Source organism: Pieris brassicae, chromosome 6 (assembly GCF_905147105.1).
Source record: "Pieris brassicae chromosome 6, ilPieBrab1.1, whole genome shotgun sequence".
Classification (NCBI taxonomy): Eukaryota; Metazoa; Arthropoda; class Insecta; order Lepidoptera; family Pieridae; genus Pieris; species Pieris brassicae.
In genome coordinates, this window is record NC_059670.1 from 11,319,372 (window position 1) to 11,463,550 (window position 144,179).

Below are 144,179 nucleotides of genomic sequence, written 5' to 3' on the forward strand. Positions count from 1 at the left end.
CATCTATGCCGCAGTTTTAGTCCACGTTTTACCTCAGTTCGCATTTCTTATAGTACAAAGGTCCAAATTGTTTGTCCTGAAACTATAAAGTATAAACTGTATGTAAAGCGTAACAGCGATTCCACACCTCATTGGGACTTGAACTGAAGAGGACTTTTCTTAATTCACGCGTACCAGTAATCTTTAGACAAGTAATAGCAATAAATTAATTTAAAAAAGATAAGTTAAACTACTGATATGATTTAGAACAAATTAGGCAATAAATAAAGAATTTAGCTTCTTCCTAAAACTTAGAGTTATAAACATATCATTTCGTGTAAATCGCGTTCTCACGTTCGCCTGGATTCTATGTATATTCAGTCTACCATTCGCAATTGCTACGGGTCGTTTATTTAATCATTTGGTATTCCTATAGCTTATAATATAGCCAAAGATGGAATACGTAATATTTACAAAAAGGTTCGAACATTTATAAAAGGGAAAATACAATTAAAAATATTATATTCATTTAACTACGTAAAACCTAATTTAAAAGTAAATAACTTGTGATGCGTGACGGTGTAAAAATTAGGGTATGTACGTGAAGAAGTGAAGTCTCACTATAAGAAAAATATGGGTACATGAACTAACTTGTTCAGATCTTCTTACGTCTCTCGAACTCATAATATTTAATGTTCCTGCCAGATCTCACAGAGAACCTTTAACCTTCCGACTCCCAGAATCAACATTAGATTCCGTGAGCCTCTTCACAGGATTTTCTACTTTGGATTCTGCTACTAATATTGACCTTTTTCGCACTCCTCTACAGCTTCATTTAAGAATAGGTTAAAACAACAATTAAAATCCTAAGCCTTGTATCTTGCTTCTTTATTATAGCTACTAGTATGTTTGTCGTTTTATTTTGTTATTTTTTTACTTTTATTGTATATAAATGTATCTGTTATGTTTCCTAATAAATACCTAAATGAAGGTAATTTGCGATACTCCTTTTATTCCTCTATATTCCTTATACTCATTTAAACCATATTCCGCCATACAAGTCAAGGCTTAATAATTGGTCGTTGTATGTACAAAATGCATGTATTTTATTAAAAGTTAGTGTTTATGTGAGGAACATGGAACAAAGATTACGAGTCTAATTGGCAGGAACAAGGAAGGACAACTTTTCTTTAAGATGATGTCATGTAGTAGCAAAAATAAATGTGCCTTTGACAGCCAACATACTCTTACGGCAGTATCTAGTGTACTGGAAAATACAACTGTAGGTACCTACAGTTAATAGATATGTGTAAATTATCAAAAATATATTTCTATGGGTACCTAATATCAAATTTATGGCCCTTATTCGACAAGAGTTGTATATCAATATTGAATGAATTAAGTAAATAATGGCGTGTACAATAAATTACCGCCTCCCGTGGCGCCGCCGCCCACGCACAGTCCCCTCTCGACATTTTACGGGATTCCGAGAATCAATATTACTAAGCGTAGGTAAAACGAGTTCAATTACGTAATTAACGAGCGATTTGAATACGTTATTGTTATACAGGAACTTATTTGTGTTAGGATTTTAACTTAAAACGTTTAAAAGCCGGTCAAAGGGTTTTATTTTTATAACTTCGAATGCTGGCATTAGACATTGTACTTACATTATTAAACATTTAAGTTATCAATAAGATCAGTTGTTTACTGTGACGAGCAAGAGACGACGGTTGGCGATTCATAGGCGTAAATAATGACATTATTATTAGGAAATAAGTATTAAAAATATCATAATTCGTATACACAAAATATCTTCAATTTAAATGCTGAATAGCAGCCCTATAAAACAAATCCATCCCTAGGTAATACAAGCAAACCAAAAATATACAACCATCCCCAACCATTATATTAAATGCTTACCAGTAAAATATAGCCAAAATCTAAGCATCACCAGTAATTTCCAGTATTAAATATATGGTACAGAAATATAAATAAATACATATTTTGTTAGTTAAATTTATTTTGTAATCCTGATAATCACGTTTCCCGCGCATAAAAACGTAAAAAAGGATACTACCAAACAACTGTCAAAAGATTAAAAACAGATAATAAAGTGAACATTGGACCACAGACAAAATATATCTCGGCAGCGGACAAATAAAGCATCCAGCCGACAACAGTGACATTGGCGCGACAGTTGATGACGCGAACGGAGATCTCCTCTTGTGATCTTGCGCCCTGGTACTTGTCACCAGATGAGATTAAGCATTTGTCACTCTGTTCCCCCACCAAATAAATAAAAGTTTTATTGTTAGTTATAAAGATGATAGATGTAGATTATGTATATTTTTCCCCCGTATCTGTCAGGTTTTGGTTGATTATTATATATATGTATATAATAATTGACAATTTAGTCTCCGTAACTTATGTTTCAAAAGTTACGTTGTAAGTTAAAAAAAGTAAGTACATAATTACAATATTAATTATTTTATTATTGACGTCTTCGTCAGAAGCAGAGATTTTATTAATATTTTTTTATTAATTTCAAATTATAAATTTAAATAAGTTATTAATATTTTATAAGTAATTATTTAGTGATTTCTTTATGCATATTTATTTATTATTATTTCTATAGACTTTCTTACCAGATAAATATTTAAAAATATTAAGATGATTTTACAAAAGCAAGCACGTGGCGAATATTTGAATTCAGTCTGCAAAGTTTGACTATTAAGTACAAGGTATTGTGAATTGTGTTCACAAGTTTTAAAATAAAATTTGTTTGTTTCATAGCATGTAGCTATGTAAGTGTCTGTCGTAAAAATCTTTTTCGCGCCAAATGCCAACTTGTTATAAAAATCTAATGCAAATGTGAAAAAGGTATTGGATTACAAAAATTTGAAGGCGATTTTTTTTCTTCAATTGTTTCTCGATCAACTCAACTAGGTATTAAAGACTGGCCTCAATTCCGTTTAATAACACCACTTAAATGATAATATCAACCTTCCTACGTCATAGAAATAAATCATCTTCAATTCTATACGTATTGAAAGACCTCAAACTGTGACCAGATGAAGTCTGTAATTGACGTCGGCAGCAGGGCCATTTAGTTTGCTCAAGTACTTCTGTAATATCAACACTATTTCCATTCAATAATCAGCTCTAACTACTTGGCTTACAACCTAAAACGGCAAATCGACGAAACTTGCGTCATTACGAGAAGGTAATTTGAAGCCGTATGGTAAGAGCGGACAACGTATGATTTATGTCACGTGTAGTTGTGTGGGTGTCACGTGACTGTGTGCGCTCAATAAAACAGCGCATGCGTCCTGGCGCCATCTGTTGAGAGCCACGTGGGAGCGGCGTTTCGACGCACGCGCGTAAACATCGATCTTACCTTGACGGCTTAATAAATTCATACACATGACCCTTTGTATTGATGATGATTCATAATTCATGAGATAGCGAATCGAAATTATATAGGTAATTATGAACTGACGTAATCGCCCCCTCCTATCTGTTCTCTCTGCGCCAAAACACGCCCTTATTGTGAATATTGAGGTGACGCTAACTATAAAATAAACTAGAGGTTTAAAAATTCTCGTATCTCGTATCTGTCCCTCTCTATTGCATTTGCCTCGATATATGTAGATGAAACTCAACTGAAGGATGCTTCGAACAGCTTCGAGCGTGGTCCGTAGTAAAACTACGCAGCTCTCAAACTCCCAGCCACTCTATGCCATAATGCGGATAGCACGATTAAAAAACTCGTACTAATAAGATTTATTAATATGCCGTCCTCAGTAGGTAGCTACTTATGATTGTTGAAGGATTCAGCCTTTTTCAGACATTCTTAATCTTTTATCATACATATCACAACTGTCTTTGGCAGAGGTGTCTCACTGCTTTAACCTAACATAGCATGCGGCTTATAAAACAAAGAGAATCAATAACAAGTTCAAGCGTTGAAATTACCTATGTGTGAGATTCAGACACAATTTAACCCGTAGCTTAGGTACTCTGACAAAACTCAATACATTTTTGACGTACGGACGATAGGCTTAGCGCCAAGTCTTGTTTCAGAATGTCACGTGACTGTAACTGTCTGTGCCGACTTGATAGAAATGGAGCGATTCTAAGCCAAGGAATTTCATAATAAGTATACAGATCCATAAATTATAGAAAATCGCTCTTAATAAATTACATCTCATTGTTTTTCCGGGAATCTGTTTTGATGTCCTGCGCGGATTCTGTACTTTCAATAGACAATACAATTCGGGATTTACGTTTATTCGCTTCATAAGTATCATCCTCAGCTATTCTATGGACATAGGCCTCCTCCATTCTTCTGCAACTCCACCGGCATTGCGCCTTTTATAGCCTGCATGCTTTGTGATGTCGGTGGGTGGGCAGGCGTTTTGTTTTGCCTCCGTTTAAGGAGACTTCGGCTGTATCGGGTCTTGTCCATGAGCGCTATATGGCCCCCATCTTAAAGTAACTATCGTAATAGTAATTAACTATCACGACACAGCATAATATATGTGATTTGTATACTCAATACATTTATTTGTATACTACCATGTTCATACTAAAATATTGTTACGTGTTCCTGTTGTGATTTTTTTAACACAATTTATTCAATGTGATTACAAATTATTTGGAGATAAAGGAGGACTTTTTTGCTAGTACCTAATTCTCGTTCACGTTAATGGGAAGTAAATGTTACTTTACAGATATATTTTTTTTTATTGGTAAATAAACAGCCACCACTCAAATAAATGTTTGTTTAAAATTATAATAATTATATTTAATTTGTTTCTCTTAGTAAAATCCTATTGATAATTGAAATCAAATCCAAAGAATGTACATCAAAACACCAAAAAACTAAACAATTTAAAGTAATATTTATAAAAGCTCGCAAAAACTTTCGTAGTGGCTTGAAGGGTTAGGGGTGGGGCCGGTGGGCGTGGTCTAACCTCTCGTTCCATACGCCAGCTTTGCACTTATGTTAGCCTGGTCCCGTGACGTCATTGACGCCTCTTTATAGGGAGGAAAAGTCTGGGCCGGTTCAGTTGCTGGCCTTTTAAAGGTGTTTTTAAAGCAATGCTTGATGAATGAGTTTAGTCGTGATTGATTGATGAGTTAAGCTTTTTGATTGATAGATGAGGTCTGGGTTGGAGATCAGTGTAAGTATTACATGTAATTTTTGTTTGTCCGATTATATTTTTACCGTTCCGTTAAAGACGTAAAACTATGAAACAAAGTTAAGCTGGCTAAAGCTACAATATTATAATTTTAAACCCCCTAAAAAAAAATTTTTTTAATGTTTCGAACCGAAAACGAATATTGTTTTAACTACCTCTAAATAGGTAGGTAGGTTAAAATTTTTTAATTATTTTGAATTTTAAAAACTTCTTTAGTTTTGCGCTATTTTAAATATTTTTGCGACTTCATTATCAAATTACAATATGGAATGGGCTAAATTAATCTTTACAATTAAAGAGAGTGAATCGATCAAAACGCCTTCTATCGCGATACGCAGATCAAAAGTACAAAATTATCCTCATAACCGATGAAAAAATGTCACGATTGAAGAACACTACAATAAGCAAAATGGTACGCTCACAGTTCTAAAACCCCTGCTCAACTGGTCGGAAAGGTACAACGTGGTCATCATCCTGCGTCAGTGATGGTTTCGTGGGGCGTGTCTTATCAATGAGTCAAACTACATTTTTGTGAAAAAGGAGTGAAAACTTCATCCAAAGTGTATCAGTCTTTGAACATGTGAAACCTCTCAGCAATATACTTTTTAAAAAATATACCCTGGACTTTCCAGCAGGATTCTACATCTGGTAAAAAGGCACGAACTACCCAAGCCTGGCTTGAATCCAACTTTATAAACCTGAAGACTGGCCGTCATCTAGGCCTGACCTCAAGCCTTCAATTTCAAAATATGGTCAGTGCATTTGTAATAAAACTTATAGCTGGACTAACATGAATAAAATTTCATATACCCTTAAACATAACAATGGAATATACAGTACTAACTCTTTTCTCTTTCTCTTTTATTGTTTCTTGGTAGGTAGGTATTAGATACATTCTTGTGGGTCCGAACATATATTTGTATAATTTGGATAAAGGGTTACCTATTTAATACAGTATTTATGGCCTAATCCAATACTGCCTAAAATATATTTAAGTATATAAACACTATATTCGATAATTAGCAATAGAAGCAACCGACTTTATAATAAAAATTATATTATTCTATTGTACAAGCTTTTGAGATGTGGTGTTACATGCGCATCAGCTGGATTCAGAGAGTAAGAATCGGAACGACACGAAACTTAATGCTAACTGCTTAAGACACGTTTTGCGTCATCGTCGACTTGTTGCGGCTTATAATGAGCTAAATTTAAGGCAAGATATGGGCTTAAAGACAACACTTTTTCAACGCATTGAAGCTATGTTTTATTATTAACTTATAATTATTTAAAACACCCCAATTTCAATAGAGAAGACCTAAAATTATCAAACACCTGGGATCTAATAGTATCCAAATGAAAACCCCAAGACAAACAATCCGCGAAAATAGAGGACACCGTGAGTCATTTCTGCAAAAACCGTCATCTTTTAGTCGATCTTTTAGACTAGCGCAAGATACCCGGCAATTCAAGTTGTTAACAGCAAGCCTTTAGCTTTAAAGTGACTAGATTTGACACAACAGGTCAAGATAAATACCTACAACTAATACCGCAAAGGAGGTGGTCAATTCTGGGTGTTTTCGATGTTATTTTAAATAATTTATTTGGTAAAGCAAGCATAGCAAGGACGCCGTAGACTGTAGATAACGCCCGAAGTTTCGTATAATCATATTGATGTCTTATATATATAGATAGGAACACGCAAATATTTCTGATTTTAATGATTTTCTTACAAAGATGCAAGCACATTCGATCAGTAAATCATTTTTCCCCATTCCCAAAATTATTTTATTTATATTTTTTAGACATTGATTAGTTTTAACAGTAGGTTACCATAATATATATCATAATCATAAATTATTAATCTATTATTTTGCTTGTAAACATAATAAGTACACGATCTATCGAATGAATTAAATACAAAAACCAAACATACCCATTAAAATAATATTAGCTTTTACAAAGCGTGTTCCTTTACACAAAACTTTTACCTGAGATGGGTGACGATACGGGTCGACGCACACTAACACAATACTGCATAAGTAACAATCGATATAACGCTAAATTATTGTCCCAACTGCTAAGTAGCGCCATCTGTTGGCGTATTTATTAACCTTACTTCCCACACTTTCAAGTTTTAAGATTAACGATTAGTTTTCTTTGATAATATATTAGTTTTTAATAATGTTATTGATTTTATTTGAAAAGGTTACGAAACATGATACCACGAACAAATAGTATACGTTTTATCAACGTGGAGCATTTTTCAATATGGATTTTAATAAATGTAATGTAGCTGAGACATTTTGAAATAAATATAAGCCCCAATAAATGCATAAAAACCAAGCTAATTTTACCATTGTATAGTCTAGATTTCTTATTAGTCATCTAACGGTAGATAATTTATTGCTAAAGAATTCAATTTTAAATACTAAAACGTCCAGCAACTGGGCAATTTGTAGGCGGCGAAGGGCTTTAGGGCGGGGCGGGGCGGAGCGCTCCCTTCACCCCGCCTTAAGGTGGAGTTATGCGTCTGCGCGTACCGACACTCCCTACGAGCTTTAAAGTTGTGCTTTTATATTGAATTATGCTTTTTAGTAGTATTATTGCGATCTAAATAAACAAAAAATCGCAGAATTGTCCCGCATACTTAAATCTAACTACTGCTTAGTATTCATGTCTTATTTTTTTAAATTAAAACATGACATTAGATACATGTTTTCAGTACATCATATATAAATACGTATATACATTTAAATAGAACACAAGAACAGGGTATTCCCTTTAATAGAGACTGTAAGAAGTTTTATTGGACACTTTATGCTTTTCCTTTTAGTAAAGGTTAAACTCAAATAACTTATTACTCATAAGTTAAGCTACACCGTATTAATATTAACCACATACATATAGAATTATTGCGGTAGATACACTTATGTGTGCTGACTGCTAGAAATGTGGCTTTCATAGGAAATCCCGGCGAGTATTCGAGGCTAGAATGTTTTATCTATATGGTTTATGTATGTCAATGTTGGGCAATGTAAATAGGGAGTTTGTACGCTATGTACCTACCTACTCTCTAACACTGCAATAACCTACAAATATTTATTTTCTTTTAAACTTACTTTTGACTTAAAACATTTAACAGGTTATAAGTTCAAAGTAAGTGTCCTTATAGTTTATTAGTAATTAGGTTTATGTGTAAGATCTGTTACGTAAGTTTTGTGTAAGAGGAGTGGAAGAGACAAAAAGTACCTACGAATTACTTTTTTTGTACGTAATCCCGCTATAACTCGATAGACTTGGACCGCGTTGTATGATTCTTGATATACCTTGAATCTAATTTAATGAAGTTATTTCGTTTAATTTTATAATGAAACAATTGAAAAAAGTGCAAAGATACGTAAAACTAATTATGGATTTGAGAAATCATTATAAATATTTCACTACAGAAATATAGCTTTAGAAATCTCCGCGTTGTAGAGGGGAATTACCCCGTTATATGGGTGACGAAATTCGCGCATTGTACCATGTTTTAGGGCGTTTACTATATTATTATGATATATTTATTTGTCAGACGATACAGTTAATTCATTAATAAAAACAGGTATCTTTTAGTTCAAATAATATCTTAGTAGCTACGTATTATAATTATTAGAAAAAAGCGCTTCCGCAACATTCGGGCGATGTCACAACTATACTAGAAATAGGGGCAGTCAAACATGTTGACTATGAATTACAAAATGTTTTTTAAAGCTACCCCGCACTACACGCTCCAGGGACGGCACCAGTTTCGCATTGTTTCGAAAAGGCAATCAACGCAAGTCTCCGCAAACATTCCCTATGCGCTGCACATGCAATTCAACCATTAGTACATAAAATGCGTTGTTATTGCTCCCGAACAGCTTAGCTTAGAACTAGCCCAGAGTGTTCTCTTTGAGATTCTCGTGTAGAAAGTAGAGTTAGACTCTGAATAAAGTATTTTTTACGACACGACAACAACGTGCAGACCTACGAGCCAGCTTATTTGTTCCTCTGTCTACATCGCCATTATCTTTAGCATGTGACCGCGGAATCTATACATAGTAATAATAAATAGAATAATAATAAATAATCTTTATTTCTTCTCTCACATATACATACAAGGTTATAATGATTAAACTAAGATGATAACATTTGGAAGTGTATGTGAGAGACTGGTCTCTGTAACTGGAGACCTGAGTGACAGATAGCCAGCCTCTCCACCTCCGGACCGGAACACGTACAATCAGGTCATTTTTATTGTCATAAGATACAATAGAAGAAAATAAGTAAGTGCTAAAAGAAAACATTACAAACGGAGTCGTAAAAATAACTTTGGTGTGTGTGTGTCTCTGCGTGTGTGTGACTGTAATAGTGACTTGACGTCTACTGTAGAACTGTATATGTACTGTAACTCACAGTTATTAATATTTTCATTGTCATTAATAGTGACGCTGGTACATTTATTTATTTATTTCGTATAGCTAATATAACACAAAAACAATTATAGTAAATAAATAGATTACAATGAATTAATATACAACAAGGTTTAATTTACAAAACATAGAAACCAAAAAATTAGAAAATAAAAGTCTTTTCTTCAACTACTTAATTCGGCTGTACACAACACACGATGGTGTGAAAGTGAGGGTGTGTATGCACTGTAACTAAATCTCTAATCCACGTTTTAAAGGCCGACTTTGTGCATATTTTACGGACTTTTTACTAATTGTTTCATTATGATTTAATGAAATTCACTAACAGTTCAGTTTGTTTACAATAACGTATAAAACAAAAGAAAGGTTTACTCCGGTCTTATAGAAGTATTTTGTAATAATTCCTCACATACATACATTTTTTTATACAGCGGTTCCTAGCACGATAGGCTTGGAGGTCGCGTTCCAAACCACTATAGTAGGTAGGTATATAGTACTTTTCAGTATGATAAGAATGGGTATTTTTATTTTGTCATATATTTCCGATCGGTCTTGAATTTTTCCGTTTATTCTAATGAAACTGATTGAAAGAATAAGTGTAAAAATCGTTTGAACTTCTTTAAACGCGAGTTTATTAAATAATATATATATGGCAACAGTCTAATATATCTTTTGTACATTTCTCTTTTCACTCCATGTTTCGTTTGATGTGTAGTAAATGTTTGACATGGGAGCACACTTTTCTGTCATTCTTATTGTGCCTTGATCTTCTCCTTTAGTAACCAGAAACGTTTCCAAACATTACTTATTATTTTGTCGACTTCTCTTAAATCAGATATTTATAAGAATAATTTTCCCTAACTATTAATTTCTCGGCATCTTCTTTTCCTCCTGATCATATATTTACGTGTATTTATTGCTTTGGTCTTATAGTGTAAGTAAGTACCTAACTTGGTTTGTAAATAACGGCCAGAAATAAAGGCTTTCTTGATTAATTGTAAACGTAAGAAGGTATTAATTTTTATATACTTTGTTCATAGTCAAATAGAAAGAGAATACTTTTATAAGCGTTGGACCGATTTCTATAATTTTTATTAATATACTGTAATTGGAATTGTATTGCAAGAATAATATTATTTTTGTAGATAAGTTTCATTCAATTAAATTGTTATAACTACCTGAATTAATAATAAATTAAAAAGAAAGATGACTTATACATTTATAAAGTTTAAAATAAAAAGTTATAGGTAGGTAGGTAACTCGAATTAATTTTATGTATTGAATTGAAACTTTCGAAATAAAACTGAAACGCATTCCCTCAAGAGATTATCATTAAATAAACATAAAAATATATTTAAAGAATATTTTTATTAAGTTTGTAAATGAAATAAGGCGGATTTAAATGCAAATGAGTTCGTGAAACTGTTGAGCTGCCGACAAAGCGGCGCCACGGCGCGCGGATGCCGGCGATTTAGGCCTAAACGTAGCGTGATTTGGTCATTGCCATTGGATTCTGATTTCCTAGTACTCTCGGACCAAATATTTTTTTTTGTTTAAACTTCACTATATTTTGTGTTATCTGTTTAGGTTATTCAACTAACTGATCGATAATTATTATTAATGACATTAACATCAATTAATAAATTACAAACTGTAAAAATAGTAACAACTATTTTTATTTATAAACACGACATTACCCAATTAATTCCTTAAACATTTTCAACTTATTTTATTTAAATAATGTTAACTTTAGTACTAATAATACAAAATTATGTCTAATAAAATTGGGGTAAAAATAAAATTATGTATTATAATGCAAAAGAAAAAAAGAAGTCATATAAAACGACCACCACCATTCGTCATTGTCCATTGAATAAAATTAACATACTATTCAATTCATTCATTCATTTACAAATTCAGAGCACTTTCCCGCAGGTCACGTATGAACTACACAATCCGCATCCGTTCCTTTCTGAATACACAATTGGTAGCTCTCTCTCTTTCTACCTGACATAATTTGTATTGCTGCCTTGTCGGCTACGCGCCGTTGCCGGACCGCGTGTCTTCACTCGTATCGGAATTATTTCGTTAGTATTTTATCGGACAGAAAAATTGTTTAGTCGCTGTTTATCACATTTTAGAATACAGTATTGCTTGGGATTAAGTCCGTTTCTTTTAATAAGCAAAGTCCTTGAATTCCTATTTTTTTGTTAAAACTATCTAACAAGAATAAAACGTGGTGGTCACATCTTTATCAGACAACACATTTCCGTTCAATTCTGTTTCAGAAATATTAGCCATTTCATCGGTGGTGACTTCGAAGCCTGTCTTTGCACCGATCGAATTTTAAAAGAGACCTTCACGACAACTTATCATTTACATATAGAATAAATGTTTATATGTTTGCCTTAACTATGACTCCTGTCTCAAAAAGGTATTACGGTAGTTTCGCACGGCTCGCAGCGGTTTTGACATACGAAGTTATATTAAGCGAAAGTTAGTATAACTGCAATATTTTCGTTATTTTCCTTGTCTACCTTTTTTAAGTCCTGGATGGAATCTATTATGTACTATCTATCGTACACTGGAAAACTTCATTCTATGAAATCTACACTTCGCAAAACGAGTTGTATTAAATGCGCTGCGCTGATTTTCTTTACCAAATCGTAAAAATAACGTTAGAAAGTGTTTACCTACATTTTAGCTGTAAAAGTTTTAAGTGCTATTATTATTGTATGTTGTACACTTGTAAACGTAAGTCAAATTTAAGAAACTGTCCGCTACATCTTTCAAGTATCAAATATTTCGTTTAAATAAAAAGCACTAATTTTGCGATATTAAATTTAAAACAGACTTCTTAGTAAAATTGCAAGAATCCGATATATGGACACGAACACGAACGAATTTTTTTTATTAAAAATTGATGTCTATATACTATATGGTAAACATAGCCTATATATGTACCCTCCAACTCTGACTTTCAATGCCTTTCCTTAAGATTCTTTAATACAGAAGGCTTGTCATCCATTCCAAAGTGAAGCATGGTGGAATATAAATCTATGGAGCTCGATGAATCGTGACCTGGAACCTGAAGACCGATGGCTTCAGTCTTGTTCACACTTGGAAAGAGTGAATGTCAGGTAAAATAAATGGACGGGTTCTCTATGAGTAATATTTCATTGATTATAATACCAAAGTGTTCTTTAAAGAATAATTAAAAATCATAATTTAACCTTTTACTTTGTAAATTTGGACAATATACATGACGATGATTTTGATATAACTACGTATAACTTTTCTAAAACTAAACGCACTACAACGTTTTAATGTCCATCATTTGTCAATTGATCACTTGTCAATCGAATAGGCAAGTGTCTCCTGTGCCGAGTTTTGTAGATTGGTGCACAGCCCGGGATCTAACCTACGACCTTAGAGATGAAAGCCGCTGAAGTCATTAGGCCAACACAATGTTAACGGGTCATGATTATTTACGTAATGTAGAAATAAGCGTGAAGAAAATTGTACGACAAATTGTCTTCTTGGCAAAAATTAATGTATATAAATTTTATAGAAATCTCGATGTTTTTGTTTAAAATTAATTATTATTAGTCCTACCCTCACTAATTTGCTATGACCGCCTCGTATAGAGAAGCGTTATCAGAAGCGCAGTAACCAACATTGAGACTGACGATAATGAAGGTAATTTGGTGGACGAGGAATGCAGCGCAAAGCAGCGCAGCAGTTGGAAATTTCAGGTATCGATCAGGTTTTATTAGTATCTAGCAGTTACTGATTCTTTCTATATATTAAACGATATTTTCTGTTATTTTTTTATATTAGCGAGCGAGCTTTAATTATTATTATTTTCATTATTTTATGTACCTGAATGTATTTGTAAAATACACAAAAAATTGACTATTTATATTAAACTGAAAGTTTTTGGAGTTTGACTTAATTTTTTTGACTCTTTAAAGCGCAAATTCAGCCTCACATGGAGTACTTTCTCATCTCTCGTCTCTGTGGGCTCCTTCCGCTTGACCGTATTTAACAAAGAGCAATTCGAATCGTCGATGAAAAATCTCTTACCGGGCGGCTGATACCTTGGCGTTGCGTAGAAACGTGGGGTCACTCTGCATCTTCTACTGCATTTACCATGGTGAATTTTATGAGGCGATATTCGGAATAATACCTGCAGCTAAGTTTAATCATCGGACGTTAAGGCAGAATACAAAATACCATCCGTATCACTGCGCACCACCACTTTGTGGAACCAGCTACCCACTGAAGTATTTCCGAACCAAACGTACTTGAATTCGTGTATGCGGTGATGTTAGTTATTTTTGACTATGTATTTGCATGTTGTTCCCACGAGAATGTAAGTATGTGCTCCTATTTCACCATGCCTCCTGCTGATGTAATGTGGAACATGGTGTTATGGTTACAGCATACAAAAAAAAACTTGGCGATTAAAAAGAGTGGCGGAGAGTATATTGCCAGTTCTTCTCTTCCGATCTACGCCCTTGATTTGAGAACTGGCAGTAAATCTAAAATTAGAAGCATTTAATGTATATTTCTGCTTTATTGACCTTCATAGGTGTACATTGTGTTACTTATATGAATAAATGATTTTTGACTTAGACTTAAATTTACTGCAGTACTCGATTAATGCACCTCGCTGGATAACATGATTTCGTACACTTTTCATCAATGCATCAATCAACATAATCGTAATTTACACCTTATCAGAATGACACAAGAGCTAGTTTTACCTGAATTCAATTTAGTTTTAGGATGTTTTATTGGTTTATCTTTTGGTTTATTTTTGGCTGCGGTAGGCGGTCGCTTGAGTCGGTATTTTTTTCTGGCGTTTTTTGTAACTTGAGGCAACGTTGGATTTAGACCGCGTTTCCTGCTATTGTGTCGAAATTTTCGATTAGTGCTTTTGTGTGTCTGTTTTTGATGCCAGGTGATAGGTTTTTGTGCGATCTTGGCTTTAATGTATTTTGATTCCCGGTAATTATTGTCTCAGAAGACAGAATGATGATCTCCTATTTAATAACAAAACCGAAATGTGCCCGCCCTACATTGACGTGGACTTGACAAATTGACTTCTATATTGTGTGTGCCCTGGTTAACACACATGACGACTGCGGTATGAATTGGTGGTTTTAGGTTCCCAGGCAGTAGATAAATTTTTAATATATACATATCCATTTACATAGAACAGTAAATATATATAAATAAAGATATAAAAAACATTTACAATAATTAAAATAATATTTATAAAATACAATTGATATTTTTTATATATTCTACAAACGACAGAAAATCTTAGTACTTATTAAATTGCAATAATATTTACTAATAAATTGTTAATCGGAATATCCAAGAACATTAATGTTAAATTAGAAGATACAGCTAACGCCATCTAGTACAACGCGAGTGAACTAATGTAATCTTCGGACGTCCTATCGAAGGGAACGTCGTGGTTGTGCGAGCGAGATGGAACATAAACAAATGCTTCCCATCGATTGCGGAGGTCAACTCGCGCATGTCAAGAGAAATTTCATTACTACGAGTTCTAGATTCGAGTGTTAATATATTTTGTAGTTCAATATATGGTTTAGTATATTTACTGTATTCCGTTAATAAATCTTGAGTATATTTGAATTGTTGTTGCTGTCGGAGACAACTTTGTAAAGAAAATTTAAAAGTTCGCGACAGTTTTTCTAGAATGTAGTAAATACTTTTAGATAAACTCAAAGTCAAAATAACTTTATTCATATAGGTAAACAAGTACACTTATGAACGTCAGAAAACAAGTTAAATTTATTGTAAATTTACATTTACTACCACTTCGCAAGGGCGTAGAGCTGGCAAGAAGAACTGGCGAGAAACTCCCCGCCACTCTTTTTGATCGCCAAGTTTTGAGTCATACAAATTGTTTGAACTGGAGCAAACCAATCCCAAGGATTAGGATCATTTAAGTAATCGTCAAATTTATAAAAACCTTTATTGATTACTTTAGTTTAACGAGGGTTTTTCATTTATTTAATGAATATAATTTCCATATGAGGAGTGGTTTATCTTCTAGAGCCTGGTTGGTCGTACACAAAATCGTTTATAAAAATATAAACACAATAGTCCAAGCTTTACACATAGGCACCCATGGGTGTACCATCGGCGACTTAGAAAAATTAGTATGTATGATGTCAGTCTTCGATCGGAGATCTCCAGCCGGTGCTACGTTCTTATACAGATTGCTAAATTATCAAATACATTACCATTGTCGTCCCAAAGTTAAAAATCAGCAGAATTTTCCAAATTCCGTCTCCTAAACCAAACCTTAAAATAGAGAGTTCAGGCACCTCTCTATCGAATTCTTCGCGATTACACCTGGAGCTGGACTTCTTAGTAGTGAGCTGATCAAATTTAAAGAAAGGTTGCTAGGTCCCTATATCAAACCTAATTCGCTATTTTTCTGGTAATTTCTAGTATTTTTTGGTAACTTTTACTTTTACAAAATTGTCATTTATTTTAGAAAACATGGCTCGTAACATACACTGTATATATAGGATTATGTATGATGTGGTGAACTTTAATAACTTTAATTTAAGTTAAGCATAAAAGTTTTAGACGTAATGGGACAGCATATCATATTTCCATTAAAACTCGATTGAATTAAAAGGTCGAAGGTTCGAGAATAATGTGAGATCACTGTCAGTAGTATCGCGGTTGTATCTGCGGCTCGCATCGATTTATCAGAATACAGCCGTACACGGTAAAACTCTTCAAAATATCTATCTTAGCAATTCATTACTTGAATTTTATAAAATCTCGACATTATTGTAATAAATATCAATTAACGGTTTGAATGTGGGTGTTAAATAAATATATCCATACATATTTTAATATATATTTACAGTTTACGTAAGTATACAAAATATTTTTTTTTAAATATAATTAGTCTTCGCACAAAGACACAATTGGAAATTACGATCTAACCTAACTTAAGACACATATAGACACACTGTTCTGGTGTACTATTTTTCACTTACCACTGTTTAGCCCTTAAGACTAACGCACTAACGCAAGACTATTCGACTGGTTTTGTCCTTTTAAATTTTCTCTCTAGGCCGGTCGTGTCAAGGAGTTGAAGAGCATCAACATTCACGTGTTGGTGGAGCCTTCGTTCGAGGCTACGGCAATCTTTTTGATTATTGTGATGACGTCCTCTAGTTAAGGTCGTCATCATGAATGAACCAGAAAGCATTCACATGCAATTGCATGAGCAATTTGTTTTGGAATCTTTGGAGTATTTAAATATAATTGAATAATTCTACGAAAGGATACAAAATTGGTAAAACTAAATTCTAAAATTACATTATTTTTTCTTTAAGATTAATAAAATATTTATTAATTTGTATCTATTTCATTGTACTAGAATTCTTCAATTGCGATCAGGCTATATTTACTAGGTAAATATCATTAAAAATATATTCGTCGTGTTTAAATCGCTAAATCAACAAGATAAGTAATATTATGTGAATTAAGTGTTAGCTCGATTCAACGATAACAAAATAGCATCAAAATATCTACCGATACATCTCCGAATACATTTTCCCACTGCTTCCTACAACACAACTACACACGAACCCATCAATGAAACACGTTTTACGATCACACACACTAGCACACCACGGAATTTTCAACCCTAATGTTGTCCTACATTCAGGACATAACCTCAAAAAATGATTCGATTCGCGAAGATCAGTTCTAGTGTTTCCGTCTTCTGTCACCAGAACATGTGAACCTGCCGCGTGTGACGTGTGTCTTCAGTTCAGCGTCAGTGACAGCCGGAATGCACGTCCGGTCCGTTTTCGGCAATTTATGATAGTGTCAACCAAATGAGTGTGAGTTATTAGATTTAACTGCTGGGCGATTGACACGCTGATCACCAGCGAAGTTGGATCAGATTAGGTATTGTACGAATTTCACTTTTCAAGGTTGTAATTCTCAATTTATGGCAGTCTTTGACCAGAGAATGTTTAATCGCATGACAGGATAGTGGGACGCTTATCAAAAGGTCACGGTGATAACAATTTATTCACGCTTCCGATAAGTCTTAATTTTTGATGGATTTTGACCTTGACAAGTCGTCTGCGTCACGTAGAAAATAGTATTATATTAATAGATACTGATATAATATTTACTTATTTACTTAGTAAGTATAGAGTAATTGATATAGAAAAAAGTTCTGAAGTCATAATATACTAATAATAAATAATAATTTAAAATAAAATAAATAAAGTTGCTCTAAACCACTTCAAATAATCAATTTTAAAGAAAGTATTGTTAAGTGCCTTTCTGATACCTAATCCGCTGTGTTTGTATTTATAATTTTTTGTAAGATTCATGTTTACCAAAATTGTCATATATTTTAGAAGATATAGCTTGTAACATACGATTATACTTTAGATATGGCATCATGTATGATGTGGTAAACTTAAATAAATAAATGACTATTTTTTGAAATAATGGACAAAAGTTGAATGCCAAACGTTCAGTAAATTAAAAATCAAATTATATATTGTCGTCCGTTTAAAAGTCGGCTTGTATGACAATGAATAAAGATGAAGGGAGAATCAATAGCATCTAAATAGGCTTAATTAAGTGCGTGGGAGGTGCAAGGATAAACACCACATGGCTACATTTTTGTTATCAGATTTCTTGCTTTATACCTTTATGGGGCTCTCCATATATCATTGTAATTGTTTTGAATAATTTAGTTTTATAAACGAAAATATTCACTTTAGTTATTCATTCTTAATTTTAGGAAACCATAAGTTAATTTATTTTTATAATACAAATACAATAAAAATTAAAAATACGTAAACAATATTCAGATTGTTAAAAGAACCTGTCAGTTGATTTGTTTTGTCAGTTTCTCGTTAGATGGCGCTTATAGCAATTTAAATGAATTTTACTATGAACTACATTTTTTTTAAACAATTAAAACTGGTATATTTTTAATCTACAGCTGATACACAAGTAAACATATAGTCTTACTTATAATATATTAAGAGTATAAAGAATTCTAATAACTTTAAAAATAAATTATCAATAACTGTTCGAAGTACATAATTTCAATTTAATAATTTTTGATGAGGGTGATCACAAATATTTTTTCTCGGCCGACCGTCACATTTATTAGTTGAGTCATTGTTGACGGGTTACGTTAGACACATTTTTATTTTGATATTTACTTTTTGTTAATTATAATTGATAATAGTTTCCACTATTTAGAAATTTATAGTGAGTGTTTAGTGCGTTTTTGAGAACTATTAGCATCAGTCTAACCTCTCTTTGTTCCCAAACTAATAGAATTTCTCCAAATCCTTACGGCTGATAATATTGTGTGCCTTTCTTCCTGGTAAGAAGATATTGTAACGAGGTATGTACTCAGGACTTATTATTCTAGTATAAGATTGTGTATCGACGGCCACCGAACCGTTCTTTGTGGTACAATAACTTTATCGTAAAATCGTTTTTAAATTAAATTGATCAAGTATAGATAAGATATAGATAGTAAAATTGGACACAAATAAAATGTTAATTTGTTTAAAATACTTAATATTTAAAAGAAAAATCTAAATTTTTACCGCTGTTAAATAAAGTCAAAGTCTTCCCTCTTGCTAAATTTTATTTCTTTTCGTTCCTTAAGGTAGGTGGATAATGTCTACACCTTCATAAATTGTCATAAATTGTATTGTAGTAAGCTAAAACCCGTAATTGACGAATTACGCAAATCATTCGTGTTCTTACGAGGCAAATGGAACTATTGTGAATATCTTGTCGCATACGGGTGGGGAATTCTTAGAAATATCAAGAGCTAATTGGGGCTGTCTATCCGCCTATTAAGAATAGCGTGCAAAATTAATGAGATACTGATTCCAAACTTTGATAAAAAAATTATACAATAGGGGGGCAAGCCTGAAGAACGCCCAAAAAAGGTAGTCATCGCAGCCCATAGCCCATTTTAGTGGGTGCGTTGCCGGCCTTTGAGGGTGGAGTACGTTCGAATTTTGAACAGTTGGAGGTCGTATCTCTCAGGGAAGACCCCCACCGAGAGTCGATTAAACAACTCGCTAGTTCGCAAAAGAAAGTCTTGTGAATCGGACTGTGGAAGTCTCATTTACTCAATTATCACATGTAGCAAATATTTTGATAAAGACTTTTCTATAAAGATTGAATTCGGATCAAAAACAAAACTAATTGCGGAGTTACCATAAGGTTGTCGCACTCCGCTGCTCCCCGTTAAAAGCCTTCGTATGGATTTTCGCAGAAGCCGGGATTTAATAACTTTAATATACCTAGCTAATATTCTCGATAAATCGACTTCAAAGGATACATCTCAAAGTGATACAAAGCTGAAAGCTTTTAATAAAGCAACAACCTACTTCTTGTACTCAAGCCTTCGATATTAAAATACAGCTACCTTCCGCGTTCTCGCGTGATTTTAGGCTGAAATTTACACTTTAATGAGACATTGCAAGAATTGACGCTCTCTCTCTTCTTCTTATAGTGCCATCTCCTTACGAATACTCGCGATTATCATCTCAAATTTAATTTTGGTTGCCGCGCTTCTGAACAATGACGTGCTTTGTACAAACCATTGACTAAGATTCATCTTCAACCAAGACGTGCGTCTGCGGCCAGGTCTCCTTCTACCTGCCACTTTGCCTAATTCGTAGGAGGATTATAAACCCTAAGTTTAATTAAAAACTATTATTACTATGTGGAACCAACTGCACACTGAAGTATTTCCGAACCAATTCGACTTAGGGTCCTTGAAGAAAAGAGCGTACCAATTGATAACCGGCGACGCAATCGCAAGCCGTCTGGCATTGAGAGTGTCCATGGGTACATCATCATCATCATACTTAACATCAGATGCCTGCTGCCGTTTGCCCCCTGTTTTATAAAACTAGGACTAAAAAAAACTACAAAACTTTATACGAAATAAAATTAAAGAACAAGTTATGTAACCCAACATTAGTTAAGTTACATATAGATGTACATTTTAGTTAAAATTAGAAACGTAAACAAATGCAAACAATCGTCGCATATTTGAAGCCAATTTGAACCCTATAGTTTTTACCACACATAAATTATATTTTAATATTCTCGTTAAGTCATATTCTAAGTCTCATTTAGATTTATGAACTCTTTGATAAGCCAAGTTTGTTTTTGTTAGTGTCGCAACCCCTCTACCCTTCAAGCCCTATCCCAGCACGAATTGCTGTGTCAGTGTCTCGGGGTAAACTGCAATGCGCAGTGGAGAGCTGGAGTACTGAGGCGCGCCGGCTCGTAATATCAATTAGTTACATAAAACATTAAATTAATGTAATTTTAACAATTTTTTTCTTGGATTACTTGGCTTGCGATAAAATATATCGTGTGAATTTCAAAATCATGTTCTATATATTTTCGTAATAAAATGAATTCAAAGGGTCAAAAATTGGCTATGTTTGGATTTTTTTTCTATCGAGGGAAGTTATTTAAATTGTGTATCGATATTTCAAAATGGAGACATAAACTACTCAAATCCATCATATATTTTTCCACTCGCCCTACTTCAAGAAACCATGACAAGAAATGGAAAGAAACAATGTACTTTTTTGGAGGTTGGTGACCGGATAGTTCCTTAATTTTGTGTTAGTTATGAGCTCATATTTTAAGCCCCTAAAGTCAGTTGTTATAGCTTCAAACAAAGAGTGTTTTGAATCTCTCCATACAAACAACCGCCACCGAACATAACTAACGTCAATAATTATTTGTATTGGGTACTCAGTGGCATTGCTTGTATAAAATGCGTCAAAGGAAATATTTGTAACCGGATGTATTTGCAGCCATTTTCAATTTACTCTTCAATCGACTCTGTCACGTAGGGTCGGTTTATATTTACATCATACCCCACTCGTGAGGGATGGCGTTATGAGGTAAGGTTTTAATTACATTTAGACATATGGGGTTAAATGTAGTTTCAAGATTGTATAATCACGTATGTAATTGATCCTGATTCAGATCTAGAAATAAACTGAATTTCGTATCAGAATTTTTGGACATAAAGGCGTGAACGTGACCATACTAAAAATGTATACCACCACCATGTACCACCATAACATTTTCTCGCAAATAAATTATTATTATAATATTTTATTGATGTTCCTTACAATTTGGACCATTTAACACAAATCCTATTCGGACGATGCATATTCGTGCTTCCGTTGAGTTCCAAAGTTTTATACACAAAACCTAATTGTTTATAACGATAGGTATTCATTATTCGTTAAGAGTACAGTTACATTATATACGTATATTTATAGTTTCCGCGGAAATAGATCTAAGCACCAAATGATGTAATGATGTGATTGGTGTTGGAACCAAATGATGTAAACATCATGATTTAACTTTAATTTTATTAATATGATGTTATCATCATTCATGTTCAGAAGCTTTAATACGAATGCTTTATTAGATTTGTCGATGTTGCTAGGTCTATAAATTAACGACTATTTTGATAGTCTATAGTAATAGTAATTTCTTTGTCATTATTATTAATGTCAGAGAAATGGCGATAGTGACAGCTGCCACTATCAGTGTGTTTTAATTACATTAAACTCAAATTAATTCAAAGCTGTTAATGTTGTGTTTATTTAATTTGTCAAAGTTGCTAGATAGAATAATTGTTATTACTGGAAACTTGATTACACAGTAGTTGTGGTTGTCAGTAGATTCAAAACGTTATTGATGGATTTACGAGACAACACAAGGGGTTTATTGAATTTGTTGTGCGCGCGATATTCATACCTATAATAACCAAATAAGACACGTTTTTCGAAAACAAACTCGTCACCAATATTGCAATTTGTCTCTGTATGGCATCCTTTGATCTCGGACTGGGTTTGATGAAGGCCTAAGCCCATTTATATAACTTGATTATAAAACCGTGTGCTCATAAAACGTATAGTGACAAATGATACATTATATAATTATAGATTATTATAAAATTATGTCAAGTATTTGAGATATGTTGAGGGAGGTGAGCAACGTACAACGGGGTTTCTTTGTACCTAATACGAGGGACTGAGAAGGCCAAGGTTGTTTGTGATACTAAGGGCCAGAACCAGTCTGTTGCACAGATCCTCGTTAACAAAGATGTTGCGCTTACTGAATGCTGTGTCCAACATTTTAGACATCTTTATATGTTCGCATACTAAGTTCACAGTTGCGATATTGTGTATCTTGTCTATTTAACATACTATATTTTATTAGCATTATCATATTGGCTTAACACTGTTAGAATAGTTAGTGTATGTATTTTTGTGAATAAATTAAATGTTATTATATATCAGTTGGCTAAAGCTTCCTTTTAGATGTACCAGGACCTTATCACAAAGTAGGGGAGTCAAGAATTGACAACCACTAAAGTAGTCATCAGTTCTCACATTAATAATAAGTAAGAGTCTCAGTTCATGATAAGACTTTTGAATTTGATATAACTGGTAACTGTGTAAGTCAAGATAATGACAAAAATATTCTACAATAATGAGTCATAAGTGGAAACATTTATGTGTCTGTAGTACTATTTTTTATTTATAGTCTGTGCCTTTCCAAGAACGATTGCGATGGTAATTCAATCCACAGGTTTGGATTAATACTTGTGAACGGTACAGATACTACGCAATTACATAAAAATAGATCAAGACTGAATTTTACAAAGACTTCATTTATATTTTATGAAAGAAAATTTTATGATTAGCTAAAAGAAATGTAAGCTGCTTCAAACTTCAAAGAAACCTTTAAAACACGAGATCGTCGGCTACTCTTTAACTTGATGTAGTTTTTCATTTTTTATCAAAATAATTAACTGCTTCCACACACAAATTTATTGTGAAGAATTCTAGATTTGAATCACATTTTGACATTATCAAGGTTATTTCAATACCCAATATGTTGATTAAAAATCTTCGTAGTTATTTAAACTCAATCAAAAAGTTTTCTTTGATAGATTGCTGAAAATATTAATTCCATTTTTTGCGTGAATGTACATACCTACCCACTCAGCCTCTGGTTCTTTTTAGTTAATCTTATTCAACAATCTTAAATGTGTTTATATAATAATAATAATAAAACACCAGTGGAGCTACAACCATTTGTGGTCTGGGCCTCAGATTTCTGGTATCTGTCTCATGATCATTTGCACAGGAGGACAGGAGGCTGATCACCTATTTGCCCATTAGATAGGCAAATAGGTGATCAGCCTCCTGTGCCTGACACAAGCCGTCGACTTTTGGGTCCAAGGCATATCTTATACATAATAATATCTTGTTAAATTGTTTTCTGGCATCGTGAACAGACAGACCTTTGAGTTTTATTGTTTTTTTTTTATAGCAAATGGGAACTGACGACAGCATGAGCGACGATGTGTTCGAAGACGAGTTGCGTGCGCCGACCCTAAGGGCCACGCCTTCACCCACTGGCTACAGAGACTATCGGCCTGTCGATTCACCTGCGCGAGCGCCTCACGACGATGACATTGCCATACATAAGGTACATTAAGTCTATTTTAATAAATACTTATTAAAATAGCCCTTTGTACCTTTCTTATATATAAGTGTGATAAGTTATATTTAATAAGTTTTCGTCAGCATCTCGAAAAGCTCGTCTCCTTTGTTAGAATAAATTGAAGTGAATCACTTACCTTCAGAAGAAGCAATTATTATTCATGAAGAAATCTAGACATGACAGATCATAAACTTATTTCAATCTTTCCATATCAGAAATTGAGATATGGATTTTATATTGAAAAATATCTATAATAAAAAATACTAGTAGTGTATAGGGTAGAGCAGTGTTGGCCTAGTGGCTTCATCTCATCCCTGAAGTCGTAGGTTCGATCCCCGGCTATGGACTTCTATGTGCGCATTTAACATTCACTCGAACGGTGAAGGAAAACATCGTGAAGAAACCGGCTTGCCTTAGACTCAAAAAGTCGACGGTGTCAGGCACAGGAGGCTGATCACCTACTTGCCTATTAGATTGACAAATGATCATGAAACAGATACATAAATCTGAGGCGCAGACCAAAAATGTTTATAGCGCCGCTGATTTATTATAATTTATTACATGTAGGGTCTCGATTTCAGATAGCGTTTGTTTTGTTTTGACTTTTCTTGGGGTTTGAACGCGTTTGAAAAAAATAAATGAATACAATTTTCTTTTTTAAGTATATAATTTTCAATAAACCTAGTTGTGTTGTTGTGCTATATCTATTAATTATATATTTTGATAAATCGCATTCCAGCATAAACAATCTCAATGATTTAACCATGGGATAGTATAAAATTTAGTTTTAAAAAGGGTCTCCAAAAGCCTTCTTCGAAAATTGCTTACAGCCAATAATTTTCAGACAATATTGCTCGGGGACAGCGGTGTCGGCAAAACCTCTTTGCTCGTTCAGTTTGAAACTGGTAAATTTCAACCTGGGAATTTCTCAGCGACCGTCGGTATTGGATTTACGGTAACTATTACAGGTTTTGTATATTATACTCAAGATGTAAATTCCCTTGACAATTTAGCATAAAAAAATTGCAACGAAAGTATGCTACCATTAAAAATTAAAAATATTACAATGAAAGTGTCTTGGCCTCCGAAATGAGGAGCTTCCAGCGCTACTTCGTCCTGTGCTACTTCCCGCCAATTGCAGGCTTTCAGGAACCAATTAACAATTTTCCCTTTTTGGGTTGGCTGGGGAATAAGTAAAATGTAAAGATTTCGATCGATAATCATATTTATCAGATAAAATTTATTGAGTTTATTACATTATGATTCTATTTTAACTTTCGCTTGAATATTAAACTCGTAGTTTTGCTCATTTGGTATCTGGTTTATTAATTTTGAAGCGAGAAAAGTTTCACATACGAGCAACAACATCGGTAAAGTTCCTTAAAAGTCTTGTACTTCAGAAAACTTTAAATTCTACATTTATTAGTACAAGTAACATTTACTATGAAAATGTTTGAAGTTGGATACCGACTCCTTATAATTGATCGTTTCTTAACGCAGTTTTTGCCACGCACCACCACTATGTGGAACCGCTGAAGTATGCGAACCAATACCAATTAGGGTCCTTAAAAAAACATTTTAGAGCGTGTTTCCTAGTGTAAATGATTATTGTATAAATTAAGATTTAATACATTAAAAAAAACTTATTATGTACGTTCCAAGATCAGTTGGTTGCGCGTGGGTTGGTAGGTTGGTTATATTGAATTGAATCAAATCCAATAATTCAGAATCTAATAGATAATAGATAAATGACCGTAAAATTGGCAAACGAAGGACTATATTTGTTCTATTGGCTTATTAAATATTAAACTACTTATTATAGATAAAACATTGTCATCTCAGTGACGCATCTACTAACGTTAATAAACAACAATTTTACTATCGATTTATAAAACGACATAGAAGGGACTGTGTATTTTATGCCGCTATAGACAGTTGTCGTTAAGTGGAGAGAAGAAAAACGTATAGATAATCCATGACTCCTATTTATTCGTCATGGTCAACCACAGTCTACACGTACAAGCAATCCTGATTTGTAAACAAAAGAACCAATAGAAAGTTCGTATGGATGATGCCGACAGTCGAGTTTATTAAGGGCTAGGATAATAAAGCGACAAAAGAATGTACACAGCTGCGCAGTTTTTACTAATTTTAGCAACTGAAAAAGTACTTTATTACTTAATTTTTATCGTTATTGAGAGTGTATGAAGTGTGTCATTGAATGATATTTGTAATAAATCAACGAATTCACTCTGTTTCTTTAGTAAAAATTATTTTATATTCGCTATTCCGATTTCTCAACACAACTTTACAGCCCTAAACGAAGAGTGGCAAGACACCCCTTATCAAAGGCCTTACGACAATTGTAGGAGGATTGGTCCCTTAAACTGACATCTAACTCACGTCAAAGAAATTGCAAATTGCAATTACTAAGGTAACAGAAATGAATAAGAGAAAACAAAAATAATAATATTCGCAACACATAATTTATATTTGAATTGACTTGCTTTCATGTTTCGCTTAGGATATTTTATTATAAGTTACGTCCTCAATTTTATAATAATTAATGAGTGTTTGTGTGTATTTTAAACTATTTCAAGGCAAAGTTACTAACCTCTTATTGTTCCCATACTAATTTACTCCTTATTCTTACGACTGACAATTCTGTTCCTCATGTTATGAATATATCGAAACGTTCTTTGTGGTACAGATGTTAAACCCTTACATAACTAGTTCCTGGTATTTTAGAATTTATGTGTCACCCTTAAAAAAATCTAATAAGCCTGTAACGCACTCGGCACATGAGCATTGGCATATTAGAACCATGAAAAGGCATAATCTCGACTTACTTGAAAATAAATGTATTATTAAAAAGCCAAGGTTAAAATGTAATTTCTTAGATAAAGGAAAATCGCAAAACAAAGAAGTCGATTTGATCCCTTGCTCGAGGCAACTCAACTTTTATGTATAAAACTAGGTGCCTGCGAAGAAAATAGCTGCTACAAAATTCTACTAACACCGCCTTACAAAACAACTTTCAAATTCTCCTCAAAAGTTATTATTAGTTTTTGCCACCCTATTATATTATATGCGTTAATTAAACACATTTTTCATATCAAAATTCAAACGATATCTATATGTACCCGTTATATAAACGGCTATTACTTCAGTCGTAGAGTAAATTCAAACTAAAAATTACTGATAACTGCTGCGTAATCATAACTTGAGCACATCGACGCACGCTGGAGTTTCACTCCTTCGTTGTCGACATCCCCAGGTGCCATAGTGCACGATTTGATTCGCCATTTCTTATAAAAACAGCAAAGGATTGAAACACCTTGCCCCCTTCCCTAGACAGTTTAATATGGGTTCGTTTAGTTAAGCGGCGGTTAAACAGGCATCTCCTGGATATACTTACCCTCCAATAGGGCCACATTCACTTAACATCAGCTGGAATTGTGGCCAACATCTCACTAGTTCTGAATAAAAAATGAGATAAAAATCGAATAGAAATCGTTATACTTGGACTCCCTGCTAAATCTCGAAGCGAATTCAAAAAATATCACATTTGTCCTGTAGTTTATTAATTTATACAGACTTAAAGCAAGCTTATGAATTAGTGAGCGTTATTGTTATTAACACGCGAGCTACTTAAGTAAGTAATCGTTCCATAAATTATCATAATACTGTTTCAGATTAATTATTATCTATTCAAATATAGATTCGTGTGATCTTATGGAATGAAAACGGGAGACTTAGTACTGTAATTAATTTATTATTATTTTAGCGGTAAAATAATTCTATAACGAACGAAAAACGAATGAAATAAAAAGCCTTTTTATTTATTGGAGCTTAGAATAGTTTAAATATCGCAACAAAAGTTGTAGTTTTCACTTACTTATTGTCTGAATCTCCAACTTACGGCAATTTATTTCGCGTCTTCTGCTTCCTGTATTTTTTTGCAATTACACACAGCTTTAACAATATCGCCTCAGTTTTATTAAATGTATTTCCCTCTAATTAATCGCACAGAAACCGCATCCAATTTGTAGCCGAGCTTCATAGCTCAATGCCGTTGCCCGAGCGACGCGGGGCGGGGTGCTCTAGTCGGGACTCAGGAGCGGTCTAGGATTTACGAGCAGTTGCCGAAGAGCTACGGGACGCGCTGACATCCCTCGGGAGCTTTTTAAGTTACGCGCCATCCAGTTCAAAGATCGCGTTCGAAATTCAAAGTTATTGTGAATGTTAAGAAGTTCAAAAAGGTTTTACTACACCAATTTATTACGACTCTTTGACTAGGAGCTTTTAATAGGTTTTTTTAATTTAAGATAAAATAATAGGAATAGAAAGTAAGTCTTGCCTTAAATTAATATAAAAAAAATTAAAACTAGGTACTATTTAATATACGAAAATACAATTTATTTATTAATGAAATGAACGAAATTCTTGAATCTATCACATTGTTGTCATCTCAATTTAGAAACTCATTTGTTCTTCGTTCTCTGTTTTTGACACTTTCCAAATTTTAATTGCATCATTTTCCAATCGTGCGGTTTGAATTAAACTCCCTTAATTTGATTAAAGAGTAAAGGAAAAGACAATTTTTTACTTAGTGAGCATTTTTGCTGGAAGCAGTTGAGTAATCAAAATGGTCCAAGTAAGAAGTTACTAAGTAGATGATTACCTGTGCTATTGGAACATTTTCACCTATCAAGTGATATTAACAATCATTCATCATTGTAGCTTTGTGCTATAGAAGACGATTACGCTCATGGAGGCTTTCCTAGTCTTGCTTTTGCTGACTCACACCTAGAAATTTCTGACTATTGAGTACATTTTTTTAAATTTATTTTACAAAAAAATAAAATCACGTGGTACATTTGAAAAGCATTGGTATGTATTAATGTAATTTACATTTTAAGTTGCTTAACGTTAGGCTGTCTAATAACCGACCGGATAGTCTGTTTATTAGCCTCTAATCACGCTAGTTGATTTTTAAAAATAATAAAAACTTTATGACAGAAATAGGGTGTGACACAATTCTATAATTAATTAGTCAGTGGTACATGGTATGTTCAAAACAGTTTTTTGAGAAAAACTAGTAACTAAAAGTCTTATAAGTAATGTGAACATTAAGTATGTATGAATGTTTAAGTGTGTAAATGGGTGAGTTTGCTTTAGAGTGTTTCTGACAGTTATTATGAGCGCTGTGTATTTTTGGAAGTTATACAAATCGTAGTAAGGCCTCTGTAGATTCGAAATCCAATTCTGCTAGCGTAATTTTACGTGATTTGTGAGTTTGTATCTGGATAGTTTGATTTTTTTATGTAGATTCGTTTTTCTCTATTGTATCTTTATCAGATGAACCTCCAGATTATAAAAGCAAATATTGTCGTTATCGTTTTCAAAGTGTAAAGGTAAATTGATCGAAAGACGTACATCAATAGTTTTTGTATTAACACTGAATAAGTATTTAAAAATTGAAATGATTCTCTTAGTACATAATACAAAATTTGTATTAGGTCCTTACATATGAAATTGGCGTTGTATGGGAAATAGAATATATTTAATTATACTATAAAGTCTGTACCATAGCTATCTATGCACTTTTGCAATCTTGGTTATTGATCCCTTTACTAAAAAGACAGACAGGAAATTCGGACAGGAATCAATAAAATCTTTGAAAGCGGTTTCGAGTGCCCAATCAAAGTTGAATTTTTACCCAGTTATCCAAGTATCTAAAAAATGTAAATCTGTTGGATCAAGGTCCGAGGAGTACGGTGGATGACATTCCAATTGAAGGTTCTCTAATTTGGTAGCATTCTGTTGTGTAGTGTGTGTACTAACTAGCGTTGTCGTGAAGCAGCAGTAGCCGAGAGTAATTGACCAGCCTTAGTTGTTTTGGAACTAACTTTTAATTTAAAATTAAAACGGGAAAATGAAATTAATCATGGCTTTCGAAAAACAAATGCACGAGTAAGCTGTAAAAAATTGAATTTGGAATTCCTAGCCAAAGACGAGATATTTGTGGCCAGTAGGTACGATAAAACGTCAATATCATAATATGTAAGCATCTAATATTTCCAAAATATAAAAAAAAACAATTTCTCACCGTTCGTCTGTGTGTATGTCTTAAAAAATATTAAACCGCATCGGTGCAATATAAATTGCATGCATGGAATAAAACTGTTGCTAACATAATTTTCTGGGAGATATTCACATATTAGCATTTCATTAATAATTCATAGGATATAACTTAATAACTCGTTTTCTATACCAATTGGAAATTGTATATTATATATAAGCAAAGAAGTATTGTTGGATAATAGCGCTATAACCTTTTAAGTCTGGACCTCAGATTTCTCTATCTGTTCCATGCTTCCTAATATTCAAGTAGGTGATCAAGCTTCTGTTCCCGAAATACCGACGACTTTTTGGGCCTAAGACATGCCGGTTTCCTCACGATGTTTTCTGTCATACGAGCGAGTGTTATCGCACATAGAAAGTCCATTGATGCGCAGTCGGGAATTGAACTTATGACCCCCGGGGTGAGAGTCGCACGTTTAAACAAAATCTTAAATTATAAAACTACATAGCAATAATATCCATTAACTACATCTATACATACATTACCATTTAAATATCATACATATATATTTAACTGTATAAATAAACACGCAGATTTGAGCATCCCTCGGGGCTATTCGCTTATGAAGTACTTTTGGGAGATAATATTTTTCTTTCAGAATATTAAAAGTCAAAACAACGTTTCATGTTAATTTTTTTTTGGTTAAATAAACAAATTGAGGGTATTTGCTTTAATTGCCGATACCTGCGATATGTTTCACGTTTTTCTGGATGTTTATTTTTTAAACAACTTCTGACTTTTTATGAGTATTTTCACTGTTGTTTATTCTCTTGTATAAATATCATTAATGTATACTTAATTATTTAATAAATATTAGAACAGTGAAACCTAAACCTAAAATTCTTAAAATATATATTATAATAACTGACATATATATTTTTAAAAGGAGTCCCTTTATCTTTAAGTGAGCAGTAAACATTGAAAAACGTTAAAAGTTGCATCCGGCTATATGCTTATATATATATTTCAATTATTTTAATTAAATTTTTGAGTCTATCTTTATTAAACACACACGATTGACTTTTTGTAACGTAATAGGTATTCCAGCTACACGTACAAATTATGATTCGTAACTACAATGCTGGAACCCGGGGACTATAAACAATTTTCGCGTGCATGTCACTACACTTCAATAGCCTTCTAAATATTATTATTTGTGAATTTTAAAATAAGCGAATATAAGTAACGAGCTTTCCGACGATGAATATTAAAATTGCATTTTGCGACGTAAAATGAAAATTATATTTTCACAATGCAATTCATTGTTTTTTAAATATATAGAACCTATATAGAGAACGTGGTTGTGTCAAATAAATCTATATAAATTGTGTTTATTAATAATAATAAAAGCCGTTTATTTCAGATAATTTTACACTTCAATGCAGTTACATTCCTATCTCATTCTTTGTAGGTCTGTCTGTGCCCTTTTTTGGCCTAATCCCACCATTTTTGTCTGCACTGTGCCACTCTCTGCCATATATCAGCTGTTTCCTTATTCATCTACCCTCTTCCTAAATTGTCTTTTTCGTGTATTGTACCTTCGGCACCAGTTTAATAATCTCTTGCTCAACTTTTCAAACAAACAAAAGTTTCCACATAAGTTTATTTATTTTAATAGTAAAACTTACTACCTTTGTGTTTATACTTAGCATCAATTTATCTTGATAATTTAATGTTAAAATATCAGTATATATTTGTCGAAAAAAAATCTATAATTTCTTAAGATGATAGTTTACAATGCTTGAATTTAGTCTCGCTTGTCCCAAAGTTTGAACTAATATCAGGAATATTAAAGTTGGTTGGTTAAAAGTTATGTGAGAGCAGGAACAAGCAAGTTATGCTAAGGTGTTAATAGATTCCTAAACTATTAGTTACTTTATAATTAATAATGATAAATTCTGGATATATCGTATTTCGAAGGCTATTTTTGTTTAAATTAAAATAAAGAGTGCGGACAACAATTGCCTTATTTAATTTTAACTGATATCCAAAGAAGTTAATTCTTTGTTGTGTTTTATTTTATTTATTAAATACATAAGAATTTAATATATTAAGAGTACGTAAGAACTTCAAATTATCGTCAAATTAGAAGGCTATATAGTAGGTACCTATATAATATTACACTAGGACCGTATGTCAGCAGGCGATACCTAAGGGCGCAGCGAGTTATGTATAATAATTACCAGATAATTATTGTATTATTTATATTTGTAAATACAAGCAAACGTACCCGGTGGTCATCTGGTTAAGGTGACTTCCAACGTGGCATAGAGTTTACTCACATGAAGTACCCTGAGTTCCTTGCACAGTAAAGAAATATTTTTTCTGGTGTCCCTTAAAATCTAACAATCCTAGAAATATGTCTGCCCCATGTCCTACAGGAAATCAATTCCCGGTGATACCAAAGCGTATCCCCATACGAATTGCCAGTAATTTTGCGGTTAACTTACATTCAAAAAGTATATTTTACATTATCATCCCACAAGGTAGGTACCTAAAGGTCTAAAAGGCCAGGCAATGGACGATATCGAAACAATAAACAATAAAAAACAAAAAAATTAACTTTGGAACAATTTCCTCTCTCCGTGAGCAATTATTACGTTTTAATAAAGTCTGCAGCCAATCATTCTCCAATAGCCGTCACCTGAGCGGAAACTGGCGGACCTTGACACACAATGCGTGCTCACTAACTATATGTTCTATATTGATGTTCCAAAGCTTTTGTTTTACAAATAAACTCGATTTTCTCGTTGCTTCGTACTCATCAAGAACTTAATAGTTTCCAGGAATAACTTATCATTGAATTCTTACCTTTTCTTTTTGTAGCGTAGGTACTCAATACACAGGTAATAAAAAAATACTTAATACTAATAGTTAATAAAACCTTCTAACCGCATAAAAATGCGTTTACAACACAAGACACAAGACAATTATTAAATTACTTTTGACATTATAAAACTGTCCAGATGTTTCGAGTCCTTCAGTCTAATAGCCATTTTCAACTCGTATATAATAAAAATGAATAGAATTACTTTTCCAATTTCTTAATAAACTCAACAGCTAAGGAAATCTTAGACCAATTTTAAAACCACAATTTCATAAAATAAAACAAACAATCCAGCAGCATTGAAGCGTCTAATACTTTCCCACAACGAAGGTTTATTGAATCGATCAGATTAATTGAAAATCGCCCTTCAACTAAGAGTTCAAAGGGATGCAAGTTGTATCTAATGTTGTCAAGAGCAGTGAAGCAATCTGATGAACAATGGGCGTATTGTTCGCAAATTGCTTAGTATTTAGTTTTTATTACTTAGTACCATTATTGTCCAAATAATTATAACTATGTATATTGTATTGTATTATTGTATAATAAAAAAATTGTGTTCGTATGTCGTGAAATTTCAACAGATTTTTTTTAATTTAACGTCAGCTGTGTATTTAAAAACTATTTTGAATTTGTATAGTACTACCAGTTATTTATATATTGTTATGTTCATTAGGTACTTAATGTTTAAAAAGGCTTTGAATTGACGATCCCGGCCACACAGTTACATAGATACATATTATATAATTTTTCATAATTAAATACAATTTCCATCACACAAATATACAGTATTTACAATATTCTTAAGCTACATAGTAGTAATAATTAAAAATTGATAAATATACATTTAAAACAAATTTAAGAGATTGTTGCCTGTGGCTGTATACCTTCACTGCTGGCAGCTTTGTGGTAGAAAGCATCTGTTCTGGTGTCACCGGTATTTACCAGGCGTCAACTTTTTAATGAGCTGTGCACTTGAACCCCACGGTCCAAGAGTCTCTCTCTTTTTTTAATGGGTTTTCCTTGCTCCGTCACGCTCACAGTTGCTACCTATTTTACTTTTCATGCCTTCAACCGAATTAAATGTCTCAATTCTTTAAATAGATTTTAATAATGCTTTTAACTAAAAATAGACTTTTAAATTACACCATATAGTAAAGTGGAGATCAAACGAGGCAATATGTTCGTTTATGTAGGCTTTAAGTGATCCGATTATAGACTGTATTAAATTTAAGCCTGGACTAATAGGTATAAAGAGGTTAATGCGTTATGAATCTTATGTATATATATAGCTATATCATGTCATGCAACCTTTTACCCTCGATTTATTACGATATTTCTTAATAATTTTCGAAATAAGTTAGGAAGTTCATGGTGTTTTAAGACCCACGTATTGTTATCGAAGAGAGAAGGACAGGGAGAAGAGGGGGCTCATTATTTGGATACATCAATTTACACAGTGTTGGCCTGGTGGTTTCAGCATGCGATTCTGATATCTTAGGTCGTAGATTCGATCCGAAGCTTTGCACCAATGGACTTTCTTTCTGTCTGGGCATAATAATCGCTCGAATGTTGAAGAAAAACATTGTGAGGAAACCGTCTTGCCTTAGACCAAAAATACGAAACATGTGTCGTGTGCTACTAGTGCCCACGTGTTTGTATCTCTCAATATCTGTAGCGCTCATATCACAATGTTCCAATAACTCAATATTAAAGTTTTTGAGAGTTGCAGAGTACAGCACCGGCGAAAAAGCCGTGGTCTCGACACGTATGAATAAATTTAACGACCAATTCTTTCATAATGAAATGTAGAGAATTTTTTACGAATTTTTGTCATCATTAATTATTTACACAGATTTGAACTCCACAACTGAGTGGATACGGAAGGGAAATAATGTCCCTTATAACGGTAACGTACCATAATCGTATTGATTTTTATTAAAAATTTCCCAATTGTGAAATGAACTGAATATACAGTCTTAAGTCATGATAAATACGTGCAAATGCTTTTTGAAAATAAATTTGTTAAATATTTAATATAGATAAATGCAAAATACAAATCTAATCCACAATTTTTAATATATTGCTTTTATATTATGTGTTGCCTATGTTCAAAGCCACTGGATAGCAAAGCAAAAAAGGTTACGGCTGTGTTGCCGGCATATAAGGGCTCTTTATTGGCGTATGAGAGATTAAACTCATAAAAATTGTCCAAACTTATTTAGTTTTTAACCAAACGTACTCACAGTCGTCTATTAAATCTCTAATTGTAGATTAAGCCGTCAACGTAATCGATCGCATGAATTTAGTTATGGGTTTATTAAAACTAGACACGAACTCTCAACTGAAGGAATTATTTGCGAGTCTATTGTTAGTTTTAGGATTTATTCTATTTCCCAAAATGATATAAAAGCTTATGGTCAAACCTAGAACATAACTATGAATTTGCGGAATTCTATATAAAACATTTAATATACATGTAACGGATAACAACAAGCATTGTGATAGATTCACCCCATGCCCGCGTAACATAGACACGTGGCAGGGGCAACAAAAGAGCCCCTCCAAGTACGCTTACCATAAAATTTAATAAAATAGAAATTCAATTTCAAAGTACTTTTTTGTTTGAGAGAAATTATGTTGCCTCTGTTAGAAAGAACTGTTTCAAGCATGAAGTGTTATTTGTACGTACATTTTCTCTCATCTCTAATCACATTCTTAAAAACAAAAGTCTCAGTAATGATTCTAAACTTTATACATTCTCAACCTGTCTTATGCTGATACGTAAATTACTCTTCTTGTGCAGTAGTTTAATTATAAGTATCATGAATAATTTCTTAAGTGAAATACCTAAAATTATTATAAGTCAAATGTAAGAGACTAGCTGCCCACACTTTTCATTTTTTGTATTATGTGTATGCGTTTTACTTTTCTTATCTATTAAATTGTAATGACCAGATATTTAGGTAAAATTATTGTCACCAGTAAAGGTTAATCGCGAGGAAGCCGGCATGTATTAAACAAACCCAAAACCTTGACTAATACTCACTAACTAAACAATTATAGGTTTTGACACTTGTCAAGCGACATTCCGTAAATATCACAAATAAGAGAGTCACCCCATCTACTCACCCTCACAACTAAAAATAACGGTATCGCACCTGAATTCAGTGAGACGACTCATGTGAACTAAATCTCATCAGTGTGAACATTGAGCACTGCTTTAATCAGAGCACCGTGTAATAGGAGCACCCTGTTTGTACCAGACGGTCTACTAATTTATAGGCACGTTTTGAGACTACGATCCTAAGATAGAACTATTTATTTTCCCCTTTATGAATACTATTTGGTCCACATGTCCGCATCTATCCATAAACAATAATTAACACAAACTACTACTAAACCTATGTTGTCCTGGTAGCAATCTCGAAGATCATGGATATAAATAAAATGACTTAAGATAGATAGATTTATTAATAAGATCTTAGAAGAGATAATTAAAATAAATCATTGGCGCTACAAATCTTTTGAGGTCTGGGCGTCAGGTTTCTCAATCTATTTCACGATCATTTGTCATTCTAATAGGCAAGTAGGTGGTTACAGTACCTATAAATTTGACGATTATGTAAATTATCCTATTCCTTGGGATTGATTTACATCAGTTATAATTTGTATAACTCAAAACTTGGCGATTATAAAAGAGAGGCGAAGAGTTCCTTGCCAGTTCGTCGTGCCCGCTCTTTACTTGCGAACTGGTAGTAAATGTAAATTTAGAAATACTTGGTTACCAATGTCAATTAAGTTATTTTGAGTTTGAGCTTGAGTTTGATTAGCCTCCTGTATCTGACACGACGGGTATAAGTCACTCCGGTTTCCTCACGATGTTTTCCTTCACCGTTCGAGCGAATTTTAAATGCGCACATAGAAAGAAAGTCCATTGTAGCACAGCCAATCGAACGTACGACCTCAGGGATGAGAGTCGCATGCTAAAGCCACTAGGCCATCACTGCTCTAGAATATAATCTTAATATATATATAAATCTCCTGTCACGATGTTTGTCCGCGATAAACTCCTAAACTACTTAACCGATTTTTATTTAAATTGGCACACCGTGAGCAGTCTGGTCCAACTTAAGAGATAGGATAGCTTAGATCTTTAATTATAATGGCAATTTTATATTATTGCAAATTTATTTGTCTATAATTAATTGACAGTCAGAATTATCTGTTAACTCCAAAAGATTCTAACAGATGTCGATACTTTTCGACTGGATTGAATAAGTAATCAATAGATGGGACTGCTATGGTAAACCGACAAACGTGTGATATAAGCTACAATTCAATATCATGATTACCACGTGTTATTAAGGCTAAAATATAAATTTAATTTATTTTGTACTAAACGAAATACCGTGAAATTCAATTATTTCTACTTTTTAAATTTTTGGTGTTAGCATAGCCAACCACGTGTTACTTAGACCGAAGTGCAAATCAAATTCAAATTATAGTGACGATAATACAGTGAAATTATTCTTTCGTGTCACGGTATTAAGGCTAACTAAAACCACATTAAGGAGAAACGAAGTTCGCAGGGGCAGCTAGTATATAATATTTATATATCGCTTTAAATATAATATCGATAGATTATGTTACTTTAAATGTTTAAACAATTTTCCTTAAGTAATGAAAAAGGTTCCTACATTAATTTGATGATATATTATTTGGTTTCCCAGTCTAAAGAAGTAAGGAGTAAAGACAAAGGCATCTAACGAGAGTTCACAAACAACTTTGTGATTGCTCTTCAGGTTTTCTTGAAAGAGGAAATGCAATTTAGAAAATTAGTAGGTTCCATTTCGTATTGCTTTTTAGATTTTCTGCGAAGTCGCTTGCTACTGAGCTTCAACTATTAAGGTAAATTACTGTTTAATTAATTAAGTATGCCTGCTTAGATTGGTAATAGGTATAGAGAAATTCGGACATTGACTGCCGACCTTCAGTAATTGGATAGGCACCGCGAGAATGAGAGAGAGAGACTTAGTTGACCATATTGAACGAAGAGCGATTCGAATCGTCAACGACCAGTCATTTTTCGACTTGATACATTGGCGTTGCGTAGAGATGTCTCTCTGCATCTTCTACCGCATTTACCACGGAGAGTGTTCAGAGAAATTGTTCGGAGGCGGTAACTCTTAACATCAGGTGAGCCTCCTGCCAGTTTGCCACATATGGCGGCCCACAGGTTTCTGTTTCGATTCTCAGCGAAACAACTGTGTCGTATTGCAAGACAGAGAAGGCTATTTAATGATATTCTTTATTGATTTACTAGCCCATACAACATTGATTTATTACGTAACTTTATAACGTTACATTTTTTAATAAAATATTTCAAAGTTAGTGAAATATTTCTAGCTCTAACAGAATTTGAAGTGTCGACTTATGTGAATTATGTTAATAATTATTACTCAATTATATTAATAATTTTAGTTACTTTTACTTAATTCCAATACCTATACTATACTATAGCAGTTAAATATTGCGATGAAATCTTGTTTGTATTGACAACCCTTGATGTTTGCTTAGTTCACTTAATAAGAACTTCCCTTACTACGTACTTAAACCAAACATTATTAACTCACACGTGTACGCTTCCCGTCCCTTTAGAGAAAAACTGAGAGATGTTTTGTTTTTGTTAGAAAGTACAGTACTAGACACAAAAACAAACAATTAAAATTATTATTATAACCAGGAATATTTAAAAAACTTATGTAACGAAATATACACCGCTGTTTGTCACTTAACTCACTAAGATTTTTATTTCAAATTTTAAAGTGCCTGTAAAGGCTCAGGCGGTAATGTCCTATGAACCACATATCAGGCTCGGTCCGTTGACGCAACAGGCAACACAGAAAAAACAAACTCAATACAGAATAATAACTAGTGAAATACACGCAGTAGATCTGTTTTTTGCCCCACTGGCTTGTTACAGATCAATAAAATAATACGGGAGTGTTCCAATTGAAATTTACTATAAAGGGCCATTTATTACATACTATCTTAACTCTAAGAGCTTATGTATTTCTCGAAGATATTATTTTCTGTTCTCTAATCTGAATACGTAAATGTGTTATTGGCAAAATGGAAAATTGCTAACAAATGAGCGAACACCAATAATAAATTAAATCTCACAGCCTAAGAACTCTTAAACGAATCGTATTTCACTTTGCCATTGAAATTATCATGAAATATTGAATGATTTTTTCAGAATATAATACACCGTGTTTGTAAAAAAATCAATTTGAAAGCTATTATAGAAATTTCCGTCATTAATAATATTGAATAAATATACTGTACGAGCTTTTTATTTATGAATGTAACCTAAATGACATTATATATAAATATTAAGAAGCTATGGTAAGTCACCCGTGGCTTCAAGGTTATCTTCTAATCTACACCTTCGTCTGAGGGCTTCTGGGTCGTGATCGTTGGATCACTGTATTGTGCGGCTTGTTAAGTTATACTTACCAACTAAAATGGTGCTTTGATATTTTTGATTTCATTAAATTTTGTTAGTGATTTGAAGTTACTTATTTCTATGGATTAATTCCAATTTTCAGTCCAATTCCAAAGTTAAATTATACGGTTAAAAATAAATGTTAAATAATAAATAACATCTCATCGCAATGAATGATTAATGAAACAAAATTTTCGTATTATTTAAGAAAGCATTTTAAAGCTCAGGGTAATAAAACATGTCAAATCAGGTCTGTATTAACATGTATAGAACATAGAATTACAAAATCAATTTTTAAAATCATAACTTAGAGACAGCGAGTTGTGATTTAGCTTTAGACTACGTAGACATTTTAAAAGATGTAAGCGTAAAGTCCGGTAGCAACTTTGTCTTACGCTATGAACAGAATATATAAACAATTCTTCACCTACTTTAAAAGCTTAAATTTAAGGTTTTTTGAAAGCTTAAAAGTCGGTGCAAACGTGTACGTTTCTAGTCAATAAATCACTTTTGCACGGTTCACCTACAAACACGTCGTAATTCAGTTATCAATAAAGGATCAATATAGCCTCACCCTGATCTTATTAATCTAAGGGAAGGCTGTTCCAGTGACAATCAATATTTGATTGAAGACCCGATATTCAATAAACTTAGGCTCAAGTGGATTTAAGATTCGTAAATGATGTTAAATTTAATACTTTGGAGTGCTTCAGTATTTGATTGACGCGTTTTGCCCATTGATACAACTATTCCCAGAATACCCATTGATACAATTATTATATTATATATTGGTATACTTTAAAAATCATGATTTTTGCTAGCTACAAGTATTTTTAATGGGCGGATAGATAGCACCTATTTGCTGTTGTTAATTTATCTAAGAATCCCTCCCCCCGTATACGACAAGATATTCACAATAGTTCCATCTGCCTCATACGAACACGAATTATCTGCGTAAATCGCCAATGTTTCGGGTTTTAGCTTACTTCAATACAATTTATGAAAGTGTAGACATTTTTCACCTTACCAAAGGAAAGGAAATATTTTAAGAAAGCGGGAAGAGTTTGACTTTTTTTTACCAGTTGTAAAAATTTCTTGTTTAAGGTTGAATTTCAGTTTTTTTAATCTATTAATGCACTTCACTACTATTTCTATTTCGTATACTTTGTTAAATATAATCTGTTTTAGCTTCATATATTGTCAAAGTGTTTTCATTTATAATATGTGTATGTACATTACTTTAAAATAAATAAATGATGAAATGAAATATGTCTGCCTCATACAACATAGGTTATAAATAATTCAGTTATACATATACGTACGTTGAAAATACATATAAGATTTTTTAATATGGCGTTAGTTCATTATAACTCAACAAAGAAAATACAATCAAATGCATCTTTAATTTGGTGCGACCTATAAATATATGGAAATGGAATGGGAAATGTCCGAATTTTCACAATATTGGACAACCCAACATTTTAGTTATGTAAATTGGTCACCTATCCATTTACGAAAAGGGATCATGTGGGTTGAGGAAACCGAAGTGTGGTTTAAATGGTAACTATTTTTAACCTGTTTAGGTAATACATATGAGTTCGTAATGCGTTCATAAAAACCTATCTGTGGTTATTAATTATTTTATAAAATTAAAATTAAATTATTGAAATGCATGGTTACTTAAATAACTTAATAACTTCGCCTGCTATTTGTATATTTTGACAGGAATTTGAGATCTCTTCAATGACAGTCGTTAAGGTTTATCGCATAAATGTTAGGTGGTCTGAAAAGTTAATAGGCTTAACATAGATGGCGCTACAACGTGTATATTTTTGAAAACTGTCGTACTATTAGTTTGTTATTTGGAGTGAAGGAAATTACAGTACTTTCTGTAAAGTCGACAAACAAATGGACGCGGTCGAGAAACTTGCCTTTAAAATATGTAAAGGCTGCGAAAAGTATGTTTTAAAAGGATAAAGACCGGTTATATTATAACTATTTGTGCAAATGTTGGGAATGTGTAAAGCCAGTTGTAGACGTTTTTAAAATTGAAGTTTAAAAAAAACTGTAAAGCAAGCTTCTTAAATATACAAACAGGAAATAAAACCCCTCTATTTTTTAATTTAACCCGAACCTAAAACAGTTTAAAACAGACAAAATATTCACTTTGTGACTACAGTTTCACAGCTATTGAAACTTCGTCAAACGTTTCATTTTAAAGTTTAGAAATTGTTTACTGGTGTTAAATTGCAATGCACTGCGCTTTATTGATAACTACAGCGAACCTGCGACTCTGTTTGCTGTTAGAGGTACAACTATATATCTATTTAAGGGCATATTTTTGTAACATCAGCAAAGACTTTCTATAGGGTTCGTATTAATATATTTAAAGAGCAGTGTTGGCCTAGTGACTTCAGCGTGCGACTCTCATCCCAGAGGTCGTAGGTTCGATCCCCGGCAGTGCCCAATGGACTTCCTTTCTTTGTACGCATTTAACATTCGCGTGAACTGTGTAGGAAAACTTCGTAAGGATAAGCTTGCTTAAGACCTACAAGTCGACGGCGTGTCAGGCACAGAAGGCTTATTACCTACTTGCTTATTAGATAGGCTATTAGACAGTTCATCATGAAACACATACACAAATCTCAGGCCAAGACCTAAAAAAGGTTATGTATATGTATCTATATATTTGAACTGGTTTATCTTCTCTCGTTCTGATCTATTTCTAGTCAATAATACCGTTATATTGAAAAGTAAGAGTCATTTCTGTTTTAAAAGTATGATCAAATTTCTCGACTACTCTTGTAACCTACCTGTAAATTTATTTTCCCACTCTCATTCAAAGGTGAAATGTAAAGAGGTTCCTTTGACATTTAAGTAAATCAACTCTATTTTTGGCATCTTACAATTAAGCAAGCTTAAAATTGTTCTTATTCTCAGTTAAAAAGAGACATTACGACATTTGTAGGCATAAATAATTTGCTTTTAACAGGTGTCTAATGTTTTGTTGTGCATGTCCTGATAATTCTTAAGACCAAAACCTAATAATCTATTTCGCTGGGAATGAAAGCGAGGTCGTGTGTACCACAAGAATATTATTGTGGCCAAATAACTTAATTACATTAGTAGATAGGATCATATTCTATTAAAGAGGTCGGCTTAGATGTTCAGACTTTTTGTGAAGAAAATGGAAATACTAATAATGAGAAAACTTGGATGGAAAAGGAAACATGAAGACTTGATTGTCTTTGATGAAGTAGTATCTCAAAAGATATTCGATCTTATTAATATTTAAAGTTATTTATAAAATCTTATATCGCGTTAATTTTCACGAGAGTGACAAAGAGAAACGATTCAATTTTTTAAATATATTTATTCGAATTTGATTTTTATTTCTAAAACGAACTTATTTCTTCTTATATTATAAATTGTGGGTAACTAGGTACAATTATTCCGTGGTAAATGATGCAAAGAAAATGTAGTTTTAGTGTAGTATAAGACCTTAAGTACCTATGCGTGAATGTATGAGAGTATGTGAATGTGTGTGCGTATTAGTCTGTATTTGAGATAGTGGCTGAGAGTTGTTAAGTGTGCCGTGTTGCGAATGTTAGTTTTTTTTTAAATTTAAAATAAGTTGGTTTTTTTTTCTAATAGGCAAGTAGTTGATCAGCCGTCTGTGCCTATCACACGCTGTCGACTTTAGGTACACGTCCTCCCGATTACGTATAACAGTAACTACATTTTGCCGCTAAGCAGATACATTCTCTATTTATTTCATACAACAATTGAAATTATAATACTAAAACAATTAGGTATACTTACCATATAGCTAAAGGTAGATTCTGCGATAGCTTAAACAGTCAACACAACATGGAAGTATAATTATTTTGGAAGGAAATATAATAAATTTTATCTGAAATGTCATATATATTCTGTTTTCTGGGAAAATAGTCTAAAAATATTCCGATGAATTGGCAAACTTCTCGTTCCTCCTATTCATTCACATTCACATTTAAAGCAAAAGACGAAAATTCAAGAACGAAGTGGATAGATTATCATCTTGTCAGCCTGAAATAGGACAACTGACAGACGTGACGAGAGGTCTTTCATAGCCCTTATCAGCACCTGCCAACTAAAACTATTATTTATTCGTGTCTGAATAATGTTTTATTATATTCTGAAATGAGCTTTTGTTACTTACCTTAAGACGAAGTTCTCATACATTGAAAGTGTCCTCCGAATGTCAGTATTTATAGAGAGATATATACTATACAAAATTAGGATGTATATATATAGGATTGTTAGTTGTACCTACTCAGAGTCGAGTACTACGAGTTTAAGGTTGCTTATGCAATTAGGTAAAGTTTGAAATGAGTTTTGTGCTTACAAACGCTTAACTGTTCTTTAAAAAAGTCAAAAAAAACAGTTACTAAGTACAAAATCATACATATAATCATTTAGGTAAAAGACTCAAAGGGTAATTACCATCTCAGGTTACACCGTTACACACAGACGCCTAAGTTACACCGTTTTCTATTACATGTAAAGTCTGAACTAACAACGACGAAGTTTGAAGCTAATTAAGCAGTCGGCCCTCCACATATCGCTAGATTCCGGTCATGTCAGACATCAAGGTCATGGGACACGAAAATTCTTGCTCTTGTATCCGTGCCCATACTTATAGATTGTATGAGTATATATCTCCGGAGATGGTCTTCGTCCGAATAGCCGTTCAAGGAATCGGGGGAACGTAACGTTTAAAAATGTATGAATTTGGTTGCTTTCTTGTTAATTGAGCTCTCAACTCTTTCTTCAGTCGGTAGCTCATATCCGTACATCGTGGTCAGCAAGGAAATATCTGGAGCAGACAATCCGTTTCCACCGATTTCTGTCCATTGCCTCTTTTATCATAGTTTTGAGGACGACGTGTTTTTCACTTGATCGGTCCATCTTCACGTGATCTTTTACCTTCTGTGTTACAAACCACGATCAGATTCTCTAAGTTTTTATCGCCTTGGCTGTCAGTATATGGTAGACAAGCGAGTCCGTATGCGGAGTTAGGCCAGGATGTATTACTGCGCTTCGGAGTCCACGGTATTCTTAGCATTCGCGTCCAGCACCGAATACAAAATAATATATTTTTTTTATATTCTTCGTGTTGGTTATGTTTTAAATACTAGTAGACAGTATACCTAATTTAAACGCAGTGTTGACCTTCGGCGTGCGACTCTCATCCCTGAGGTCGTAGGATCCCCGGCTGTGCACCGGGACTGGAATTTCTTAGAATAGGACTTTCTTTCTATGAGCGTTAACATTCGCTCGCACGGTGAAGGTAAACATCGTGAGAAAACCGATTTGCCTTAGATCCAAAAAGTCGACAGCGTGCGTCAGGCACAAGCTGGTCATCTACTTGCCTATTAGACTGACAAATCAAGAGATAGATACAGAAATCAGAGTTTTAGACCTGAAAAGGTTTTATTTTTTATATTATTTAAGTTGTTGTAGGTGTAGTACCTAGTAGCATAGTCGGACATGATACTACGTTGTTATTTTAGATGTTACTTAATTCGGTAGACAACTTCAGCTATGTACCTATCAAAATCTTATTCTAAATGATATGCGATATGTCTTATTGATTTCTTAGTAGTTTTTTTGATATCAGTGAACTCTGCGTAAGGGTTTAATTCCATAAAACAAAAAAGTGAATATTGAATCGGTTATTTGTAACAAGACAATTACAATGATAAATTCGACATAAATTTTGTGATTAGTGAAGAACAGAAAAATGTGGAACCCAAATTCAATGGACCATAGACAAATGGAGAAGAGAGTGATTGTTGGTCGCGTAAGACCAACGTGGGCAAGGAACCTTCCTAAAGCGAGGGATGATGATGATAGGTCCGATGTCAGCATGATGCCTCAAAGCGATCCGCCATCTCCTTCCGAACAATGGGACAAGCATGGGAAACTGGATGATAAATATGATGTTTTTGGAAAGGTATGTAAGATTATTGTAATAGGTATTGTCCTGGATATATCCTGGCGCTAATTCACTGTTCATCGTCTTATTTTTTTCGAAATAGCTATAATAATGTTTCATCATCATAAACATCATATTTATTTATGAGAACTAACTAAAAGATAGTACGTTACGGATGTATGTTTTATTTCAGGTTATGTTGCTGGGAGATAGCGGCGTGGGTAAAACATGCATGCTCGTCCGGTTCCGGGATGGCACATTTCTTGCCGGCAACTACATTTCTACCGTTGGAATTGACTTCCGGGTATACACTAGCTATAACAGTTTCCTACATTATCATGCTACAGATTGTTTTATCTTTTTTTCTAAATCTTTTAATTACAAACAAACGGCTTTTAAATGAAATGTCACTGGCTGAACATAATTAGCATTCCATATTATTATTAATAAACATTAGCAGGGGTTCCAAGTTCAAATGGACCAACGACAAGGATCACCGGCCAGCATGCCGCTCCGCTATTGGTGTTAAAGTTTGGCGGGCTTTTTCCGTTCCCGCCCCTACAACTTGACAGCTGTGATTGAATCGGCTTTGACTGAGTGATTTATTGCACCGACCATTTTTTGTTTTATTTTTTCAACATTGATTTATAGCACCCATTTCATGATGGTTAGTGGATGTGCGGTTTTAAACTTTTAAAGAGCCCAGGTAGATGAAAAATATGCGAAGACACCGTTAACATTTTACGAAGATATTAATTAAATTGGGGCCTTCTTATTGATATTAAACGCATTATTAAAATAATTAAACTTAAACATTATTATGTTATGGTACTTTCTTAGCATATTTGTTGGTAGCATACTTTCTTTTTAATTATCTTATCGATTTTAGTTGATGTACGTAATTCGTAATTCGAACAACATTGTACAGCTAACGCCATCTGTTGCAGAATAAAGTAGTTGCTGTGGACGGAATCAAAGTGAAGCTTCAGATATGGGACACAGCTGGACAAGAGCGCTTTCGTAGCGTCACACACGCCTATTACAGAGACGCTCACGGTGAGTAATAACGTTATTACTTTTAAACTACATAATAAAATTATAACATATTTAAAGTCAGATTTTTTAATTTTAATTTAGAACTAAATATCAATTTAAGATTTGATAATTATGATACTCGTGGCTCCATCTATGAGCAGTTTGTGTCAGTTGAGCCAATTTACATTTGTAATATGTTCAACGGGGAAACATGGTCAGAAATTTAAAAACCAAAATCATTTAATAATACTGTTTAGTAGGTTTCATTCGCCTTAACTAAATCTACACTGTGATCATTGTCAAAGATAAATAATCGAAAAGTTTTATTACGGTCCCTAATCACTTTGGCGAATAATTACCTATTATCCGAATATACCTTACAAATCCGATTAACGAAACGAAAAAAAAATAAGACAGCCATAACATATATTCAGATATGTCCTGACTATTGTATAATTGGTCAATGTGCTTAAGAAGTAGTAGAATTTAAATAACATCGATCGTTATTACAAATACCTAAGTAACAATAAAACTCTTTTGGCAAAAAAACGAGCACCTCAAGAAAATTTACGTTCAAAGGTCGATTTCAGTTAATTAAATGAAATTAATTGGCTGTATACTTATAATTGTGTAAATTAATACGCGTGAAGTGAATTCATTTCGATGAATTCTGTAAAGCCGATGCACATCACAGCCAAACCAAAGAAGTGGTCGGCAATAAAACAAGACGATTTTTCACTGATTACTAAATTCTTTTGGATAATTTCTGCACATTAAATAATTGATTTTTACTTTCTGCATTAAATACCTCTTATATGACCAATAAGGGTCATAAAAATAAAGCCCTAGTTGAAGAAGGTTATCCACAAACTTACGTGTCTCCGTGTCTAATTGTGAGTCGTTCAACTGTCCAATGGACTTGCCAACGTATCAAGAAACCGGTTCGATGAAAAGAAGACCCGGTTCGCGAAGAAAACGTTTCACAGAACCAAGCGATGATGCTGAATCGTAGGGCTTTGAAGTAAGAGAAGTGCGGTATTTGTGGACGGTCAGGAGAACACTTTTGGCCACCAATATCAGGACCCCCCGAGCCGTAGCCCTAAATAAAAGCACTGTGTTGCCCACCTTCAGCTTGGTCGAAACTCTGCTTCATGGATTCTGGAGAGTTGAAATAAAGTATTGTTTTCTGCTGAAGCTAGAATCCCTTTTGTGTGGAGAGGACCGATGCCGTTTTTTAGCGTTCCTAATAAAATACATGCGTGTGTAAAAAAAAACGTACCGGGACTTATATTTTTCATAATATGACCGAGTCACGGCCAAGTTTTCGTTCAGTTACTGTCTCTCTCTCATATGTTTCCACCGGTTTCTGTCTTGAGTATAGTTTTGAGGACGATTGAAAACGACGAACAGCCACGTTTTGGTAAACCTTTTTAAATCCCTACTATCTGGCTTTAACTCTTGTGAAGTCGTTTAAAAAGGTTAAATGAATAAATATAACTAACGACAAGTAAAAAAGCAGTCAGTATTGAATCTTTATCGTTTAAGATGTTTTATGGAATGATTATGTTTATCAGCCCTTCTCCTGCTCTACGATGTGACAAATAAAACCAGTTTTGACAACATTCGCGCGTGGCTCGGCGAGATAAGAGAGTACGCGCAAGACGATGTCGTCATCATGCTTCTAGGTAAAGACCTACTTTCTATCCTACGGTAGAATAAATCCAGTTGTAAAACTCTTTTGTTAGTCCAGGTAATATTTTGTAATAGGCTTTATAAATATTGTTTTGTGTTTGCTTGCTTGGCGTGTTTAAATATTAGTAGTATTTTTTAAAGTAATGAGCTTAATCTGGATGATACAACTGTATTTCTTGGAATCACAATAAATAATAACTTCATTAACGGATTGGACTTCGTTCTGCAGCTTATGCGGTTAAAAAGATTCGCTCACTTACTGATATCGATACAGCTAGACTTGGTTATTTTAGTTACTTTCACAACTTAATGACTTATGGCTCATTATGGGGTCATGCTGCTGAGGTCGAAACTATTTTCATCCTGCAGAAGAAAAATTATGTAAAAAAATATTATGTATGTATACAAAAATTGTGATTAGATTACTAGAATAGATCATACGCATAATGTTAACACTCGGAACAAACGCAAATTCCTGCAAATTCCGCGTAGGTACTAGACTATCTATAGTTAGTAATTCTTTTTTAGGAAAAGGGATAATCTTCTTTAAGAAAATCCCAAAGACTCTTAATAAATTTGAGAAGTGTATTAAAGAAAATCTGTGTAAAAAGGCTTACATTAAAGTTAACCATTATCTAGTTGATAAAAGGGCCTGGAACTAGTGCTAGACTGCTAGGCTACTTATAATAAAGTTGCGATATTTGATTTACAATAAGTGTTGTTTGCCATTTTTTATGATGATTTGCTATTTAAAGAGTAGCCAGGTACCTACCGATAGTTTTTTCCGCCGGCTTTTTCTCTCGGCCTACACCCTCTGTGTTCTTTGTCGATGAGAAGGGATGTATGCGATACAAATTTAATGACGTGGAATAATTTATACCTGTCTAATACCTTACGTACCATAATAAACATATTTTATTTTACATAGATTCTCAGTAACGGACTTTGCAAAAATAAAGCTTTCGATCCGTTGTTTATTTTTTATTATAATACTGAGTGGTCATTTTAAATTCATTCTTCGTCCTTAGCGACAAAATCTGATAGACTTTAAGATTCTTTGTCATATGTAGATAGATATATAATTAACATGAAACGGTAAAACCTTTAACGTTAAAGTTTTAAAATCTCTTTTTAACGCTTAGACTACTATTTATTTTTAAAATTATTAAACTCATCTAAATGTAATATAAATGTCTACTTAAAAGTGAATACGTAAAATATTAGCCATTACATTAATCTGTATCGACGTGGTCTTAAAAATAACCAACACATTTCCTTAAATACCATAGATAATAGACCGTTCTTCCAGGAAACAAGTCCGACAGCGGCCTCGAGCGGGCGGTGAGGCGGGAGGAGGGTCAGCGTTTGGCGCGAGAATATCAAGTCGCGTTTATGGAGACATCAGCAAAAACCGGGTTGAACGTAGAGGCGGCGTTCGCTCATGTTGCACGCGCTTTGGTCGTGAAAGCGGATCCCGCTGACCCGGCGCGTCTGGCCGTGCGCGCGCAGCCCTCGCAAGAACAACGCTCTAGCTGCCCGCCGTGCTCTTAAGCGCCATTTTAAAATCGAACGCGTTTAAAAATGATTCAGGACCAAGGTCGTATTTTGTAAATTGTTGTAAAATAAATGAAATGATTGCACAAATATGCATTTATATAAAACATTGTACAGGCAGAGATGACCGGCTTATTTTACATATCTTGTAATTTTACCTAATAAAATTATACATGGTCTGTCAAGTTGTGGAAATCCTATGTATCTATTTATTTCAGTTTATTCTCCTTTGCAAATCTTGCACAAAAGCTTAATACATTTTACCAACCTAGGTTCATATTCCTTTTAAAAATCAATTATAATTTATGTGTTTAAATTGTTTAAGCAAGCTTTTATCGGTGTTAACGTAGCTAAGGTTTATAAAAATGTATCAATACCCTTATTGAAATAATATTAAGTGTACCTAAATAAAAAGGAATATTTTTTTGTTTTATAAATTCATATCATATAATATTAAGTCTACCTTAAAACTTAACAAATGCTAAATTAAAAGAAAACTATATAAGAAGCTATGAATTATTAAAAAAAAAAACATTAATTTATATGTATTAATATTTAAAAAAAGCGCTACACAATTACCTACACTTTAAATTAATATAAATTTCCTATTTATATTAAGTAAAAGATTTATAGTTTTTTTCATAAAAGAAAAATAAAAAATATAGAAATGTATTTACAAATTTACATTTAAACATCGTATTCACACATAAAATCTTTAACAATAAAAACAATTGTTAAATGATATCTATGATTGCAATAATATTATAATAAAAACTATGTACTTAAGATTATGATACATTGTAACCTAATTAATAATAACTATAGGAAGTATCACTCTAAATTTATGTTATATCTTCAATGTTGTAGCATTAAATGCGTGTTGCTTACGCAAAATATTGAAATAAATAAGCATTTGTCATATTTTGTTTCATTTTGTATTATAATTCTACATCCTTCAATTCTCCTAATAGAGAGACGTTATAATTTTCTTGAGCAAGACTATAGCAATAATCTAATGTTTAAATCTTCTGGTTTTTGCGTTCCAAATTAATAATTTTACGTCTAAAAAATTTTGTATGATATACATTAAACTAAACTTTGAACGTAAAAAATTTCAACGAAACGGACTTAACATTTAAATTTCGCGCGTTATTTGGCAGCTGTCAACATTAAGAAAATTTAAATCTGGCGCCATTCTTGAAAGGTTGTCAGCACTGCGACGCAAACATTTAAGCAGAGATAGCAAACAATTTTGACAATTCGAATATATCTTTTGGGTATCCTTATACGAATAGAATATCTAATATAAATGATTTATTTCCAATGATATGCAAACAAAATAACAATATTAACTTTTAACCACTAATAAATATACTTTTAAATTAAAATGCAACTAGATAAAATGTAACTTTTTATGAAACACGAATTTATTATATTGTCTTAAATGTGATTTGTTAGTACAATATAAATAATCTAACATTATTCCCTGATAGTAAAAATCATACTTATGTGTAATACTAATATTAAAAGATTGCCCTGCACTAAGGTTTGCAATCACTGCTATGTATCCCTTTTTTCCGTCACGTTGTCAGCATTGTCAACTTAGTACACGCACATGCGCAGAACGACAGGTGGTCGGCGAGTCGACCCTGCCATAGCGACCGAACATCGACTTCTCATGCTCATCATCAGCCGCTGTCGTGCTCAAGCAAGAGCGATATGCAGTGCTTTGTGTTGAAGTGCTCGTGGTGACATGGCGTCTTTATTTTAAATATTGTGAAAGGTGTAAATTGTGAAAAAATTGTGTTTATTTACAATGAGTGTTAATTATGATCGTGTTTGTAGACTGTGCTTGTCATCTCGAGGTGAATTACTGCCGATATTTCCTACCACCAGTTCGGATGACTCGGAACCTCTCGTCCTTGCTGTGAAAATTAATGATTGCGTGTCCGTTCAGGTAAGAATACCTATAAATAAGTAATAGAACGGAGTTTTAAGTGAAAGTAGACCCTCGGTATAAACGAGAACTCGTCATCCGCCTCTGTTCGATTTAATGACAGGCAGTATGTCTAGATGGAGATGTCGTAAGATCGTCCACCATTTTGTAATGCCCCACGGCCATCGTTCGAATCGTGACCGCGTTGCAACGTATTTCGTGGAGCCGACGAGGTGTGCAACGCCTGATGAGGGTCGGGTTTGGCATTATTCCCGGGGGCCTGGACGGGAGGGGTCCGCATGGCGTTGGAAGCGAGCGTATTGATTTATCTAGAGCAGGTTCGTGCAGCTCGTCTCTCGCCTGAGGAGCGTCGCTCTCGGCGTCAGTGTGCTAGGCATAGATGTGTGTGTGAGACTATTGAGCGGCAACCCTTGTGGGGCTCGCTGGACGCCGTCTCGCATGTAGTTATTCGGTCGAAGAGCAGGCGCTCGTCGCCGCCCGTCGTTCGAGTTATACCTACGCCTACTTACTAAGTTTGTCGGTTTCTCCTCGCGCCATATCTATAGTATGTGAGTCGCGGTTTCGCTCGTCATACACTGATGGAGTGCGCGTATCTTTGTGCCATTGAAACTCGTAACACGTATCATTATTTTTTCAGATAAACGAAAATGACGAATTGCCAACTAATGTCTGCAGAAAATGCATGGATAATGTCAATAACTGGCACATATTCAAGTCAGTTTGTGAAAGGACACAAAACAAACTACAATCTCTGATTAATAATGAGAGCAGCCATCTAGAAGAGGTGAGGTTATTTTCTTTTTAAATTTTAGTGCTAAACTGATTTTTCCAGTTGCTCTGTTTATTTACATTATGAAATATGGTTTTTCAGATTCATATTAAAACTGAACCAAATGAGGGATTATCTGATGGAGGCTATGATGATGGAGTGGTTATCAATGGATCATATCCTGATGATGAAGTAAGTTATTATATTTTTTAAACTAATAAAGTGTCTATTATGAAAATTAATATAAGTGTAATTATTTATCCTGTTAGGTTAGGTAAAGTATAGGACTTATTCATGTCAAGGTCATCCAATACTTGGAATACTTAAGGTGGATTTTTATAATGAATACTTATTAATTTATTTTAATAAGCTAAAATGGTACTTTATTATTAAAAAGATGTAAATTTTTTCAGACAGCTGCATCCTCAAGCAAGATTCAACCTGAAGGCCCACCAATATTGGCATCTTTGGGACTCACTCCGAGAAGTGATAAGGTAATAAATATATTTATTACTTATATTCTTGGTGTTGCTTTACACCTGATGAATGTGCCATTTCCACTTTTTTATGCTTTTGTGTTTTATTAGAAAATAAGAAGAAATAGAGAATAGTTCAACTGAATTATTTTATTCGCAGAAAAATATAGATCCTCGAATGGACTGGCAACGAGTTCATGCTATACTGGATATTATAAAGGACGATGAAGTTATCGATTCTCTCCAGTCCACTGAGGAATATGAATTTTCTCATATATCAGATCACGACTCTGACATTGAAACAGAATTAAAGGTAGAAATTCCCGCTGCATACAGAGATTCCAAAACTGGTTATATTTGTAAGAACAAAATTGTTCTATCAAAATTGCCAAAGTTATCTTTAGCCGAAAATATAGGTAAAATAAAAGAAGTATCACAACTGCGAAAACGGAACATACACACAAATGGTGTGAAATGCTATCCTAGACCAAGAGATGCGTGGCAGATGCTCATGAGTGATGATTTGCTGGAATTAATTTCCACATCTACCAACGAACATATTTCCAAGTTCAACAATCTTCCGACCACTATGAAAGAAATCAAAACTTTAATAGGTATTCTCTATTATCAAGGCATCATGAGACCAACTCATGAGAAATGTAGTGACCTCTGGGACTTTGGACCGATATGCATCCAGAGAGCTATGAAATATCAGCGGTTTAAAGTTTTACTTGAAAACATTCACTTTGATACAGAAAATAACTCTGGAATGATGCAATTGGACATAATGAAGCGCATAAGAAAAGTATTTGAAATATTTGCTATGAATTGTCGCACATCCATGGAGATTGGGAATATTGCAGTCATAGACGAGACGCTGTTGCCCGTTCAGGGCCCTTGTCCTCTAAGATATAGTATAAAAAACAAGAAAATTAGAAACGGCATAAAAGTTGTGCTTCTTGTAGACCCAAACAATTTCTACATCAGCAATTTAGATGTCATCTCAGACAGTTATTTTGGGAGAGAAGACATTGCCATCAAATTGGTGCAGCACTTGGGGGGTAGTGGACGCATCATCATAATGGACAGTTGGTTCACATCTATTAATTTAATAGATACGCTTAGGAAAGAATACAGCTTATTCAGCATTGCCGCACTGAATCCTAACGATGAAACCATTCCTCCGATCTTCCTTTCTTCGTATAGAAAATGCAAACCGGTCCTGAATGGTTTCATCGACGACGACACGGTTCTGACGTCCTTTGTGAGTGCTAATTCCAAGATTGGCAATATATTGAGCAATGACCCGAGTCACTATAAACGATCCCCGGCTCATACGGTCGTGTCGGAATATAAAAGATACAAGTCCACCGTGGAAGTCGTGGATGTCTTGATGCATTATTGCACAACTATGCAGAACACCAACGATTGGACTTTATCCTTGTTTTTCATGCTTTTGAATATTGCATCGGTGAACGCTCAAGTATTATGGAGTGTCAGCAATAGTAGCGCTGTCTCGAACCGTCGTAAATTTATTCGCGAGTTGGCCTCGAGTCTACTGGAAACTATAGATGTAGGCCACGACTCGAGCGAGTTGTTCGCTCTCAAGAGACCGAGGCTGAACCCGGTTGAAAATAGAGTTTCGTACAATAATAGGAGGAGATGTCGAATTTGTATCCAGACTTCTAAGAAAGACAGACGAACCACACAGACCTGCCTCAAATGCGGCATATCTATTTGCAAAGAACATACAGTTTGCGTTTGCACTCTTTGCCCGCCTTAATTGGTTTTCACTTAAACTTAACTACAAATATTTACCCCAGCAATTATTCCAATAAAAACATTATTTCTGTCTAAGTCATTGCATAATTCAAAGGCAAAAGCCTATCAAAATGGTAACAGAATCTTAATTATATTAAATGAGAAGGAAATTTAAGTATTTAATGGATTTACTGTTTAAATAGAGGGTCTTAGGTAATTAATCAGAATATTTAGTCTCATTGTAAAGCATAAATTTCTGTCTTACTATTTTAATATACTGACATGTAATAAGAGCCTATTCTTCAAAATACCAAATAATATGCTTCGAAGTAAAACAAACTAACCGGACCTCATTAAATTATGAGAAGTTCATCGACAATGTTTAATTTTTAAGAATCAACCTTTCCTGTTTGTTTCTCTAATATTTTCATCTTGTTTTTTTCTTCTTTATGTAATGACACATATAACATGACACAGATAACATTGTACGAGTTGTGACATTCTAGAAAAAAGTTGTCTAGTGTTTTAAGTGTCTCTTATAGTAATTATGAATTAGATTCAGATAGATAAATGAATAGATTAAAATCCCCTTTTTATACATTATTTGTCTGGACTAAAACAAACCTAATTAATAACATTTTACTTAAGTTTTATTTTATTTAAACCAGAGACAACTTGTAGCCGTTTTAAGCAAGTGTTTGGGAATTTCAAGAACATGTTTTGTTTAAAACAATACGATCAGAAATTACCGTACTTACTCAATAGTTTACCCGAGGACATAAGACGTGCCTACTTTTGCTAAATTAAAAAGTTTATTAATGTAACCTAATTTAATAATTTATAAGCTATGTTTATATGAAGCGAGTTACCTGCAGCCAAATTGCTTTAACAGTTTTGCAGGGCATGGTTTAAATGAAAGTGTAACTGTTTATGAATAAATATATTACATACATACATATACATACCATGTTTGTTTTGGAAACAATACATAAAATGTGGTGACTTGAACAGAAACACAAAAAAGTCCTCTCCCTCGTCAGGATTTGATTCACTGATCTTAGTGCTTCAGGCCAAATTTTCTGATTTTACTGAATGTAGCAAGACATTAGTTGAATGTATAATTCATTTTTGATTGGTTACCAATATTTACATTAATTTGTTTAAAACAAAGTGTTTTTTTTCATTTGATTTCAGGGTGTCGAAAGCGATAAAGATGAAGAGGAAATGGAAATGGAAGACGAGGAGATGAACGAGGATCAGGCTTTTAATGCCCCTAATGTACCCGAAGTGTCCATCACCGTGATGCGTCCTTCGGGCGAGACCTTACACGCGCGTCAAGGAATCCAACAACTGGCGTCTAAAGACTGTCTCGTGTGCGGCCGCTCTTATAGATATTCTCACAATGCCAGGCGACATGAACTGACAGCTCACAGCTTCGATAGGTATACAAACAAAATAACGGCCAAAAAATCACATAACCGGATGCAACCGAAATTGCGACCCAACCCATTTAATCCTAAAGCACGGTTGATGCCGAATCCCATCAGCCATAAGATGCAACTCCAACTGCCCCAACTACAACAATCTATCAAACTTATGCCTAAGAAAATAATCCCACCGAAACCGATTCCTATCAGGAGCCTCAAGCCTTCGCAGAACAGTTTGCCTTATCCTTTACGTATCAAAGCGCTTAAAGATTTGCAAATTAAAAAGAAGGAACCTCAAATATTGAAAACGCTACTCACGACCAAACCGGAGGTTTTGGTATCTGAGCCAGAAATTATTAACTCGGGGCCCGAAAGCCCCGAAACGTTGATATCCGAACCGGAGATTGCCTCATTCCAAGTCGAAACTATCTTGTCTGAGCCCGATGGATTCATCAACCAAGACGACGCCGATAAAGAGGACGACGTCCAAAATCATAACCAGAATTACGACACGGTCGATATGGACTCAGAAAATGAAATTGAAATCGCCCGTCAACCTGATAATGAGGAAGAAACTGAAGTTCGGCCCGAGAACGAAGCAGAAGAAAACTATAACGAGGAAGAAAATGCGGGAGACGAGCAACAGAATGATTTAGGCAAAGAAAATGATGGTATCGATGAAAGTCAGGAGAAAGTATCCGAAGAGCATCACGAGGATGGCGAAGAAGATGCAAAAGAACCCGAAGAAGTGGACAAAGACGTCGATGACAGTCAAGAAAATTATGAATACGACCAAGACGGTGACCCTCCAATAGCCCCTGTCGTGGAAATAAACGAAGATATACAAAATTCGTACAACAGCGAAGCTATTGAGAACGAAGAAGAGGAATTGGAAGATTACACCGCCGACGACGGTGGAGATAGAGAAGAAGAGGCCAAAGAGCTGGATCCGGACAAACAATACGTTACGAAGACGCAAAGAGAATTCATACTCAAATATCGGGACATAATCGAACAAATCAATACGCAGAGATGTCTCTGCTGCGATAGAGAACATCCTCGTAGAAAAGCGGTCATCCAGCATTTGCAAAAAAACGGGCACAAAGTCCCCAAGCACACGTGCTACAATTGCGTCGTTACATTTTCTCATATCGGTGCTCTGCTGAGCCACATGCGGTCGAACTCTTGCACAGATTTGTGGAAAATCATCTACAAGGAAGGCGGCATCACCGACGATCAAGTGATCGACGACGAGCCAAAGGTTAAAGTGCAATACAAAGACATTCTCAACGCGAGGTCTTACGCCTGTAAGCTGTGTCCAGCTAAATTCCAATTAAAACAACTGATAATGAAGCACGTGCTCGACGTCCACGAGGATGGCCAATCGCACGTAGTTCTCGCGTGCGTACATTGCGGCTCACGATTCAAAGATAAATCTATTTGGAAGAAGCACATCCGCAACGGCGAATGCACCGTGTACATCGCGTGCGATCTGTGCACCGAGAAGTTTGGCAACGTGCAGGACTTTAACGAGCACGCCGTGGCCGTCCACGCCGGCAATTTCGATCCCGACAGTCAGAGCAAGTGTATCGACGGACGACCGACGGATTGCCCGATATGTGATAAGAAATGCTGCTCTTATCAGGCCCTCGTGAAACATTTGAAAGCTATTCACAACGAAGAGACCCCCCACTACTGCCAACACTGCGAGGCAAAGTTCGAACATGCCGCCGATCTCGACAAGCATACCTACACGGAACATTCTCTCAAGATGCTGGGAACTCATGCCTCGGAGCCGGACATGTCGCTGGTGAAAGAAGAAGCTGAGGAGTACCATTACTCGTGCACCGAATGTAATGCCATATTCGAGACGGTCGACGCGTGGACCGACCACCAGGTCGCTGAACACAACCAGGTCGCGCATCACTGCGACCAATGTGAGAAGAAATTCTTGCGGCCCTCCGAACTGGCCGAGCACAAAAACAGCCACTTGCGTGTCAAATTCTATCCGTGCAGTTTGTGCGGAAACTCTTACAGTAGTCCTCAGAAGCTGTCTCAACACGTCCAACAGACTCATCCCGGATCGAGCACCATAGGTGCGGGAGATACAGATTTCTTCTGCGACATATGTGTCAGAACATTTAAAAGCCGCCAGGCATTCTCGAATCATATGCGTATTCACGCCAAAGTTCCATCCAATAAGAAAAGGCCGGGCGATTCCAGGAGTTTTGCTCCACAGATTATCGGTAAACCGATTCATTTTTCAATGATCCAACCGGGATTCAGTCCGTTCAAACCGAACTGTAACGTGCCCAACGCTCCCTATTCTTGTGATATTTGCGGAAAAGGTTTTATGCATAAGAAAAATATTTGGAAGCATAAGAAGGTGTTGCACGCGGACCTTTTGAACGACAGACACGACAGCGAGGAGAACACCATGCACGCTTCCACGGAGGAGGACGAATACAACCCCGACGAGAATGGGGCTATTCTATCGACACCTCAGTTTAACAGTTTTAACTTCGCCAACATGACCAACTCCATGCAATCGACGCCCCAAGAACCCATGCAGTTCTCGTGCGAATTGTGTTACAAACGCTTTCCGCTCAAGACTAGTTTGTGGAAGCATAAACGCGCCAAGCACGGCATCATCAACCCTTCGGCCACCGACACTTCGGTCGAGGTCAACAACAGTCGCTCCAGTTGTACCATTTGCAAAATATCTTTCGCCGATAAGAAGTCCTATTACCGACACAGAAAGAACGTCCACAAGTCGACGGTTCAAATGTGTAAAATATGCGGAAAGCCATTGAACTCGACGCTGGAGCTGTACGAACACTTGAAATCCGACCACGCGCGAGAACTGTTAGGCTACAACTCCTCTCAAGGCCCCGGAAAGTCTCAGGAGATGACTCAGGAGGTGGAAGTGGAGTTCGAGGAGCGAGAGACTGAACGCCCCGATCCCAACGCCGAGTACCAAGCCCGCTATCCGTGCGACACCTGCGGAAAGCAATTCGTGGGTTTGCTGGCGTTGCAGAACCACCAGTGTATCAATCAGCTGCCCCAGCAGCCGCAAACTTTCGACTGCGAAATATGCCACAAAAGCTACATCTCAATCGCGGCGCTGAAGAGCCACCGCGGATGGCACCTGCGCTCCCCGGACGGAAAGGCGGCTGCCAACAACTCGGGCCTTTGGATGCCCCAGAACAAAGTGACCAGCAAAGTCAGCAAATACGAAGTCGTCGACGCCTCTCAGCTGGCCCGCGTCTCCCACACCACGACGTCGGCCCCCTCACCCTTGACCAAGCGCAGGCTGCCCCCGGAGGTCGAGGTGACGGTAGTCAACCCGAATAAGAAGTTGCGATCCGACGACTCTGGCGAGATGGACCAGTCGACGAACGCGTCCGGGCCTTCGGACGACAGATACTGTAGGATATGCGACCGAGAGTTCACCAAGCGGGCGGCCTACCAGCGCCACATGGACGAGGTTCACCAACCGAACTCGGTGTTCTGCCCCGTCTGCGACAAGAGCTTCACGCGCAAGAGCACACTCATAGTGCACATGAAGAAGCACTATGACGCCGGGGAGGGCGGTTCGGCCAACCTGCAGGACGAGGAGGTTTCCGCCTGCGAGGTCTGCGGGGAGCGCTTCGACGACGCCGACGCACTGAACGCGCACCGCGAGACGCAGCACGGCGACGAAGAGTCGGCCGGAGACTCGGAGGACGACGGCTCCGCTCCGCCGGCGCAGCCCGGCGAGTTCACTTGCGCACAGTGCGGGGACGGGGTGGCCACGCCACGCGACCTCATCGCCCACCGCACCATGCACGCCACGCCCACCAAGTTCTTCTGCAACATCTGCAAGGTGTACTTCGCAAGGGCCATCGATCTCTCTTCGCACACGCGGGCCAGGCACTCGGACAACGAGAAGGTGTTCTTTCCGTGCGCCATGTGCGACCGATTCTACATGAACAAGAAGAGCCTGCAGCGGCACATCGAAATGGCTCACTGATGATGAGAACTGGTTCGGAGCCAGTTCGACTTATAAATTTGGGCACTAAACTGCCGACGGACGCATGCGGCGTGAGTGGTCCCGATCTGTAAATACGTTTTGTATTACTCGAGTGTAGAAGTTCTTTTATTGGCATTCCTTTTCCGTTCTCCTCTCCTTCGCGGTCGATCTTTATCAATCTGCTCATTTTGTGTTATTTATTTTTAATTTCAACTATTCAATTCGTAATACAGTTTAAGTTGTTTTAGTCGTAGGCTATTCTAAGTTGGGTCTTTTGCGTTAGGTTTAGTCTAGATATATTGTTATTTTGTAATTTTAATTAAGTCAATACATTTCCGTATTTAAAATACTGAAATAATGGGCCAAAATTTGCTTTTAGTCACTACAAAAATTGTTTTGTCTTCGAATTTCGAAAATAGAGCTTTTTAGTTATAAGGCAGCGGCGCCATCTCCGAGAAGAATGATTAATGACTCTCAAGAGTGTTAATGCGGAAATAACCGACGTGGCGACAAAAATCGTTTCGGACCTTCTCTCGAAGGTGGACCGAAACCTTAGGGTTTTTAATAAATATTTTATTTAGGTTATGTAAATACGTTTGACTACAAATTAGGAATTTATTGAGTTGATTTGAACTATTTTAGGTTTCCATTAAAATGTACTGATTATTTTATAAAGGTTACTTTGTATATTTTCTACTCGTAAGTCAACCACAAATTTGCATCGTCTCATCTATGGCGATGTAATCGATCGAAATGTTCAATTTCGGTTAATCGTTATGTTAAAGCTTTTATAGAAAATTGAACTCGTTTAACATTTATATTAAACAAATCACATGTATGATTTGCATCCAAATTATGTGGTTCAACTTAAGTAAAATATTGTAATAGTGCCTTTTTGATACGTAGCAGAAATACGGAAACTATGGTGGCCGTAGTGAGGATATGGTAACGGCTGGAACAATATATTTAACATTTTAGAAATAAATATAGCTTATGTTACTCGGGGATAATGTTGCATTCTAACGGTGAAAGATATTCTTGACAATGAGAATACAAATTTTTCCTCTTTAGATGCTTATTATATCAGTCAATTGTTAAGAGCAAATTTACGATATTAAAGTTTTTCTATATTCGCGATAGTTTTCGTTCATTCGACGAAACTCCATAATTTAATAATTATTGAACTACGGTGTACGTATTGAAACTATTTGAAGTGAATCAGATAATTTATGTCTTTATGACGCTTTGTCCATAGATGAGGTGTACTTTGTCATCTTTGTGGTTTCATGAATAAAGCGACTTAAATAATACTTTGTTTTATTTACATGTGTGCCCACACAATGTGTTTACCATTATTTTCATGTGATTGTGAGTGTGATTTTATATACCGGGGTTGCCGTTATTATCAAAATCAAAATTCATTTATTCAGTTAAATCACATGATCACTTTGAATTGTCAACTCTACCGCCTGTTCGGTATCGTGACCAGCTCAAGGATAAAGGCAAGAACCTCTTATCGTCTTAAGTTATTTACATTGCTTATATTAATAACAGTAATATTAAATTAATTAAATAAGTTGGAGCTATTTTATTTTATTATTCGAATCTGGGTTCAAATTTCAAGTACACGTCTTTATAGTATTAAATTTGGGCGATTGACGTATGAAATGTAATTTTAACAAGACGTTATTAGAAAATTCAAATTTGCTATTTCAAAGGTGGCCTCTGGCGATTTTGAATGAAATGAAACACATCATAGATTGCACAAAACATTTTAATATAAACTTAAAAAGTCGTACAACAATATGAAAAATTATTATTGACTAATTATATTTGCGGTTATGGAGAACCGCTATCTATATTATGCAAATATTATTCTATATTTAACACCTCATCGAATATATCTTACAAAAGAAAGAAAAAATAAAAAGTATCTTTAGTAATAAAAAATCTCATTATACTAAGTTGTATTATTAAACTTACTTTATAAGATTTTATCTACAAAAAATACTGTAGCGTTTTGCTCAGTTTTTCAATCGAGCTCGCGTTTACGTAATCATAGGGTATCAATAAATTACTTTAATGGTTAAATTATACTACTACTCTTAATCTAAATGAAAATATAAAAATCGTAAAAAAATAGTGCACATTTCCGTCTACAACTTGTCATTGTTGTGCTATCAGTAATTTTGGTTTTTCGACATGACCTTGCATTTGCTACACGCGAAATTATTGTTTATACTTTACAGTTGTAAAAATCTGTTAAACAGTTCATATTACAATAATATCCGCGCCATTTTAACTATTAAAGCTTTTATTCAAATTAATTTGCGTAACTTTTATTAGACTAATAGAAAATAAGGGTCATTCGATATAAAAAAAATGAAAGAGTGTTGGACTATTCGCAAAAGCTAATAGAAAAGGACGCAAGTCATGTGGAGGAACCTCTCTCGAGTGGGGTGGTAAATGACGGCGAGCGAGCACAGTCCCGAGCAACGACAAGCCGACCACGGCGTGCCTAAGCACAGCCTCCTACAACTATGAGCCTCGATTGAAACACCGAACGTGCCAAGTGAAATATAAAAAAGATAAATAACACATAGTTTTTACTTTATGAATTCGCATGCACCAGTTACTTTATGAATTGAGAAATACTTTTTATTCATTTATTCACATTCACGTCTTTTATAACATTATATAAGTATACCGTACAGACTAAGGCCGGCCGCCTCGACGCGGTCGGCCGGCAATGTACACGAGGACTAATATCTTCTTAAAAAAATACTGTTAGATTGAAACGTAGCTAATCCTATAATATATTTACGTTTAATATAATCGTTACGAGGGTACAATCGTACAAGGTGTCCTACTCTAGGTGAGATCTCCGACGCCTTCGGGCGGCCCGCCGCGCCGTCCGACCGCGTCCGAACGGATATGCAAACGTCATTACATACAAAATTCGAATACACAACAGTTGCAGTACGCTATATCTTAGAAAGTATGAATTTAGTTTTAAATATTAAAAATATGTCATTTCTCTATTGGCCTTTCGACGTGAAAAATTATACGTTTCGCGTACTACGAATATAAAGTATACACATTTAAATATTATCAGTATTCTCTTAGATCGGAGGACGAATGAATACAGGCTCGCTCGTGAAGGTACGTCGCGAGCGCTCGCGTCTCTTCACGAAGGTCGCATCGACCGAAGACATCTAACCCGACTCGGCTTTAAACAGTAAGAAAATAAATCGCCGGCGAGTCGCGCGGCAGATCGTCGCTCCTATAAATTTACACATCGACGTAACGAACGAGAATACAAAAAGTTATGAAAAATCGTACGGATATCACAAGCGGCGAGCGGCGCGGGACGCCCCCGCGGAAAATAAAAAAATAAACGCGTCTCTCTCGTACAAAAGTAAAGGATCTATGAGCGGCGAGAGCCTCAGTTGGCGAGCAGCAAATGCGGGGCCGCCTCGCGCCGCGACACGAAGTAGGCCGCAGGGTCGGCCGGGGACAGCGCCCGCGCCGCCAGCTGTTGCTGCACGGCGCGCTGCTTGATGTAGTTGCTGAACTCCGTGGGCGACATGCGGTTGGCGCGCTTGCTGCTAGTCTTCAGCTTGGTGCTACCGAACTTGGTCTGCGCGAAGGTAGCCGTCGTGAAGGTCAGCGGCTGCGCGCGGAACGGCGGCGCCGGAGAGAAGGCGGCGGGCGTGGGGGGCGAAGGCGCCGCCACCGGCTCCACGGGTCTGAAGCATTGCGCTTCGGGGTTGAAGGCGCGAGTCACCTGAAACGCAAAGGTTTTGTTACCGCCGTTGCCGTACTGGGGCCTTTTAGGCTAATGGAGAAAGTCTAGGTTGACCTATAAGCCATTGCGTTTGATTTGTTTCTGCGATATTGTTTGCTTTATTGCCCTACTTGAAGCTGTGCCAATTTTTACGTAACTGGTAAACATTGATTTATGATATCTCTCTTCCATTACCCTGTTTTTGTTTACGTCTGAGCGTTAACATCAATATAAGGAATTGGCAATAGGATCCAAAAATTTCAACATGTTAGCTTTCCGAAACCAAATTTCCTCTACCTAACCTCTAAATAAGATAAAGAAAAATAATAAGTACCTCTCTGTCAGTTCGCTCCTCTGCTGCTCTTTCGTCGCTGCTGAAGAGTACCTTCACAGCACCTTTTTCTCCGATTCGGTAGGACACTTCTCCTGAAAATACAAACATTTCAATAAATTTAAATACAATTTTTATTATAATTCTAATCTTCTAGCTCAAAATTATTATGTTAATGGATGCGCAATTTCAAAGTTTAAATTTATGAACACGGGTTATTTAAATGGAGCTCAATTCATCTTGTTTTGTTATAGGAAGAACTTAATTACACAATAACAATGAGCATGAAATTAGACAGCGTCAGATATTTCACGCAGAATTTAGTTTGACAATTAAATGTTAACACAATAACAGCTTTTATTTAAAAAAAGTATTGAATTATCGTAAGTAGTTTCGTAGTTAAGCAAAAAATCAATTACGTTGCTCCTATTATACCTCCTATAGTTCAAGTTATTTTAAAACCATACTTTCAGAAAAAAATAACAATTGAAATTACCTGGGTCGACCCAAACAGCCAGGTCTCTTGGAAGGTGTTCCAGCACATCACGGACTGGAACGCCCGATTCTCTTGCCGCCCTCTCCAACACAGGGTCTAAAGGGCCCCCTGTCTTCAAGCACCTAAATGCTGAGCCTCTGCACGGTCTGTCAGGGTACCAGTGACCCCTAAACTTGTCTTTTAACGCCTTCTCCAGCTCCTCTCCGAAAATGTTCACCCGCCGCCTCGGCAGTTTGTTGTAGAGGTATGATATCACGAAGTTTAATGCTACTTGTACTTCAATATGCATTTTGTTTGATCACTGCAAAAAAAACAATATCTTTGTTTAATCTATTTCCGTATCGAAGTCACTGAAATGTAACGAATGCTGGACAAATAGATTTCTTAGAAATTAGAACCTTTTCTCACGTCAAAACGTAATAACGTCATTTAAAACTTTATTTGACTGTTCCCTTTGAACCGATAACTTTGAGAAACTGGTGGTGATCGGTAGAGTGGAAGGCACGAGACAACGAAACACAGCACTATACCTGCATGACCTTCAGTAATGAAGAACGCGACAAAGGAAGAAGTAAATGTTGATACATAGGGAGAAAAAAAACGTCCTTTTTATGGAAAAATCGAGTGAATGTAATGTAAAAGTCAGCCTTACCTAATTAAATTGCGTTGGAAGGTTCGTTTTGTTTGTTACGTAAATGAATAAAACCAAATCCCGGCTTAGATATAGCTAACTTTCGTTTTTCTCTATATGTATGTTATTTTGTCATTTTAAACTTTTATCTGTAATTCATCATACGTTGTCATCTCCTGAGATTAGCTCGCGATAGGCAAGTTTAATCTTATCACTTTGGTGACTAACCGATTATGACCGATTGAATTACCCAAAAATATGCCAGTTTTGACTTTTAACTTAATTGAGAATTAAAATTAGTTGTTTGTTAAAATTGCAAGATTTTTTTTTGGAATGGTGCAAAAATATTACTATTAATTAGCCTGTAAATAACTTTGATTATCTGCTTATTAAAAAACGTTAAAGTAATGTTTAATTACACTATGTTTCATTCAGATTCCATTTTATTATTGTCACTTAAGCCGTTCAATGTTTGTGTGTGTGGTTGGGCACAGACTGAAAACGTAACGTACAAAGTAACGTGCGAGGTTCCTGTCTGAAGAATAGATAAGTAGCTCTTTTTATAGATCATATATAAATATTGGAACAAAACACAATTGAGGTTAAACCCTATATTTTATCTCTTTCTTATGTAGTAATTAAGCTATTTTCATGACAAGGACACGCCTCATACAAGATTTGCACGTTTGATTAAATATAAATTTCTTGTAGTTTATTCGATATTTAGTGTCAAGAAATTGAATTAAACTGTGAATATATGTTTGATCGTTTCACAGTTACAAATATAGACTTAAATAGATCATTTAATTACAATACTTATCGTAGTGGTGCTACGGCGTAGACGCTAATGTGAAGTAATAAATATTAAAGAGCCTTACATTATACATTATTATGTTAACGCAAGTATTGGCGTTTCGCGGACGTAAACAGCTTTTATGAGGTTCCTTTTAAGTCAGCGTAACACGATTCATTAGCAGAACATTAGAAAATGAATCACTTGGTAGATACAATTTGAAAGTAATGTTATAAATCGTAACGTCTATTCTGATATAGAAAATCATTTAATAAATATTTAATTTATGAAAATTTTCCAATTATATTATAACAAGATAACTAATTTCATAATCCATCAATAATCCTTTTTGATTTAAATTAGGTATATTCGAACTTAGGAAAAAGTCATTTTGATATTCCTTTGAGTTTTGAGATGTAGTTACTCAGATGCATACGTATTTCAGAAGGACACCTAGTCTTTCTGAAATACTTATATTAATAAACGTTAACGAGTACTTTGCAAGTGACGGTTAAGTCGGTTATAATATAAACATTATATGGCTGTATATAGGCCAGGAACGTGTGGAAGAGTACAATCAATCCACTTTTTAATTTTCATGCCAATTAACCGTTGAGTTCATCCTAAATGCGTTATGCGTTACGCACACACGCTCGATAAATTAATCAAAACTTCATTTTACACTGAAATTACTGTAATTTCGACACGTGTCACACCATGATATTTGATATTCGACATGATAATTAATACCATTTGTTCTAAAAGGAAAGGACCATTTGCACATTTAACACTTGCTTGCACTTTGACAAAACCAATAAAAAATTGATTCAACTATGTTTAGAATGCTTAAAAGTAGAAAATATTACCTTTCTAGACGATCATTAGAATAACCCAAGCTGCGTACAAACGAAAGACTCGCTTGAACGAAACAAAACACCGATAAGAGTACACAAACGAAAGTCGTCAAAGAAAAAAGGCAATCTCTTGAATGCTCAACAGATAGCGTAACGTGATCGTGAAATAAATGAAAGTCCCAAAACCCTTTGTGGGTCTCCGTTACTGATAAGTTTGTTCTGCTAAAGTTGAAATAGGCTCAAGTTTCTCCTTCACAATTAGTAACGCTTCAGAGAGTTTTATATGAAACTGTAGTGAGGTCAAACGGTTATAGCTTTGAAAGTTACTTTCCTTATATACATTCAATATTATTTAATATGAATGCACACACACTTATGTACGCGTGTCATATACAGAAAGAAAAAATACTTTGTTATGGAAGAGCTGCGAACCCTGACACAGGTTCTTTACTTAAAAGGGTTAATGAATTGTTTCTAATGAATAAACACATTTTTTTAAATCAATGATTATGCACCAGGCAAGCGTATATAGAAATCATACTTCTAAAATCAAGTGATATTGTAATTTAAACATCATAGTTTAGTAATTCCTAAATGTTCATTTTATTTATCAAATTCGTTGAGCAGCTACGCCATACTCCTAAAGCCTACTGCAATTCGTCTGATAAGGAAGAGATTTGTGTAAATACTTTTAAGTCCCTTATTTCAACTCCATGGTGAGTCTTAAGCCTTGGTATTTACCAGTACCGCATTGAAAGAAAAATAAATTTGGGACAAGCTTCGAAAATTATTAAAGAGAGACTGAGAATTGTGAACTGGTTAAATGTGTGATATATTCAGATTTTATATAAAATTAGATTCTGTAAAACACACATATATATCTTATTTGATATAACACGAACGAAGGGACAATTAAAAGATAGAGAAAATATTTTCATTTTTGCAACATTATTTCACCGTATTAAGAACTTCGTAATTAAAAACATTTCAAGCGAGAAGATTGTAGTAATTGATTTTATGTTTGTCGTACATCGTATTTTATCCATAGCTTACATTGTGATTATGTATAGTAATGCCTAATTATGGTATATACACCGAAATTATCTGAATGTTACAATTATAATATTTATTTCTAATGTTAAAACATTCTGTTCTGTATCTATACATAGAGAAAGAATTTATGTAAAATAAAAAGCCATGCCTTTCATTATCGGTTCGAGCCCGGGCAAAGGTTTATTATAGTAATAAAGTATTTATAAACTAATCTATAACATACAATTTATGTTTCCACCCCTTCAGTCATCAATTTTAACCCTTTTATTTGAAATAAACGTCTAAATGTAGTGGTTATGTACAGTCGGGAAAGCAATCTTTCCTCATCTTGAAATTATCCTATTAACCACAATGGATTGTATTTATCTAAGACCATTAAAGCATCCGCTCGTAACAAGGTACAATCAATGCGGATAGCCTTCAAGCATCACCAGCATCTGATATATCGATTTACAATTACACCGAAGTTCTAGAGGCGTGCGGCCTCTAACTTCGGCTGTCCTATTTATATCCGTAACCCAGTATCGATCCGACGCCCCACTGCCCGACAACCCCTAGCATTCAATAAAATCACTTGTTACAATGGGTGTAAAGGTCAAAATTCGCGGACGAATATTCGCAAAAATATGCGACGAATTTGCCTTCTGTGCGATTAAGGATATTATCTTCTTTTAAAATACGGTCTTGTCAAGTGAAAACATTTCTGTTACGATTCAAGTACGGGCTGTTTATTCAAGTATGGTTGATATTTTTGGATCGTTTCATTTCAGAATGTTTTCTAGTTTTAATTTTCCTATTAATATATTCACGAGCTGAAAATTAAATTTCTTATTGCTTGACACGACTTAAATAGGTTTAAAATTATCCGTTTTATTTTATTAGTTTATTATTTTGAATTGAAAATTTCCTAGATGATACTTGCGACTCAATGTCAACTAGATTGCATAGACAGACTTTGAAAGGCTTCACGTCTTGAACTGAAAAGAAAATTCAACCGTTATTGCCTCTATAATGAGTTATATTTTTCGTAAAAGTATACTTATTCAGCTTAAAAATGTTGTATAAAAAGCATCAGTATACAGACACAAAATATTTTAGTCGTTAGTAGTTAGTAGAGTTATAAACTAATATAAATGAAAGATTTGTTTAGAAGTCAAGGGTATATCATATCTGAGAAGATCGTTAAATACACTAAAAGCTTATCTATTGACGTTAAATAAGTATTAGTATATTATTAGTAGACCATTAATAATTTGACTTCATGTTACCTAATACACGATTTGCGAACGCTAGTATTTTTCGAAAATAACTTAACACTGAATATTTTTTATCTAGAATATACTTGATAAGTAATTGACAGCTAAATTTGTATCAATATCACGTAAACAAATACCATTACGTAGTCTTTGCTCGTCCTATTTTATACAATGTTCTACGCGCATTACTCCCTTTTACGTTACGTAGTAATAAACTACCAGTATTTATCTACGAGTGTACAAATTCTGATATATTTTCTCGCTTACGAGACATGCTTATTTTCAATTTGCACAAGGTTACCTCTAAGTAATAAAAAAGTATTATCACTTTTTACAAATTTTGTCTGCCCAAATTACTAATAAAACACTCAAACTATGATTATTTTGACAAACAATAATAAAAAAAGCTACTTTTAATTATGAATCTACGCCGACGAAGCAGAGGATACGGACATAGGAACATGACATGTATTGTTGTTTGTGTAACATCCATTTTTTCGTGGATATTATACCATGTTTATATGATTAGGTCCACCCACCCACATATGACCCGTAAGACAAAAACGATGGACTGACGACTTACTTAAGATTTCTGGGGAGAATTGGATGGAGTAAGCTAACAACAGATGCAAATGGTAAGTATAGAAGGAGGCCGAGGAGGAGGAGGAGGGAAGACTTTTCCCAAAAGGGGTCCATACAGCACGAACACGAAAGGAAATAACAATAAATGTATAATGGCTTGCGAGTGCGTTGCCGGCCTTTATAAATTGGTACGCTCTTTTCTTGAAGTACCCTAAGTCGAATTAGTTCGGAAATACTTCAGCGGGCAGCTGGTTCCACATAATGGCCTTGAAATACGCTCAGTTGTGGAACGGCGGACTTCGAGGTGATACGGGTGATATTTCGTATTCTGCCTCGACGTCCGATGAGTTTCAAGCTGCAGATATTAATCCGAACAACTCTTCTGAACACTTAATGGTAAATACAGTAGAAGATGCAAAGTGACATCTCTACGCAACGCCAAATGTTACGCCGCTAACTAAGGTAGACTAAGAGTATAATAACAAAACTAGAACCGATTTGGTATTAACAGTATGTAACTAACGTGACTTTGCATTATTATTTTATATAATTCGGTACAGCTATAAAATAAGATATTAGAATAATCCGTTTATGAGTTTGTGTCGGTTACACTTATCCTTTATATTTCCTTCCTAAAACCTACTCTGGATATCAATTTATAGGTAATTGTCGGCGGTTTGGCGCGCTTTACCTTCCAAATGGCCCTTATACCTGACATAATTGCTGAATAAGCCCTTGCTATATTACATAACTCCTAGCTAACGTAGTTATGTTAAATTATTATCAATGATAAAGTTTGCAAGGAAAAAACGCAATGACTTGTGGGCTGATTTCTTCTGAGCAATATAAAATGTCCTGCAATGCAAAATCTGGATAGGCTCCTAGTAGTAGAGCTGGTGATTTCCTCCCTCATCGAATAAGTTTAGCAAATCAGCGAATAAATTCTGCCAGTGTTGAAAGTACACTGCTACAGGGACTTTTAAATTTGTATTTATACATTTTTAGTACGCAGATTAAGTAAATTGTAAATACTGTGTATGTTTGTCCCAGTATAAACTTACATAATATTACTATGTTCTGTAGAGATCTTTGATAACAAAAATTCCACGGTATATATCGCTTAGCTAAGGACACACTTAGTGTTATCAGAGCCAATGTAAATTTGCGTACATACTACTTTCACATGTGGTTTGGGATAGTTTTGATAACAATGTGGGTTATCACGTAGGGAAACACCCGTCTGAAATTAAACTGTATGTACAATTAATAAGGTCTACATTTCTCTACCAGGGTTTTGGCCGTATCTCAACGAATTAGTATTAACACTTTTGGGAGGATCCGTTATGGGTTATGTGCCCGCAGCGAGCGCGTTCCACTTTTGAATTTGTTTGCGATGTAAGTTTTTAATTACTTGAATTAGGCAATTTTCGGTTTCTCGTTTATCGTTGTTTATAATTTCCACTTCTAAATTGATTTATGCCTACGAAAAAGCTTTTATAACTATTATTGTATCGCTGGAAGTCGAATAATCAACCTCAAGATTTGGGTTATATAATAATAGTTTTCGTGCCTTGCAATACTAACATGGAATATTGTGTTGTTTCAATCGACTCACGATGCACTGGTCTCCTACCTCCTTCTTATAAAAAAAAAACATTTAAAAAATCACATTGACACTAAGGTCAGGACATTGTTAAGTGCCTTTCTCATACCTAATAACCTAACGCTTTATTGCCGGTATTTTTTTTCTTAACAATAAGAAAATGATTACTAAGAAAATCTAAAATTTAAAGTGTATATTTTTATTATTTAATTTTTTTTCATATTTTAGAAAAGATAGCTTGTTACATATATACTGTAGGTATAGAATTACGATGTGGTAAACTTCAATAAGTAAATATCAGACATAATAGGGAGTGGTTATATTTTTAGTTACGCGATCATCTTAACGACATTTTTCCTCTAAATTTCATATCTTAACTAGAGAATTTGCTTAGTTTAGCATTAATTATGATTTAGTGCGACAGGCAAGCATAGGAATGATTTAATAGTTTTCCAATATCGGCAAACGATTAAACTAACAGTTTATGAAATCAATTTGTAGATAAAACAAAGTTATAAACGAAATTTAATTTAACTTCGTTTTGCAATTAATCTGTAATATTGAAGCAATGAGAGCGGTTATTAATTTTCCATTCTTGTATATGACATTATTACATTCATATGATTATTATGGAACGTGGTTATTATTACAGTTTTCCGATGAGGATGATGTATCGTTTACACAAACATGTTTATGTTCTAACATTATCTATTGTAACATGATATTATAAATAGATTAGCGGCACTAAAGTATTTTTTCAATACGAATCCGTAGTTCCGGAGATAAATCTCTGGAAATCTCTGCTTTCAGTTTTTCTCGTATTTTCAACATTTTTATTTATACTCTGGGCGTCGATGCGTAGCGTGATTGTTTTATAGCATTTTTACCCTCACTCAGAATTAATGATTGAATTTTTAAAATTCGTTTCTGTAGTATTAGAGCTAATGAGTTACACTACAAAACTACTACATATCTTTCCTAGTTAAAATATTAATGAAATGTGTAAATTAGGGGTATTTTGCTCTTGAGATTTTTTTACTGTTATATCTAAGATTTATAACGTTTTGTCGAAGAGATAGATCACAACTAACATCAAATGTAATGAAATTAGTTGGCTTGGCTTGGCTTCAGCGTACGACTCTCATACCTGAAGTCGAAGGTTGAATTCCCGGCATTGCACATATGGACTTTCTAGCTATGTGTACATTTAACATTCGATCGAAACCGGCTTGCCTTAGATCCATAAAGTCGACAACGTGTGTCAAGCACAGGAGGCTGATCATCTAGTCGCCTATTAGATAGACAAATGAACATAAAACAGACACAGAAATCTGAGGCCCAGACCTAAAAAGAGTGTAACGCGAATCTGATTTATTTTATCTATATGCAGCATAGCATATGCCTGTGATGCCCTACCTATTCTCACAGTGACCATTATCATCCTGACCTCATTAATCAGTCTGTGTGCTAAATCCACTTAACTACGACATTTAAGTCGTTGCTTTTACGAGGTTTGTTAACTGCGTAAGTGGTTAGTTAATTAAACTAATTTGTTGTTATTATTCCCTTATTTCACACCCAATTTACATAATTAAATGGAAAATACCTAAACATAGCACGTGATAAGTAAATGTGTACTGTTTAAAGTTAGGAAATTCCTCAAATCTTGTTTGATTTACGCGTGTAGAGACAAGAGTTGTATGTCAAGGAGTGTGATAAATTGCTCAAACCTGCTCGACATCCTTGGAGATATACATTGATTGATGGCTGCGGGCAATACCTTCATAATTTGTGACTTTAACGTGTTAAATAGGAACATACGTAAATAATTTAAAAATTATAAGAAATGTCTGAATTATAATGGAATCTATATGATTTTTTTTTCTTTCTAATAGATCCTCTTTAATATTTCATTACGCGCCGAATCGAATAATTATATTTTGATAATAATGATAATTTGTATAATAAATAGATTAACCACCACCTTTCATAAAGTAGAATGATGATATAGAGATATTACTAAACACTACTTAAACACTAAATAAGACGAAAAGGTATCTCAATTTTAATAAAAACCAAGTTACTACCAATAAACATCTTCATGCCATTGATCATTCGTAATGCCCTATTTACGCCAAATACATTCACAAAATTCTCATCCCTGGGATTCCAAGGAAACAATACCTGTCTTCCCAATTATTAGATTATTGATCGAGGGTGAAACAAGGCCCGCTCCATTGAGTCTTGTTTGAAGATTTGACGTATGGACCGGTCGTTAAGTCGAATCCTTTTGTCTATAAAGGGACTATAAACAGATTGAATAATAGATAAGCCTTTATGAAATATTCAATACCATTCAGAAATATGACATTGAATCAAGGGCTTAATGGACGCTTTCAGAATTTGAATAAAGGATAATGTATTATTGAAACTGCCGATACCAGCCACTAAAAAAGACGTGGCAAGTAACGGTCAAACTAAAAAGATATATATATATATATATTATACAGGTCGCAAATGTTTCAATGAAAAAAGGTAATTCTGATTATTCTGAAGTTACTGCCAGTATGCACGCAAAAAGGCTTACTATCAGTTGTGACTTGACTTAAGAAGTGAGTAAATCATTCAAATGCGTCACATTAAGATCATTCTTAAAGATATATAAATGTTATATATGACCACTGTTACACTATGCCTACAGCATTAAGGATTCTTATTGCATAAAGGATCTTACTATGGTTGAAAGCGTTCAAAGAAAAGCCACGAAAAGTGTCAGAGCACTTAGGAACAAACCTTATAATAAGCGTCTGAAAACACTTGATCTTACTGAATTAGGAAGTAGGCGATTAAAAGGTAATCTCATTGAAACCTATAAAACCTTACTGGCCTCTATAATATTCCAGAAATTGAGAAGCTTTGTATTTTAAGTGAGAACAAACATTTGAAGGGTAACCTTAAACCTGGAATAATTAAATAAAAATAAAAACAGGTTGGATAATTTGTCTGCAAATATGCGCGCATCAGCCAATTAAGCTGCTAGCGTGTTTATCTACATATTAATAGTAATAATGTTGCATATTGGGAATGCAACCCGAACGTACATTGTTAAAATACTGTGTAATAAACTATACCAATGTGTCAATAATAAAAATAATGCGTACCTATAGTGAAATAGTCATGTAATCGTCATATACTTGAACTACGCGGGAATTATTCGCTTTGCGCAAACGCTTAGAATCTTCACACAATAAGCATTAAAACAGTTATGTTACATACCCATGACTAATTATTTACACGTCTTTCTTATCGGTTTAGTAGTAAAAAAGTCACTTTGCGTAATCAAATACGTAGACGTGAAAATTAAATATTTATTTTACTAATATCCTAATTGAAACGTAAGCAGACCTTGTTTTGTCAAAATTGTTTCACTAATGAATAAACGTTGTGAAAGAAACGCGTTATTTTGACGCTTAAACTAATTGCGCGGCTGCGAAGAGCGACATGAGAAGAGATATAGAAGCTGAAACTTTATAACATCAGCACATATCCAAAAAAAAACTTCGTACGTTTTAAGACGAATAATAAAATTTTACGAATTTTTATGAGTATATTCGTAGCATGACTACCTCATTATAGGTATAACAATAATTAGCTGTGGCTCGTATTGCACGTTTTATGTTATTTACACATCGTGAGTACATACTTGTTAATATATTTCTTGCATAATATTTCAGTATTGAAATTGTAAAGTTATTTGTGATAAATATTTTATTGTCGCTAAGCCTTCATGCCTGATTTCCTAATAATAAATAATTCACATTTACTAGACCTAGTATTACTAAAAGGTCACTTTTGTAAGGGACAATCCCATTGAGCTATCTACTTTAAAATGCGATAAAAACTTTCTAAGGATACATTAGCATTTCAAACAATGCCGAGAACATAAAGAATCTGACAACCCAACATTCCCAAAAGCAATTTAAAACAGCGCTCTACATAGGTAGCGTCAAAGCGAGAATTTTATTGCTACACAACTACGGAGCGAGTAGAATTCCTCTTATTTCCTCAAAGTGACATATGTTACCGAAAAGCGTGCTTCAGACGAGGCGGGGCGAATGTGGGGCGGTTGACGTCAAACTTTTCGCATTAAGAAGCCAGTAGGTCTCGGTCGTAGCTGTGTTGGAGGAAATTAAACTCTCCGATTCGCTGATAAAGTTTATATTACCATACGCGTTGGTCGTGACGTAATCGTGAAGCAAAATTAACCCCCTGTACAAAGTGCAATGGAATGTGTTAGGGATGATTGTAGTTGATTGTTCTACCGTTTTTCTGACCTATTTTCTTTGATAGCTGATGCATTGTGTCACAGATAGACGAGCAGGAAATATTTATTAGCTTCGACAGTTTACAATAGTTTTGCGTTCGAAACAAATAACGCGATGGCTATTTTGTGTAAGCTGTTTTTAATTCATGTTTATCATGGCTTACATAGCGATTGTTATTCTACCCTCTCGAGTTAAATAGAGCAATGTAATTAACCTAATTTTATGTACCGACCTAAGGTAGGGGATGATTTCAAAGAATACTCTCTGAGTTATCTTTAACGAGTACATATAGTATGTAGAGATGAGGGGACATAGGAAAACTGGGGCAAACTACGTCCATCAATGATTAATGTTTCCCCATTTCTATCGTATAGATCATCGTCGCGAGAAAAACTTGATTGATGTGGGATCGGGGACGTAATATTTTCTCTCATTTCCCACTCTGTTTTATACGCTTTTGATGGATGAGATGTATTTCCTCGTATTGACTTGGTATAGACTGGGGTATATGAAAGGGTCTTTGGAATTCGTCCTTCACTATCTTTTTTTATTTATTAGTGCGCATATTTCCTATTTTATTGGGAGATATATATTTTCTCTTGTTATAGGCCAAACGTTTCATCTAACTGTGTTCCGTTAATTTTTATTACTTATATAAGGCCTAGTTAATAAATGAGGTACCTCTAAAGCGTAATTAAATTAAATGATATTTGATTTGAAACAAAAGAGCTTTGTAACGTCAAGTTACAATTAAAATAGCCAAAACAAATAGATAGCACTTGAGAACCTAATATACACAGACTCGCAAAAATTATTGATCGACAATAATTTGATCACTCCTTGACATTGACTTCATATGATGTAACAATGTCAAGCGGTAATCAAATGTCGAAAAACTAAATGTTATAAAATTTCCTACAACCCATTCAAAGGACTGTGACAAAGGCCAACGTGAGGTCACCGCAGTTTAGACCTCAGTTATTACTTATTATGAAATCGGTTATACGCGTTCACATAACTCGAAAAGGCTGTTAATTTTTACACCTGAGTTTTTATTGCGAGGGAAAGATGACAATGTCAATTGACATTGTTTCATATTTAATAATAAAACCTAAAGTTTTGTTTTTTTTTATTCTTCAAGAAATTACCTTACAGTCTTTTCAGGCTGACCACTATGGATAGTTATGAAACGTCGAGGTTATAAATAATATGATGAAATTAGGTATATATCTTAAAGAAATTATATCCTTTTCAATAAATTAAGTAACATTAAATATTTTCGAAAAATATGATTTTTTTCCGTCCTAAAATTATACATGCCATACGGATGAAATCACTATTGTTACGTGTTTAGCGTAACCAATTATAGTTGTCAGATTGAAAATAATTAAAAATATTATATATTTATCTGCTCGTGCGAAGCCAGGACAGATCGATAGTATAATATAAAAAAAACGTGATCACGCGCAAGGTCGCACTCGCGTTGCATGACGGACATCAATGTCATGGCCCCGTTCGGCGGTTAGCAACTTGGCAGTGACACAACTATGGATCCCGTGATTTTGCTATTGTTTCATTATCGTTAAATAAGTGTACTATTTCTAACGAATTGTTTCCGTGACGTAGTGTTATCTTTCTGGTTGACTTAGATCTTATAGCGTGAGATCTTTTAAGCAAAAATTATTTCAACTTTTCATGTTCACGGTATAACATATCACGCGGTTCTCGATTCTTTGAGCAATATTATTAGGAATATAACTCCTGCATAAGTTATTGTTATACTTTTATAAATCTAATGTATGAAAAACAAATGTTTTTATTACATAGTTACTTTTATTTAAATCGGTTTTTACCACGAAACATGATTTACTGTCGAATTTTCTTAATTCTAATGGATTTTCATATAGATTAAAAGGGCATTATACAACAACGTTTATACATAAAATTCCGCTGACACGTGATTTTACCAAAATAGAAATAGGTTGTCTAATTAATTTTAAACATGTTGTCATTTCCTCGCAATCTTAGTTAATGAGGTAAACTAATGAGGTACATGCATTGGCTATTTGTTAGGCTTGAGGAATATAGATACCTAGAATAGATAAACATAGGTTTATCAATAACCTAGTTTAACCATTCGAGTTCCAACTTTTATTAAATAATGAAATTACTTTAACGATCACTATGGATCCATACATTTATAGTTTATTTAAAAAATACTAGATCCTTAAATGAGATTATAGGCACATGATTAATTTATCTTCTTTATTACAGATGATTTTTATCTCCTATTAACAGATAACATGAAAATTCTCGAATTTTGAAATCCTGGATGCGCAAATGTCGTTTGGTTAATGAAATCTCACCATTTCGGTGAAGGAATTTATGAGATATAGCAGTGTTAAAAGCCTGTTCTTAGTATCGATGTAACGTACATGAACACACAACTGTACATATAAGTGCAAATAAATCTATACATAAGACGTATACGCCAGCATGAAGGTTAAAATAATTATGTAAAATTATCATACATATAGTAGCCGTATTTAAACTACAATGTGAATTCTAATGTTTGAAATAATATTCATAACTTTGTACTGAATTACGTATTGTTATTTTTTAATAAGATTTTATTATAAAGTTAATAGTCCTGTTTCGAATTAATTATGTAGGATTAATTTCGAGATGATAGGATAGGAGATGAAGGATGGTTTTTGACACAGACAATGTCAAAGAGACAGACAGTTTTTAGACATTACAAAACTTAAGAATGTATGTGTATGTGTTATAGCCGAGCAGTGTCAAGGTTCTGATTGTTTTCAACAGCTTATTTAAAATATATGAAAATATGTTTTTTAATCACTCTTATTATTCCCTTTTATTACTCCTTTTGTGTCCATTTATTTTTTCTATTTAGTTCTGGCAATTCAGTGTCTGTTCTAGAACCAGATCTCTAGTTCTAGTTTCTGTTCCAAATTATAAAATAACAATAATTCAACCTTTAAATTGAGTTATAAAGTAAACAAATAATTTATTACAACACACGATCAGTTATGACGGATGCGTTTCGAGGTCGGAGGATTTAACCTCATCATTTAATATCCTTGTCACAACTAGACACAACTGACTGTAAGCAGCAGAGCACGGTGTGACTACTTTGCCATTATTACAAACATTGGGGTAATATCAATAATTAACAGTTCTAGTTACTAAGGAATAAATCTTCGATACATTTGAAAATTGGAAACACCATTCTTTAAATCTTAGGGATTTAATCGTAAGTATAATATTTCTTACATGAGGAACGAATGAAAAATATTTCTGAAATTATTAAATCTCCAATAGTGCAACACAAATGTGACATTTGTTTCTGAGAAACGCTCTCAATCGTAAGGGCGTACGTTCAATTCACATAACTTAAGTAAATTAAATATAATAAACGTTTGCTAATAATGCAAATAGTTGTAGCGTATACAGCACCTGCATTAATAATTAATATAGTACAAGGACAGTCTGTATCTCGAATATACATACATAGATACTGAATAAGTAGATATTTGCATAATAATGGAAAGGAAATGTTATTGTAGCAGATAAACCGCTTCAAATTGGAATATTAACAATTGTAAACTGGAAATTATTAAGTACAAATTAAAATATGTATTATAAGCATATTTGCGGTGTAAATGGATTTTTCTCGTATTATTTACTCGTAGTGTGCAGAAATAAAATATATTAGACATATACTTTTCATATTGCACAATTATACACGAATTGTGAGTGGAACAATTTATTCCTAACGAAAAGCTAAGAAAATGCTAAATAAATTTCCCTTCGGGACAACTTGCAGATTGCTTTGACATGACTTCTGTATTCATTCTTAAAACTACTTCACCCTAGTTCGTTATATTCCTCAATATGAAACGAGATTATTATCAATATTATTATCGTTCGAAGTTGTGCTGATAGTTTTATATCTACAAAATACATAAAATTTTAGTAGAATAATAAACTAAATAAAGGACTCACTTCTCAAATCCATTGTATATGTACTTCAAAGATAGTTGGGTCCAGCATCTGATCAAGGCATCCCGGAGAATTCATTGACACTCTTATAATTGATAAAGGCATTATTAATTATGAACACGATAGAATACCCAAGTAGATGCAGGAGGCTAATTTGCCTTTTGTTTGCTTCTTTCGAATATTCTTTCAACAAATAGTATTTTTTCAGTTTCTTTTTCTTCTTTTGGCTCTGGTACAGTTTGTGCATTAGCCAGCGTCAAGTATATTTTTTTTCAGTTAGAGTGAAATATTTTAACACAGAAAAAACTATATTATACACAATAAAAAGGATATTTAGGTAAAAAGAAAGTGCACTTACGTTAGGATTCTCAATGGCGAGGGAGGTTAAATTAGCCTCCGTTTGACGTGTTAACGGTACTTTACAAAGTAATTTCTACATAACACTTACATTTTATAATAAACTATTTGCACGATCAGAATACTATAAGATTTTGATTAAGATTGTTAGTCAATGTGTAAACTTTAAATCGCTAGTGAAAATGGTTAAAAGCGTTGGGCAAACACGTGCGTTTTTACGTAATGTAAGTTGTGTATGCTGTGGTGTGGTGGCTGTTTGTTTTCAAAAATAAAATGTTTAAGGATGTAACAACGGTTTTATATAACAAAATATAAAATTGGGTTCATGATATTTTATTGTGCAAATTATCTTTTTACAAATACATACAAATAGTATTATTGTTAAACTTTCCCACTTAAACAGCCTTCCACTTATTATAAACACATTAACAATAGAAGGAAAATTTTAACAAAAAATTTACTTTAGCTATCACGTTTTTAATACGCTTTACCTTTACCTTCTATTCTGTTTCTAGTTTAAGATAAACCTTCCTATTACGTACGTATACGTTAATATATGTAAGGCAAAACCACTCTTTCACAGTTTCACATCTCCTTTCCAAAAAAATTTGAATAACTATCATTTAAGTGTCTCAATTTTTCGATCACTGCTGTGATCATATGCTGTGCTTGCCTGTTTAAGTTTTATTGTTATGTTACGTGTCTTTACTGTTCATAGATGCAAGCTTTTACTGTAATGCCCATTGGCAAACAATTTTGAAGAATTAATCAAAACATTATCAAAATTATAATAATCTTTTTTTTATTAACGATTAATTATAATAGCCAAATTTTGTATCTAATCACAAGAGTGTATTTCACTGAAAAAAAAACAAAGGTCTTATCTACAGACACGTGTCTCAGCTCTTAAAAAACCTAAGCCATAAATATGAAAAACATTTTTTCAAAATCAAGCTACATAGTTCTTACCCATTCTGTATCAAACAAATTGAGAAGTATTTTAAACATACAGAATAGCTATAAAGTTTGTGTAAACTAGAACATAATATAGGCCAGTAGGGCAAAGTTAAGATTTAGCGAGCATTCATCGTAATTAAAAATCTCATTTAATGCCTCTATAGGTTTTCAAGTTGAATTATTTATGTTCATTTAAAAAGAGTGAAGGTCAGGCTCTTTGAAATGATGGCTTTTGTTCATATTAATACAATATGCAGACATTGAGTAGAACGGAAATTCTAAAGGAAAATACTGGAAATTATTGACATTTGAATTAGTTACATACAAATAAAATTATAATTAGCTGATAAGACATTGTGTGTATATTTATAGATTATTATTTTGTATTTTCGATACGATTTTCACAGCATGTATCCTAACCTTTACGTAGAAAATTATTTAATTTAATATTAATGTAACTTGTACGAAACTGTATATTAATCACCGAAATCTATGCTGTTTTGGCAAAGTGTTTTAGCCTTGGAAACTTCAACAAAATCCCGCAATTTCTATGCCAAAATATACATAGGAATATATCGCACGGCCTTGGCGTTTTATAAAGACTGCAATTAATAGTGAAGTGCATAATGCATGTTATTTAATTTAAAACGACTGTTTCTGACATTAAATGTCCATTATGTTTATTTCTGAGCTCATACTTAAAACTGCAAGGTATGTTCGAATAATTAAAACGTTTTGTTATCTACATTGTTTACGGCAAACATTGTTGAATATTCATTGTATTGCTATAATATTGGAAAAATACGGCTCTTCTTTTTAGTAATAATAGAAGTTTCATTATTACATCTTTGATATTACGATTGCATACTTGTGTTTAGTATGTATTTCAATGGTTAGCTGTCCCATATTGATCACAATTCTAAACTATAAGAACTATTACAAATCAATAATGAAAAATCAAACAATAGTTGTCCGCGACGGCACACACCTTGACATTAATACGTGTCCCGTTAACACTTAGTAACCTCCGATCATTGATTTTGGAGGATATTGTATCCTTATGGTATCTGTAATGTCTAAACAACGCATAGTTCTAAATCAATTATAAATAAACAATTAGACACTTTATGTGGGGTATTTTAAATAAGAAAAGATTGAATTTATAAAAAATATGTTTAGCAATGTATTTTGGAGCTTTGACTAAGACTTTGTTTATTTAGATTTATAATTGTCAAAAATTACGGCTTAAAGTAATAAGCCACGTTTAAGATCCATAGGATTAGAAAAACCATACATATGCTAAGTCACTTCAACGCACCGTGATCCAAGTGTAGTGATCATAATAACCTATTCGTTTCTATGACAGAAGAATGCAACGTGGATAAAATAAACTTATTTAGATATTTATCCATACATTAATTATATTAAAATAGCCAAAGTTAAAATGTAAGAGACATATATTAAGTTAAGAGAATTCATCTTTCACGTACCGAGTAGGTTTTCAGCTGTCGCATGCTTTGAGAAATTATTAAGACTTGACGAACATAAGATGCATTTTTCTATTGGTGTAGTAGATACAATTATACGCTACTGTTTGTAAATATAAATTAATTATATAAGAGTGAATGAATTTAGTTTGAACAAGTGCCAAATTGCATAAACCTAATAATTTATAACGTTATCGGATTTGAATGTTATGTGGCTGACATTTTATATATTTACTATATTTTGGTAATAGGCGTTTGTGATTTCTACAAAAGGTTGTTTTTAAAAGCGCATATTTTTCATCGATCAACATATTATTTAAAGTATAAATTGGCTAAAATACGACATGACAATATAATATATGACAAAAAAATACTTTAATTGAACTAAATTAGACCACCATATGTGTATTTAAACCGTCACGAATGAAATAGTATCGTACTCAGATAGAGCCGGCAATTTCTGTTTGTTTGAAAGAGCAATCATTGATGAGTAAAACGTTCACTATACCTATTAAACCTTACCTTGAATCTTATCGCATTATTTCGAACGTACAGATCGGTAAACCATGAAAACGAATCGTTATCCCGGTACGATAGACATTTTGCATCAACATTAAAAACAACAGCGGCCTTGAACGTTAAGCAGATGGTTCGAAAATAGGCGTCGCGTGGAAATAGCCGCGATGAAAATACAAACACGTGATTACGTACCTCGCGTACTGGCGTAAGTAGAAAATCGATGGTGTGTGCCACTCGGCGACCAACGGCTGACTGAGCCAGTATGTCAGGAGTTCGCGCCCCACCCGCGTCGCTCGCCTGAGTTATCACAGTTCGAAAATTAAAGAATAATATCACTTGTATCTCACTTAGAAAACTATGGAGGTTACACTTTAAAAAAATTCAGGCGGCTCCGAGATTTTGTTCGCGAGTACGCGGCGTGTTGCGACGTGGTGTCGGCTCGGCGTGGGGACGTCGACTGCTCGGTATAGGCTCCGCTCACGACTCTTTGCCGGAAAATGGCGCTTTTCATTTAAAGTGGTAGGCAGCTTTTAAGAAAAGCGCTGTAAATATAGACTTTAATTAGTCCGAAAAACTATTATAAAAGGTTACATGTATGGTTTGAGTGACTCAGAAATTTATTTAAAAGAAAAACTTTAAATACTAAACCTTAAACAAAAACATTCTGTATGTTAATGTTTAAATTTTAGCAAAGTAAAGTAAGTTGTCTTTTAAAAAATCGCGGCGACATATAAATTAGCGATCAAAATTTAGTACTTCACAATTTTTTGATTGTCTAATAAAATACATATTTCAAGTATTTGACAATACCTACTACCACTTAAGTCAAGTGATTTTTGCTCGATAAGATAGATTGAAGAAAAAGACGTCACAAATGTTCACGTATAGACGAAACAACCGCCTCCTAAAAAATTCGACGCTGTATCCAGCTAAAAACTTTACGTAGCCATGCTATATGATCCACAAATACACGTTCAGTGCTCTCAGCGCTGCATTTGTAGCAGCAGCCATAGAGGCGCCCCCCTCATGACGTAGATGGTGGGAATTAGCAGCTTCCCGAGGGTCGGTAAATGTAGGTCACGGGGCTAGCACTCGACCAATCCATGCCGATACACTCGACAAGTTTAAGGACGTGTAACGATGCGCCTACGATCTCGTAGCAATTATGTAGCTAGTCGAAGATTGTAATGATTGCTACGAAAAATAATTAATATAAGGGACGAGTTGGGTAATCATATGCTCATTTACAATAAAAATGAGTGGAAATTCTTATATTATTTTTCTGTCAGACGGGTACATTCTTGAATAGGCTTGTAGCGTTAATCAAAACTGATGGAGGTTGCTTGTGTATGAACACAATTTTGTCAATATCTCTACATATATAGAAGTTATAATCTTAAGACAAAAGTGACTCGATTTGTTTAAGCAATGTTGGGTATATAGAGATAACATAATAAGGATTGAGGACGATATATTTTTACATCATTTTTATTTAATTATTTTTTTTAATCTTTATTAATAACAGATAAAGCAGTGTGTGTCTAGTGACTTCAGCGTACGAGTCTCATCACAGAGGTCGTAGGTTCGATCCAAGGCTGTACACATTGGTGCGTATTATTTTTTAGTTCTTTCTTTGTGCGAATTTAACATTCTCTCGAACGGTGAAGGACAAGATCTTGAGGAAACCGGCTTGCTTTATATCCAAAAAGTAGACGGCATGTGTTAGGCATAGGAGGCTGATCACCTACTTGCCTATTAGATTAACATATGCTCATCAAACAGATACAGAAATTTACGTCCCAGACCTCAAAAGGTTGTAGCACCCCTGATTTTTAATTAATATTTAATCCTATTTTTAGACGTGGAATGAATCAATCTGAAAGCCTTGATAACTCAGTTTTTGTGAGATTATTTTTATCATATCATACCTCGGATTTGTTATCAGAATATTATCTCGAGATTCCAGCATCATATTGATGTATTTGTCATATATTGTTACAACTTATATTTTAATTTTTATATATTTAAAGTTAGACGTTTGATCAATGACTGGAGGTGATCAGCTTCCTGTGCCTGACACACGCCGTGGACATTTTGAGTCTAAGGCTAGCCGGTTTCCTCGCAATGTTTTGCTTCACCGTTTGTGTGAATTTAAAATGCGCACATAGAAATAAAGTCCATTAGTGCACAGCCGGGGATCGAACATACGACCTCAGGGATGAAAGTCGCACGCTGAAGCCACTAGGCCAACAGTGCTCTGCCAACAATCTCATGTGCATACGCTCAATTAAACAAATGTATATTGTTATTCATATGTGGAGCGTTGACAATTGAGGTCTATCAAAGAAAAGCACACTTCCTTTGCCCGACTTAAAATAGTGTTTATGTTTAAAAATAATTCTATTACACATATCATTTTAAATTTTTATAAACAGTATATATTTTTTACTAACAGAGAGATATTTGCCATCAAGTAAAGTATTTACAGTATTCCTGTAAAACCAAGTATAATATTTCCTCTTTTCAATGCTATGTCTCTAGGCTTCTTGATCGCTGAACTGGCACTTAATTCGACTTTGCAGCTCAATTAGGTACGCAGTCAAGTCTAAATATCGAAATACATGGGGAATACTTACTCTAAACAAACAACAGCGGTTTCCAGGCTAGGTGAAACATGGAGAAGGCTCACTTGATGCTAAGTGACAGTGCCCAAGGTCACTAGCAATACCAGACGGCTCGCGAGTGCGGTCCGGTCTTTTAGGAATAGGAATATATTTTTTGAAGGATATATTTGTATAATAATTAGGAAAAGGTGCTTTTCTAGTTAGCCGGTTGTCTAACTATTAATATTTTTTCCAGAAGTAATAGTTTAAACGCATATAATAGTGAATTGCTAGCTTCATACTAATAGTATAATAGTGTAAGATTACAGTATATGCTATGTAAAATATTGTCACGTAAGTGTTCTTCTATTGTGGAATACAGAAACACGAATCTAGGACTGTGAGTAAGCATACCCTTGTGGAGTGAAACACATTTTGCCCTTACACATATAAGGTTTCTATCGGATTGAACACAAAGCCGATTTATTGTGTGTTGTCAACAAAATATATTAAATAGCCTTAACATTGCATCTGACACAATTCCCTGGTTATAATTTTGCGTTGTGCAATATGTTTTATACCGTGTTCAAAAGGTTCCAATAGGTTACTGATTGAATATTAATTATACAATATACATTTTTAATCATAATAAATATACGTATATACAATGAAATTAGCATTATAAGTATAAAGCAATATAATTTCATTGCATTTTTAAAACCAAGTAGGATAAATCTTCAATGCCTGACACACGTCGTCGATTTTGGTTGCGCATATAGAAAAAAATTTAGTATTGGAAGGCGAGCAAGGATTAGGAATTGCGCGCTTATCCACGGTAGCAGTGCTCGCCCTAACAGGCATTCTTTTCTAGTAAAAAAAAATCGGTTGTCTGTAAAGTAGGTTTACTGACGATATCAACTATCGTGACAATGTCATAAGAAAATACTGATGGAATTTTAAACTTATTTGTTTGATAGATATTTTTTATGGATATAGAGAATCGAAGAAACGAAATAGGTAAATGGAAATCACAATTGAATTGATCAAGTTACATTTATTTACATAAATACAATTATGTCAATTTTTTCATCGCTCACTCAAGTAGGAAAGAGACAGATGTCGAACGTTGCCGAACGCGGAGGCCGATTGTGCCTCTTTGTCGCTCGTTCCGCGCTCTCGCTTGCACTTCAAGCCTTAAATGGAACGACTCAGAGTGAGGTAACGCCGCATGAGTCATGTTTTCAGCCATGTTTGCCAGCCATCGAATTATAAGACGTAGTCACATCAAAATATTAGTACAAACAAAAGAAAACAATGCTTAAAAAACAAGTTTCTGACATTGTTATAACAACCGTTGATCCCAAATAATTATATTACACACATCAGTAACTTCAGTAAATAAACAAGTCTCATGAATAATAGAATTGTTTAACAATAATTCTCCGAAAATTATTATTTAAATTATTAAAGTTATCGTTAATCATTTGGTAGAAATATTTACAAATACTAATGAATTTGCCAGTTTCGCGTCCATAATCTTACGAAACTATTACGTATATTATAGGCAATAATCTAGCCTCATAACATTCTATCAATATTAACCAAATTTAATTTCTCATATCTACTTTTTCTGACACCTATTTTTACTTATTTTTTGGATACAAAAAAGGGTTATCACATCATTGTATCGGATTATTATCCCAAGAATTCAAATGAAAATTTTCTATTTACAGATATTGGCTAGTTACAACATACCTATGTTTTATTCTTGTTATTTTTATTTAGTCAGGCGTATTTGTGTTTAAATTAATATTCTACACATATTTCATATGAATGTAAATACAGAGAGGCGAAGGAAGTTCCCCGAGGAATATATTTCATTATATTCTCGAATCAATTTGAAATTCTATTGATTCGAACAATACGGAAAATTTCCAGGAAATATTGTTCGGACTTCACAACAAGCTTAACTTTTTGTTTGCAAATGTACAGAAACAGTGGAAAAAATAATACTTATTTTGTATAGAAACCGAAGTTAAAACCCAGCAGTATAATTTTAGCACTGTGATATCGATTACCATGTATGATTGTTGTACCACAAAGAACAGTTCGGTGGCCGTCGAAACACAATCTTATACTAGAATAATAAGTCCTGAGTACATACCTCGATGCAATATCTTCTTACCAGGAAGAAAGGCACACAATATTATCAGCCGTAAGGATTTGGAGAAATTCCATTAGTTTGGGAACAAAGAGAGGTTAGACTGATGCCTCACGATAGTTCTCAAAAACTCACTTAACACTCACTATAAAATTCTAAATAGTGGACGTAACTATTATCAATTATAATTAACAAAAAGTATATATCAAAATAAATATGTGAAAACGTAACCCGAGTAAATCTCAACAATGACTCAACTAATAAATGTGATGGTCGGCCGAGAATAAATATTTGCGATCACCTTCATCAAAAATTATTAAATTGAAATTATGTATGTCAATTTAATTCATTTATTTCAAATAATATTCAATTTAATTTATTCAATTCTTTTAATGTAAATTATGTATTAAAAATACTTCTGAGAATCAACCGCCCGCAAGGATAATACGCTCGTCCATAGCCATCCCTTTAGAGGCATAAGTAAGCACATGTCACAGCAGAGCATATATTATTTTCCACATTTACCAAAACGCTCATTGAGCTGACCAGCTTTGCTGGATGATAATAATGATGATAGATAGTCAGGCCTATAATAATAATAATAATAATTTATTGGAAGAATATGGTACAAAAAGGTGGTACAATAGTAATTTCGCATATTCTGCCATACAATGACGCGCAAATTTGTCTTTGAAGGAGTTTTACATTTTATATTATTAGTCATATTAAAATTGGTAAATTTTTATATTATTTGTACCAACGTTTAAATTATATTTATTTAATATTATAATTAAACAAGATAGTACACTCGAAAAAGGATGTCGTGAAAAAACCGACACGACCAAGCCCCATTAGAGGTCATACAAAAAAGCAATTTAAGAAAACAGTTCAATAAAGTTACCTTCTTGCGACCCACAAAAATATTTAACGTAAATATCATTAGCGAAGTATTACGAAACCGCTGGCGTAGATTAATCGTTGAAATTATAGAAATTCTTAAATTTATTCCTCCTACTGCTGAGAAATGTTTACAAAGTATTACGGAAATAAAATGCCGGCTATAATTCACGTTGGAATCGTAATTTGATATGTCGAAACGCGATTCAGTACTAAGTATAGGCTTTGAAAGAAACGAAGGTTGCTTGAGTGGCCTCCACTTTGATTATTGTTTATTTTGGTAATTTGATTTTCGTGTTATATCGTTAGCAAATATCCTGTTTTTTGTAAAAAAATAATCGTAATCATCTCGCAGTTATCTGGCATTAGAGTTAAAAAAAGGTGTGTCTTTATGATGATTATGACCACATGATGCAAAATTAATCACAAATTGTTGTATGTATATAATTGTGTGGTATTTACTAAGTAATATGTAAAACGGAGAGTATAGAAGGAAAATTTGGTGAAGGAAGCTGGAGCGGGGACCCTCTTGGGTATTCAAGCAACAAATTAATTTACACATTAACTATGGAACCATTAAAAATAATACACAAATTGGAACCCTTCTCCATAAAAATAATTAGTTAAATCCTCATGTTCAGATATTTTAAATAGCACAAATCTATTTGAGAAGGCTAATAATATAAAGTAGAAAATAGTGTCCAATCACAACGTTAAGGTTATTGATTTTCATGGAAGTTGTAATTTCTGCATATCATCGGGCTGTTTGATAAACGCTGAAATCATGACGCGCGAAAATCGTTGACGTGGGCCAAGGTGCGTATACAATATAGATTTTACGCTAATGTAATAAATTGCTCAGATTGTGTATTTTGTGTTATATAATCTTGTACTCTGGTTGAATTTGTGAACGTCAGGCCAAATTAATTGAAGATTTTATTGTCACTCGATATTAACCACTAGCACACAACAATAGAATATACGCGAAATGCATACTTTGCTCGTACGTACATTTTAGTATCTCATTGAATGCTAATGTTTAAGGCAAATTATAAATAATTTGTGTGTATCTAAAATAATTATGTTTTGCTAGAGTAGAATCTTAACACAAAACGATAATTGTTTTTTTAATCAAGCTTGAATTAACAAACCTATTCGATCGTAAAGAAATGCATTAAGGAAGATTGAAGTCTGAACTGCATTTCCTTTTTCCTGCTTGCATATAAGATATATATACAGGCGCTACAATTACTTCAATTATTTTTTTTGTAAGTGACCAGGCATCAGTTGTCACCTCTTTCTCGCAAGGTAACTAACTTCCTTTACCGTATCAGCAAGTGAATATTCGACTTAGGGTCCTTCAAGAAAAGAGTGAATCAACTCTTAAAAAGCAGTCAGCGCGCTTGCGAGCTCCCCTGGCATCGTGAGTGTCCATGGGCGGCGATATTACATAACATCAGATGAGCTTCCTGCCTGTTTGCCTCCTGTAAAATAAAAAAAAATTCGGTGCTCATTCGGGATTCAATTCAGGGTTAAAAATTAACCTAGCATATTGCGTCTCACAGTACTATACGTAACACAAAAGCAGACTTCACTATAACTTACGTATACATGGGATATAAATGAAATATAATAAACACTAATCAGTTTACAATCTACGCATTTGTCTCACGTAATGGATTTAGTTCGATTAGGTTTCGAATAATCGTTGGAGTAATCAATGTTTCTTTGTCCCAAACAAGCGCCTAATGCGCGCAATTAGTGAAACGGATTTAGCTGAAATCAGTGTGATTATTCAGATACGATTCGATCTCGCATCTCTAGAGTTAATTGTTTATATTATTTGCAACAATTTGATAATTACCTTATTTGATTTGTGCGAAAGGATAAATATAATTAAACACAAGTAGACTCTACTACTTCGTCAAACCATATTTTTATGTTTATTTAATGTATGAAATGTGACAGGGTGCGTCACATACTATATAATATTAATCTAACTACTATAAGTATATATATATATATATATATATATATATATGGTATTATTATTTTTTGGCAAATAAATGATCTTTAATTGTCCTTTATTAATGTAATAATTTGTTATTGATGGTATATACGCTATCTTAAAATATATGTTTTAAACATGTCCCATGTACCACGGAGCTAATTACTTACAACGCTCCCTGTGTTGTAAGTAATTAGCTAATACCCCCTATAGCACCCTAATGTGTAATTTTGACATTTGACACAATATTTCTGCCATGAATTATGAAAGATTTACTTATTAATTATTAGCACAATCATTTAAAAGTAACAAGAATTGTCTTGAATATAAGCGCTGAAGCCAAAACAATATGCTTATCTGCTTACAAGAAATATACAATTTTGTAACTTGCGTAACAGGGCGTTATCAAAACACAAGCAGTTACGTGTTATCGCTCGTTCTATGTAACTTGGTAACTAGATTTTTAATAAAACTATGTTATGTTAAACAATCATTTAGACCCCAGTCTATATACAGGTAAACGAAATTCTTGACTGTCAAAGCTGTTATTCTCAGGCAAATTAAATACAAAAAAACAATAACACTTGCATATATGAGACGTAAATAAACGCCAATTTATTGATCTACTTATCAAATCTGTAATCTGCCATAGCCAGTAAGTTTCTTTCCAAGTTTACAATCCTCTTTAACTCTTTGCAACTAGGCCTATCTGATATTCGGTTAGAAGTTTAGACTTAATTTATCATTGAATAGATTTTGGCGGTCCAGTGGCTTAGGTCTCAACTGCTGGTTTAATTAATTATCTTTATTCTTCCCATCGCTATCGAATCACGGCAGTTATATAATTAGTACGTATATATCTTACTTAAATATTCGGTCGGTAAGTTTTGTACATAATATTGACCTACTGAATAATACAGTAGGTATGTAACTCAGAGTGTAATTTAAAAGCTGGCTCATATTTTAGTAGTATTGGCTTACTGCGAGTAGAAATTATTTTTTTTATTAATTTGTACAAACAGGTTAAAATTAAATAATTTATGACAGATGATTTTCGATATTTAGCTAAACTGTTGATTTTTTAAACTTTTTCTCGGAGAAACTGTGTTTTCAAGGTGAAAGAAGGAACGTCAGTAACGTTAGAAATAATAGTGATATTTTCTAAAAAATGGGATATTGAAGATGAGTTGTTTTATGAGAAATAATTTAAAAGATAAGCCTGGCAATTTTGTCATGTAAGCGATTTTATGTAATAATTTTCGAAATAAAAATACTAAATTAAAAATTATCCTTTCTTACAAAGGGCAAAAAGGCCACATTAAACCGTAGATAACATTCAACTTTTTGTAGAGCACTCGTTTGGTGATTGATGGCGACCCTTAAGACAGGGTATTCAAGCTTGATGTATATCGGGTCAATTTTTGAATAACGTTTATCATGTAAAATTAATAGTTTGATAACGATATCGAATTAAAATATTTGTTTAGGTTGTAATATTAACAAAAAGCCATGCTAGAATAGTTCAGGTACCGTTAAGCAACGTAAAAAAATATTTTAATACGATATCTCGATATCGATAAATTTAAATTATCCATTTAATAATAGAATGGAATTGGCACTTTATTACTTTTATTACGATAGCGCTAACTTGGTAGCAATATTGGAAGTATTGGTTGGGAACTATGTGCGGAATTGTTACAGAAGATACGTGGTAGGCTTGCTCTATAAAATAATATCTATATCTAGATAATAAATATTATAATCACTTATTATTACATTAATTAAATATCTATAGATGTTTTGTTTATCGTGGTTAAAGTTAGCTAAAGTTTATCGAAGCGAGATTTCTTAATTCAGTTTGTTAGCTTAGGACCGGCGCTATTAGTTGTTAGTTTCCTTCGAGGCGACGAAATTCACGATGTTTAAACATTAACTTTTCGTGGTTAACTCTGCCATGCCTTGACAGATTTTGATTTAATATTTTTTTCTTTGTTATTACTTACAAACAACCGCTAATAAATTGCAGGCTTATTGCATTGATAACTTATAAATGATTATAACAACTACAAAATCTACTTTAATTCACTGTTAAAGGCATTATTTTTAGAATTTAAAATAACTGAGAATTTATTTTAGTAACAGTGCAGTGTTGGCCTAGTGGCTTCACCGTGCGACGCTCATCCCTGAGGTCGTAGGTTCGTTCCCCGTCTGTGCACCAATGGATTTTCTTTCTATGTGCGCATTAAACATTAGCTCGAACGGTGAAGGAAAACATCGTGAGGAAACCGACTTGCCTTAGAACCAAAAAGTCAGCAGCGTGCGTCGGGCATAGAAGGCTGATCGCTTACTTGCCTATTCAATTTACAAATGACCATGAAACAGATACAGAAATCTGAGGCCCAGACGTAAAAAGGTTGTAGCGCGTTGATTTATTTCTTGTTTTATTTTAGCAACAGATTTATTTTACATTTATAATTCCTGGTTGCACTACTTGCATATCTTATGTAATTTAATACTTTTTTTTCTTTACTCATACTGTGGTTGCCTGGAAGAGATCGCTCGTAAGCGATAAGGCCGCCAGTTTTTTATATTGTAGTGTAACGAAATGTAAATAAATAAAATGAAAGACAGCAACGCCACGGCAGTACTCGAACTACCATTACAAACTGCGTAAGAGACCACCAAACTATGGTTACATTGCTTTTCCATTATTAAAAATAACTTATGTACACAAGTTTGCTATTTCAACATAAAAATGGCAAACACGAGCTGGCTAACAGCATTATCATGATGTGGAACATCTACAAAATTATATGGGATGCGTTTAAACTTTATATAGCCTGGAACACGTGTTTTTACGTAATCAGTTTATGGTGATAAATTATGAACTGATTTGTGTTATTCCTAGATTTAAACACGGTTGTCTGTTCGTGCTATAGCACCATAGTAATTCAAAGTACACACCAACAAATACGTCGAGTCGCAACCTCCTTACATTACTTCATATAAATACAAATAAGTAATATTTCTTACAGTTACTCTTCTCTTCGGTACATTAGGCTCGAAGCAAAAAGTAGCAAAAAACGATTCCTAGGTCAGTTCATTGTACGGCTGAATGAGCTTTCTTTGTACAAATTAGATCTACCTAATTGCGCACAAACCTACATTACTAGAATACCTAATGCCTATTTAAAACAATTACTGGGTATAGTATTGTTTAAAAAATATTATTTACTGTTTCGAACTCTTCTGCAGCAATTTCAAAACCTTTAACAAAGCTTTATTTAATATATAGGGTTTAAGATATAGTAATTGTATGCTAATAACGTTTCATTGGTCTAATCTCCGAACTAGCGATCTAATACACAAAATTTCGACATAACACAGTAGATAAAATACATAATTTATAGCATAAATAGATATTATCTAAACGTATAAATTGCCAGCAAATGGAGATATTGAGGTCCGTGCAATATAGAGCCCGAATTTGGTCAGTTATTATAACTGCGCATTAGATATTCCGCTTATGATTTACTATTTGAATCTTAAATTGTGTAACATGAGATAAAATGTAACTATTAATTAATCTTCTATTTAAATATGTATATAGTTTCCATTCTCGGAGTGGTTTGGTTTGTTTGGATGGCCATAGGACTGTATATATCACTTATAAACTTGTTAATAAACGCGCCCTGTTTCTTGTGTCTGTGAAGTTAGCAGAGCACTTACTGTTTTTTTTTTGTAATGTTAGCTATTCTTTTAATAATTGAGATCATGTAAAGGAATACAATATTTTATGTGAAATAAAAATACATAGGATTATTATTTTAACATGTAATTTTTGTTTTGTGTGTATTTTTTTTTCATTGGTTATGCATTCTTTTTTATTTAGGGTCATGTGTTAGGACATGTAAGTGTTTATATATAAGTAAAAAAACATAAAAAAAATTGTTACGCTTAACAAACCATTCCAAACATATAACATAAAAATTGCATATGGATCATTAAAAACACAGATTTTTGTAAATTCCCTAATGAAGTTGAGAAGTTAAGCCCCGAACACAGATTTAAAAATTCATATTTTAATAAAGCACGGCTTGTTAATAGTTTTAGAATTTGATCTAAAACTTTTAATTAATCTCAACTAATTACTTTCACTTTTAATAGAAATCTCAGAATTCTCAACAAAACAAGATACGCGTATGAAAATATTAAGTATTTTGTGCTGAGTAGCCGTGTACGTGAATAATGAATATTATACTTAAGATAAGCACGACTTCTGAGTACGACTCAGATTAAGACCACCCACCCTACCATTACATAGATAATGTAATATGTCTATTACATTACCTCGGTAGTTATCAAGAATAACAATTACATACACTTATATAAACATCGCTAATATAGCAAGAGTTATTGAAACATAACTACTAACAACGTAACGCAATTTAATTTCTTAAGATATTAAATGATTTATCATTATAATATTCGTAGTGATTGTGCTAGCTTAGTGTTAAAAGAGTTTAAGTGTTAAAATAAGCTTTTGTTAGAGAATACAGATGAGAGCAACTCTAAATAATTGTGTTTCAAAACAATGACGCCAGTATGCGTGACAAAAAGAAATTCTTCAATGTGAAATATTCGTTGGTATAGGAAATAGAAGCCCCTAATTCGAATCGTATTTAAAATCAAAATTCTGTCTCGAGATTGCGATTGATAAAACGTTTGTAAGCCATAGGTTTTATAATACAAGTCTAAAGGTGTAGCCAATATAGTAAGCGTGTAGTAGTGATCCAAAGTTTTTATCCTAGGGAAGCAATAATGGTTTAGAAAGTTGATTACCTTATGCGAACTAGCTTCTATAGTTTATCTACGAAGTAATATATCTCCTGCATAGCCAAAGGGGTCGTACTTCGAACGAAAAATCAAGATTCGAAAAAAAAATTCTACGGAAATATTCTTAAGAACCTCATAATTATTTCGTGTGTATATTACACCTGCGCCGAGCTGTTTGTTTTTAGTTAGTACTATGAAAGGGATTTAAATTTTTCCCTCTTATTTAAGATTTTTAGCACAATAGACATTCATTTAGGAGTGTCCGAAGCCACGTCTAGTTGTTAGGAAAATAAATAGGAAAAAGCTGTAAAAGCAAATTGGACACTCCAAACGAACGTTATTTTCCAATGAAAATAGGTTTTTGGAGCTCGTATTTTATGATTTCGCTTCAAATAATAAATTCCGATCTAGGTATCGCAGCATCTGATAGGACTGGTTAGATTTATAACTTGACAGCTAAATGAAACATATGAGTTACAAACGTCGCCAAATAAAGATAATAAAAATAAAATATTAATAATAGATAACTTGTACACTATAGATAAAATAAATTCATATCAACTATACAGAGAATTATAAGTTAACAGAGCATTGGAGTCCACTTCAAGTCCTAAGCCCCATATGTGGGGCAGAGGTGAGAAATATTTATATATGACGAAAAGTGAGACTACATCCTTTGAGGGTTACAATACATCATTCCACGATTAAAACAGAAATGGAGGAAAATACGTTTTAAGTGTAGATCAATTAATCTCAGAACTATTGGGAGTTCCTTATCGCGACGTTGCGGGCCAGAGAAGGCGTACCCATCTGACGTAATGATAGATGGACCAACTTGATGAATAGCTGGTAAAACAATACTCTATTTAGACGATATAATTATTAAATGGTTCACTGTGTCACTGTGGGCGTACTTTGATTTCTACCTACGTTCCTTTCATATTTATGAATTAAAACATGACTAAAAAATCTTTTGAATATCCTGATTAATAAATAATTGCTAAACTACAAATAAAAATAAATCAGTGACATTACAACCTTCTTAGGCCTAAGATTTCTGATGATAACATCATAATTTGTCAATCTAGTAGTCTGTGCCTCACACACGCCGTCGACTTTTTGAAGAAGCCGGTTTCCTCACGATGTTTTTCTCCACCGTTTAAGCAAATGTGACTTGCGCACATAGAAAGAAAGTCCATTGGTACACCTCACCTCAGGAATTGCTAAATTACAAGATTTAAAGATAAATAAATCGATGTCCTCGATATGTGAGTAAATAAACCTTCATGGTAAATAAAATTGCTATTAATAATACATAAAGGACATTGTCTTCGGATTACGCGAGTACTATATATTTAAATAAAACTTATTTTATGTATTTTATACATTATTCTTGTTTCGAGCCGTTTGTAGCCATCGTAGCGAGCCATAATGTTGTTAATTTAATAGCAGTTTCTTTGTCACATCAAATTAATAATATCTTATAAATACATCGAGTTTCAATCTTAAGTAAAAAGTTAATCTAAATAATGCGTACATCTATAATGACTTTCTTGAATAACCTAATAACGACAATCTTGTTTCATATTATATTCCAATTATTACGTAAATTAACAAAAAAATATGCTATAAGTTTTGTTGAGTTATTTATGTAAGTATTTATCATAAAACCATAATGATTTCATAACTTACATTCGATAAAATATCGGTTTGCAATTGTTATGTGTGTAAGGAATATTCCTTCTCCATTAGTGTTTCTTAACTAGGTTCCTAGGTTTTTTAGAAACAAAAGTTCTAGTTTGTCACCTACAATAAGGTCTCTGAACTTATTCAATTACAAAATATTTTTGAGCTTTCCTCGTAGACTTTAAAAGCCTCATCTATAGGAGAAAGTAAACAATCCCGATAGAGCTTGGCAGTGGTTCAATTTTCTGCACGTGTAATAATTTGATTCAATAAAGGATCCCACCGCCGGTATCGTTAAGTCGACTTCATTTCCTTACGGAGCGTTAAAGAAAATGATTTGATATCCCCCCACGCCACTTGAGACGATTTAGCAATCTGAATAAATTACAAGAGTGTCGATTTATACAATCTTCATTTTATAGGCAATACGCACTTCAAACCCTGATTATCAAATTCTTACGTGAATTTCATTTTCCTTCTTCGGGCAGTAGAAATACATGATTATTTTACTGGTTTTTATTTCCCAAAAATCAAATCAATTTTGGTCTTAATGTATTCAATACCAAACTAAGTTGACTAAGTATAACTGTATAATTACTTTAAACTCGAGAAGTATATTAAACTTTAATTAGGCATTTTGAGGAAAACATTTCTACGTTTAAAAATTAACAATCGTTAGAAAATACCAAAGCACGCGATGAGATTCTATACAAATAGGGAAGAATAAAAAATAATACGTTTGAGAAAAACACGCCGGCCGTTCGTTTTAATATTCTATAACCTTTATTTATTTCGTTTCCAACAAAGAAAATTTACAAATAAATGATAAAAATAGGAGCTTGTTTTTGATCACAATATATCTCTGATTTTTAGTGTTGTTATATTGTTTCTTTAAAATTAAGGCAGCCTTTTAGATTTTGTAGTTGATCCTTGATCATATTCTTAATGGACCAGTATTTGTGATTAGTTCTGTACCCAACGGGTCTAAGGCATGTCTTCTCATAATTTACATAATACAAAGAATTTTAATTATATTTAATAGTTACTTATTTAATATATTATATTTCAGATAAAGGCAAAAATTATAAAATGTTGCTTGAAAATATTTTAAAACTATCTAAGTTTTGGACATTAATGTAAATAATGAATATTATTTTTCTTTCCCATCTTGAAGACACAACTTGCAATAAGGCTGGCCGTTGCTCCACTATTATTTAGTTTGTCTGAAAGATACATTACTTATAACGTAAGTTGTCCATAAGTTCTATGTTGATGGAACTTGGTTCACCTATATTCCTTTTTAGGGCACATTACATGAAGTCAATATAAAGTATTTGGCCTCTGCAAATGGGTCGAGATTATATTTCAAAGGCTGTGTTGTGCCTCGTTTTTCCTGACACTGATACATGTCTTTCCTGAGCGTTTTGTTCGCGTCTCGCGTTTCAGTTGAGTCGCGTGGAAAATTTCTCTTAATGTGTATTGTTACGCCTTTTTCATTGTTAGTGTGAGGTTTTATACTATTTTCAGAATATTTTATGCGTTTATTTTTCGAAACGGTATATAGTATAATTCCTAGAACAAGCAATGGCTTATAGCAGGTCTTTAATATAAAAAATTGTTATATTATTTTATTTAAAATAGGTCAACCATCTTAACTTACATATCTAAACATACAGCCATATGAACCCGAACCTTGAATGAGCGTGACACTCAGTCACTTCAACAGCTTCGGCCAGGATGGGTTCCTAAGCACCCAGGCCAGGTAGTCCAGCCCGCAGACAGAGTGTCTCGAGGAGTGCACAGGCTGATGATTATCAACTGTATAGAAAAACAGCTGATCGCAATCCACCTTCGATGCTCAAGACTCTTTATTTCAAAATATTTTAGTCGATTGGGGTACGAATTAAGGTTTTTCTCATGTCCTAAAAGGGCATTCTTTGAACCGACTCGATTGCACTACTTTAAATACACATTCTTTATTTATATTAGAATTTCTCCACGTTTCTTAGTAATGGATCTTTTTAAATATGATATGACAACAACAGAGAAGAATCAGTTATTTGGAAACCATCTGTACTTTTCCCAAAAAACTTATCGAAATATCTCAATAATATCAGTTAAAAATATGCTATTATTTAAATTTAACATGTACCAAAAAACCAATTCAGCAAGTCCGATTGGCTCTTTCCTGATATAAATGAGGTCACATAAAACACGGCTTCGTCACACATTGTGGAGATATTCAGCCTGAATACGCAATAATATCGACCGGATACAGACCTAATGTCGCATAAATCGACCCAGATCGCGGATGCCGCAAAGTTATAGCACGATCATAAATTGGCTGTTTGACGGCGGTTCTGTTATGTTTTGGGACTATGTCAGCAAGATAGCTTTCACTTGTTTTGGTCTATGATAGATGGAGCTGACCGAGTACGCATAGGCGTTATCGTCAGCGATGTGCCTTTCAAATAAATTCACGAGTTAGGAGTCGAACTCAATAAAAAAATAATCATAAAAAAGTTCTAGTCAATAGAATGGCTATTTTCGTTTCCTAACTTTGTCTTTGCAATAATATGAACTTCCTTAATTACTTTTTAATAACTTTTGTAACTTTACGTGGCTTCCTCGTTTCTCCTCAAGATTGGGAAATAGGGTCACAGATAACGATTTACCGAACTTAGAAGATCATCCATTTAAGGCTGAGTCTATACTCCCCCTGAGAGAATTTGGGTCATAATGCCTACCTGAAGCCTATCTACAGACGCCCTTTAATGTAAACTCGTATAAATGTGTTTGTTTAAAAATAATCGTTAATATTATATATGATTGTATAGATTTAAAATAACATACTATGATTTTATTTTTCTCTAAAATTAATTTTAGTAAATTACATTCATGAAATATTATCTTGATATAATACTCTTCTTGACATTAGCCTTGATAACTTAAATTATATATGGAACATGAAGAATAATAATCATCATAAAATTTTAATTTCTTATTGTATAAAACAATAAATTAAACCAACGTGTATAGAATAATCTTATGTCCAAATCACTACCGCATCGGTAAATTTCATAATCTCAACTCAAATTGTTTGGCACGGGACGTTTCTTTCAGCGGAAATTAATTTCTGAAAGGTAATAAGATTTTTCCAGCCTTATTAATAAAGTTTAATATTTATCAAAATCATTTAATATTTCAAGCAATTAACTACGATGTTGGAGGCATCTTTCTATGCCACGGTAATGGTCTTTGTGTATCAACAATAGTAAGATATTGTCTTTCACAGGCATAATTACGGAAAATTGAGCTAGCAATCAACACGTAGTCCATTATGTACCGATGTTCGCTTTAATTAATGAACAGCGACTTGGTCACTAATTAAACTGCAAACAGGAAATAAATTAATATTGTGGGGCATTTTTGTCCTGTGTGTCGCCAGGCTTACGGTGGCAAAAATGCGTTGTTTTATTGCAACATACAATCTTCCAGGACCTAAAGAATCACAGTGAAGTAATTGTATCAATTCCACTTAAGTTATTTCATAAGTATATGACACATTATACATAATAAATAAAATAAATCAGGTTTCTGTATCTGTTCCATGATCATTTCTAATAGGCAAGTAGGTAATAAACCTTCTGTGTTTATTAGACACCGTCGACTCTTTGGGTCTAAGGTGTGCCGGTATCTCGGCGATGTTTTACTTCACAAAAAGTTCATTGGTGCATAGCCGGGGATCGAAGCTACAACTGAAGGGAGGAGAGTTGCACACTGAAGCTACTAGAACAACACTACTCTTCAATAGACATGATGTTATAATAAGATAAGATAATTACTTACTAATAAAAAGGCATTATATATAGAATAACAAAAATTTTTTTTAGTTTTCAATATTTTTATAGTTTTATTATTACCAAAGAACGTGAAAATTATTGTATTTCTAATTTAATGTAAGTATATTATAATAAATGCAAAAAAGTGCTCTCCACTTTTCTGAACGCACAAGTTCGTTCATGAATAAACATAGTAAGTCTGCTGAAAATGTAAATTCACAACATTACTGAGCACTTGTCGATATTTCTATTACCATGTAAATGTCAATTTATATTTCTCTTTCTACGACTCTTACCTGCAATTTTACTGTAAACATCTTCGTATAAAACAACCCTGCATCCGTATCATTGACTCCACTATAAATTGCATAGTTCATTGCTGTACCTCCTTACTCATTCTGTTCACCTGGTACATTGTATTATTTCGTTAAATTAAATTGATTTCAACTTGAAGAAAGAAACAATAAAATTTTAACTTTAAAATGGTAGTTTGATGTTTTGTAAAAAAACATTGTAAAAAAAGAACAAGGCTCGCTACATTAGTAACAAATTTCTACTCACAGTACAATATAGTCGTATTTACTATAAATTCGACTTAGTACGATTAATCTTAACGTACAACGACGTAATGAAGTATTGTAATCCTATCGACTACATCATAGTATATACATTTTAGAAATAGTCTATAAATCATTGTTAAAGAACATTATTTTCCTATACACAAAACATACATACACTATTCCTATAGCACGATAAAATAATTATTTTATATAATATAAAGTTACACGGTACGCTACTGTGAACTCACTCTGCGAACATCTTTATATAATAAAAATGTCGATACTCTCGGAGACAGCATTTAGTAAGCGCAACGTCTTTAACGAAAATCTGTGCAACAGACTGGTTCTGGTTCTGGTATCGCAAAAATCCTTGGCCTTCGCCGTCGCACATATCCGCTAGGTACAAAGAATGCGAGGAGAACACTAGGGTTGCTGCACCATACCCAGCAAGACAGTAGATATAAAACCAATTGTAGCTGTCCCGTCTTATCTCATATTTGTTGTACCGCAGCATCCCCAAGAATAATAATGTTGGAAACATTAAGGGATACTAGTACTATCTAGGGATAGTATATAGTTTATCATATAGATGTAATATAGTTTGTATAGTTACAAACTATATTACTATAGTCTGTAATATAAAAAAACTAGTAAACTTATTATGTATGGGATTCAACATAAGACAGTATTTAGTTTTATGCCGAGCCCAAACAGACAAGATACACTCTAAGACTTCTAACCAAGGCATTGTACAAGCTTGAGATGGCCTTTGTATTATACAATTTTTCTTCAGTTCATAAGGTAGGAATAGAAAAAAGAATAAGGTTTTTTTTACTTAGCTCTAAGCTAACAATGGAAATACGGCAATACGTAACGGAACGTAATCGGTAATATTTACATAAAAAGTATTAACATTTTTTGTCGACCTTTATAATCACTTTTTTAAACTGTATAAAACATCGATTCAGGCAATGATTAAGGTTAGCCCTACAATTTCCTGTTTACTAAATGCGTTGCAGTTTATGCACGACAGATTGCCGTCACAATTGAAGGGAGCCCTTCGTAAATTGTAAATATAAGCACGTTCAAATGCAACAAACATCATTTTTTTCTAATAACACTTAGTTACTGAAAATACATTTATTGCTGTGATTCGTTGAAGCTATCTTTAATCAAAAACGAATTAAATCATTTTAAATTTGCATAACATTTTAAGTAAGTTCAGAATTTTCAGATAAGTTACTCTTTTTGTAATTGTAATTCACTTTTCTATTTATGTCTTAAGTAAATGTCCCTTGCCTATGAATGCGCTACATATGTAGCTTACAGTTTCACAATGTTGAACATAGGAAATAACGTAGGAACGTACGTGGCTTACGAGATTTCAATGAAGTGCCAAACTAAAATTAGTGATCAAAAAATTAAACACTGGCTCGGTCAAGGCTTTGGAGTATCATCAATATAAGTAAAAGATTGCGCTACAAATAATTGATAGAATTTTAAATGAAAATAAACACAAGTTATAATGACAGTAGAAATACAAATCTGACGGTCATTATTATTTCAGCTATTCGCGTCCAGATGTACGCTGAGTTACGAGCCCTCAGGGATCAAATCTACTCCGAAACTAATATATTATTTAATCTTTCCTCAGGTATGGATGTTCATTATTCTGAAAATAAATTTATTTCTGTTGTTTTGACCCGTCGCTGAGGGTTCACGGATACTAAGGCTAATAGACCATTTATAAGAAGTTACGGCCTACGGTCTCGAATTCTTTTGCTCTAAACTTTCTCCCGAAAGTAATTTACATCTTTATGGGCGTCTAACTTTGCTATAGAGGAATTGAAAGGAAAATGTAGGTTACTTTTAAAGGTATTAAAGAAAGAGCAAATCAAAGGGATTCTTTTGGAATTTCAGGCTTATTTTACAATTTAGAGTTGAAACGCAAAACATTCAAAGCGTTAAGGAGAAAATAGTTCAAGAGGTTGAGAGATTGAGACGTAAACTATCATAAGTTATCATTATATAAGGCGAATTTAAACAAAGTCCTGACGTTTTCTTCTTATAAGTTTTGTAGTATAATATTCTGTTTTAATTGCTATATATATAAGTATCTAAACTTATATCGTATAATATATATATATATATATATATATATGTATATATATCACTCGTTTAATTCGCAATACTAATAACCATAATTTTAATTGGCTTTTTTTATTATCATTAAAATACTAGAGGACTTCCTAATTTACTCATAGAGATGATATAATAAAACTATTTATTATCACAATACAAACCAGTCAGGAACTTCAAGAATAGTAAATATAACTTAGCTTCTAGACGATGACAATCTCATTAGAAGTTATAACTCACCGACAGATCCCAAAATACATATTACGTATAATTCTACCTGCATAATATAAAATGCATCATAAACTTGTGATTAGCAGACTCGGTTTTGCTGTGTTTGAGATGTCATTGACCTTCGAGTACCTTTAGTTATTCCAAAACTTTCAGATGCAACACAAATTGTTTAACTATAAGACTACACTATTCAATTTGGCAAAAGATCAGTTCTTTGTTGAATTATAGGAAAGAAAGAAAGATAAAATTCGCGACAATTATTTAGTTTAATTTAAATTATTGTCAACTGTGGCATACAGATACGATAACATCGACTAATAATAATAGTAACTTGTATATGATATATCTAATAGTAAAGCAGTCCCATAATACAGCGGTTAATATCAAGTCAGGATTGTAGGTATCTATTTATATATATATATAAATATATTTTTTTATTTATATAACAGAGGGCAAACCTTTGAGCTCCCGCCCAGACTCCCGCTCCATGAGGGACAATATAAATCGTTATATTATATATAAGTAAAATATAATATAAATCTCTCATTCCTCATTTTGAAATGCCACTTATTAGCATAATATCTACGATTCTAACAACGATTTCCACGAGCCAGTTTCAGGCTAGCTTTTAAGTATTATTCAAATTGCATTTAGCCCAGTTTGAATTGGGACCAAGCCAGAGACTGCGAACAGAATTGACTTAAGTGCTAAAGTATATTTTAAACATGCTTTTAAAACTACAACTTAATATAACTTCAGCTAAAGGACTTCTTTTATAAAAGAAAAATACAATTTTCATAATACACCAATTTTCCATAAAAATAATGTCAAAATCCTTATTTTGACTACTTTACACGGTTCTTCAACTCTTTTAATTTTACGAAATAGATTTTGTTATAATATCATCAAAAATTGAGTAAATTCTATACTAATGATCTTAGTGATTACTAAAGTACTGCACGAGATTTCATACAATTCTGGGAAGCGTTAAACTGCGCGCTTTGTTCCATCGAGATCAGATATTATATCTGCAATTAATATTTATTTATTAAAACCTAAACGTAACAATTTCATTCAATTGGGTTAGTATTTCAATTTTTTAGGTTTAGGGTTTGTATTTACAATTTTCTTAACCAACATAGTAATAATAATAATTACAAATTATTAAATAAAAATAAATTAAACGAATTTAAAAGGTTTGGTCCCTATGGCAGTGTACCTTTTACGCTGGCAGCATTTCCTCGCTGTGTTGCGATACTTATTCGTTGAGCAAGGAAAGCACCAGGTCTAGGGTCACCAATACTATCTCACTGGCACCAACCTAAATTTATAGATATATATAAAACTCTTTAAAAGTCGCGGCTCGACCGGTTTTCATATAAAAGGCGGGGACTTAAATTGCGGTATTTCACAAAAAGTTTAATGAAATCCAAACAATGTTTTAGCTTAAGTAACAATACGTAACATCGCTTTGAGAGCTCAATGCACCGCGGGTCGTGACCTTCTAGATCGTAGCCCTCACTGACGTCACTGCAGGAGTGCATTTTACAATGACAAAATATTGCTTGCTTTTCATTAGAATTTTAGAATAATAATTTTAATCATTTTTTTAAATTAATAGGCGTAAACTTCACTCCGTTTATAGACCAACAATCAACGTTGGGGTCATTGAACTAGTTTTCAACTAAAAATGTTACCTTGGAAGAACGTAAGAAAACTGAACAAATATCAGGTTATACATAAATAATCTAAAATCTGGGATATTATTAGCGATAATGGACAGAATTTATATTTATTTTAATTCGTCCAATAATTTAATATCATTTAACACAATATTTAACCAAATGACTGTTTTATGTTATATAAATTAATTATACTTTGAATAAAAGCAGTGACCACTAACTTAGACATAACATCATAGTACCTAACAAACTTGTTAGTAACAGCTTTTTCATCAACATATCGCGATCACGCTATGTCAACCCCAATACAAAATAAACCTTCGTAATCCGCTATCGGTCATATCTTTGTCCTATCCCGTGCCAATCGCTGAAGGGTGAATACCAGCGATCTACATTGACATATAATATATATTTTATCTGTAGGATTGCACCTATTTTAAGCTACTGAAAGCTTTTGTTTAGTTGGTTGTTTTGAATGCTATCAAAACAACCATTTGTTTTCGCTATGAGAATTCTTCTTGTCTAGACTTTTCTCTTTTCTCTATTCTTCATTACATTGAAAAATTATAAAGATTATTCCCCAGACGTGGGAAAGTTAGCCGATAGTACGTTATATCTTATCAAGAAGTGGAGAATAAGGCTATATGCAACTTGCACTGTGCAGTATAAAAAGGGTCATCGCTCGCTATATGTTTGATTGTTTCACTCAAAGCATTTAGGTATTTTTTTGTTTCTAGAAGAGGGATCAAGCTCGAGTGCTCAGACAGATAGAAAATTACATTCTGCCACTTTCTAAGCTCTCATATCGTTATGGCATTGGTCTCATTTACATACCGATCTCTTATATACTTTGATTGCAGTTTTTTATAAGTAATCGAATTGCTGGTAATGATAAGTAGTCTGTAGCAATACGATGATTCGAAGAAAATTAACCTTTATCGATTATTCAGATGTGGGGTAATATAAATTTTGTAAATTATTCTAGTATCACATAAAGAGTTATATTTATATGCATTGTGGTATAAAACAGTCCTAACCATATTTTACTTTAATAAAATTAACTTGATAGGTTAACGAATCCGTGATTTTATTAATGTATTCAATGATACAAACTTCTAAATTCTGTATGTTCATCGTGAGTAAAATCCACTAAAAATACTGTGTTTATTTTTAGTTCCCGATAAAAAACAAATCCTCTTATGAATTCGTTTCCGCGTGAATGTTGCAGAGTGCTCCCGGAATCCATTCCGAGGATAAAAGAAGCCTCCATGTATTCAATAGAAACGTACGACTCTTTTTCATCCAAAAAACTGCTTTTGTCAAAGTGTGAACAGTGTTCATACAAAGCTTTATTGGAATGATAAAAGACTGATGACATCTTTTGAAAAAATAATGATCTTTTTGTAGGCTCCGTTTGTATTTTGTTATTGTATTTTTAATGACACGTTCGTATTATATGAATTTTAATGCGGTTAGATCAAGACATAATAGGCATTATTAGAAGTAATTTAACTTACTGATTATATATCAAATAGAGTAATGAAATAAGTTTAAGTTCCAGTTATTATGCTAATACGAATCCAATATTTGAAAAACGAATTATAAAACTGCAATACTGAAGCATATGACAGATGTAACTAAAGTTTGTAATAAAACAGCTCCCTCTGAACAGTTGCATATGTAAATATATTTGTATATAACATTTATGAGTCTCTCGTATATCCAATATCTTAAAATTATGTGCCACGCTATGCCAAACCAAATGGAACAACACATTTGAATGTTATTTAACTTTTGAAATAGAGGAATTTATATAAGCATACTCGTAATTATATAAAAATAACGGATATAGATCTATATGTAATATAGATAACAGTTAAAAACAAAATAAATTTTTTGGCTTAGTATTATTTTGGTTCATCTATAAGGCGATATGACTAAAATTGTCATTCCCTTAAAAAAATACGTCAAATTGTACATCTTTGAGTTCTTTAAGCGGGGCTTTGAAAGGATTCGGGATATGAGCGGTATTTTTTATACCTTATCTTTATTCATAGACTGCAACTCCGCCGCCGTGGTTTCGTTCATACACTTTTTTATACTTAGATGATCTTCTAAGATTATAATCAGCTTACGTTCTAATATAATAATATATGTACGTCGTATAATGCGTTGGATTAAAATATATTTCTTAAAAACAATATAAAAACTTTAAACTTGACTCGTATACAAAAATGTTTGACATTTCTGACAGATTATTCAAATTCTGCGAAAACAGCTAAAATTGTTACCTATTTACTGTCTACGTAAAAATATTACAATAAATAACCGTATAAAATGGCTGAACCAGAATTGAAAAAGAGCAAAGTCTCAATGCTAGAAGTAAAAAGTCGTTCGAATACCCGTTCTATGGCGGCCATTGGTCCTAAATCTATGAGTAGGTTGAAGGTGCGTCGTCAATCCTATGGGTTTGGAGGAGTACCTGGCATACGGCCTGTCGAGAGGACGTCAAATGTATGTATTTTATTTAGCAATATTGTTAGCTGTCTTTAGGTGTCTCAGGATTATAAATTAATGCAATTGATATATATTATATTTAATTTTATTAACTTCAAATTCAGAGTAGTAATTTCTAGGTAGATTTTTTTCAGAAAGTTTATTAACATATTAAAGAGTACGATCAGTTTTTAAGACTTACAAACACATAACATAAAAATATATTACAAGTAGATAGCTCTATTTAGCAATAAGAAGCAATGTTTATGTGTCGTCAATTATCAAAGTTTTATGTGTATCACAAGATTATTGGCTTTTCAATATTAACCCTCACTTGTAAATGTACAAAAAAATCAGCAGTATTCTTTTACGAATTGCAGTAGGTATGTTATAGTTATGCAGCAGTGTTGGCTAGTGGCTTTAGCGTGCGCCTCTCATCCCTGAGCTCGTAGGTTCGATCCTCGGCTGTGCACCAACGGACTCTCTAAGTGCGCATTTAACATTCATTCGAACGGTGAAGGAAAACATGGTTAGGAAACCCGCTCGCCCAAAAAGTCGACAGCATGTGTCTATTGGATTGACTAATGATCATAAAACCGATGCAGAAATCTGAGGCCCAGACCAAAAAGATTATAGCCATTGGTTTATTTATTATATTATAGTCTATAATTGATGGTTTTAGCTTGCCATCGAGTTTAAACGTCCGCCTCTCTTATTCCTACCGACTTACCAGCTGAATCCAAACTATCCTTTTCATGTTCCAACGGTACAAAATGCAGCCGACGACTTGCTTGATGAATATTTTACAGACCATAAATATAATGCACAGGTAATTATTTACAAAATGTTTGGATGAGGTAATGAATATAAACTATAAGAAGCGATTTGTTTTAGAGCATTAATCTATACAATTATAGTTAGATTTTCTATTTTTATTTACATAAGGAGTCGTCGTTTTTGAATTGTTTGATTAAAAAATAAGTTATTCCTTATAGTTTATAATAAAATATCGGGCGATTTTTTTCTGCCTATTCTTACGTGGCGCGATTACTTAGTGCGGAAGGGTTATGTGGAAGTCACTATTGTGCATACACACTTAAACCCCCAATCGCCCTAGGCGGAATGCGATAACAGCAGAGCCTTAGACGCTTCCCGATATGTGATACGGCGGTAGCATCAGCCTCTCCACGCTCATTGTTAGTTTGTGAAGATGATTGAGACAACAAGTATCCTGCATAGACCGGGCCATTCGCTTTTAGTAATCGCTAGGGGCGATCGGGTCCGGTACTTGCAGCGATGGGTCTCCATTCTTCTTTTGAACGCATGTACCCCTGCTTCCCCACTCTCGTCACACATTTACGTGATAGGGCTGCGGTTTCTTTAGGCATCGCGGTCGCTGACTCTTTCCGCCTCTTCTTTGTTGTTCATGACCGCCTCGAAAAAATGTAGAAAAATTTCCACGGGCCGAAATTTCCTCCTGGGCAGTCCGCCCAGCGTGAGACTTCAGCGTATGCAAGGCGTCGTCCCGGCAGTGTCCGATACAGTGTTGGAAGGTTGGTGCCTCCTCACACCCTACTATTCTGTGCAGATAACTACCGAAGCATCCGTATCTGGATAGCATTTGCACAAGTTGGTAGCTGAGGTGGCTCCAGCGTCTCCTTAAATGAAATTATACCTAACCTACGTACTGTTTTAGGAGTCTCCAGCACTAGCTTTACGTTTAGCAGGAGATTTAATGCGCAATTTGAAGGCAATGCAATTCAATCGCTACAGAATCATTACAGTGGTCACAATCGGACAAAAGAGAGCCCAGAGCTATAATAATGCTATTTCTTTCCTTTGGGATCATGATAGAGACAACTATATAGATAGGCAGAGAGAGGTGAACTCTGCGTTTATTCAAGTTACCGTTTTTGGCATTTATTTAGATTAAAATTATTTATTGTGTTAGAATTTAAAAATAAATCTACCTATTACATTAAACGTTATTTATTAAACAATAAAATATATTAATTTGATTGCCTCTTTCTAATCACATGAACAAAGGTTTTGATTGATTGATTGGTGGTAGATATTTGGATTGAGAACCTTGCAGTTATGAAACTAAATTCCGCAGTCATGAGTAGGAATAAAATTTGAAGCGCTGACTATGATGTTTTGAAAGCTTTTAAATAACCGGAATGTTGTTGCGGTTATAGAAAGTTTACCTCATGGGCTACGACCTCTGTTTACATCTACGTAGAGAATAATAATCATAAAGCCTTTTACTTCCAATCTTTACAAATTTTAACAATTTACAGTTTAAATTTATTATATACATTTTATTCCTAGTTACTCGTTATCTATACTTCCTTCAGTAGGTACCACTAATCGGAATCAACGATCAACGTAAATTTCATTAATGTTATGTCTAGAATACAATTAAGCCCATAGTTATGATCCCAGGATCAAATCTCAAAATAGCTAAAAGATACCCACCCCATAAATCCTACTGATATCAAGATACATTTTCATTTCAACGAGTTTCAGCTTCAATATAATCAAAATCATATAATAATATTGGATATAAGTTATTTCATAACTTCTGTCAGAGTTGGCTTGATCAACCGGAGATTACTCGTGTCTAAGTATGATGGAAAATATCGAGCTTATAAGATACGAAGTAGCAATATTTCTTGGTTATTTTTTCTCTGACACTAATCCCGCCTCGGGCGTCACTTTTCATACTCTACGAAGTGTCTATATAATAAGCGAAGTTTGATCAAGATGCCGAGTAAGTGACTGTACAAAGAAACTAAACATCAGATAAGAAACTTAATTAGATAAATTTCTTCTATATCATTGCTTCTGTTCTATAACTACAACAGAAAAGCCATACATTTTTTACAAAGGTTTTTAATCAACCGATTCCCAAGTTATGGTAATTAATATGAATATTTTAAAACATTTTTTCACTGTTTCAATTCCAGTTATTGGTAGGAGTTTTGTAAGAAGTACCAGGGCAATATAAAATAATGATACTAAGCTATAGACAGATGTTAACCGGAAACATTTGTATTCCTGCCTATATTTCTTCCTGTTTCTATATTTATTTACCATATAAATGATATCAGCGCATGGTCTTACATACCGTTTTAATTAAAATACCTGTCCCTGGTCACAATTATAAGTTTACAACAATCATCTATACATTGTGCAAGCTCATCACAAAGACGTTTCACTTGGTGATAGTCACGTTGTTTGAAACAAACTTCGTCAAAGTTCTGCGGTTCCTTAGTGAAAGTTTTCGCCCGCATAAGTCCTGGAGATTCAACCCGTGGCGACTATTCCAAATAAATTTACAAATAAACTTATACGTTATATTATAAAATTTTACTATTGATTAATACCCTAATTTTATAGGCTAGCTAACACATTTATATCTTGTTTGACAGATCTTTATTAACAATAAACTAGATTTAAATAAAAACATGTCTAATACGAATTGTCTATAAAATGTTATTAGCTCCGAGATGAACAGAAATATTTGCATACGTGTATATTCAGTGGCACGTTTCTCGATGCTTGAAATTTTTATAGCCCTTTTGTAGTTTCGTACAATATCGGTGTTTGCAAATGAGCGTACTTGATATAATTAATTATGAGAGTGATATTGTTAATTGGATTTTTAGCAAACCGTTTTATTTTATGTATATCATACATAGAAGGTATTAAAACTTAATTACATACATATATTTAGCTATAATTTGAAACTTAACCTAGTATTTTATTTTCGTACAGTTATCATGGTTTTAATAACAAACGTTTAGATTGATAAAACTATTAATAGAAATGTTACACAACACAGTACAGATTTTGTCTGCATATAGGTCATTACACACAATAATATCTTCCTATCTAAAGGGAATTTTAGACATCTATTAAACTTTTTGAAAATTATATCTACATAAACTGTCAGAGTTGACAACACAGTCCGTTAACAATATACAAATAACCGAAAAATAATTCAGTCAAACACATCCAACAGTGATATAAGTAATATAAAATACATACAATATATAACAGTAAAAAAGACGAAAACATTCTCATAATTGTATTTAACTTAACAAATATATAGTAATAAGTCATACACTTGCTACCTGCTCTGCAGGCTGTAAACCAAATACCTGGTTTTGCCATATAATAAATAGTTAATTAGAAATACTGGAAATGAAAGTGACAATTTGAAAATAATCTATTCTGTTTAACTGAACAAATGTTATTCACTAATAATCATATCATGGAAACTGGCATGTAATTTTCCTAAAACAATAATTTCTCCGAATATCAGTGAATTTTGAAATATTCACGAACATCAGCGAGTTGAAAAGGAATAACAAAAACAAGAATTATAACGTTTAACTCAGGATATACAGGGTGATCAAATTGTATATGCATGTTAAGATATACAAGTATACAATTTTAGTAACGGTTCAGAAAATACCTAAAGTAAAAAAACGATTATTTTAAATAGTGTTTTTCTCTTAAATTAATCGCATTCTCTAAAAATAGATTTATATGTCTCGTGACGATGACATTTTCAGTATATACAGCTTTACTCTAATCTTCTTTTTATAAATATATTAATCGACAACTATACCTAAGAAATGTAAACCTTGACTTTGCTATCACAACTTCTAAACACCTTGTATACGCAGAATAAATATTAAACGAACAGCTATACAGCAGAGACATTTGCATGGAAAATATCGAAACTGTAATAATAAAGGCTAGACGGTATTTAATGTATTTCGATTTTGCTGTATACATAACAGCTTTTTTACTATTTGGTTAAGTATTAAAGTAGACTAATTTCAATACTTCGTCAGTGTGTGTCCGATCGTAGAATTGATCATTATATGAAATTGTTTACCATATCGTAAACGTTTAATCATATAAATGACCAAATGTCTATCTGCTTTCATGGCACAAATGATCAAATAGTAAAATAGTGTGATTCGTAACTATGAAACACTAATATTCATATCATTAGTATATCAGAGGCGCTATTATATACTATATTACTATAAAATAATGTGAAAAAACTAAAGTTACTTCATGACAATAATTTATATTCACAAACAATATTTTACAAAATGTTACGCAAATTAAAACATAGTTAAGTTATTGACGATTAGCTGCCATTGTTATTATTATTAAATTACTTCAAACTCAAATTAGTTTAAAACTGTAAAGTGGTTTATTTCATTCGCCAATATTTATAGATCTAGAAATTAACAGACTAGTTGATAGTCTGTAGTAACCTTACACCAATAAATAACCAACACGACACCTTAGGTGTCCTCTCCATCCACCTGGATGATCCAATCAATGTAGCCAATGACAAATTAATGCTGCCCGCGCAGCAAAGCAAAATCAAGTCCGGAGATAAGCCCTAAAAATAGATGCTATAAAAAAATGGGCCCTCAGTAAGTTTGAGCGGTCGAACCAAGCAGTAAAAGTAGTATTTATTCTTTAATCTGCAGGTCTTGCTTTTGTTAAATTCAGATAGTGTTTTTGAGTTGTGTAGTTCAGGTTATCGTTTGTTTCTGTCAGCAATCGGTCCCTGTCTTTGCCTTTCTGTCGTCAGACAACAATAAGGCCTTTACTTTCTACCTTCTTCTTCTTCTGTATTCATTGGGGACCTTCCTGCACCACCTATTTAGATGCTGCTCTCGTTCCTGTGACTCCTTACTTGTTAATCTATTCCCCTATCTCTCTCCGTCATCAGAAGTGAGATTGAGTATGAATATTTAATCCATAACGCTTCCTCTTCAACTCAGCTATATCCTGAATACCAAAATATGCTGATGTATCTACTCCCGTACGTTTCGTATACATGATTTCTTTTTACCACATTCCGGTCTCTTTTCTGTTAGAACAATTTGTATCCATCATGGTGTTCATACGTAACATTTATGACAAAGTAAGATTCGAACTAAAGTTGTAAATTTACCCCTTCCAATATCTTTTTACTACTGTGATGATAAAAACCATTTTTGTTACCAGATCAGTTTATAAAAAGATGGAGTTCACCTAAAAGATATTGGTAAGTTAATTCTTGTTTACAAGTATATTAAATCAAGTAACGCCGATAACATGTACGCAGAAACGTGTCCCTGAGTATATCTATAAAAGCATACCTACGAGCAAATATCATTAAAATTTTATATTATAAAAGTAAAAGGAACCTGCCTTATTTTTCACCTCTGAACAAACACAAACCTAAAATTATATAATCTATCCAAGAAAGCATTCTTAGATTGCTTTATTAAATATTTATTCGCCGGCGCAGAGAGCTTTCACTTTCGATGGCCAAAGGAATCGTGTAATTGTGTATAAATGTTTCATAAATGATTTCACTTTAGCAATGCAAAAATATTTAAAATGCACTGAAATATAACGATATGTTTTACTTGTATTGAAAAACACCTTTATACAGATTGGACTACTGTATGCCTCAGTACATTCGGAATCTAAGCCAATTCATTCATCAGTATAGGTTAAAAACCATCGAATTTAAGCTTATCACGACGCAGCGGCGAAAAGTACATTTTTAATAAGAAATATCCTGAAAACAATCTATCTGATTACAAGTTAACTAACTATTAAATCCTTTTTATATAAGATGCCCAAAAAGGGCAGGCATGCTGTTATTGGGCACCCATTTTATTGGGGAGCTGCCGGCCTTTGAGGCTGGAGTATGCTCTTTTTATAAACAATTGGAGGTCGTATCTCCCAGGGAAGACCCCCACCGGGAAGCGATTCCACAGTTCGCTAGCTCGCAAAAGGAAGTCTTGTGAAGCGGACCGTGGAATAAAATAAAAAAATGTATAGAAGCTATTCAATTTTAAATCATTTGGCACGTCGAACATCCAGATTAGTTCACAGACAGAGGTATGCTTGATCATACAGAAGAGAAGAAGACATAAATAATTACACATGGTATTGATGGTTCCACCTATATATTATAAGTTAATTTACACTTCTTTACCAAAATTAATCTTTCACAGGCTAAAACGTGTAAAAGTTAACATAGTTCAACTCAATAAAAAATCTTTTAATTACTTGTAAAGGGATTTACGAGACATATTCAAAATACACATTTTTAATCCTGGCAGGATTTATGTCGAGAACGATTACAATAAGTATAAGTTTACACACCACCCGATATAGCGTAGTTAATAAAATATCAGTAAAACATGGAGTTTGTGAAGCGTTCGTGAAACAAGCGAAGCAACTTAGCGAATTCATAAAATACATTTTTGGCCAATCCCTAAAGCTTTCAACGTCACCTTGTAACAAGTTCAAGGTAAAACCAAAATATGCATTTAACACGAACTACTCGAGTCGGACGAAAATTTTCCGTAATTTTGTTACAATCGTATAACTGTTTGCGTGCAATTTGTAATTACGGCGTGATTATAAGATTTTTCAAATACTTTTTGGCGTGATTATAAGATTTTTCAAATACTTTTTGGCGTTTTTGTAATTAGTTTTCAAATTTATGACTGTATATTGGGCACCGAAATCATTTCAAATTTGTTACCGAAAACATCATAATATATCTTGAAAGAAAACACCTTTTTACCGGATTGAAGCTATGTATTATAAACTTATAATTATTTTACATATTTTTAAATTTTTCCGACGTATCGCGTGCTTTACAATATGTAAAAGCTATGTTAACAAAAGACAATATTATCATAATGTATCTGTTTTTTCTTTTATTAGGTTAAATGTGTAGTAGACATACATACTGAGAACACGTGAACAGACATCTTTAGCAATATAAATAAACACACAAACGACTGCATTTCAACAAATGACTATAAGAAATTAAAAAAGAAAATTCCGACAAAATTTATGAATGCAAATATTCTACTTTCACAAAAGCAGCGCTTAAAATTACCGTATTTTTAAGAGCTTTTTAGCGAAATGTAAAAGACAGTCAACATTTTAAGGTTTCCATAGAGAACACAAATTACTCGCGCAAATGTATTCAAGGAAAGTGGAACAAATTGAATGAACTTCTTCAAGTGATAGCTCCCAAGGCCCTTATATCTAAAGCGGGGCTTAGTAAGTCACTCCCCTAAGAAAAAATAAATATATTTAACCACTTTCTCATTTATTTAATTTTAGTAGAAAATGTGTTTTGTGTTCGTGAAGCAACTACGGTTATAAAATCAATTGAACGTGTAGTCACGTAATACAGAATTTGATAACAATTAGGAAAACAAGAGAAATGTTTATCGAACGGAAAATACACGTCCACGTGAATGGTATAACGAGACGATAAGACTTATGTAACGGTTTTACTACGCCGTAAATCGTTGCAAATGAAGGGTGTAATTAAAAAGTATAGTGTGCTATACATTTATGTATGGAAATAGTTTTTTAATTATTTAATAGAAAAATAAATTGCCAATGTTTGTATTTTTGGTAAAATACATCATCACTGGATTTCATACTCCTTATGTCATTTCGAGCGCAATACATATAAAATATTACAAGTAATTTTCGATTGTTAAATACTCTATTCTGATACTAATTTTTAAAATATTTAACTTAAATTTAACATTTTGAGTTTTACCTCTGTTTTACCATTTATATTGAGTAACTAGGCTTTTTATCAAAATAAGTACTCATTCTACAGTCCTAACAAAACATTACTTCTCTTGTTTACAACACTCCTAAAAGTTATTTGTTTTCCTACTAGCCCTAATTCGAGCAGTACATATTGCAGCTGAAAGGTCGAGCTTTCTATTTTTCGTATTTACACGGGACTGGAAGGGACTAGAGAAAGATGTGGTCCGAATTAAATAAGTTAAGTGTTCATGGATGGAGCGAAACTCAAAAACAGTTTTGCAAATGTAGCATTCAACAACTTTTAAAATTTATACAATAGTTAAGTAAGTTGAAGGTGGTAGAGCTCGTAAGCCAAGCCGTTGTGCCAGACCTTGTCGAAAGCTTTCTCTAAATCTGTGGCTCTAGCGCACCAGTGACGTAGCGCGGTTTCAGGGAGCTGGTTCATCCCGGAAAGGATGTGCTCCGTGATTCAATGGACTTGATGGACGCACGAGTGGGCCGGCTTGACGCCAAACTGTCCATCGGGAATGAGCCCCTTTTCTAGGACGAATTCTAGGAGGCGCTTTTGGACTACCTTCTCCTACAGCTTGCTCAGCATGTTGAGAAGGCTGAAAGGGCGGTAACTGGTAGGGTTGATACGGGGCTTGCCTGGTTTGTGAATACCATATAATTATGTATATATACATATATAAGTTAACTAACGTTATGGTTCATAACTTAAATAAGTAACTATTTACTTTTCTGCATTTCATAAATATTATCAAAATAATTATTTAGGATTATATCATGGTAAAATAAATTTTAAGCCGTCTTTTATTACAAAGATATAATTTGTTTATATAAATCTTTACGCACTATCCTAACAGACTTGATTTATATTCCTATAACACTTAGTTATAGGAATATAAATCAATCCTAACAGCCAAATACAATATTATAATCACACGAAAAGACAAACAACTAAAGATGTCGACTATATTGAAGACATCATAGAGTAGGCACAACGTCTTTATTATCGGGCACAGTGCAACACACTCGTTCTGCCCTTTGCTAGCGCAAACAACCTTGGCCATCGCCGTAGCAAATATCCGCTTCTACTCGTACCTCTGACGTTTCTATTTTCATTATCACCCCTGTACATTGTATTTGTATTGACGAGGTAGTAAGGTGCAACTTAATATCACCAGGCACATTTATAAATATATAATTAGAGCAATTACTTGATTTGATAGGGAGTAACTTATAATCGTCTGAAAAAAAAGGATGGCTTATTACATCTGGTAATTGGTTTATCATTATCGCTAACCACAATTAAGTTTAATAATGTTCATTTGCCTCTTCACAATATTGCATTTTACGGATTTACATGCTGAATTGACCATCGTTAAAGGCAGGTGGTCATCAGCCTTCCATGGGGGACAGAAAATATACAAAGAGATGACTACATATTATGGAACAATGTTAATTGATTGACCCTGACTCACGCCTGACTTGGGTAACTTTGTTTGCACTCTACGAAGTGCTGGCGAGGCGAAGTGATCCGACGCCTACCTGTAAGCAAAGTACTCAACATCTACCTGCAACCCAACGTATACAATAGTAATTACGTAATTCATTACGTCGCTCACAAGTCTTCATTAGTACATACATACATACAGCACGCTAATGCGTGCCTTTGAAGAAAAAGCATCGTATTCGATCTGACTATTAGTACCTACCTAATATTTCTTGTATAGTGTGCCCTTAGCTGCCTGTCTGACCTGTATCTTATTATTGCCTTCGTTTACCATTTTAGCAATTTTACGATAATTAAATCTAGTAGACTTTATCCGTTTCCTAGGAACACAGTTATTAATAATCTCATGATATTATATAAAAGCTCCGTTGAAAGGTTAATGCTCCGTTAGCTCCCCCGCGTTAAAAGGAAAAGTTGATATCATAAACAAAATTTATATTGAAGGTAGGCCGACGGATATTAAACTTAAACTTCAGATAATTATTAAGTGGTTTATACGCAATATTATGTTCGTATATTTAATAGCATGGCTTTAAAGGATGTATTGTTAGTTCCAATGTGGTTAATCGTTATACTTGAACCACATTTTTGTGTTTCAGACAGATAGCATAATAGTTATAAGTTTATTTTTACTAATGTAGCTAACATTATATATGTATTATATATATTTATAATAATATGTTTTTGGTAATGATACCACAATCACTTTGATATCGGTAGATGTGGTAGAAGGGCACGTGGATCCATTATATTCATGAGTTCCATCAAATGGTAATATGCTATAGTAAGCCATGTATATCTTTTTGAGGCGATGGAGGATGATGACTAGATATATATTAGGTTCATCCTAATATATGTCAAGCTATGTCGAAGGGACGAGATCTGAACAGACCACTACAGTACAGAGAGTAAATATTTCTTAATTCCGCTCATAAAAATATTTTTGTGAGCTTCTTTAATCCGAAACGTCAAAAGAATCCGAGATATTTGGATTTTAGAATATCTAAAACGAATCTTAACCGGTTCCTTATTCTAAACAATTTATTTAGAGGATTTATGTAATAATATTTATTTATTTACAGTATTTACAATATTTTAAAACTAATGTAATAATTTATAAATAAAAAGAAAAATTAAATTTAAATAGTTTGGTCTTAGCATTTAACGCTGGCAACATTTCCTCGCTGTATGCTTCATTAAGCGAAGAAAGCACCAGCTCTGGGGTCTCTGATACTATCTTTCAGGCACCAAATAAAATTCTGTTAATTAATAAATAAAGAGTATTAATTACTTTATTAAATGATTTGTATTGTTATTTTGTTGTTGAAGGAAAAATCTCGCTTAATGATTATGAAAAGGTCTGATCAAAATTAGTCTGGATTACATTAGTAAAGGACAACTTATAAGTAGCGGATCTCCAATAAGTCATCTTCAAATCGAAGGACTTTATTTTTATTTGACAACTAATGGATTTCAGAACAGAAAAAGAAATGCCTTATCATGCTTCGCTTCTTTTTGAGATCCAAGAATTTAAGAGAGTTTTTCATTGGACATTGCCAAGTTTAAGTGAAAATAAGTTTTAAACTATCTAATATATTTACTGAACGCTAATTGATAGTTGCTTTGTTATTTAAGTTAAATTTAAAAAATGTTCAAATATATTTTACTAAATGTTATATTATTTAAAATTAATATTATTTAGAAAAACCTTTAAATAAGATATACATGTAGCAACGGGCGGCCTTATTGTGATCTGTTCCAGGCAACCAGAATTTTGAAGAAGTGCGAGAGGGCGAAACGTAATTTTTAATTCAAAAAATCTTAATATTAATATAAATAACTTAAAAAACATATGTACAAAAATCATTAAATTATTTTCGCATGTAATAAAATCTAATTATTCCCTTTAGTTTTTAGAAATTGTTAGGAAGTACGATTTTTGATAAATCAGCCTTTATTTCCTCTACAATCCGAGAATTGCTCGTGCGAGACGATTCAGTACAATTTGCTTTCAGGATTTATTTATTAGCTTTTAAAGGCTACACAAAGAACCGGTCGATGTCGTTTCATCTATTATTAATTTCCTTTAGATGCATTCTTAAGCCTTTGAAGTAAGTTCATTTGTAATGTACAACAAGCCCCGGTCCCTTATTGACCCAATAAATAGTTTTTAGATATTTGAAACTCAAACTCAAAATATCTTTATTCATATAGGTAAACAATGAATGATGAATGTTAAAAAGAAGTTAAATTTAAATTTACTACCAGTTGGCAAGTCAAGGGCGTAGAGCGGGTAAGAACTGGCAAGAAACTTTCCGCCACTCTTTTTAATCGCCAAGTAGTAGTTTTAGTGTGCGATATCTGATGTCATAGGTTTGAGCCCTGGCTGTGCATCGCATTAAACATTCGCTCGTACGACGTAGGAAAACCAGTGAACACACCGTATACTATCACTCAAAAGAAAACGTGTGTCAGGGCCATAAGGAAGTCTGAAGCCCTAGGAGGCTGTAGCGCCACTGGTTTTTTTCTATACTCAATCTAACCAGCACTGGTTTAAAATAATGTCTTGAACAGAAAATATTTATTAAAAAACCAACATTGATAAACAAAACATCATCTTGAATATTATCTACCTTTAAATACTACCTTTCTTTCTTTTAAAATACCGTTTTTAAATAATGAAAGTGACAACAAAAACATTTGAATTTTGAAAAATTTCGTAAACAATGGCCAGATAACAAAGAAGGCATCTGAAATCGCGTGACGTCAGCAACGTTATTACGTCAGAACCTGCGTACATGTGGGTCAACAGAACGCCTCGCCCGGGAAGAATCCGGCAGGGGAAAATAGGTCATAACTCTAAAAATATGCTTCCCGTTGCTGCGGCCTTTGCGCTCGGTCGGATTATAGGACGCATTTAAATGTTATTGAATTAATACGTTCTACTGACATGGGCTGAAAGGTTTTGCTAGGATTTATTTTCTGGTTGAATAAGTTTGAATGGTAATGTCAGTCTCAACATACACTCGGGTTTTTAATTCAAACTATTATACGTGATAAATAATTTGTTGCTTTAGTTAGTGCATCTAAAGTTGTGAACCTGCTGATCATTTTCTTTGAAAGTTTTCACTCAAAATTAATCAATCAATAATTTTACGAATTCAAGGTTCGAAAGTAGAGAAATAAATGCAAATATTACACAGATGAGTTACTTTGTTATAATAAATATAGCGTTATTTATAAAATTAATCTTGAAAATGTAAAACGACAGCCATCAAGAGTCTACATATCAATTCTGAAGGAAGCAAAATAAAAATAAGAAAATGTATTTCCTTTGGGAAATGTAAATACATATGAAGTTATGAATACGTCTCCTCCGTTCTGAATAAAGTATATGAAGAATTAATCTCGAGACATGCTGGAAAAACAATAATTTTCTTGACGTTCAAATAAGGCCACTCTTGTATAATAAATAAAAGTACAAATAAAATACAAGAGTGATTATAGGAAAATTCTTATGAAAATAATATTTCCTACATATTTCTTAGTACCTATATTCTACTAAGAGAATTAAACATACACTACATAGAAGAAAACGTATAACAATGTTAAAATAACATACTTTTCTTAATAACGAAAGAAATTTAACATTGTACTTAAAATATATGAGATGCAAAATGAATTTTTTGCTCTCAAGAGACAAATTTAGTTAGGATTAAATGTTCCGCCGGCAACCTGCAGCCGGCATATGTAACTTTAATAAGATTAGTTGGGAAGAAATCTCATTATGTGCACATATTCATTCGAAATTAAACCCACATCCGGTAGTTTTAAGCAGGATTATAATTAACCTAATGTGCTGACGAGAAAGATTCTCGTTATATTTGTTCAGTTTCAGTTCAGTTCTTTATTCAATCGCTATCATTTTTGTATGACACTCGAGGTAAATATGCAAAGTTATTACCGTCACCCAGGGAAACCGGCAGCACCTTGCAGGCTTGCACGTGCGTTACCGGCCTTTGTGTGATCGCAGGTATTAATGATACCCATAGCACTTTATAAACTTGGTCGTGGTTATGTCTTACACCTTCAAGTCATAACAATATACAATTTTTTTTATAAATAAACGACTTCGTCGTGAGATATATAGGTATAAGTAAAATATAATCAATTCATAATATAGTTAAACAACAAAACCAGCAAACAAAAAGTTGATGATTCTGAACAGTGTTTCGATCGTAATAAATCCACCACAAATTATTCCACCGTATTCTCCAGATTTGGCCCCCAGCAATGTTTCTTGTTCTCAGACCTCAAGAGAATGCTCGTTGAACATAACTTTTGCGCTGATGAAGAAGTAATCGCTGAAACTGAAGCCTATTTTTTCTAAATAAAAATATTACCATAAAAATGGTATCGAAAATTGTCGTATCGCTTTCGAAGTCAACTATATTGAATAAACAAATCAAATTTTATCAAAATAAGATTATTTTCTATGTTAACTGACGAACTTTTCAGCCAAGCTAATATATCCGTTAAAGATACGTAGAAAACGTAAACCTAATAAAATATTTTGACGTCAATAAATCTAAATTGTGTTTCCACGCTTTGAAAATTATTAATAAGAATATATTGTTTAGTTTTAAAATCTTTGTTTCTAGTTTTTAAAAATTTACATAAGAACATCCTCAATAAATTAGTGCAAAAATCATTATCTGTCTGACCTTAGCGTATGTACAGGTAATTAGGGTGAGTTTGCCGAGCCACTGTAGACACATCGTTTATCTTGTCCAAGCTGCTCGACTGTTTACTGGGTTACTGAGAAATTAATGTTCTGTGAAAACTAATACGACTTTTATGAGTCTGTCGTTTATAAATATATATTGGACAATTGAAACATGTCGATTACAGTTTGTAAGTTCTATTGAATAACAAATTTTATATTAGGTGATACAGGCAGTGCAGTGTTGACATAGTGACTGCAGCGTGCATCTCTCATCCACATTTACAATTCACTCGAACGGAAAACATCGTGAGGAAACCAGCTTGCCTTAAACCCAAAACCACAGAAGGCTGATAAGGTGATCAGCAATGTGTGCTCCTTGCTTATTAGATTAAAAAATGATTATGAAACAGATACATATATCTGAGGCCCTGCTCTAAAAAGGTTGTAGCACCACTGATTCATTTATATGATACTAGGATTATATTGTATTTATTTATTTACGGATACTTTAACTACCCTATCAGTTAATAGCCAATGCGATAGTCGTTTTTACGAATTCACTCGGAGAACATATTAAATTATCGATCGTTTCGGAGACGGTATTAGACAATTTACAATAATAATTTAATTGTAATAGCCACTTTCTCGTGGTCATAGCCTTTGTCCCTCTGGGCCACCGTTCGTAACTTAAATTACATGGTTATCGTCAATTTATATTATGAAGGTAAACACGAAGGCACGTTATACACCTAGAAATCATCGAAATGTGTTTTAATGAACGAATGATCAAAGAAAATATTTTGTAATTTGCTTATTCCAATATTATACAGATTTGCGGTATGACTATTTTAATGCGTTTAACATTGTAAAATACCACAGTTCATCTTCTTATACAACTCATATAATTAATCGTAAAAAGACATCTAAAGGACGCCAAACACAAACTTTTCAGACGCCTAAATCATAAAAGAATGTGTTCAACCGGCTTTAAGTAAAAACATAATTAATTATGAATTGTTAAGCTGTATTAATACTTTGTTTAGGAGTATTTAAAATCAAGTAAAATTATATTTATAATTTAAGTTATAAAGAGACAAACAGGTTTGAATACCTTTATCATTTTTCATTCTCGGCAAGTAGATGAACTTTGTGTGCGTGACACGTGATTTTTGGGTATCTGACGTATGGTTTTAATCGTGATGTTTTCTTTTATAGTACGACCAGTAAAATCTATCGAAATTGGTCTACTTAACATCAAGAGGTTCATCTGATGTTACGTAGTATGTCCGCCGCCCATGGACACTCACTTTGCATTGGACACGCGAGAGCGTTGCCTGCCTTTTAGGAATTGGTACGCTCTTGAATAGCCTAAGCCGAAGTTCGGAAACTTCATTCATTCAATAGTCACGATTTACGTGATCTTAATCTTTGTGGTATACAGTTAGATATTTTTACCAACTGAGAAAAAGTTATATTATAAATACCAACACTTATCGTTCCACTTAAGTCAAGTTACTCGAGATGTATATAACATTTATGAGATATCCCTCTAACGACGTCTCAACGAATCCTTATGGATTGAGGTCGTTTCCAACTCTGATTGTTTTCAATCTAGATCTTTATACTAGCTTTAATATTATTTTTAAACTTACTAACGAAGTATTAAAATCACTGTATTAAATTATTATGAAAGCACTTGTTTATGCAGAAAACAAGTTTGGTTTTCAAAGTAACATTCATATCTTTACCAGAGTTTATATTTTTTGGTGTTTTAATGTGAAAACATGTTACTTAACAGACGTAGCTCTGCAAAAAGATAATGAATCTTTCCCAGTTCCTGTCCCAGTTAATGACACACCCCAAACATAGAATGTACCTGGAGAATCTATGCAAAGGGATAATTCAGCAACTTCAAGAAAAAAAAAATAGTTTTGCAGCCTGTGACACCAAGTGGCACCTCATGGAATATAGCCCCAGGAAATTAGAGTATATACATCTCTATTATAAAGTTATATTATTTACCATGTTATGGAAGAGATAAGAAAATTGATTAAAAACACCAAAACATTTTACTATGTTTATTCCCCAAATAAATATAAAAGCCTTTGCAAGGTATCAATAAGTTCTGGCAACAAGCAAATTAATTAAGCTAAAGCTATATGGAGTTGATTAAAATAACGAACTGTAATTAATTTGTGCTTATCATAACAGTGTCGATTCGACATAACATTTAATTTGATTAGAATTTCGATAGTTTTGTTTTCTTTTAATTTTAATTAACAGAGTTTTTGTTGTAGTTTTGCAAACGTTAATGTATTAATTTATCTATATCTATATCATTCGTTGGTGCCTAATATAACAGTTGTTATAAAATTAATAAGGAAATCCTAAATCCTTCGCTAAATTTTAAAGGATTAAAAAGCCTCTGTACTAAATGCAGTAATGACACAAATTTCTAGAATTGTGTTTGCAATGTCGTATGTTACACGGTCCAAGTTAATTACGCGTAAAAAAGGAAATGTTTGTTGTATAAAAGATAATATAATTTATGTATTTTATATAGCGTTGAACTTTTCATATAACAGTTGTTATAAAATTAATAAGGAAATCCTAAATCCTTCGCTAAATTTTAAAGGATTAAAAAGCCTCTGTACTAAATGCAGTAATGACACAAATTTCTAGAATTGTGTTTGCAATGTCGTATGTTACACGGTCCAAGTTAATTACGCGTAAAAAAGGAAATGTTTGTTGTATAAAAGATAATATAATTTATGTATTTTATATAGCGTTGAACTTTTCATATAAATACAACTATTGATTGTTTTTATTTTGTGTATTGAATATTGATTGTTTTTTCATTATAATGAATATTGAAAAACATTTTATTTACACTATGAGAAACTACCAGAAGAAAAATTAAATAAGTTAATTGTATACACAAGGGCGGATTCAGCTTTGGCGCCAGGATCACGCACGGAATGAGGATTCATATTCCATAACCGTGGTGGTATCACGCAAAACTCAAAAATGAAGTGGTGATACGACAAGAGCTTCCAACAAACAAAATAGAAAATGACAAAATACATATATTTAAATAACAAAATCAATTATTCTTTTACGTCTTCTCCCGAAACGCATTATAACGTCATTTACGTCAATGGGTACGTTTTTATGAACGTGGAGAAGTGCCAGTCCGGTTAGGCGATCTTCAACATTGAAGATCTTAGCATCGTGGCTATATACGATACGATATTAACAATACTTATAAAGGTACATTTAAAAACACATTATTTAACACATAAATTTTAGTTTTTAACTTAGAACTATGTTATGATATGTTGAAGTTTAGTCGTTCCGATTCAGGTTGAGGCTAGGTCTAGCTAAACGTTACGTAGTCCAAAAGCGTGCGCAAGTGTGGTGCGGTAAAATTCAAATTTTCGATGCGTTCGTTCAATACAAATTTATTATTTATAACAAGTTCAATATGAGTTATTTTAAATTAATTAAATATTGAAGGTATGTAGATACATAAAATCTGTATGGTGACAAAATATATCAATAAAATCATTATGTTCAATTAGTGGTCCACCTACGTCCTGGAACTAGCTGGGGGGGGGGTCATGGCCCCCTGACTCCCCCTGGATCCGCCTTTGTGTATACATAAAAAAGTATAAATTATGATTGTCTAGACGTGATCGTGAGTGAGATTAATTGATTTTTTATGACCTACGCCTTGACTTTTTTCAGATATAAGAGATATACGGTTATTTAAATTTATTCAAGCAATAGATTGACGCTTAGCTTTCTATATGACCTCTAAAGACACAACATTCAAAGAAGTTTACAAATATCTTAAAATCGATATTTATTATCCTGTTAACCTTATAACAGTTTTCGAAAACTAAAGTTATCGAAACGAACGTAGTAAACGAAATCCAAAGGTTAATTTACTGTTTATTAATTAACCTTTTCTCAATAACAAACGTATCTACGAATAGATGCAACATAGATATATAAAAGAAACTAACAATATATATGTAGCCTGATATAATAATAGAAGCGGAAATGTCACGGTCATCTTACACTTGAAGACAATTTTAAAACACTAAAGCCAGTTGACACAACTCTGTAAACAAAGTGTTTCATTTATTTGAACATCCCTCCAAACAACCGCCACCGAACTTAACTCATTGATAGATTTCTTTTATCAAGAAAAACATTAGGTTTGCTACGATTCGTACATTTTTCTATAAGTTGGTACGGATAAAATCGATAAAAGTTAGTATTTGGATATTAAGATTGCGTACAATGAAAATCAAATAAATAAAACCCATATAAGATTTAAGTACACCTTTATGGAAGTCAAACACTCGCTGTTTAATCGAGTCACAGAATGTAGAGCAAATAAAATGATGAATTTCATTTCAACACATGCTTAGTAAGTAGCGCATACCAAAGTATGACCTCCGTTTCTATCGCTGTTTTGCTTTTCACTTAGTTTCGCTACAATAACTTTGAAATTCCTACCCTAATAGATTTTTACTATTTATTATTTAAATTTTCTAATTATTTATTAAATTTTGAAACACAATGTATATAGAGCATATTATCATCGGTGCGGGCATATTATTATGGTAACAAAATTTGATTTACATAGAAAATGTATTATAAATTAGTCAGTGATTTTATTATAAATATCGCAATTATTAAATTTTCCAACTATAAATAGTTTTACAAAAATTACTATTACAAATGTCATTCTTTTATTTACACAAGTATGACTAATGTACATTTTATTAATGAAATCCGTAATTTTGATTATATCACGGAATAGCGTAAGAAATTGAACTTTGTTTCGGCGCCGTAGCCGTCATATTCTTAAACTTATGTAAGTTTAAAGGATGGAAGTTATCCTTCCCTTCGCATAGATCCAACCTTTCTAATTCCTTCTACACTATCACTGATACCATTGTGGAATACTCTGCCTGTAGCTATGCAGACCGCTATGGCTAAATTTACATTTAAGAAACAATAAACAACTTTGTACCAATTAACCTTTCCTATTTTTACCAGTAATTATTTTAATATAGAGGAGTTTAGTGTAGTTTTAAGTATGTGTTATACTTCATTTTTGTACTTATATGATTTATAGGTTGTCTGGAAGAAACTGCTTTTAACAGTAAGACTACCAACTTACATGCTTTGTTATTTATTTATTTAATTTTACTTCTGTTTTGTGTTATTTTATAGAAAAAGGTGTGTATTTTCTTTTTACATACGCTGAATCGATATCGATAAATTTTGTTCGTAGATAAACCTTGCAAAAGCTTTTACTTTCATCCTAATTAATCTTCGGTAAGTCGCGAGGCTGACGATCAGATTATCGTTTATCACTCGCGACATTTAGGAGTACTATCCCATTTGGTAAAAAATATGTGACGGACACATTAATTTCACTAGTAGTAAATAGGCACCTAACGTTAAAGCTCATAAGCCATAGGGTAAATACTTTGTTTATTTTTTATAAAAATTATTTAAGGCAAAAATAAGTCATCAGCCTTCTAAAATGTTAGTTAGTAGGTAGGTATCATATAGATGTGGACTGAATATTTTTAAATAAAATAATTCAGATTGGGTAAATCATAGAGGAGCCGTATTAAAATTCAAGGAAGTTGAACCACACTTTGCCAAGTGCACTCAAGGCGTCGATCGAAGCAAAGCGTGCTTTAAAATCTAACTCAACGAAATATAGCTATGAACGCAGTCAAATAGATTAAACATTTTAATGTTTAACACGTGTAATTACTGTTATTGTCATTATTTATGTGAACTCTGACGTCTGTCTGATAATTTATGACTGTAACACGTTGGGTAACAATGTAATCATTGTTACCGTAATTTAGTATTTTTGGTTATCTTTTTATAGAAGAGGACTTTTAAAATCTTGAAAAAACAATTAATATAATACTTTGTCGCTAATCGACTACTTATTTTTAATGAAAAAAAAGGCTCACCTACATGTCAGAGAAATGTGTCTGCCAAAAAACTCATAATAAAGGCAACGTAAAAGTAGGTGATTAAAGAAGAAGAAGCCTACCACATAGTGTTAATTTTTGTATATAAGATATGCCTCTCTTTTTATCCTGCTTACTAGGCCACCACTGTTCTATGTTATACCTAATAATACACCTTTGATAAATCACGGAATAGCTTTTAAATGAAACTTCCCTTCATATGGTATTGATTCTATACCGATATCGTGACGTCCAATGCAACAGGTCAGACGTATTCCGCTTTAAAGATCATTTAGATGACTTTGAACTTTACGTCTCAATTTTAAAGTTTACTTTAGTTTGGTAACCAAGTAGTGCACTAGGTATCTAGGTTTTCCAGGGGCTTATAGAAAGAGACAGATAGCTTGGCCCGGGCTGTGACGTAGTTTGGTTTTGTAATTGGTTCAGTCCTGTTACACGACCTCTACTCACACTAATATTATAGCGAGGAATTTTATTTTAGTAACAAGGTTGTATATAAACTATAAATTGCAAAGTGCCTAATTGTTCGAGAACTATTATTAAAAAGCGATTTAAGAAGCGCGTAATTGATGATATAAGCATGTTATGTATTTAAAGTCGTTGGAAATTAGAATACTATCTCCGAGAGCTGAAAAACGTTTACCCTCATTGGAATCAATAAATCGGTGTCTCGATAATTAGTAATATTTTACATGTGGCTTAGTAGGTCTACCGAAATGTACAAAACCGGAACACCTCAGTCGGTGTCACCGGAAAATAATTAATTGTGTAGAAGCTAAACTATTGTTTTATTGTAGCTCAAAGCATATATCATAATGCTCTGTGTGAACCAATACATGTGTAGGTATATACAGCACCAGTGATGCCAGGGTGCGTCAGTAATAAAAGGCTCAACATCATAATATAAAGTATATACGACAAGGCTGTTACATTCACCCGGGCAAACTTTAAATAAGGCTGCATCACCCTTTGCACTTTGCTGGAACTCGGCGTACTTTGTGCACGTAATAACGATTTATATGATTGGTACTTTGAATTAAATAACCTTCCTCGACTCTATTATTTATTTTTAATTATTCACATTTATACAATATAAAAACGGATTACAAAATATAAAAGAAAACAAAAACTACCCAACAGGCGGCTATTAAGCTATCTTTTCCAGGCAACTCTATTAATCGGCAATCGGTAACCTAATAAACATGGAAAATGTACTTAACGTAGAAATAATTATTAACGAATTAGACAAAGAAACACAATACGGATAGGAAGTGCTTAATTAGGAGATTTGATTTGAAGAACGATAGCGAAGAAGGCGAACGAACATAATCTGGAAGGGAGTTCCATAGCTCTAGCAGAGGTTGTCCAAGAATTTGTAAGAATGTACGTGTAATGTTCATGAAGTCCTAAATATGAAATAAAGATGAAATAAATATTATTTCTGCGTAAGTTCTACTTTTCTATGACATACTTTTACTGACACTATTCTAATTTATTCCTACTTCTTATTGTTATGATTTCTATTCGTATTCGTATGTTTAATATAACAAAACTCATATTGAAATGAGCGGCAATATGAACATCAAAATACAGAAAATACGCGACCCATTTAACTTATTTACATTTCCATTTACTTTGCCACAAAATTGCCAACACTCAGCCTCAGAATATAAGGACAATAGTTTAAAACGTTTCTTTATATTTGGTAAATAAGGAGCTATTAATGTGGTTTATATATTTTGCCAACATATATTAATTATATAATTAACATCGAATAAAAATTTATTTTTATTTAGCAGCTCAATTCTGTATCATTTCGACTTCTGTCTAAGCTTTTCCTGCTAAATTCGGACATCAATTCTGTTGCTATTATGTTATATCAGTTTCATATAGGTTATATTAGTATATAGACTATTCAAGTAACAAACAATTCGGTCGGAACGAAAACTTTATCTCTATTCACAGAAAACTATTAATTTCCAAAATTCCAATGGCATTGTTTTGATGAAATTCGTGCTTTAGTTGGTCACATCTCGGGATTATGTAATCTATGTAAGCTATTAGGGGTTAGTACGCTTTATAAATATAATAGGGGGGTAACATTAAAGAGAAATTTTATTATAAACTTATATCGTCCATGAAGTAAGCGAATATTTGTTTAGATTGCGTGAACAGTAAAAGACATACCTAAATTTACAGCTTAGAACGCTCATTGCGCAATGTTACGTCGTCTCTATGCTGTTCTACGGCGTAGAATCTTGGACGCTGACAAAGACAAAGTCCAAAAAACTAGAACCATTTGAAATCTGGGTTTATCGACATAAGCTTTACAGTTCTTGGACAGACCGCATACGAAATAAAACCGTGCTGAACAGAATGCAGAAGAGCAAAGAAGTGCTTATGACGATTAAAAAAGGAAACTTGTGTATTTCGGACACGTTTTACGTAACACCAAAAAATAAGAGCTTCTTTATCTAATCATAAAGGGCAAAGTGGCAGGTAGAAGGAGACCTGGCCTCAGACGCGCGTTTTGATTGAAAAACTTAAGACAATGGTTTGGTCAAAACACCAAGGCATTGTTTATGCAATTTTGGATGCCGTACTTCTAAAAGTGCGACATCCTATATTTAACTAGCCATGATGATCGCCAACCTTCGTTAGGAGATGGCATTATAAGAAGAAGTCAAACACCCATTGGATCCATGTTTAACTTACCTACTGCACCCTTCACAAAGAACTTGACACTAATGAATCTTATCAATAAGGATGTAGTCCAACTAAAATATCCCCAATTTTACACGGGTTCGAGCATATCTATTAACATCTTATAATAGCTTTCGCCCTTTAGGTGGAAGTGGAAATGTCACGCATGTATAAGATAATAATATGAAATGGGGTTCATTGAGCACGAACCCTCTTAATAAGCGCCTGTCAGAAGAAACTTTGATTTGGATATGTAATGAAATTTCTGGTACGAAATTTCATTTGGCATATGACAAGCATTTTTTCATATAAATGTGTTGAACATTTTTATTCTAAAAAAGAATCAGATTCAGATAGATAGGGATCTTTTGATTGTCTGTTAAATTGACAGGCTACATTTTTATTAATGAAAATCTTTTTTAATTAGAGACTATTAAAATTGTAACTTTTATAAAAACACATCTTGCATTTTACTGCTCAATATAATCGGCCTTTATTGTTTTGTGAACAAAAACATTTTCCACGAAATATATATATACATTAAAATAAATCATTAAACAGAAAGTAAAAGATGAACCTTGGTTGAAATTGCTCACTGGCATCCTTTTGGAAGTTGCAATGCTAGTTTTTGCAAATTAAGGAGCTGAGTCTTTGTTGGATTAATCGTTAAAGTTTGTTAACGAAGGCAACTTACAACCACCTTTTATAATCACTGCTTTAGCAGTTTCTTTTGATTTATGCCGCTTTTAAAATTATGCGCTGTTTTTAGGTCAAATTCTTAATGTCGATCAGCATCTTAATAAATTATTATGTCGTTATAGTTTTATTTTTTTTATGGTTTAATATTACGGATGCTTATAAGTATTAAGTATATTTTTATTAATACTTTTATATAGATAGATCTAGAACGTATGTGTAACAAATATACAATATTTACAATATTTTTAACCTTCATAGTAACCTAAATAATAATTTAAACTTAATAAATTTTAAGAAAATTTAAAAAGTTTGGTAAGGTATCTACGATACCTTTAACGCTGGCAGTAACTAAATACTGTTATAGTTAGATATTGTTCTAGACAAATAACGGCATAGAAAACTTGTAACTGAAGGTGAATTTTGAATGTTGTATAATTATAGCCGTATGAAATAGTTCAAAAATTTAAAATGAAACACTTATACAAACAAATAGGTGTTAATTCAGAAAACCAATTTTCTTAAATAATATCTTTTTGCACAACATATTCTCGATAGACTTCAAGACTGCACTTAGAATTTTCTTCAGGCTTTCTATATCAATAGTTACTCGGATGACAAAGTAAAAACAAGGAGATTCGAAAAGAATTTTTGTATTAAAGAGCTTAAAGTAAAAGGTTGTTACAAAGGGTACTCATTTCAATCCATTTTAATAATACTTTATACTACAAAGTTAAGAAAATTAATTTACTTTTCCTTTCACTGAAAGTTGATAGGAAAATATTTTTATAATTAGTCGGTGGTTTTTTAACCAAAAAATAATGAGCCATGGAATTCATTACTATATATTCTGTATCATATGTACTGGAATTATTAATTTTAGATAAAAACTTATCAAAGTTTCTATGTATATTTTGCTTATATTACTACTAGTTTATACACATTTTAACTACGAATGGTTGTGTAAAATGGATGGTGCTATTAGCAAATTTTATTCGGGTAACTAAATCATTACTTACACTGAAAATATTCCTCGACCCCAACCTATTTCCGCTAAAGCGCTTTCAAAGTCTGTAACCATTAATTATACCGATCCAAATTCGTGTCACGAATCCCATGACCTACTAGATGCCATTCACGGAATCCCATTAGGCTAACCCTTTCATCGATATTCCAAGTTTAAAAATAGCTACACTACAGCCTCCGCAGGTCAGGTAACGTATAGTGTTATAGTGTGCGTGACCTATTTTCTAGCATCTACAATGTAACGTTAGTTACTACTGTAATGGTAGGCGTATTACAGACTGCACTGGGCTTTTACTGAAGTAATGCGATTAAACTTTTGCAAATGAGTTATTTACCACTCTAAACGGCTGTGTTAAAGATAATAAATTCAGTGCATATACTTAGATTAAGATAATATTTATGCTAAAACAATTTATTCGTATTTCTTTCAACATTCAAACGATAAGTGTAGCTCTTTCGAAGCAATATCTTAGTAAATAATAATACATATTTAAAACATATAATTTATATTTCAAAAACTATTATTCTGATTTTTTTTCACTTTTATTAACCTACTAGGTTTTGCATAATTAATTTGGTTTTAATTTATGTTTCGGAAGTGGAATAGCATGTTTTTTTAATAAAAATATTTTTTTTATTTAATACAAATTAAACAGTTATTCTCATGGTTGAATTCATCTCTAAAGGAAATTCGCGGCGTCCCTCGCCGTGAACGCTGTCATAATGTCAAAGGTCGCTCGATCGATGCAGCGCCCGCCTACGCAAACGATAGATAGCGCTTTTATTAACGAGTTGCATATGATTCCTCTTAACAACTTAATTTTATATGACTGACTAATTTGGCTAGTTAATACTTACCACTGAGAGGTAAAAGTGTATGTCAAAATATAGTATAGATACTACAGTATATAAAAACATCCAATAATTGACTACAGTTACTAATCTTTTCAAATTAAAATACCAAGTCAGGCCGGGCCTACCAAGTCTTCACATTCAAGTTTCATAAACGAAAATACAGATTCATATTCTAAAGTAATAAATATTAGAAATAGGTTAATGAAACCAATCAGTAAGATAAAATAACAATTAGAAGTTATGAGAAAACTTACAAAAATTAATCAAACTTTCCTCTCGAAGTAAGTGATTAGAAAAGTTGTGATACCCAAAGAAATTAGAGTTTGTAATTTGGTTAGAAGCGACAAAATAGGGAAGTCCGTGATAAAGTATTGATTTTAACGGTTTTAGTTAAACGGATGTGTCACTGATTTATTTCGTCATAAAGTACTTTTGAATGTGTGTAAGCACTGACATGGCATTGTTGGCTGTAAACTGACAGGGTAAAAGCTATAACTTAGTATGTTACGATATCTGCCATTTGTTTGAAGTTAGTCATACATTTACTAATTAATTGTAATATCTACGCGATACGATACAAGGTACAACGAAGCGTACGACCCAATGTAGCGTTTTGGTAATGATACCGTCACGTGTTTGTATAAAAATTTAAATAATAAGAAAGATTTATTATAGAAACAAGGTGTCAATCTATATAACAAACCCAAAGTAAAAGTCTAGAATTTTATGTGAAAAATCTTATTTAAATGACAAAACATAATATTATTATGACAAAACACTTAATAAATCAACAAGCTTTAAGCACAGACGTCTGCGGCCGCTTAACTATTCAAGATTATTTCATAAACCCTTTTACTCTAATAGCTAGCGAAAGGTCAAATTTGTAGGCAAAAGGTCAGTTAAGTTGAAAAGGTCACTGTAATTAAGAAAGCTCTGTTGATTTTACAGTCAAGGAAATTGAATTTAAATATATATATTTGCAATTCGACATCAATTGCCAATTACACTCAGATAATTATTATTGTCAAGATTGTTTGGGTAAGTCTACGCTGAAAAGCAAAAAAGTCAATTAATTTATACATATATAAACACAGTACATGGTTCTAAACAAATATGCAAATAACTAGGTTAGTATCAATTGTTAATTACAGTTTATAATAATCTAATAAATATGATTAATCCTAAAAGTTGAAGGATGTTTAAATCCAGAAAGAATTATTATCCTTATTTACCTAATTAATATTACTAAAACTACAGCTATTTACGAAGGTTTATTTAAATCTTTGTCCTAAAAACACTTTTCAATTTCTGTTTGTAAGAACGAGTCGGAAACGAGACAAAATTTCCTTCCAGTTCAAATAAGAAGGTTCTTTTATTATTCATCTCGACGCTCTTTTATTGTAAGACATTTTCCTTGTATTTAATACGTCGTATTTTCAATTATTTGATTCAATTACTTCGTTCATTATCTTAAAATAACAAAGGTCTTTAAAGTAATTTTTTGCTTTATATCTTTTAGTCAACTTAAACAAAAATAATTAAGTTTTATCATTAGACTCTTAATACTAAAGAGAAATCGTTTTTTATCGAAGAGTGTGAGTAAAATCGACTTCTACTTTTTAACTAGAATAAAAAGAAGCCGGTGTGAAATAGCCGTCGGGGTTTCTAACTGGGTTAACAAGTACCCGGGTCTTTCTAATTAGGAACTGCCGCGGGGTTCACGTACCTCAACGTAGCTTGAATACAATTCACTCTATCTACATATGTTTTGGAATCTTCTAGAAAGTGTATAGTTGTTGTATTTTGGCTTGTTTGGTATTTGTGTGGAAGACTTAACGACTGAGATCACGTCAAAGGACATGTTTTATTTAAAGTTATTTTTTGTCTAAAATTCTTAATTGTAAGCTCCCATATGCATATAATAGGTCCCATTATCTTGCGGTTTGTAAACAAAATCAATGATCTTCTTAGAAATATCACAGTAAGAAAAAAACTACCTTATAAAACACCTAAACTACTGAAATGAAATAAACACAATACAATCTTGCTCTGAGTAAAGGTCTGGGGCGGCGACGTTAAGACTATGTGGGAATTTGGCCTAATTTCTCTTAGTACCTCTGAATTGATGCCAAGTGCCTTTTATTTGTGTCGGCTGGTACTAACACAGGATTTCTTTAAGTCTCCGCAATTTAGGTTAACATTATTACAGAGTTCGATCAACTTACTGGCTGGTTCGATCAACTTACTACTCGAGGCTGTTCAATTAATAGTGATACTGAATACATTCTCCTAGGAAACAAACACAACTAATACTGACAGGCATATCGAAATTAGATATAATCAAAATAGAAATCATTTGTTTGCGTCGGATTGAAACGTGTTCTTAAAAATGGCTCAAATTTAAATTCGTGCGGTGAAAAAATTTCTCGGAGAGTTTTACTACTGGTAAATCAAGACCTCTATGGTACATATTCTACGGCTACGTATTGGTATGCCCCGAGAAAGTTTGCTTTGCTAGATCGTTGTGTGATATATTAGATCTTGTGCATAAGTGAGGCGAGAGGTACAAGCTTACGTTTGCTCCTCACAAAATAAATGCGGTAGTAGTGATACACAGGTTTTAAAACGATGACAACGATCCCCGCCTCACGATAAATAAAGTGCCAATAATATTAACAAACAAAATAAGGATCCTGGGCGTAGAAATAGATGCTGCATTAACTTTTAAAGGGCACATAGACATCTGACACACTAAGAGTATATCAATATATAAACAAGTTTCGAAAGTGGCAAAGATAGATGGGATACAAATTGCCATTGATTTTTCACGAAAAGAGCATACCAATTCTTAAAAGGATTGCCACGCAAATCGCAAATCAGTATAACTTCTGGAATTGTGGGTGGCGATGGTTGGCGGTATGACTTAACATCTAACTCGTGAAAAATGATCATAGTAGCCAACAATTGGCTGAAACAGTACTTTCCGTGTTTAGAGAAAAAAATTTTTTTTCAAGTTTTCATTTTTTTTCAATAACGCAAGTCAAAACTATTAAAGCAATTTAGCAATAATAAACATACCGGGTGCGTTTTTAGTAAAATAGACTATTGGTAATATTTTTTGTCATAAATATAGAAAAGCAAGCAAGTTGTACCTGAATTCTTAAGAATCATTAAAAATTCAGTACAAAGTCCAATAAAATTCTTAACGAGTACAAATAAGATTGGAATGAGAAAGTAGTTAAACTATAAAACTCGTTAATGTTCTTCTTTCTAATTGGATATTGTGAAGTTTCCTCTATCCCAGTTTGTCCCAGTTCCTCATTACAAGATCCGTAAACAAATAAATCGTACTGAAAGAAGCTTATACAAGTTACACTAATAAACATTTCGCTTAATAAGCTTAATTAGACTTTAATCATATTATCCTCATGTACGGAATATTTTTTTATTCCTATTACATTTAGACAGTAACGAAATAATTTATCTCAAGAGCAGAAGCGTCGTCTATGGCTCATCTTTATGGATGCTTGCAATTTACTATACAGGCCGTGGTAAATATGAGGTACTATTATGCAGATAAACACAGCTTAATAAGCTGCTGAGCGCGTACAGTGATTTCTTTTTCGAAGAGTTCTAAGAGGGTGCACTAATTATAATTTCCGGAAGAATATTCCAGTCAGACACTACTCGGTTTGGGAGAAAGTGATTCAGGAAATTTATATTATATTCAGTGGTCTTCAATTTTATAGAAAAACCCTACACTTATTGATGTTCTCACTTAATATATATAGCTTCTCAATTCTTATAGGTTTTAATGAAAAGTAATGATGAATGATGATATAGGTAAGATTAAATATGTCATATCATTGATTTAGATCAATACACACAAAGTTAATTCGCTAAACAACATTCTAGTTTCCTTTTAGCGATAAAGCAGCACTACAAGTGATAAAATTAAATATCTAGACGACGCCATCAACTGGATGAAATGAAATAATCTACAAATAATGACCACAACTAACATAATTTTCAAACATATAACTCAAAAACACAAATAGATTTACAAAATATAAAACACTAAATTAGACATATAGTGCGTATTTTTGTGTATATCTGTAGATAAATTTTGTAAATGGAAAGGACATATTGAAAAATCACTGAACAAAGTAGACAGCTCCGTTTATGTGATAAAACTCCTAAGGGAAACTGTTGAATATGATGGGGTGTTTCATCTATACTTAGATGGAATTATAGTATAATTCAGTCGAAGAAAATAAGGTATTAAGGCTAAAAAAATGTATTAGAGAAATTTTTGGACCAAACTATCTTGATGGTTGCGTACCTTTTTTCAGAAGCTCAACTTTTTATCTCTGCTCTACAAAATATACATTTTAGAAATGTCTTTATTCGTTCACAAAAACTATAAATATTTTCTAGTCGCGATTGAACCACTGTCGAAGTAGACATGGGGTAGAAATTATCTGAAATAGTATAGGAAAAACACCTTTTTTATGGAAATTAAGGTTTATAATAATTCACCAAAATCAATCAAAAAAGATCTACTAGAGTTATTAAAAATCGACTTCATATACTAATTTTGTAAAAAAGGTTCTATCAATGATTATTTGCGTGAAGCAATAAAATCGACATTAATTTGAATAATTAAATTAAAGTAATAATATATTTGCACGCCATTATGTGTGGCAGAGTATGCAAACTTTAGATTGTACCACCATAACATTTTAGTACCAAAATCTTGTAAATAAATTATTAATACTATTAAATGTGTCGATCTTGTTTTCTTAAGTTAAATGATTAATATTTTCTCATTAGAATCTTAGGTTTTCCTTGACGGATGGTACCAGCACTGAGTAAACCATTGAAAGCCATCCAAGTGCATTTCACACATAAATGTACTGCTACACATATAAACATAATCCTATACTTTTAAAATATGCTTTATGCCATAACCATACCACTTCTCTTCGTTATAATGCCGAGACCCCAAAACCTTTATTCTAACTGATTTTGTTTCCGTAGAATTTAGAGAAAAGCGGCTGCTCTGGATTTTCTATTCCAGGAGACCCACTCTCACATTTATAATATTATTGGATTGAATTCGGGAAGATTGAAAAGGTAATGAATTGAATAACAAAACCCAGAGAGCAGGTGGGAAGAATTGAAAAGTTAGAAAGGTCCATTTATTTCAGCGATTGTTCTGCGCGTTCGGGGATTTCTATTCGGGATCAATTTTTCTTTTGTAATTGTCTGGGATTTTATACCTATCACGATATTCTTTATACTAACTCATTAACATTCCTCATATATATTTGTTAAACGGTGAAAATATTATTCGTGCGCATTTAACTCAGTATTAGAAAAAAATAATAAGCAATTCGGAAAGAGAACATTTTAATTATTTACAAATAATCATCCCAATTTATATAATTAATGAATGCTATAGTATGATAAACTCTAGGTTTTATTTCAAAATCTATTTCATCTGTCTATACATAAATAAACCCTCATTACCGATGGTGTGATGGTGTGATCGCGAAAGTAGAACTATCTTACTATTTTCAAAGGTCATATTTAAGGTTTTAAAAAATATAAATATAGCTGACAACTCCAAAATTGGCTAGGCCTTGTCTCTATATTTCACCAAATCCAGCGTTCAAAGTTACAGCAATCATGGCCGCTTTACTTTTCATCATTTGAATAAGTTAAACATCCTTGCTACAGTAACCGGAGGATGCAAAACCGGTTTTCATCAAACAAAAGATATTACTTTAGGGTCGATTAAACTTTCTTAAAGCGATAATTTTAGCTCTTACAATGAGGCGGTGTCCTCTTCCTGCCGCTTTAACGTCTTATGTACTTAAAAAGTTTTAAAAGAGGTGAAGAATCCTTTAAATTAAAGTTTAAATGATCATAAAATACATACTATTTATATAATATATGCATTTGATAAATATTACACAGGTTTATTTTGCTTGTTAAAGCAATAGCATTAGTATAACTATATTTATTAAATTATCAAAATGGACTTTTGATATTGATAACATAAACGAGTGAAGGATTTAGATCTCTAGCTACTTACACCACAGGGAAGTGTCGGAAAATTCAATAAAGTGATAATAAGAGGATTTCATCTCAGAAATCATATTTTCGTACATTCCATATTTTTTTATTAAATTTCACTGCTTTGAGAATATTGGGTTATATATATTTAACAATAGATGATTTTTCACCTTACATGTCGCGGTACCAACAAAGAAAATTGATTTTTATTTTTAATATAGTTTAGCGTAGGTCCAACCAATTGTAAACCATTTTTCCCGCTACGATCTGTAATTATACAAGTAATAAGGTAATACGTCAAATTTTTATTTCTAATTTCAGCTTAGTTTAATATTCACGAAGCAATTTCCATTATCTTAAACATTTATTAGGCCCTATCTTTGATCATTTCCTTATAACCGTCTTTGTATTATATTGTATTTTAATAATATAAATACCAAAGTGAACCTACATGTCTTTTACGTGTCGCAAAACCAGCGAAAATTAAGTGTTATAATTAGTTAGTTAACACAGATTTCATTCCTTAATTTAAATACCACTGGTTCCATTTTCAACAAACTAATCATTATTGGCTAAAAATATACAGAATAGACAGAAATTATTATTTAATATTCCTTACAGTTCATATAAGACTATGCCATAAAACAACTTATTATAATAATAAATATTAGTATTACACAAAAATACAAAACAGGTAAAAATAAAAACAGACAATGGGTGGAAGAGGACAGACTTACCGCTAAAAGTAGTTCCAATCAAGCCAAACTCGTGTAAACAATAATATAGTCCATTTGTAATTATACCTATATTTGGCTTACAAAGTATTATCAGATTGATTACTACCTACATTTATACTGACAAGGTCAGGAGTGGTCGATAAGGCTTCTTTTCATTTCAATTTATTAATTTAAAAGCACTTCAATAAAAATCGTGATAGTTAATATGTTAATATTGTAATCTAATGTTTTACCGATTAGAATCAAATAATCAAGCAAAGGTTTTATGAGGAACGTTTTTCTAAGATAGGTAGGACAGATATTTATATTAATAAGGATAGCGCTCTAACGTACATTGGCTATAAAACGTTGGCCAAGCAACAACTTAATATTATAAACTGAATTAAAAAAAAGATAATCGGTTTTTATATTTGTTCTTCGATTACCTTAAGCACCGGGGATAATTAAATATTTTTTTCACGTATAGAAGGACATACAGATCCTTTCATCTTGTCACGTTCTAATGATACTTCTTTTAAGTTCACTTTGAAGCCTTTAAACGGATTTATGTAACACAAATTCTGTACTACTTTACGAAATGTTACAGGACTACACTTCACGAATGATAAAATTGTGGCATGCCGAAAGTAAAAGTAGTGGAAAATCGTTATAGCAAAACATTTTAAAACATATATAACATCAATATAATACGATCTAAGCCGTATGTTGCACGCCGAGCTGCAATAACTGTTGGAAATGGTCCAAATATTCCACGATGCAACGCATATCGATTTGACTCAGTCGTTGCAAACTTTAATTGTGCGAGATTTGTATAGAAATATTGTGTACCCTTCGGTTTTCTAACCCACTGACCTATCATTGTACATTTTAGCCTAAGTTTTATTGTTTTGTGTGAGTTCAGAATCAATATAATAGGCTTAACTATAAATTTATCGTATCGTTGTAATTATATGATAGAATGTAATGCCTAAATCATTATTAAATCTATCAACATATGGAATATCTAAATATTAATTTGTAACGTTACATAATTGTTTTAAAACTATTTTTTTAGGCTATAAATTGTTTATGTAGCTAAACATCCCGCTTGTTTCATCTTGCAATTTCATGTTCATAACATGAACATGCAGTTTATACAGCCTTTACAAAGTGGGTTTGTATACAGCTAGTTATCGCTGCTTTGTGTAAATTACTGTAAATTATAAAGATAGGAGGAGTGCTGACGTGATTTTACTTTGTAAGCGTGTTTATAATACATGTTCATTTCATCATTGTAGAACATAAAGGCAATATGAATTAAGCGCACAAGTTGTTAGTTAAATAACACACTTGGCACTAGTCCAAACAGTCTCCCTGCTTCAACTGAATTTGTCAACACGGTTCTCTGGTACAGTTTTGCTACGTTATTACATATCAGCTTCCACCCTTTGGATTCACTCGCTTGGGTAATGTATATTATAATTGTATGTATACAGCACGTCAGTTTTTTTTATGCTTTACATTAACTTATATACATAACATCCTTGTTAGGAAGGGAATATTCTTGGTTCTAACACGTATTTACGCACGTAAACTTAAATATTTCATAATAACTCCATACTTAAGGCTACTGTAAATGTACAAAAATTAGTCTATCACGTCAAATCAGCATTTTGTTAAAGTGAGATTTGATTAAGAAAAATACCCAATACATTCAAGTAACAAATGTATCCTCTTTATAACTGTAGATAAGCCGGTCTACATTAAACTATAACTCAAGCCGGCCATAAAATAAACTAGAAAGCCACATCAAATACTAAACGTGTTTTATCTCCAACTGTATAAATGCAAATATCGATTCCAGAATGAAATGTAAATATGATAATGGCCTGCCGCCGAGTTTCATTAAATCTTCATCCTTGCTTAATGCGAAGTGCTTTAATCTATATAAAACCTAAAATATATATCTCTCATTAGATTAAATACGAATCACTTTTACTATTCGCATACATACAAATATAATAAATAAACAATCTTTAAGTGAACTATTAAATTAATCGCAAATAACAAAGTCAGAAAGGGATAAATCTTCCTTATTTTAGCTAGAATTAATACCTGATAGTTGAACCTTGGTTATTTATAAAACACCTTTACCTGAGAAGGGTCGCGCTACCGTCAGTAAACAAGGGACCACGTTTTAATGTAACAAATTGGCTGCTCAAGGGAACACCGTAATAAAGGTAGTTTTTTTTAGACTAAAAGCCTCTTTATAAACAAAAATGCATGTGAAATAGAGCTAAATACGTTACGTGGTGATTTTTATACAAATATCTAAGACTCAGTACATAGGATGTCGATAAATATTATTTAAGTATGCTACAATTAATAAATATAAATAAATCAGATATGCTCAGTCTTGCTAATTTTTTTAAGTTAAGGCATTTTTATTATAATTATCACCGTTTCAGTAGCTTTAGCTTATTCGAACTTGTCCAAAAATAGCAATCAGAAACCAAACAATCTCCGTTGTTGAAATATATATTAACTCTGAAACACGCCCATAAATTATTTGAACAAAGTGA

The 144,179-nt window shown here is 33.4% G+C and overlaps 4 protein-coding genes and 1 long non-coding RNA gene across 11 annotated transcripts; 3 read left to right on the top strand and 2 right to left on the bottom strand.

Moving 5' to 3' along the window:
• The first annotated feature begins 17,295 nt into the window (after positions 1-17,295).
• LOC123711416 (ras-related protein Rab-37) lies at positions 17,296-50,420 on the top strand. 4 transcript variants are annotated; one of them, XM_045663994.1, is made up of 6 exons: positions 17,296-17,620; positions 24,098-24,256; positions 25,116-25,226; positions 46,682-46,790; positions 48,344-48,454; positions 49,771-50,420. In XM_045663994.1, the coding sequence occupies exons 2-6, from the start codon at positions 24,101-24,103 to the stop codon at positions 50,010-50,012; spliced, it is 729 nt and encodes a 242-aa protein (XP_045519950.1). In that variant the 5' UTR covers positions 17,296-17,620; positions 24,098-24,100; the 3' UTR covers positions 50,013-50,420. The 4 variants fall into 4 exon arrangements, with proteins under 4 accessions (XP_045519950.1, XP_045519949.1, XP_045519948.1 ...); XM_045663993.1 differs by having other exon boundaries at positions 17,296-17,553; XM_045663992.1 differs by lacking the exons at positions 17,296-17,620; positions 24,098-24,256; positions 25,116-25,226 and adding exons at positions 28,448-28,533; positions 45,402-45,752; positions 45,928-46,038.
• A 1,226-nt stretch (positions 50,421-51,646) lies between these two features.
• LOC123710551 (zinc finger protein 850-like) lies at positions 51,647-61,725 on the top strand. Of its 2 annotated transcripts, none has more exons than XM_045662520.1 (5): positions 51,647-51,972; positions 52,610-52,756; positions 52,844-52,933; positions 53,155-53,235; positions 56,173-61,725. In XM_045662520.1, the coding sequence occupies exons 1-5, from the start codon at positions 51,832-51,834 to the stop codon at positions 60,415-60,417; spliced, it is 4,704 nt and encodes a 1,567-aa protein (XP_045518476.1). In that variant the 5' UTR covers positions 51,647-51,831; the 3' UTR covers positions 60,418-61,725. The 2 variants fall into 2 exon arrangements, with proteins under 2 accessions (XP_045518476.1, XP_045518477.1); XM_045662521.1 differs by lacking the exon at positions 51,647-51,972 and adding an exon at positions 52,475-52,516.
• Positions 61,726-62,173: 448 nt separating this feature from the next.
• Positions 62,174-83,939, bottom strand: LOC123711087 (protein Tob1). 3 transcript variants are annotated; one of them, XM_045663493.1, is made up of 4 exons: positions 83,667-83,939; positions 65,032-65,332; positions 64,539-64,630; positions 62,174-64,204 (listed from the first exon to the last, which is right to left on the bottom strand). In XM_045663493.1, exons 2-4 carry the CDS (start codon positions 65,318-65,320, stop codon positions 63,863-63,865), a joined length of 723 nt encoding a protein of 240 aa, XP_045519449.1. In that variant the 5' UTR covers positions 65,321-65,332; positions 83,667-83,939; the 3' UTR covers positions 62,174-63,862. The 3 variants fall into 3 exon arrangements, with proteins under 3 accessions (XP_045519449.1, XP_045519451.1, XP_045519450.1); XM_045663495.1 differs by lacking the exon at positions 83,667-83,939 and adding an exon at positions 69,317-69,341; XM_045663494.1 differs by lacking the exon at positions 83,667-83,939 and adding an exon at positions 65,684-65,747.
• A 20,745-nt stretch (positions 83,940-104,684) lies between these two features.
• Positions 104,685-105,896, bottom strand: LOC123711144. Its single transcript, XR_006753908.1, has 2 exons — positions 105,657-105,896; positions 104,685-105,465 (listed from the first exon to the last, which is right to left on the bottom strand). It is a non-coding gene; the product is annotated as an uncharacterized LOC123711144 (long non-coding RNA).
• Positions 105,897-108,383: 2,487 nt separating this feature from the next.
• On the top strand, positions 108,384-110,548 carry LOC123711183 (dynein light chain Tctex-type protein 2B-like). The gene is made up of 3 exons (XM_045663632.1): positions 108,384-108,633; positions 109,298-109,444; positions 110,312-110,548. Exons 1-3 carry the CDS (start codon positions 108,457-108,459, stop codon positions 110,546-110,548), a joined length of 561 nt encoding a protein of 186 aa, XP_045519588.1. The 5' UTR covers positions 108,384-108,456.
• Positions 110,549-144,179: the final 33,631 nt, after the last annotated feature.

What these genes read in the sequence shown, in the direction of transcription:
- LOC123711416 (XM_045663992.1), top strand. Translation starts at nt 45,540, where the DNA reads ATGTGGAACCCAAATTCAATGGACCATAGACAAATGGAGAAGAGAGTG. An exon ending in CCGTTGGAATTGACTTCCGG is followed by an intron (nt 46,039 to 46,681) that starts GTATACACTAGC and finishes CATCTGTTGCAG; the next exon opens with AATAAAGTAGTTGCTGTGGA. An exon ending in TGTCGTCATCATGCTTCTAG is followed by an intron (nt 48,455 to 49,770) that starts GTAAAGACCTAC and finishes CCGTTCTTCCAG; the next exon opens with GAAACAAGTCCGACAGCGGC.
- LOC123711087 (XM_045663493.1), bottom strand. Translation starts at nt 65,320, where the DNA reads ATGCATATTGAAGTACAAGTAGCATTAAACTTCGTGATATCATACCTC. An exon ending in GGCTGTTTGGGTCGACCCAG is followed by an intron (nt 64,631 to 65,031) that starts GTAATTTCAATT and finishes TTGTATTTTCAG; the next exon opens with GAGAAGTGTCCTACCGAATC. An exon ending in AGGAGCGAACTGACAGAGAG is followed by an intron (nt 64,205 to 64,538) that starts GTACTTATTATT and finishes TTTGCGTTTCAG; the next exon opens with GTGACTCGCGCCTTCAACCC.
- LOC123710551 (XM_045662520.1), top strand. Translation starts at nt 51,832, where the DNA reads ATGAGTGTTAATTATGATCGTGTTTGTAGACTGTGCTTGTCATCTCGA. An exon ending in ATGATTGCGTGTCCGTTCAG is followed by an intron (nt 51,973 to 52,609) that starts GTAAGAATACCT and finishes TTATTTTTTCAG; the next exon opens with ATAAACGAAAATGACGAATT. An exon ending in GATCATATCCTGATGATGAA is followed by an intron (nt 52,934 to 53,154) that starts GTAAGTTATTAT and finishes AAATTTTTTCAG; the next exon opens with ACAGCTGCATCCTCAAGCAA.
- LOC123711183 (XM_045663632.1), top strand. Translation starts at nt 108,457, where the DNA reads ATGGCTGAACCAGAATTGAAAAAGAGCAAAGTCTCAATGCTAGAAGTA. An exon ending in CTGTCGAGAGGACGTCAAAT is followed by an intron (nt 108,634 to 109,297) that starts GTATGTATTTTA and finishes TGATGGTTTTAG; the next exon opens with CTTGCCATCGAGTTTAAACG. An exon ending in ACCATAAATATAATGCACAG is followed by an intron (nt 109,445 to 110,311) that starts GTAATTATTTAC and finishes GTACTGTTTTAG; the next exon opens with GAGTCTCCAGCACTAGCTTT.